Source organism: Schistocerca gregaria, chromosome 3 (assembly GCF_023897955.1).
Source record: "Schistocerca gregaria isolate iqSchGreg1 chromosome 3, iqSchGreg1.2, whole genome shotgun sequence".
Lineage (NCBI taxonomy): Eukaryota > Metazoa > Arthropoda > Insecta > Orthoptera > Acrididae > Schistocerca > Schistocerca gregaria.
In genome coordinates, this window is record NC_064922.1 from 59515256 (window position 1) to 59623728 (window position 108473).

The window sequence follows — 108473 nt, forward strand, 5'->3', positions numbered from 1 at the left end:
TTTCAATTAGTACTATAAATGATATTAATGCAGGCGGTGTACCTTGTGGTACAAGGTGTGTAAATATATGATTAGTATGGTTAATTCATCCAAATAATATAAATCTTAGCCATATAGGTAGGGCAATTGCAAATGTTAATGCTAAATGTCTTGTTCTAGTAAAAATATAAGGGAATAATCCTATGAAATTGTTAAATAATATTATAATAAAAATTGAGATGAAAATGAATGTTGTTCCATTAAATGATTTTGGTCCAAGAAGTGTTTTAAATTCATTATGTAAGGTAAAATTTAGTTTATTTCAGATAATGTTAATTTGTGATGGTGTAAGTCAAAATAGTGATGGGATTAATAATAGTCCTAGAAATGTTCTAGTTCAATTTAATGATAAATTAAAGATGTTAGTTGATGGGTCAAATGTTGAGAATAGATTTGTTATCATTTTCAATTTAAGTTTTTTATTTCAATTGTTACTTTTTCTGCTCTTTTAATAAGGTTAGGTTTAAATGAGAAGAAGTTTATTTGATTAAACAAGATTAATGTAGCTGAAAATATAATGAATAGTGAGAATCATATAAGAGGGGATATTTGAGGGATTTGGATATAATTTCCCCATCAGAAGTAGTCGTTAATTTACTATTATTTGGTTTAAGAGACCATTACTTACTTTCAGTCATCTGATGAATTTCAAGGTGTACTAATTTTTTTTAGTTACTTTAGATTGACACTCTAATGTTATTTATTTTAACTAACTCCTTAAATTATCTTAGATAATCACTTAATAAATAAATTTACTGAAGTTCTTTCTATTACAATTGGTATAAATCTGTGGTTTGCTCCACAGATTTCTGAGCATTGTCCAAAGAATAATCCAGGTCGATTTATTGTGAATGTTCCTTGATTTAACCGACCTGGCGTTGCATCAATTTTAACCCCTAATGCAGGAACTGCTCATGAGTGTAGAACATCTGATGCTCTTGTTAATACTCGTACTTCTGTATTTATTGGTAGGATTGTTCGGTTATCTACATCTAGTAGTCGGAATCCATCATTTTCTAGGTCTTGTTGTGGTGTTATATAAGTGTCAAATTCTACGTCTATGAAGTCTGAATATTCATATCTTCAATATCATTGTCGTCCAATGGTTTTAATTGTAATTATTGCATCTACTGAATCATCAAGTAAATATAATAGTCGTAATGATGGAAGGGCAATAAAAATTAATGTAATTGCTGGTAAAGCTGTTCAGATTGTTTCAATTAAATGTCCATGAAGTATATTACGGTTAGTATAGGCAATAAATAATATATAACTTAGGGCATAACCTACAATTACTGTAATTAATAATAATACGACCATAGTATGATCATGAAAGAATGATAATTGCTCCATTAATGGTGAAGCTCCATCTTGAAGAGATAAATTTGATCATGTTGCCATTAATAAATATTTTCTAATAAAAGGTCAAACCTTTATTTGTAGAGCTTAAATCTACTGCACTAATCTGCCATATTAGAATCTAGAGATTAATGGTAATTCTGAGTAACTATGTTCTGCAGGAGGGTTATTTTGTAGTCATTCTGTTGATCCTCTTATGTTAGCTCTAAATATAATTGCTCGGTTTGTAATCATTCTTTCTCATATAATTACAATGAATATAATGATTCCTACAATAGAAATTGTAGACCCAATTCTGGATACTACGTTTCATGATGTATATGCGTCTGGGTAGTCAGAGTATCGTCGAGGTATTCCTGCTAATCCTAGGAAGTGTTGAGGAAAGAATGTTAAATTTACTCCAATGAATATAATTGTAAATTGGATTTTTAATCATGTATTATTTATAGTTAATCCTGTAAATAGTGGATATCATTGAATGACACCTCCTATAATTGCAAATACTGCTCCTATAGATAATACATAATGAAAGTGGGCTACTACATAATATGTATCATGTAATACAATATCAAGAGATGAATTTGCTAATACTAATCCTGTTAATCCACCAATTGTAAATAGGAAAATAAATCCTAGAGCTCATAATAATGGTGGATTGAACTTGAATTTAGTTCCATATAATGTAGCTAATCATCTAAATACCTTAATTCCTGTAGGTACAGCAATAATTATTGTTGCTGATGTAAAATATGCTCGTGTGTCAACATCCATTCCTACTGTAAATATATGATGTGCTCATACAATAAATCCTATTAGTCCAATTGATAGTATAGCATAAATTATACCTAATGTTCCAAATGATTCAATTTTTCCTCTTTCTTGACATACAATATGTGAAATAATTCCGAACCCCAGTAGAATTAAAATATAAACTTCTGGGTGTCCAAAGAATCAAAATAGATGTTGATATAGAATTGGGTCACCCCCTCCTGCAGGGTCAAAGAATGATGTATTTACATTTCGATCTGTTAATAATATAGTAATAGCTCCTGCTAAAACTGGAAGTGAAAGAAGGAGAAGTAATGCTGTAATAGCTACAGATCATACAAATAAAGGTGTTTGATCTAAAGTTATACTTTCTGATCGTATATTAATTGCTGTTGTAATGAAATTCACTGCACCAAGAATCGATGATACACCTGCTAAGTGCAGTGAAAAAATAGCTAGATCTACAGATGCACCCCCGTGTGCAATAGCTCCTGCTAGAGGAGGGTAAACTGTTCATCCTGTACCAGCACCATTATCTACTATAGAAGATGTAAGAAGAAGGGTTAGTGAAGGTGGTAGTAATCAAAAACTTATATTATTTATTCGTGGAAATGCTATATCTGGTGCACCAATTATTAGTGGAACAAGTCAATTACCAAATCCACCAATTATAATAGGTATTACTATAAAGAAAGTTATTACGAATGCGTGAGCTGTAATAATAACATTATAAATCTGGTCATCCCCAATTAGAGATCCGGGTTGGCCAAGTTCAGCACGAATAAGTATTCTTATTGATGTTCCTACTATTCCTGCTCATGCTCCAAATATGAAGTATAAAGTACCAATGTCCTTATGGTTTGTTGAGAATAATCATTTTTGCGGTAAGATGGCTGAATTTTAGGTGGTAGACTGTAAATCTACTTATGAGATGTTTTCTCTCTTATCATATTTAGGTCTTATATTGAATTATGATTCTAGACTGCAATTCTAGAGGTGTAAAATTTTACTAAGGCCTAAAAGATTATTCTTTTAATTATAACTTTGAAGGTTATTAGTTTGATTAACTTAAGTCCTTAGTATAATGAAATTAAGGTTGATGTTGAAATCAATCCTATTGTTGAAATTATTACTGTTATAGGAAGAATGATTCTTGATTTTTGGGACTTTATCTTTATAGATCACGAATTTTCTGTGTATGATATAACTAGAGCTGAGAATCTAATACGTATATAGTAGTAGAGTGTAATTGTAGTTAATACAACTATAATAGTTATAATAGTTGTTATATTGTTTTCTATTAATGATTGTATTACAATTCATTTTGGTAAGAATCCAAGGAATGGTGGTAGTCCACCTAAAGATAATAAAGATAAGAATATTATGAATTTAATTTCGGTTTTTATATTTCTGGCTGAATAAATTTGATTTATGAAAAATAAATTTATTTGCTTAAATAATAAAACTATAATTAATCTTAATAGTGAGTAAATAATGAAGTATAGTTCTCAGATGTTTTCTCTGACTGTTAATGATCTAATTATTCAACCTAGATGTCTGATTGATGAATATGCTAAAAGTTGTCGTAAGGATGTTTGATTTAAACCTCCTATTGCCCCAATAATAATTCTTAAGATAATAATAAAAGTTCTTAATTGGATACAATAAGATAAGACCATTATTGGGGCGATTTTTTGTCATGTTATTAATGTTAAACAATTATTTCATCTTGATGCTCCTATAACTTCTGGAAATCAGAAATGGAAAGGTGCAGCTCCAATCTTTAATAATAGTCTAGATCTAATTATTATTGATGGGATAAATTCTGTTTCCCATCCCATGGGATATTTTATTTGAATCAGCAAAATTGAAAATAATAATATTGTCGATGCTATTGCTTGGACAATAAAATATTTAATTGATGATTCATTTATTATTATATTTTTATTTCTTGTTAGGAGCGGAATAAATGAAAGTAAGTTGATCTCAAGTCCTATTCAAACCCCAAATCAGGAATTTGATGAAATGGACAGGATCGTTCCTATCATTAATGTTGATAGGAAGAGAAGTTTTGTAGAGTTGTTGGTCATTAAAAAGGAGAGGATTGATACCTCTATAAATGGGGTATGAACCCATTAGCTTGTTTAGCTTACCTTTTTACATTAAGGTGTATGATGCACGTTAGTTTTTGATACTAAAGGAGGTAGTTTAATTCTATCTTATGTAATTTTAATGAAGGTAATTTTATTTACTTTATTTACCCTATCAAGGTAACCCTTTAATCAGGCACTTCATTTATTTTATATATAAATCGAAAGTTTTTTTTTGAAATTCTTTTAAGTATTATTTTGTTTAATTAGGATTAATTTATCCTGCACATTTTATTTTATATATATATATATATATATATATATAATAAATAATTTATATTAATATATTACATTTAATTGAAATTAAAGTATTATAAGTTCATCTTACCATAATCAATTGATTATTTTAATGCATTTAATTACCTAGGATTATAGCTACTTATGTTTTTAGCTTAAAATAGGTTATTACAATATAATATATATAATAATATGTAATTTAATATTTAATATTATTATAATTGGATATAATAAATAAAATTATTAATTTAAATATAAAATATTATAATTAATATAATTATTTATATCCAATAGGAATTCAACCCTTTAACCCTATACAAATTCCATTACTTAATACAGCTATTCTTTTAGCAACAGGAGTAACAGTAACATGAGCACATCATAGTTTAATGGAATCTAATCATACTCAAGCACTACAAGGATTATTCTTCACAGTGTTATTAGGACTATACTTTACAATACTTCAAGCATATGAATATTGAGAAGCACCTTTTACCATTGCAGATGCAGTTTATGGATCAACATTCTTTGTTGCAACAGGATTCCATGGTTTACACGTAATTATTGGAACAATCTTTTTATCAACATGTCTACTTCGACACTCAATAAATCAATTTTCACCAAGACATCACTTTGGATTTGAAGCAGCAGCATGATACTGACACTTCGTAGACGTAGTATGATTATTCTTATATATCTCTATTTATTGATGAGGTAGATAATTGTTTTTCTAGTATAAATAGTACATTTGACTTCCAATCAGAAAGCTTGGTATAAATCAAGAAAAACAATTCTAATTCTATCAACAAGAGTTTTCGTTAGATTTATTATTCCAATAATTGTTATAATCCTGGCAACAACACTATCAAAAAAATTAATTAATGATCGAGAAAAAAGATCACCATTTGAATGTGGGTTTGATCCAAAAAGATCAGCACGAATACCATTCTCAATACGATTCTTCCTAATCGCAGTAATCTTTTTAATTTTTGATGTAGAAATTGCACTAATTCTACCAATATAATTATTTTTAAAACTTCAGACATTATAATCTGAACAGTATCAACAATATTTTTTATTCTAGTTCTATTAGGAGGACTATACCATGAATGAAACCAAGGAGCATTACAATGAGCAGAATAAAGGGTTGTAGTTAAATATAACATTTGGGTTGCATTCAAAAAGTATTGATATTATCAATCAACCTTAAATAGAATAAGAAGCGAAATATTGCAGTCAGTTTCGACCTGGAAGATTGGTATGTACTACCCTTATTCTTATTAATTGAAGCCAAAAAGAGGCGTATTACTGTTAATAATATAATTGAACTATAATAGTTCCAATTATGGAAATGTAAAGCCAATATGAAAGCTGCTAACTTTTTATATTAGCGGTTAAACTCCGTTAACATTTCTAAAATTTATATAGTTTAAATAAAACATTACATTTTCACTGTAAAAATAATATATCTATATTTATAAATACTTAAAAGTAAAAATACTTCCTTAACATCTTCAGTGTCACGCTCTAATTATAAGCTATTTAAGTAAACGAAAAACAATATTACCAAAATAGATATTCAAAAAATAAAAGTTAAAAGATAAATCTTGAAATTAGAATCATATCAACCTTGAATATAACCAATTAAATAAATAAATAATCTATATAAACCTTGACCACCAAGTAATTCACCTCAACCATAATCAAATGACTTAGATGAATAATAACCTATTTTTAAAGGAATATATCTAATAAACTTAGTTGAAAGAAAAGGTATAAATCATATAGAACCAGCAAATCTAACAAAAGAAAGTATACTTAAAGAAAATAAATTATGAGAAAAATCAAAATTAGAAATAAGATAACCTAAATAAGCACCTAAAATAACAACTGTAATAGTTAAAAACTTTAAATAATAAGGTAAAGCAATCACATGAGGAATAGGAAAAATTAATCAAGATAAAAGACTACCACCAAAAACAGCAACAAACAATAGACCAATTATTCCAAATGAAATATAATAACCCTTATCATCAAAAGAAAATCTAGAATAAAAATTATTATCACCAGATATTGAATAATAAAACAAACGAAAAGAATAAGAAGCAGTTAAACCAGTAGAAAAAAAATAAAGAAAAAAAATTAAACAATTAATTCATCTTAAACAAACCATCTCAAGAATTAAATCCTTTGAATAAAATCCCGCTAAAAAAGGTATTCCACACAAAGATAAACTAGAAACATTAATACAAACTGAAGTTAAAGGTATGAAATTAACAATTGATCCTATAAAACGAATATCCTGAGAATCCTTCAAATTATGAATTATTGAACCTGCACATATAAATAATAATGCCTTAAATAAAGCATGAGCCAATTAATGAAAAAATGCAAGCTTTGGATAACCTATAGCCAAAATTCTTATTATTAAACCAAGTTGTCTTAAAGTAGAAAGAGCAATAATCTTCTTTAAATCAAACTCAAAATTAGCGCCCAATCCAGCCATAAATATAGTTATACAACCAATTAAAAGTAAAAATCAACCACAATTATAAGTATCCAATATTGGTCTAAAACGAATTAATAAATAAACACCAGCAGTAACAAGAGTAGAAGAATGAACTAAAGCAGAAACAGGAGTAGGAGCTGCTATAGCAGCAGGAAGTCATGAAGAGAAAGGAATCTGAGCTCTCTTAGTTATAGCTGCTAAAACAATTAACATAGTAATGAGCTTTATTTCAAAAGAATTAGAAATAAAATCATAATAATAAATATAATTTCAACCACCAAAATTTAACATTCATGCAATAGAAATTAAAATAGCAACATCACCAATACGATTAGAAAGTGCAGTTAATATACCAGCACTATAAGATTTTACATTTTGATAATAAATAACTAAACAATAAGAAACTAAACCTAAACCATCTCAACCTAATAAAATTCTAATTAAATTAGGACTAATAATTAAAAAACCTATAGAAAGAATAAATATTAAAACAATAATAATAAAACGATTTATATTCTTTTCACCAGATATATAATCCTCTCTATAATAAATAACCAAAGAAGAAATATATATAACAAAAGATATAAAAATAAGAGATATTCAATCCAAAATTAAAGTTATAACAACTATAGAACCATTTAAATTGAAAAGCTCTCACTCAACAAAAACTCTATAATCAATTATTAAATAATAAATACCTAAAATAAAAATTATAGTTCTCGAAATAAACAAAGAAATAAAACTCAAAGAACAAATAGAAAATAAATTCACGGCCTAAGATGAAAAACTTCATATCATTGATTCCACAAAACAATATTTTTAATTAAAATACTTAAGCAAACTAAACAAAGAAATATTCACCCTTTAAACAGAGAATATTTAAAGGCAATCAATGTAAAAGTAAAAGATGATATTCACGAAAATAACCAAGAGAACAAGTATAAACACCAGAATAATAATTCCCATGCTGAGAATAAGAATATATATACAAAGTATAAACAGCTCTAAAAAAAGATAAAAAAATCAAAGCAAAGAATCTAAAAGAAGATCAAGATATAATTCTATTTAATAATCTAATTTCACCTACCAAATTTAAAGAAGGAGGAGCAGCCATATTTGATGATCTTAAAAGAAATCATCATAAAGCCATTCTTGGCATCAAATTAATTATACCCTTGTTAATTAATAATCTTCGTCTACCTAAACGTTCATAAATAATATTAGATAAACAAAATAAACCAGAAGAACATAAACCATGACCAACCATTAGAGAAAGAGAACCTACACAACCTCATCAATTCATAGTCATCAATCCACCAATAACCATTCTTATATGAGCAACAGAAGAATATGCAATTAAAGACTTTAAATCAACCTGACGAAAACAAATAAATCTTACAATAACACCCCCAGATAAACCTAAAGACAATCAAAAATAATTAAACTTTAAACCCAAATAAGAAATAACCTTTATAACACGAAAAATACCATAACCACCTAACTTTAATAAAACACCAGCAAGAATTATTCTACCTGAAATAGGGGCCTCTACATGAGCCTTAGGAAGTCATAAATGAACCAAAAACATAGGTATCTTAACTAAAAAAGCCAAAATTATAAATACATAAAACATAAAATAATAAGAACCAAAATCAACCAATAAAGGAAAATATAAAGTATTAGAAAAATCATAAACCTTAAATAAAACTAATAATAAAGGTAATCTAGCAACCAAAGTATAAAAAATTAAATAAACACCAGCCTGCAAACGCTCAGGTTGATAACCCCAACCCAAAATTAAAAGTAAAGTAGGAACTAATCTAGCCTCAAAAAAAATATAAAAAGAAAGAAGACTTAATCTAGCAAATGAACAATAAAGCATAATTATTAAAATCAAAACCATAAAAACAAAAAAATTAGAATGATATGAACTTAAATAAACTGAACCTCTAGCAGTGATTATTAAAGAACAAATCCAAAAACTAAGTAAAATTAAACTAAAAGAAAAATAATCAATACCAAAATAATATCTAATTATATTCAAATCAGCATATGAATAAACACAAATTATAATAACAAAACCCGACAGAAACATTAAAGAATGAACCAACCATCAACAATTATTTAATAAACAAAGAGGGATCAAAAAATAGTTATAAATAAATACTTTAACATAAAGATAAACCAAAAGAATTAAAAAAATCATTACCATGAGAACGAATTATTGAAACTAAAATAGAAAGACCTAAAGCACCCTCACAAACAGAAAAAACTAAAAAAATAACAGGAAAAAAATAATCATAATCAAACTCAATAAGAAAAACAATAACAAACATAAATAAAGAAAGAACAATATATTCTAATCTAAAAAGAACCATTAATAAATGTTTACGTTTAGAAGAAAAAACATAAACACCAGCAAAATAAATCAATAAAGAAGTAAAAATAGAGAATATAAACATTAGTTTTAATAGTTTAAAAAAAACACCGGTCTTGTAAACCGGAAATAAGTCCAGCCCCCACTTTTAAAACTTCAGAGGTGGAAAAGCTTCCATTATCGGTCCCCAAAACCGGTATTTTAAATAAACTAACCCCTGAAATGATCAAAATAATAATTATATCATTATCAAATGTAATAAATATTAATTTTATTAAATTAAGACACCCAATATCAATAATGCTTTTTATTATCCTTCAAACCTTCCTAGTTGGATTAATAACAGGAACAATAATAGAAAGATATTGATTATCATATATTTTATTTTTAACATTTCTTGGTGGTATACTAGTATTATTTATTTACATTACAAGAATTGCATCAAACGAAATATTTCAGCCTAAATCAATCACTATAATTATTACATTAATAATGTGAGTATTTATCATATTAATATTAATTATTCTAGATATATCTATATTTATAGACTTTTTCAAAAACACCGAAACTATAAATATTGATAATTCAATCAATTATCAAGAAATAACAATATCTTTAGAAAAATTATATAATAGACCAACATTCATTATTACAATAATAATAATAATTTATTTATTTTTAGCACTACTAGCAGTTGTTAAAATCACCAATATTAATCAGGGACCTATTCGTAAAATAAGATAATTACTAATGAATAAACCCTTATGATTAAGACATCCTTTAATTAAAATTATTAATAACTCTTTAATTGACTTACCTGCCCCAACAAATATTTCATTTTGATGAAATTTTGGATCCCTATTAGGGTTATGTTTGGTAATTCAAATCGTAACTGGACTATTTTTAGCTATACATTATACATCAAATATTGAAATAGCATTCAGTAGTGTAGTACACATCTGCCGAGACGTAAATAATGGTTGAATTATCCGAACCTTACACGCAAATGGAGCATCTATATTTTTTATTTGTATTTACTTACATGTAGGACGGGGAATTTACTATGGATCTTATATATATATACATACCTGAATAATTGGTACAGTGATTTTATTTTTAGTTATAGCAACTGCATTTATAGGATATGTCTTACCCTGAGGCCAAATATCTTTTTGAGGTGCAACAGTAATTACTAATTTATTATCAGCAATCCCATACTTAGGAACAGATTTAGTCCAATGAGTATGAGGAGGATTCGCTGTTGATAATGCAACATTAAATCGATTCTTCACATTCCATTTTGTATTACCATTTATTATTGCTGCTATAGCAGCAATTCATTTATTTTTTCTTCACCAAACAGGATCTAATAATCCTCTTGGACTAAATGGAGATATTGAAAAAATTCCATTCCATCCATACTTAACTTTAAGGATTCTATTACATTTGTAATAATAACATCATTATTAATTATACTATGTTTCATTAATCCTTACCTATTAGGAGATCCAGATAACTTTGTACCTGCCAACACATTAGTAACACCAGTTCACATTCAACCAGAATGATATTTCCTATTTGCATATGCAATTCTACGATCTATCCCTAATAAGTTAGGAGGTGTTATTGCATTATTTTTATCAATTAGAATCTTAATAATTTTACCATTTTATAATAAAACACCATTCCGAGGCATTCAATTTTACCCTATTAATCAAATTTTATTCTGAATTATAGTAGTTGTTGTATGCTTACTAACGTGAATTGGTAAACGACCTGTTGAAGAACCTTATATTATAACAGGTCAAATCTTAACAATTATTTACTTCACATATTTCTTAATTAATGTCCATGTCGCAAACGCATGAGATAAATTAATTAAGGAATAAAGTTAATTAGCTTAGGAAAAGCATATGTTTTGAAAACATAAAATTAGAAGTTTAACTCTTCTATTAACTTTTCTCAAAAAATTTCACTAAACAAATGAGATAAATAAAATCTTTAAACCAACAAAGAAAATAAAAAAATTCAAAGATAAAGGTAAAAAACTTTTTCAAGCTAAGTACATTAATTTATCATAACGGAACCGTGGTAATGTTCCACGAACCCAAATAAAACCAAAAGATATAATAGCAAGCTTAATAAAAAATATAAAAGAATAAAAATCACCGCCCAAAAAATTAAAGCCAATAACATTCTTATGAAGACAATTCTACTATTTTCAGCTAAAAAAATTAAAGTAAAACCACCCGCACCATACTCAATATTAAATCCTGAAACTAACTCAGATTCCCCTTCAGCAAAATCAAAAGGAGTACGATTAGTTTCAGCTAAGCAAGAAGCAAAACAAGCTAAAGCTAAAGGAAAAGAAATAATAATAAATCAACAATAAAGCTGATAGTTTATAAAATCAAACATATTAAAACTACCAATTAAAATAATTAAAGACAATAAAATTAAAGCTAAACTAACTTCATAAGAAATTGTTTGAGCAACAGAACGAAGAGAACCTAATAATGAATAATTTGAATCAGAAGATCAACCAGCAATTATAACAGTATAAACACCTAATCTAGTACAACATAAAAAAAATAAAAATCCATAAGAAAAAGAACACATATAAGTTAAATAAGGAAAAATTACTCAAACGGCTAAAGAAATCATTAAATTAAAAACAGGGGAAAAATAATAAAGTAGGTAATTAGATATAATAGGAATTGGCTGCTCCTTACAAATTAACTTAATAGCATCTCTAAATGGCTGAGGAATTCCAACAAAACCTACCTTATTTGGACCCTTTCAAATCTGAATATAACCTAAAACCTTACGCTCTAATAAAGTTAAAAAGGCAACACTAATTAAAACACAAATAACCAATAAAAGAAAATTCAAAATAAATATAAATAAATCATAAAGTATCAATACTATTTGTAGAAAAAATCTACATAAATGAATTCTAAATTCAACACATTAATCTGTCAAAATAGTAAATAAATTAATATTAATCAATATAACAAAAAATATTTTAACCCTATGGTCCTTTCGTACTAATATGGATTAACAATCTTAGGATAGAAACCGACCTGGCTCACGCCGGTCTGAACTCAGATCATGTAAGAATTTAAAGGTCGAACAGACCTAATCATTGGGCTCCTGCACCCAAAATTTTTCTTAATCCAACATCGAGGTCGCAATCTGCTTTGTCGATATGAGCTCTCAAAAACAATTACGCTGTTATCCCTAAGGTAACTTAATCTTATGATCATAAATTATGGATCAAAATAACAAACATAAATAAATGATATAATAATGAAGAGTTTATCTATTCTTCATGTCACCCCAACAAAACATCATCATTAAATATAGAAAGACAAACAAAAAACTATATAAAAGTAAAATGTCAAGCTCTATAGGGTCTTCTCGTCCTAAAGAAGAATTTAAGCCTTTTGACTCAAAAGTTAAATTCAAAAATTTATTAAGAGACAGTTGATTTCTCGTCAAGCCATTCATTCCAGCCACTAATTAAGAGACTAATGATTATGCTACCTTTGCACGGTCAAAATACCGCGGCTCTTTAAAAATACGCTCAGTGAGCAGGCCAGACCTCGAAATATAAACAAGAGGATATGTTTTTGATAAACAGGCGGAAATCAATTTTGCCTAGTTCCTTATAATAAGTTCACAAGGTAAAAATTTCATACAAATAAATATACTAATTCTATCATTATTACAAAAATTTTAAAATTAAATTAATAATCTTAATAAAAAACCTAAAATATTTATAAAATCAAAATAAAAAATAATGAACTAAAACGTAATCTTAAAGATAGCTGGTTTATAGCTTACTATTATATTTCTATAAAATAAATTATAGGTTATTAACTTCAAAGCTTATCCCTTAAAGAATAAATAAGTTAATATTTTTACTTAAAAAATTAAATAAAAACAAATAACTTTAAAAAATTAAATTTTTTCTTAAGAAACTAGATATCTTGGGAAACGATTAACATCTCATTTCTATAAATAATTTAATAATAATTATGATACATTAACTATAAATTATTTATAAATCAACCCAAATCGAGACAAGTAAAATAAATACTAAAATTTTGATAAACCCTGATACAAAAGGTAATATAAATAAAAGCTACTTAAAAAAATTTAAAATAATATTTCATAAAACACTTATATTACCAATAAACTATAATTTAAAAAATCAATTCTATAAAATATACTAAGACAAAAATCCAATAAAATTATTTATATTAAATAATTAAATAAACAAAAAATAAATATAATAAAATAAATAATCAAGATATCCTGATTTGCACAGAAAAATTTTCAGTGTAAATGAAACACTTTACTAATAAGTTATATCTTGAAACTCTTCCTAGATACACTTTCCAGTACATCTACTATGTTACGACTTATCTCATCTAAATTGAAGCTACTTTAAAATAAAATAGAATAATCAATAATGAGAGCGACGGGCGATGTGTACACATCTCAGAGCCAATATCAGTTAAATTAAATAAATTAAATTACTATCAAATCCACCTTCATTAACAGTATTTCACTATCAAATCCGTTATAAACAAAAATCTATTGTAACCCACCTCCTCTTAACTATAAGCAGCACCTTGACCTGAAATATTTTATAATTATAAATCTTGAGAATTATAACTCTAAAAAGATTCTCTGATAACGGAGATATACAAACAAATAAATTAAGTAGAGTAAATCGTGTATTATCAATCATGGGGTAGGTTCCTCTGAATGGAATGAGATACCGCCAAATTCTTTGGGTTTAAAGACCTTAACTAATAGTACCCTGGTAAATATATTTAACATTTAAAATAATAGGGTATCTAATCCTAGTTTATTATTTAAATTTCACAGATTCATAAAAAGGGCCACAAATAAATTTTAACATTTCACCTTACAAATTTATATTTCAACCCTAATAATATAAACAACTGTTTTAACCAATAATATTCACTTGTATCAATCGTATAACCGCGGCTGCTGGCACGAATTATGCCGATACTAAATCAATTGCTAAATCCAAAATCACTTGATAATTAAATCAAATTACTGCAAAAAGAACATTTAGTCTAACAAAACTTACATATAATACAAAGAAAAAGTGAATAAACAAGCAAGAATAAAACTTTTAAAAATAAAAAATAAGAATATTTTAAATCTATTAATTCAGGAAAAAATAAAAGATTCAAATATTTAAAGAAAAAAAAAGAAAAAAACCACAAACATTAACAAAAAAAAGAAACGCCCCTATGTATGACCACAACAACTTCTCTATTATATATAATTAAAGATTAATATGGAACATGTATAGCAATAAATGTATTATATTCTTTCTTATTTAATCTTTCTTTTCACTAATAAATAGAGAAAGATTAAATAATATAATAAATATATTTTATACAATTATGTAATTTAATATAATATGTTATTAATATGAATTCTTTTTTTTATATTAAGTTAACTTTCATATATATTAGTTAAATAATCTAATTATAGATAATTTACATAATTATATTATTATAATTAATATTATTATTTATATTAATTATAATATTTTATATTTAAATTAATAATTTTATTTATTATATCCAATTATAATAATATTAAATATTAAATTACATATTATTATATATATTATATTATAATAACCTATTTTAAGCTAAAAACATAAGTAGCTATAATCCTAGTTAAATAATTGCATTAAAATAATCAATTGATAATGGTAAGATGAACTTATAATACTTTAATTTCAATTAAATGTAATATATTAATATAAATTATTTATTATATATATATATATAAAAAAAATAAAATGAGCAGGATAAATTAATCCTAATTAAACAAAATAATACATAAAAGAATTTCAAAAAAAAACTTTCGATTTATATATTAAATAAATGAAGTGCCTGATTAAAGGGTTACCTTGATAGGGTAAATAAAGTAAATAAAATTACCTTCATTAAAATTACATAAGATAGAATTAAACTACCTCCTTTAGTATCAAAAACTAACGTGCATCATACACCTTAATGTAAAAAGGTAAGCTAAACAAGCTAATGGGTTCATACCCCATTTATAGAGGTATCAATCCTCTCCTTTTTAATGACCAACAACTCTACAAAACTTCTCTTCCTATCAACATTAATGATAGGAACGATCCTGTCCATTTCATCAAATTCCTGATTTGGGGTTTGAATAGGACTTGAGATCAACTTACTTTCATTTATTCCGCTCCTAACAAGAAATAAAAATATAATAATAAATGAATCATCAATTAAATATTTTATTGTCCAAGCAATAGCATCGACAATATTATTATTTTCAATTTTGCTGATTCAAATAAAATATCCCATGGGATGGGAAACAGAATTTATCCCATCAATAATAATTAGATCTAGACTATTATTAAAGATTGGAGCTGCACCTTTCCATTTCTGATTTCCAGAAGTTATAGGAGCATCAAGATGAAATAATTGTTTAACATTAATAACATGACAAAAAATCGCCCCAATAATGGTCTTATCTTATTGTATTCAATTAAGAACTTTTATTATTATCTTAAGAATTATTATTGGGGCAATAGGAGGTTTAAATCAAACATCCTTACGACAACTTTTAGCATATTCATCAATCAGACATCTAGGTTGAATAATTAGATCATTAACAGTCAGAGAAAACATCTGAGAACTATACTTCATTATTTACTCACTATTAAGATTAATTATAGTTTTATTATTTAAGCAAATAAATTTATTTTTCATAAATCAAATTTATTCAGCCAGAAATATAAAAACCGAAATTAAATTAATAATATTCTTATCTTTATTATCTTTAGGTGGACTACCACCATTCCTTGGATTCTTACCAAAATGAATTGTAATACAATCATTAATAGAAAACAATATAACAACTATTATAACTATTATAGTTGTATTAACTACAATTACACTCTACTACTATATACGTATTAGATTCTCAGCTCTAATTATATCATACACAGAAAATTCGTGATCTATAAAGATAAAGTCCCAAAAATCAAGAATCATTCTTCCTATAACAGTAATAATTTCAACAATAGGATTGATTTCATCAACCTTAATTTCATTATACTAAGGACTTTAGACGTAGAATTTGACACTTATATAACACCAGAACAAGACCTAGAAAATGATGGATTCCGACTACTAGATGTAGATAACCGAACAATCCTACCAATAAATACAGAAGTACGAATATTAACAAGAGCATCAGATGTTCTAAACTCATGAGCAGTTCCTGCATTAGGGGTTAAAATTGATGCAACGCCAGGTCGGTTAAATCAAGGAACATTCACAATAAATCGACCTGGATTATTCTTTGGACAATGCTCAGAAATCTGTGGAGCAAACCACAGATTTATACCATTTGTAATTGAAAGAACTTCAGTAAATTTATTTATTAAGTGATTATCTAAGATAATTTAAGGAGTTAGTTAAAATAAATAACATTAGAGTGTCAATCTAAAGTAACTAAAAAAAATTAGTACACCTTGAAATTCATCAGATGACTGAAAGTAAGTAATGGTCTCTTAAACCAAATAACAGTAAATTAACGACTACTTCTGATGGGGAAATTATATCCAAATCCCTCAAATATCCCCTCTTATATGATTCTCACTATTCATTATATTTTCAGCTACATTAATCTTGTTTAATCAAATAAACTTCTTCTCATTTAAACCTAACCTTATTAAAAGAGCAGAAAAAGGAACAATTGAAATAAAAAACTTAAATTGAAAATGATAACAAATCTATTCTCAACATTTGACCCATCAACTAACATCTTTAATTTATCATTAAATTGAACTAGAACATTTCTAGGACTATTATTAATCCCATCACTATTTTGACTTACACCATCACGAATTAACATTATCTGAAATAAACTAAATTTAACCTTACATAATGAATTTAAAACACTTCTTGGACCAAAATCATTTAATGGAACAACATTCATTTTCATCTCAATTTTTATTATAATATTATTTAACAATTTCATAGGATTATTCCCTTATATTTTAACTAGAACAAGACATTTAGCATTAACATTTGCAATTGCCCTACCTATATGGCTAAGATTTATATTATTTGGATGAATTAACCATACTAATCATATATTTACACACCTTGTACCACAAGGTACACCGCCTGCATTAATATCATTTATAGTACTAATTGAAACAATTAGTAATGTTATTCGACCAGGTACATTAGCAGTACGGTTGGCAGCAAATATAATTGCAGGACACTTATTATTAACCTTATTAGGAAACACAGGACCATCTATAGCAAAAAACTTAATCTCATTACTAATTATTGGACAAATACTTCTATTAATTCTAGAATCAGCAGTAGCAATAATTCAAGCCTATGTTTTCTCAATTCTAAGAACTCTATATTCTAGAGAAGTATATTAAACCTATGTTAACAACTCACTCAAACCACCCATTCCACTTAGTAGACTATAGACCTTGACCATTAACAGGAGCAATTGGAGCAATAGTCCTAGTATCAGGACTAGCAAAATGATTCCACCTATTTAATATTAACTTATTCATAATTGGATTTGGAATTACCCTACTAACTATAATTCAATGATGACGAGATGTAGTACGAGAAGGAACATATCAAGGATTACATACAGGATTTGTATCAATTGGATTACGATGAGGAATAATTTTATTTATTGCATCAGAGGTATTATTTTTCGTTTCTTTTTTTTGAGCATTCCTTAGAAGAAGATTAGCACCAACGATTGAACTAGGAATACTATGACCTCCAATAGGAATTCAACCCTTTAACCCTATACAAATTCCATTACTTAATACAGCTATTCTTTTAGCATCAGGAGTAACAGTAACATGAGCACATCATAGTTTAATGGAATCTAATCATACTCAAGCACTACAAGGATTATTCTTCACAGTGTTATTAGGACTATACTTTACAATACTTCAAGCATATGAATATTGAGAAGCACCTTTTACCATTGCAGATGCAGTTTATGGATCAACATTCTTTGTTGCAACAGGATTCCATGGTTTACACGTAATTATTGGAACAATCTTTTTATCAACATGTCTACTTCGACACTCAATAAATCAATTTTCACCAAGACATCACTTTGGATTTGAAGCAGCAGCATGATACTGACACTTCGTAGACGTAGTATGATTATTCTTATATATCTCTATTTATTGATGAGGTAGATAATTGTTTTTCTAGTATAAATAGTACATTTGACTTCCAATCAGAAAGCTTGATATAAATCAAGAAAAACAATTCTAATTCTATCAACAAGAGTTTTCATTAGATTTATTATTCCAATAATTGTTATAATCCTGGCAACAACACTATCAAAAAAATTAATTAATGATCGAGAAAAAAGATCACCATTTGAATGTGGGTTTGATCCAAAAAGATCAGCACGAATACCATTCTCAATACGATTCTTCCTAATCGCAGTAATCTTTTTAATTTTTGATGTAGAAATTGCACTAATTCTACCAATTGTAATTATTTTTAAAACTTCAGACATTATAATCTGAACAGTATCAACAATATTTTTTATTCTAGTTCTATTAGGAGGACTATACCATGAATGAAACCAAGGAGCATTACAATGAGCAGAATAAAGGGTTGTAGTTAAATATAACATTTGGGTTGCATTCAAAAAGTATTGATATTATCAATCAACCTTAAATAGAATAAGAAGCGAAATATTGCAGTCAGTTTCGACCTGGAAGATTGGTATGTACTACCCTTATTCTTATTAATTGAAGCCAAAAAGAGGTGTATTACTGTTAATAATATAATTGAACTATAATAGTTCCAATTAAGGAAATGTAAAGCCAATATGAAAGCTGCTAACTTTTTATATTAGCGGTTAAACTCCGTTAACATTTCTAAAATTTATATAGTTTAAATAAAACATTACATTTTCACTCTAAAAATAATATATCTATATTTATAAATACTTAAAAGTAAAAATACTTCCTTAACATCTTCAGTGTCACGCTCTAATTATAAGCTATTTAAGTAAACGAAAAACAATATTACCAAAATAAATATTCAAAAAATAAAAGTTAAACGATAAATCTTGAAATTAGAATCATATCAACCTTGAATATAACCAATTAAATAAATAAATAATCTATATAAACCTTGACCACCAAGTAATTCACCTCAACCATAATCAAATGACTTAGATGAATAATAACCTATTTTAAAGGAATATATCTAATAAACTTAGTTGAAAGAAAAGGTATAAATCATATAGAACCAGCAAATCTAACAAAAGAAAGTATACTTAAAGAAAATAAATTATGAGAAAAATCAAAATTAGAAATAAGATAACCTAAATAAGCACCTAAAATAACAACTGTAATAGTTAAAAACTTTAAATAATAAGGTAAAGCAATCACATGAGGAATAGGAAAAATTAATCAAGATAAAAGACTACCACCAAAAACAGCAACAAACTATAGACCAATTATTCCAAATGAAATATAATAACCCTTATCATCAAAAGAAAATCTAGAATAAAAATTATTATCACCAGATATTGAATAATAAAACAAACGAAAAGAATAAGAAGAAGTAAAACCAGTAGAAAAAAAATAAAGAAAAAAAATTAAACAATTAATTCATCTTAAACAAACCATCTCAAGAATTAAATCCTTTGAATTAAATGCCGCTAAAAAAGGTATTCCACACAAAGATAAACTAGAAACATTAAAACAAACTGAAGTTAAAGGTATGAAATTAACAATTGATCCTATAAAACGAATATCCTCAGAATCCTTCAAATTATGAATTATTGAACCTGCACATATAAATAATAATGCCTTAAATAAAGCATGAGCCAATTAATGAAAAAATGCAAGCTTTGGATAACCTATAGCCAAAATTCTTATTATTAAACCAAGATGTCTTAAAGTAGAAAGAGCAATAATCTTCTTTAAATCAAACTCAAAATTAGCGCCCAATCCAGCCATAAATATAGTTATACAACCAATTAAAAGTAAAAATCAACCACAATTATAAGTATCCAATATTGGTCTAAAACGAATTAATAAATAAACACCAGCAGTAACAAGAGTAGAAGAATGAACTAAAGCAGAAACAGGAGTAGGAGCTGCTATAGCAGCAGGAAGTCATGAAGAGAAAGGAATCTGAGCTCTCTTAGTTATAGCTGCTAAAACAATTAATATAGTAATGAGCTTTATTTCAAAAGAATTAGAAATAAAATCATAATAATAAATATAATTTCAACCACCAAAATCTAACATTCATGCAATAGAAATTAAAATAGCAACATCACCAATACGATTAGAAAGTGCAGTTAATATACCAGCACTATAAGATTTTACATTTTGATAATAAATAACTAAACAATAAGAAACTAAACCTAAACCATCTCAACCTAATAAAATTCTAATTAAATTAGGACTAATAATTAAAAAACCTATAGAAAGAATAAATATTAAAACAATAATAATAAAACGATTTATATTCTTTTCACCAGATATATAATCCTCTCTATAATAAATAACCAAAGAAGAAATATATATAACAAAAGATATAAAAATAAGAGATATTCAATCCAAAATTAAAGTTATAACAACTATAGAACCATTTAAATTGAAAAGCTCTCACTCAACAAAAACTCTATAATCAATTATTAAATAATAAATACCTAAAATAAAAATTATAGTTCTCGAAATAAACAAAGAAATAAAACTCAAAGAACAAATAGAAAATAAATTCACGGCCTAAGATGAAAAACTTCATATCATTGATTCCACAAAACAATATTTTTAATTAAAATACTTAAGCAAACTAAACAAAGAAATATTCACCCTTTAAACAGAGAATATTTAAAGGCAATCAATGTAAAAGTAAAAGATGATATTCACGAAAATAACCAAGAGAACAAGTATAAACACCAGAATAATAATTCCCATGCTGAGAATAAGAATATATATACAAAGTATAAACAGCTCTAAAAAAAGATAAAAAAATCAAAGCAAAGAATCTAAAAGAAGATCAAGATATAATTCTATTTAATAATCTAATTTCACCTACCAAATTTAAAGAAGGAGGAGCAGCCATATTTGATGATCTTAAAAGAAATCATCATAAAGCCATTCTTGGCATCAAATTAATTATACCCTTGTTAATTAATAATCTTCGTCTACCTAAACGTTCATAAATAATATTAGATAAACAAAATAAACCAGAAGAACATAAACCATGACCAACCATTAGAGAAAGAGAACCTACACAACCTCATCAATTCATAGTCATCAATCCACCAATAACCATTCTTATATGAGCAACAGAAGAATATGCAATTAAAGACTTTAAATCAACCTGACGAAAACAAATAAATCTTACAATAACACCCCCAGATAAACCTAAAGACAATCAAAAATAATTAAACTTTAAACCCAAATAAGAAATAACCTTTATAACACGAAAAATACCATAACCACCTAACTTTAATAAAACACCAGCAAGAATTATTCTACCTGAAATAGGGGCCTCTACATGAGCCTTAGGAAGTCATAAATGAACCAAAAACATAGGTATCTTAACTAAAAAAGCCAAAATTATAAATACATAAAACATAAAATAATAAGAACCAAAATCAACCAATAAAGGAAAATATAAAGTATTAGAAAAATCATAAACCTTAAATAAAACTAATAATAAAGGTAATCTAGCAACCAAAGTATAAAAAATTAAATAAACACCAGCCTGCAAACGCTCAGGTTGATAACCCCAACCCAAAATTAAAAGTAAAGTAGGAACTAATCTAGCCTCAAAAAAAATATAAAAAGAAAGAAGACTTAATCTAGCAAATGAACAATAAAGCATAATTATTAAAATCAAAACCATAAAAACAAAAAAATTAGAATGATATGAACTTAAATAAACTGAACCTCTAGCAGTGATTATTAAAGAACAAATCCAAAAACTAAGTAAAATTAAACTAAAAGAAAAATAATCAATACCAAAATAATATCTAATTATATTCAAATCAGCATATGAATAAACACAAATTATAATAACAAAACCCGACAGAAACATTAAAGAATGAACCAACCATCAACAATTATTTAATAAACAAAGAGGGATCAAAAAAATAGTTATAAATAAATACTTTAACATAAAGATAAACCAAAAGCATTAAAAAAATCATTACCATGAGAACGAATTATTGAAACTAAAATAGAAAGACCTAAAGCACCCTCACAAACAGAAAAAACTAAAAAAATAACAGGAAAAAAATAATCATAATCAAACTCAATAAGAAAAACAATAACTAACATAAATAAAGAAAGAACAATATATTCTAATCTCAAAAGAACCATTAATAAATGTTTACGTTTAGAAGAAAAAACATAAACACCAGCAAAATAAATCAATAAAGAAGTAAAAATAGAGAATATAAACATTAGTTTTAATAGTTTAAAAAAACGCCGGTCTTGTAAACCGGAAATAAGTCCAGCCCCCACTTTTAAAACTTCAGAGGTGGAAAAGCTTCCATCATCGGTCCCCAAAACCGGTATTTTAAATAAACTAACCCCTGAAATGATCAAAATAATAATTATATCATTATCAAATGTAATAAATATTAATTTTATTAAATTAAGACACCCAATATCAATAATGCTTTTTATTATCCTTCAAACCTTCCTAGTTGGATTAATAACAGGAACAATAATAGAAAGATATTGATTATCATATATTTAATTTTTAACATTTGTTGGCGGTATACTAGTATTATTTATTTACATTACAAGAATTGCATCAAACGAAATATTTCAGCCTAAATCAATCACTATAATTATTACATTAATAATGTGAGTATTTATCATATTAATATTAATTATTCTAGATATATCTATATTTATAGACTTTTTCAAAACAACCGAAACTATAAATATTGATAATTCAATCAATTATCAAGAAATAACAATATCTTTAGAAAAATTATATAATAGACCAACATTCATTATTACAATAATAATAATAATTTATTTATTTTTAGCACTACTAGCAGTTGTTAAAATCACCAATATTAATCAGGGACCTTTTCGTAAAATAAGATAATTACTAATGAATAAACCCTTATGATTAAGACATCCTTTAATTAAAATTATTAATAACTCTTTAATTGACTTACCTGCCCCAACAAATATTTCATTTTGATGAAATTTTGGATCCCTATTAGGGTTATGTTTGGTAATTCAAATCGTAACTGGACTATTTTTAGCTATACATTATACATCAAATATTGAAATAGCATTCAGTAGTGTAGTACACATCTGCCGAGACGTAAATAATGGTTGAATTATCCGAACCTTACACGCAAATGGAGCATCTATATTTTTTATTTGTATTTACTTACATGTAGGACGGGGAATTTACTATGGATCTTATATATATATATACATACCTGAATAATTGGTACAGTGATTTTATTTTTAGTTATAGCAACTGCATTTATAGGATATGTCTTACCCTGAGGCCAAATATCTTTTTGAGGTACAACAGTAATTACTAATTTATTATCAGCAATCCCATACTTAGGAACAGATTTAGTCCAATGAGTATGAGGAGGATTCGCTGTTGATAATGCAACATTAAATCGATTCTTCACATTCCATTTTGTATTACCATTTATTATTGCTGCTATAGCAGCAATTCATTTATTTTTTCTTCACCAAACAGGATCTAATAATCCTCTTGGACTAAATGGAGATATTGAAAAAATTCCATTCCATCCATACTTTACCTTTAAGGATTCTATTACATTTGTAATAATAACATCATTATTAATTATACTATGTTTAATTAATCCTTGCCTATTAGGAGATCCAGATAACTTTGTACCTGCCAACCCATTAGTAACACCAGTTCACATTCAACCAGAATGATATTTCCTATTTGCATATGCAATTCTACGATCTATCCCTAATAAGGTAGGAGGTGTTATTGCATTATTTTTATCAATTAGAATCTTAATAATTTTACCATTTTATAATAAAACACCATTCCGAGGCATTCAATTTTACCCTATTAATCAAATTTTATTCTGAATTATAGTAGTTGTTGTATGCTTACTAACGTGAATTGGTAAACGACCTGTTGAAGAACCTTATATTATAACGGGTCAAATCTTAACAATTATTTACTTCACATATTTCTTAATTAATGTCCATGTCGCAAACGCATGAGATAAATTAATTAAGGAATAAAGTTAATTAGCTTAGGAAAAGCATATGTTTTGAAAACATAAAATTAGAAGTTTAACTCTTCTATTAACTTTTCTCAAAAAATTTCACTAAACAAATGAGATAAATAAAATCTTTAAACCAACAAAGAAAATAAAAAAATTCAAAGATAAAGGTAAAAAACTTTTTCAAGCTAAGTACATTAATTTATCATAACGGAACCGTGGTAATGTTCCACGAACCCAAATAAAACCAAAAGATATAATAGCAAGCTTAATAAAAAATATAAAAGAATAAAAATCACCGCCCAAAAAAATTAAAGCCAATAACATTCTTATGAAGACAATTCTACTATATTCAGCTAAAAAAATTAAAGTAAAACCACCCGCACCATACTCAATATTAAATCCTGAAACTAACTCAGATTCCCCTTCAGCAAAATCAAAAGGAGTACGATTAGTTTCAGCTAAGCAAGAAGCAAAACAAGCTAAAGCTAAAGGAAAAGAAATAATAATAAATCAACAATAAAGCTGATAGTTTATAAAATCAAACATATTAAAACTACCAATTAAAATAATTAAAGACAATAAAATTAAAGCTAAACTAACTTCATAAGAAATTGTTTGAGCAACAGAACGAAGAGAACCTAATAATGAATAATTTGAATTAGAAGATCAACCAGCAATTATAACAGTATAAACACCTAATCTAGTACAACATAAAAAAAATAAAAATCCATAAGAAAAAGAACACATATAAGTTAAATAAGGAAAAATTACTCAAACGGCTAAAGAAATCATTAAATTAAAAACAGGGGAAAAATAATAAAGTAGGTAATTAGATATAATAGGAATTGGCTGCTCCTTACAAATTAACTTAATAGCATCTCTAAATGGCTGAGGAATTCCAACAAAACCTACCTTATTTGGACCCTTTCGAATCTGAATATAACCTAAAACCTTACGCTCTAATAAAGTTAAAAAGGCAACACTAATTAAAACACAAATAACCAATAAAAGAAAATTCAAAATAAATATAAATAAATCATAAAGTATCAATACTATTTGTAGAAAAAATCTACATAAATGAATTCTAAATTCAACACATTAATCTGTCATAATAGTAAATAAATTAATATTAATCAACATAACAAAAAATATTTTAACCATATGGTCCTTTCGTACTAATATGGATTAACAATCTTAGGATAGAAACCGACCTGGCTCACGCCGGTCTGAACTCAGATCATGTAAGAATTTAAAGGTCGAACAGACCTAATCATTGGGCTCCTGCACCCAAAATTTTTCTTAATCCAACATCGAGGTCGCAATCTGCTTTGTCGATATGAGCTCTCAAAAACAATTACGCTGTTATCCCTAAGGTAACTTAATCTTATGATCATAAATTATGGATCAAAATAACAAACATAAATAAATGATATAATAATGAAGAGTTTATCTATTCTTCATGTCACCCCAACAAAACATCATCATTAAATATAGAAAGACAAACAAAAAACTATATAAAAGTAAAATGTCAAGCTCTATAGGGTCTTCTCGTCCTAAAGAAGAATTTAAGCCTTTTGACTCAAAAGTTAAATTCAAAAATTTATTAAGAGACAGTTGATTTCTCGTCAAGCCATTCATTCCAGCCACTAATTAAGAGACTAATGATTATGCTACCTTTGCACGGTCAAAATACCGCGGCTCTTTAAAAATACGCTCAGTGAGCAGGCCAGACCTCAAAATATAAACAAGAGGACATGTTTTTGATAAACAGGCGGAAATCAATTTTGCCTAGTTCCTTATAATAAGTTCACAAGGTAAAAATTTCATACAAATAAATATACTAATTCTATCATTATTACAAAAATTTTAAAATTAAATTAATAATCTTAATAAAAAACCTAAAATATTTATAAAATCAAAATAAAAAATAATGAACTAAAACGTAATCTTAAAGATAGCTGGTTTAAAGCTTACTATTATATTTCTATAAAATAAATTATAGGTTATTAACTTCAAAGCTTATCCCTTAAAGAATAAATAAGTTAATATTTTTACTTAAAAAATTAAATAAAAACAAATAACTTTAAAAAATTAAATTTTTTCTTAAGAAACTAGATATCTTGGGAAACGATTAACATCTCATCTATAAATAATTTAATAATAATTATGATACATTAACTATAAATTATTTATAAATCAACCCAAATCGAGACAAGTAAAATAAATACTAAAATTTTGATAAACCCTGTTTCGAAAGGTACAATAAATAAAATCTACTTAAAAAAATTTAAAATAGTATTTCATAAAACACTTACATTACCAATAAACTATAATTTAAAAAATCAATTCTATAAAATATACTAAGACAAAAATACAATAAAATTATTTATATTAAATAATTAAATAAACAAAAAATAAATATAATAAAATAAATAATCAAGATATCCTGATTTGCACAGAAAAATTTTCAGTGAAACACTTTACTAATAAGTTATATCTTGAAACTCTTCCTAGATACACTTTCCAGTACATCTACTATGTTACGACTTATCTCATCTAAATTGAAGCTACTTTAAAATAAAATAGAATAATCAATAATGAGAGTGACGGGCGATGTGTACACATCTCAGAGCCAATATCAGTTAAATTAAATAAATTAAATTACTATCAAATCCACCTTCATTAACAGTATTTCACTATCAAATCCGTTATTAACAAAAATCTATTGTAACCCACCTCCTCTTAACTATAAGCTGCACCTTGACCTGAAATATTTTATAATTATAAATCTTGAGAATTATAACTCTAAAAAGATTCTCTGATAACGGAGATATACAAACAAATAAATTAAGTAGAGTAAATCATGTATTATCAATCATGGCGTAGGTTCCTCTGAATGGAATGAGATACCGCCAAATTCTTTGGGTTTAAAGACCTTAACTAATAGTACCCTGGTAAATATAATTAACATTTAAAATAATAGGGTATCTAATCCTAGTTTATTATTTAAATTTCACAGGTTCATAAAAAGGGCCACAAATAAATTTTAACATTTCACCTTACAAATTTATATTTCAACCCTAATAATATAAACAACTGTTTTAACCAATAATATTCACTTGTATCAATCGTATAACCGCGGCTGCTGGCACGAATTATGCCGATATTGCTAAATCCAAAATCACTTGATAATTAAATCAAATTACTGCAAAAAGAACATTTAGTCTAACAAAACTTACATATAATACAAAGAAAAAGTGAATAAACAAGCAAGAATAAAACTTTTAAAAATAAAAAATAAGAAAATTTTAAATCTATTAATTCAGGAAAAAATAAAAGATTCAAATATTTAAAGAAAAAAAAAGAAAAAAACCACAAACATTAACAAAAAAAAAGCAACGCCCCTATGTATGACCACAACAACTTCTCTATTATATATAATTAAAGATTAATATGGAACATGTATAGCAATAAATGTATTATATTCTTTCTTATTTAATCTTTCTTTTCACTAATAAATAGAGAAAGATTAAATAATATAATAAATATATTTTATACAATTATGTAATTTAATATAATATGTTATTAATATGAATTCTTTTTTTTATATTAAGTTAACTTTCATATATATTAGTTAAATAATCTAATTATAGATAATTTACATAATTATATTATTATAATTAATATAATTATTTATATTAATTATAATATTTTATATTTAAATTAATAATTTTATTTATTATATCCAATTATAATAATATTAAATATTAAATTACATATTATTATATATATTATATTATAATAACCTATTTTAAGCTAAAAACATAAGTAGCTATAATCCTAGGTAAATAATTGCATTAAAATAATCAATTGATAATGGTAAGATGAACTTATAATACTTTAATTTCAATTAAATGTAATATATTAATATAAATTATTTATTATATATATATAAAAAAAATAAAATGAGCAGGATAAATTAATCCTAATTAAACAAAATAATACATAAAAGAATTTCAAAAAAAAACTTTCGATTTATATATTAAATAAATGAAGTGCCTGATTAAAGGGTTACCTTGATAGGGTAAATAAAGTAAATAAAATTACCTTCATTAAAATTACATAAGATAGAATTAAACTACCTCCTTTAGTATCAAAAACTAACGTGCATCATACACCTTAATGTAAAAAGGTAAGCTAAACAAGCTAATGGGTTCATACCCCATTTATAGAGGTATCAATCCTCTCCTTTTTAATGACCAACAACTCTACAAAACTTCTCTTCCTATCAACATTAATGATAGGAACGATCCTGTCCATTTCATCAAATTCCTGATTTGGGGTTTGAATAGGACTTGAGATCAACTTACTTTCATTTATTCCGCTCCTAACAAGAAATAAAAATATAATAATAAATGAATCATCAATTAAATATTTTATTGTCCAAGCAATAGCATCGACAATATTATTATTTTCAATTTTGCTGATTCAAATAAAATATCCCATGGGATGGGAAACAGAATTTATCCCATCAATAATAATTAGATCTAGACTATTATTAAAGATTGGAGCTGCACCTTTCCATTTCTGATTTCCAGAAGTTATAGGAGCATCAAGATGAAATAATTGTTTAACATTAATAACATGACAAAAAATCGCCCCAATAATGGTCTTATCTTATTGTATCCAATTAAGAACTTTTATTATTATCTTAAGAATTATTATTGGGGCAATAGGAGGTTTAAATCAAACATCCTTACGACAACTTTTAGCATATTCATCAATCAGACATCTAGGTTGAATAATTAGATCATTAACAGTCAGAGAAAACATCTGAGAACTATACTTCATTATTTACTCACTATTAAGATTAATTATAGTTTTATTATTGAAGCAAATAAATTTATTTTTCATAAATCAAATTTATTCAGCCAGAAATATAAAAACCGAAATTAAATTCATAATATTCTTATCTTTATTATCTTTAGGTGGACTACCACCATTCCTTGGATTCTTACCAAAATGAATTGTAATACAATCATTAATAGAAAACAATATAACAACTATTATAACTATTATAGTTGTATTAACTACAATTACACTCTACTACTATATACGTAATAGATTCTCAGCTCTAATTATATCATACACAGAAAATTCGTGATCTATAAAGATAAAGTCCCAAAAATCAAGAATCATTCTTCCTATGACAGTAATAATTTCAACAATAGGATTGATTTCAACATCAACCTTAATTTCATTATACTAAGGACTTAAGTTAATCAAACTAATAACCTTCAAAGTTATAATTAAAAGAATAATCTTTTAGGCCTTAGTAAAATTTTACACCTCTAGAATTGCAGTCTAGAATCATAATTGAATATAAGACCTAAATATGATAAGAGAGAAAACATCTCATAAGTAGATTTACAGTCTACCACCTAAAATTCAGCCATCTTACCGCAAAAATGATTATTCTCAACAAACCATAAGGACATTGGTACTTTATACTTCATATTTGGAGCATGAGCAGGAATAGTAGGAACATCAATAAGAATACTTATTCCTGCTGAACTTGGCCAACTCGGATCTCTAATTGGGGATGACCAGATTTATAATGTTATTATTACAGCTCACGCATTCGTAATAATTTTCTTTATAGTAATACCTATTATAATTGGTGGATTTGGTAATTGACTTGTTCCACTAATAATTGGTGCACCAGATATAGCATTTCCACGAATAAATAATATAAGTTTTTGATTACTACCAGCTTCACTAACCCTTCTTCTTACATCTTCTATAGTAGATAATGGTGCTGGTACAGGATGAACAGTTTACCCTCCTCTAGCAGGAGCTATTGCACATGGGGGTGCATCTGTAGATCTAGCTATTTTTTCACTGCACTTAGCAGGTGTATCATCTATTCTTGGTGCAGTGAATTTCATTACAACAGCAATTAATATACGATCAGAAAGTACAACTTTAGATCAAGCACCTTTATTTGTATGATCTGTAGCTATTACAGCATTACTTCTCCTTCTTTCACTTCCAGTTTTAGCAGGAGCTATTACTATATTATTAACAGATCGAAATTTAAATACATCATTCTTTGACCTCGACGATACTCTGACTACCCAGACGCATATACATCATGAAACGTAGTATCAAGAATTGGGTCTACAATTTCTATTGTAGGAATCATTATATTCATTGTAATTATATGAGAAAGAATGATTACAAACCGAGCAATTATATTTAGAGCTAACATAAGAAGATCAACAGAATGACTACAAAATAACCCTCCTGCAGAACATAGTTACTCAGAATTACCATTAATCTCTAGATTCTAATATGGCAGATTAGTGCAGTAGATTTAAGCTCTACAAATAAAGGTTTGACCTTTTATTAGAAAATATTTATTAATGGCAACATGATCAAATTTATCTCTTCAAGATGGAGCTTCACCATTAATGGAGCAATTATCATTCTTTCATGATCATACTATGGTCGTATTATTATTAATTACAGTAATTGTAGGTTATGCCCTAAGTTATATATTATATATTGCCTATACTAACCGTAATATACTTCATGGACATTTAATTGAAACAATCTGAACAGCTTTACCAGCAATTACATTAATTTTTATTGCCCTTCCATCATTACGACTATTATATTTACTTGATGATTCAGTAGATGCAATAATTACAATTAAAACCATTGGACGACAATGATATTGAAGATATGAATATTCAGACTTCATAGACGTAGAATTTGGCACTTATATAACACCAGAACAAGACCTAGAAAATGATGGATTCCGACTACTAGATGTAGATAACCGAACAATCCTACCAATAAATACAGAAGTACGAGTATTAACAAGAGCATCAGATGTTCTACACTCATGAGCAGTTCCTGCATTAGGGGTTAAAATTGATGCAACGCCAGGTCGGTTAAATCAAGGAACATTCACAATAAATCGACCTGGATTATTCTTTGGACAATGCTCAGAAATCTGTGGAGCAAACCACAGATTTATACCAATTGTAATTGAAAGAACTTCAGTAAATTTATTTATTTAGTGATTATCTAAGATAATTTAAGGAGTTAGTTAAAATAAATAACATTAGAGTGTCAATCTAAAGTAACTAAAAAAAATTAGTACACCTTGAAATTCATCAGATGACTGAAAGTAAGTAATGGTCTCTTAAACCAAATAATAGTAAATTAACGACTACTTCTGATGGGGAAATTATATCCAAATCCCTCAAATATCCCCTCTTATATGATTCTCACTATTCATTATATTTTCAGCTACATTAATCTTGTTTAATCAAATAAACTTCTTCTCATTTAAACCTAACCTTATTAAAAGAGCAGAAAAAGGAACAATTGAAATAAAAAACTTAAATTGAAAATGATAACAAATCTATTCTCAACATTTGACCCATCAACTAACATCTTTAATTTATCATTAAATTGAACTAGAACATTTCTAGGACTATTATTAATCCCATCACTATTTTGACTTACACCATCACGAATTAACATTATCTGAAATAAACTAAATTTAACCTTACATAATGAATTTAAAACACTTCTTGGACCAAAATCATTTAATGGAACAACATTCATTTTCATCTCAATTTTTATTATAATATTATTTAACAATTTCATAGGATTATTCCCTTATATTTTTACTAGAACAAGACATTTAGCATTAACATTTGCAATTGCCCTACCTATATGGCTAAGATTTATATTATTTGGATGAATTAACCATACTAATCATATATTTACACACCTTGTACCACAAGGTACACCGCCTGCATTAATATCATTTATAGTACTAATTGAAACAATTAGTAATGTTATTCGACCAGGTACATTAGCAGTACGGTTGGCAGCAAATATAATTGCAGGACACTTATTATTAACCTTATTAGGAAACACAGGACCATCTATAGCAATAAACTTAATCTCATTACTAATTATTGGACAAATACTTCTATTAAATCTAGAATCAGCAGTAGCAATAATTCAAGCCTATGTTTTCTCAATTCTAAGAACTCTATATTCTAGAGAAGTATATTAAACCTATGTTAACAACTCACTCAAACCACCCATTCCACTTAGTAGACTATAGACCTTGACCATTAACAGGAGCAATTGGAGCAATAGTCCTAGTATCAGGACTAGCAAAATGATTCCACCTATTTAATATTAACTTATTCATAATTGGATTTGGAATTACCCTACTAACTATAATTCAATGATGACGAGATGTAATACGAGAAGGAACATATCAAGGATTACATACAGGATTTGTATCAATTGGATTACGATGAGGAATAATTTTATTTATTGCATCAGAGGTAATATTTTTCGTTTCTTTTTTTTTGAGCATTCTTTAGAAGAAGATTAGCACCAACAATTGAACTAGGAATACTATGACCTCCAATAGGAATTCAACCCTTTAACCCTATACAAATTCCATTACTTAATACAGCTATTCTTTTAGCATCAGGAGTAACAGTAACATGAGCACATCATAGTTTAATGGAATCTAATCATACTCAAGCACTACAAGGATTATTCTTCACAGTGTTATTAGGACTATACTTTACAATACTTCAAGCATATGAATATTGAGAAGCACCTTTTACCATTGCAGATGCAGTTTATGGATCAACATTCTTTGTTGCAACAGGATTCCATGGTTTACACGTAATTATTGGAACAATCTTTTTATCAACATGTCTACTTCGACACTCAATAAATCAATTTTCACCAAGACATCACTTTGGATTTGAAGCAGCAGCATGATACTGACACTTCGTAGACGTAGTATGATTATTCTTATATATCTCTATTTATTGATGAGGTAGATAATTGTTTTTCTAGTATAAATAGTACATTTGACTTCCAATCAGAAAGCTTGATATAAATCAAGAAAAACAATTCTAATTCTATCAACAAGAGTTTTCATTAGATTTATTATTCCAATAATTGTTATAATCCTGGCAACAACACTATCAAAAAAATTAATTAATGATCGAGAAAAAAGATCACCATTTGAATGTGGGTTTGATCCAAAAAGATCAGCACGAATACCATTCTCAATACGATTCTTCCTAATCGCAGTAATCTTTTTAATTTTTGATGTAGAAATTGCACTAATTCTACCAATTGTAACTATTTTTAAAACTTCAGACATTATAATCTGAACAGTATCAACAATATTTTTTATTCTAGTTCTATTAGGAGGACTATACCATGAATGAAACCAAGGAGCATTACAATGAGCAGAATAAAGGGTTGTAGTTAAATATAACATTTGGGTTGCATTCAAAAAGTATTGATATTATCAATCAACCTTAAATAGAATAAGAAGCGAAATATTGCAGTCAGTTTCGACCTGGAAGATTGGTATGTACTACCCTTATTCTTATTAATTGAAGCCAAAAAGAGGCGTATTACTGTTAATAATATAATTGAACTATAATAGTTCCAATTAAGGAAATGTAAAGCCAATATGAAAGCTGCTAACTTTTTATATTAGCGGTTAAACTCCGTTAACATTTCTAAAATTTATATACTTTAAATAAAACATTACATTTTCACTGTAAAAATAATATATCTATATTTATAAATACTTAAAAGTAAAAATACTTCCTTAACATCTTCAGTGTCACGCTCTAATTATAAGCTATTTAAGTAAACGAAAAACAATATTACCAAAATAAATATTCAAAAAATAAAAGTTAAAAGATAAATCTTGAAATTAGAATCATATCAACCTTGAATATAACCAATTAAATAAATAAATAATCTATATAAACCTTGACCACCAAGTAATTCACCTCAACCATTATCAAATGACTTAGATGAATAGTAACCTATTTTTAAAGGAATATATCTAATAAACTTAGTTGAAAGAAAAGGTATAAATCATATAGAACCAGCAAATCTAACAAAAGAAAGTATACTTAAAGAAAATAAATTATGAGAAAAATCAAAATTAGAAATAAGATAACCTAAATAAGCACCTAAAATAACAACTGTAATAGTTAAAAACTTTAAATAATAAGGTAAAGCAATCACATGAGGAATAGGAAAAATTAATCAAGATAAAAGACTACCACCAAAAACAGCAACAAACAATAGACCAATTATTCCAAATGAAATATAATAACCCTTATCATCAAAAGAAAATCTAGAATAAAAATTATTATCACCAGATATTGAATAATAAAACAAACGAAAAGAATAAGAAGCAGTTAAACCAGTAGAAAAAAAATTAAGAAAAAAAATTAAACAATTAATTCATCTTAAACAAACCATCTCAAGAATTAAATCCTTTGAATAAAATCCCGCTAAAAAAGGTATTCCACACAAAGATAAACTAGAAACATTAAAACAAACTGAAGTTAAAGGTATGAAATTAACAATTGATCCTATAAAACGAATATCCTGAGAATCCTTCAAATTATGAATTATTGAACCTGCACATATAAATAATAATGCCTTAAATAAAGCATGAGCCAATAAATGAAAAAATGCAAGCTTTGGATAACCTATAGCCAAAATTCTTATTATTAAACCAAGTTGTCTTAAAGTAGAAAGAGCAATAATCTTCTTTAAATCAAACTCAAAATTAGCGCCCAATCCAGCCATAAATATAGTTATACAACCAATTAAAAGTAAAAATCAACCACAATTATAAGTATCCAATATTGGTCTAAAACGAATTAATAAATAAACACCAGCAGTAACAAGAGTAGAAGAATGAACTAAAGCAGAAACAGGAGTAGGAGCTGCTATAGCAGCAGGAAGTCATGAAGAGAAAGGAATCTGAGCTCTCTTAGTTATAGCTGCTAAAACAATTAATATAGTAATGAGCTTTATTTCAAAAGAATTAGAAATAAAATCATAATAATAAATATAATTTCAACCACCAAAATTTAACATTCATGCAATAGAAATTAAAATAGCAACATCACCAATACGATTAGAAAGTGCAGTTAATATACCAGCACTATAAGATTTTACATTTTGATAATAAATAACTAAACAATAAGAAACTAAACCTAAACCATCTCAACCTAATAAAATTCTAATTAAATTAGGACTAATAATTAAAAAACCTATAGAAAGAATAAATATTAAAACAATAATAATAAAACGATTTATATTCTTTTCACCAGATATATAATCCTCTCTATAATAAATAACCAAAGAAGAAATATATATAACAAAAGAAATAAAAATAAGAGATATTCAATCCAAAATTAAAGTTATAACAACTATAGAACCATTTAAATTGAAAAGCTCTCACTCAACAAAAACTCTATAATCAATTATTAAATAATAAATACCTAAAATAAAAATTATAGTTCTCGAAATAAACAAAGAAAAAAACTCAAAGAACAAATAGAAAATAAATTCACGGCCTAAGATGAAAAACTTCATATCATTGATTCCACAAAACAATATTTTTAATTAAAATACTTAAGCAAACTAATCAAAGAAATATTCACCCTTTAAACAGAGAATATTTAAAGGCAATCAATGTAAAAGTAAAAGATGATATTCACGAAAATAACCAAGAGAACAAGTATAAACACCAGAATAATAATTCCCATGCTGAGAATAAGAATATATATACAAAGTATAAACAGCTCTAAAAAAAGATAAAAAAATCAAAGCAAAGAATCTAAAAGAAGATCAAGATATAATTCTATTTAATAATCTAATTTCACCTACCAAATTTAAAGAAGGAGGAGCAGCCATATTTGATGATCTTAAAAGAAATCATCATAAAGCCATTCTTGGCATCAAATTAATTATACCCTTGTTAATTAATAATCTTCGTCTACCTAAACGTTCATAAATAATATTAGATAAACAAAATAAACCAGAAGAACATAAACCATGACCAACCATTAGAGAAAGAGAACCTACACAACCTCATCAATTCATAGTCATCAATCCACCAATAACCATTCTTATATGAGCAACAGAAGAATATGCAATTAAAGACTTTAAATCAACCTGACGAAAACAAATAAATCTTACAATAACACCCCCAGATAAACCTAAAGACAATCAAAAATAATTAAACTTTAAACCCAAATAAGAAATAACCTTTATAACACGAAAAATACCATAACCACCTAACTTTAATAAAACACCAGCAAGAATTATTCTACCTGAAATAGGGGCCTCTACATGAGCCTTAGGAAGTCATAAATGAACCAAAAACATAGGTATCTTAACTAAAAAAGCCAAAATTATAAATACATAAAACATAAAATAATAAGAACCAAAATCAACCAATAAAGGAAAATATAAAGTATTAGAAAAATCATAAACCTTAAATAAAACTAATAATAAAGGTAATCTAGCAACCAAAGTATAAAAAATTAAATAAACACCAGCCTGCAAACGCTCAGGTTGATAACCCCAACCCAAAATTAAAAGTAAAGTAGGAACTAATCTAGCCTCAAAACAAATATAAAAAGAAAGAAGACTTAATCTAGCAAATGAACAATAAAGCATAATTGTTAAAATCAAAACCATAAAAACAAAAAAATTAGAATGATATGAACTTAAATAAACTGAACCTCTAGCAGTGATTATTAAAGAACAAATCCAAAAACTAAGTAAAATTAAACTAAAAGAAAAATAATCAATACCAAAATAATATCTAATTATATTCAAATCAGCATATGAATAAACACAAATTATAAAAACAAAACCCGACAGAAACATTAAAGAATGAACCAACCATCAACAATTATTTAATAAACAAAGAGGGATCAAAAAAATAGTTATAAATAAATACTTTAACATAAAGATAAACCAAAAGAATTAAAAAGATCATTACCATGAGAACGAATTATTGAAACTACATAGGGGCGTTTCTTTTTTTTTGTTAATGTTTATGGTTTTTTTCTTTTTTTTTCTTTAAATATTTGAATCTTTTATTTTTTCCTGAATTAATAGATTTAAAATTTTCTTATTTTTTATTTTTAAAAGTTTTATTCTTGCTTGTTTATTCACTTTTTCTTTGTATTATATGTAAGTTTTGTTAGACTAAATGTTCTTTTTGCAGTAATTTGATTTAATTATCAAGTGATTTTGGATTTAGCAATTGATTTAGTATCGGCATAATTCGTGCCAGCAGCCGCGGTTATACGATTGATACAAGTGAATATTATTGGTTAAAACAGTTGTTTATATTATTAGGGTTGAAATATAAATTTGTAAGGTGAAATGTTAAAATTTATTTGTGGCCCTTTTTATGAATCTGTGAAATTTAAATAATAAACTAGGATTAGATACCCTATTATTTTAAATGTTAATTATATTTACCAGGGTACTATTAGTTAAGGTCTTTAAACCCAAAGAATTTGGCGGTATCTCATTCCATTCAGAGGAACCTACCCCATGATTGATAATACACGATTTACTCTACTTAATTTATTTGTTTGTATATCTCCGTTATCAGAGAATCTTTTTAGAGTTATAATTCTCAAGATTTATAATTATAAAATATTTCAGGTCAAGGTGCAGCTTAGTTAAGAGGAGGTGGGTTACAATAGATTTTTGTTTATAACGGATTTGATAGTGAAATACTGTTAATGAAGGTGGATTTGATAGTAATTTAATTTATTTAATTTAACTGATATTGGCTCTGAGATGTGTACACATCGCCCGTCGCTCTCATTATTGATTATTCTATTTTATTTTAAAGTAGCTTCAATTTAGATGAGATAAGTCGTAACATAGTAGATGTACTGGAAAGTGTATCTAGGAAGAGTTTCAAGATATAACTTATTAGTAAAGTGTTTCATTTACACTGAAAATTTTTCTGTGCAAATCAGGATATCTTGATTATTTATTTTATTATATTTATTTTTTGTTTATTTAATTATTTAATATAAATAATTTTATTGTATTTTTGTCTTAGTATATTTTATAGAATTGATTTTTTAAATTATAGTTTATTGGTAATGTAAGTGTTTTATGAAATATTATTTTAAATTTTTTTAAGTAGATTTTATTTATTGTACCTTTTGTATCAGGGTTTATCAAAACTTTAGTATTTATTTTACTTGTCTCGATTTGGGTTGATTTATAAATAATTTATAGTTAATGTATCATAATTATTATTAAATTATTTATAGAAATGAGATGTTAATCGTTTCCCAAGATATCTAGTGTCTTAAGAAAAAATTTAATTTTTTAAAGTTATTTGTTTTTATTTAATTTTTTAAGTAAAAATATTAACTTATTTATTCTTTAAGGGATAAGCTTTGAAGTTAATAACCTATAATTTATTTTATAGAAATATAATAGTAAGCTTTAAACCAGCTATCTTTAAGATTACGTTTTAGTTCATTATTTTTTATTTTGATTTTATAAATATTTTAGGTTTTTTATTAAGATTATTAATTTAATTTTAAAATTTTTGTAATAATGATAGAATTAGTATATTTATTTGTATGAAATTTTTACCTTGTGAACTTATTATAAGGAACTAGGCAAAATTGATTTCCGCCTGTTTATCAAAAACATGTCCTCTTGTTTATATTTTGAGGTCTGGCCTGCTCACTGAGCATATTTTTAAAGAGCCGCGGTATTTTGACCGTGCAAAGGTAGCATAATCATTAGTCTCTTAATTAGTGGCTGGAATGAATGGCTTGACGAGAAATCAACTGTCTCTTAATAAATTTTTGAATTTAACTTTTGAGTCAAAAGGCTTAAATTCTTCTTTAGGACGAGAAGACCCTATATGGCTTGACATTTTACTTTTATATAGTTTTTGGTTTGTCTTTCTATATTTAATGATGATGTTTTGTTGGGGTGACATGAAGAATAGATAAACTCTTCATTATTATATCATTTATTTATGTTTGTTATTTTGATCCATAATTTATGATCATAAGATTAAGTTACCTTAGGGATAACAGCGTAATTGTTTTTGAGAGCTCATATCGACAAAGCAGATTGCGACCTCGATGTTGGATTAAGAAAAATTTTGGGTGCAGGAGCCCAATGATTAGGTCTGTTCGACCTTTAAATTCTTACATGATCTGAGTTCAGACCGGCGTGAGCCAGGTCGGTTTCTATCCTAAGATTGTTAATCCATATTAGTACGAAAGGACCATATGGTTAAAATATTTTTTGTTATATTGATTAATATTAATTTATTTACTATTTTGACAGATTAATGTGTTGAATTTAGAATTCATTTATGTAGATTTTTTCTACAAATAGTATTGATACTTTATGATTTATTTATATTTGTTTTGAATTTTCTTTTATTGGTTATTTGTGTTTTAATTAGTGTTGCCTTTTTAACTTTATTAGAGCGTAAGGTTTTAGGTTATATTGAGATTCGAAAGGGTCCAAATAAGGTAGGTTTTGTTGGAATTCCTCAGCCATTTAGAGATGCTATTAAGTTAATTTGTAAGGAGCAGCCAATTCCTATTATATCTAATTACCTACTTTATTATTTTTCCCCTGTTTTTAATTTAATGATTTCTTTAGCCGTTTGAGTAATTTTTCCTTATTTAACTTATATGTGTTCTTTTTCTTATGGATTGTTATTTTTTTTATGTTGTACTAGATTAGGTGTTTATACTGTTATAATTGCTGGTTGATCTTCTAATTCAAATTATTCATTATTAGGTTCTCTTCGTTCTGTTGCTCAAACAATTTCTTATGAAGTTAGTTTAGCTTTAATTTTATTGTCTTTAATTATTTTAATTGGTAGTTTTAATATGTTTGATTTTATAAACTATCAGCTTTATTGTTGATTTATTATTATTTCTTTTCCTTTAGCTTTAGCTTGTTTTGCTTCTTGCTTAGCAGAAACTAATCGTACTCCTTTTGATTTTGCTGAAGGGGAATCTGAGTTAGTTTCAGGATTTAATATTGAGTATGGTGCGGGTGGTTTTACTTTAATTTTTTTAGCTGAATATACTAGAATTGTCTTCATAAGAATGTTATTGGCTTTAATTTTTTTGGGCGGTGATTTTTATTCTTTTATATTTTTTATTAAGCTTGCTATTATATCTTTTGGTTTTATTTGGGTTCGTGGAACATTACCACGGTTCCGTTATGATAAATTAATGTACTTAGCTTGAAAAAGTTTTTTACCTTTATCTTTGAATTTTTTTATTTTCTTTGTTGGTTTAAAGATTTTATTTATCTCATTTGTTTAGTGAAATTTTTTGAGAAAAGTTAATAGAAGAGTTAAACTTCTAATTTTATGTTTTCAAAACATATGCTTTTCCTAAGCTAATTAAATTTATTCCTTAATTAGTTTATCTCATGCGTTTGCGACATGGACATTAATTAAGAAATATGTGAAGTAAATAATTGTTAAGATTTGACCTGTTATAATATAAGGTTCTTCAACAGGTCGTTTACCAATTCACGTTAGTAAGCATACAACAACTACTATAATTCAGAATAAAATTTGATTAATAGGGTAAAATTGAATGCCTCGGAATGGTGTTTTATTATAAAATGGTAAAATTATTAAGATTCTAATTGATAAAAATAATGCAATAACACCTCCTAACTTATTAGGGATAGATCGTAGAATTGCATATGCAAATAGGAAATATCATTCTGGTTGAATGTGAACTGGTGTTACTAATGGGTTGGCAGGTACAAAGTTATCTGGATCTCCTAATAGGTAAGGATTAATTAAACATAGTATAATTAATAATGATGTTATTATTACAAATGTAATAGAATCCTTAAAGGTAAAGTATGGATGGAATGGAATTTTTTCAATATCTCCATTTAGTCCAAGAGGATTATTAGATCCTGTTTGGTGAAGAAAAAATAAATGAATTGCTGCTATAGCAGCAATAATAAATGGTAATACAAAATGGAATGTGAAGAATCGATTTAATGTTGCATTATCAACAGCGAATCCTCCTCATACTCATTGGACTAAATCTGTTCCTAAGTATGGGATTGCTGATAATAAATTAGTAATTACTGTTGCACCTCAAAAAGATATTTGGCCTCAGGGTAAGACATATCCTATAAATGCAGTTGCTATAACTAAAAATAAAATCACTGTACCAATTATTCAGGTATGTATATATATATAAGATCCATAGTAAATTCCCCGTCCTACATGTAAGTAAATACAAATAAAAAATGTAGATGCTCCATTTGCGTGTAAGGTTCGGATAATTCAACCATTATTTACGTCTCGGCAGATGTGTACTACACTACTGAATGCTATTTCAATATTTGATGTATAATGTATAGCTAAAAATAGTCCAGTTACGATTTGAATTACCAAACATAACCCTAATAGGGATCCAAAATTTCATCAAAATGAAATATTTGTTGGGGCAGGTAAGTCAATTAAAGAGTTATTAATAATTTTAATTAAAGGATGTCTTAATCGTAAGGGTTTATTCATTAGTAATTATCTTATTTTACGAATAGGTCCCTGATTAATATTGGTGATTTTAACAACTGCTAGTAGTGCTAAAAATAAATAAATTATTATTATTATTGTAATAATGAATGTTGGTCTATTATATAATTTTTCTTAAGATATTGTTATTTCTTGATAATTGATTGAATTATCAATATTTATAGTTTCGGTGTTTTTGAAAAAGTCTATAAATATAGATATATCTAGAATAATTAATATTAATATGATAAATACTCACATTATTAATGTAATAATTATAGTGATTGATTTAGGCTGAAATATTTCGTTAGATGCAATTCTTGTAATGTAAATAAATAATACTAGTATATCACCAAGAAATGTTAAAAATAAAATATATGATAATCAATATCTTTCTATTATTGTTCCTGTTATTAATCCAACTAGGAAGGTTTGAAGCATAATAAAAAGCATTATTGATATTGGGTGTCTTAATTTAATCTATAATTATATTATTTAACTAATATATATGAAAGTTAACTTAATATAAAAAAAGAATTCATATTAATAACATATTATATTAAATTACATAATTATATAAAATATATTTATTATATTATTTAATCTTTCTTTATTTATTAGTGAAAAGAAAGATTAAATAAGAAAGAATATAATACATTTATTGCTATACATGTTCCATATTAATCTTTAATTATATATAATAGAGAAGTTGTTGTGGTCATACATAGGGTCGTTTCTTTTTTTTTTGTTAATGTTTGTGGTTTTTTTCTTTTTTTTTCTTTAAATATTTGAATCTTTTATTTTTTCCTGAATTAATAGATTTAAAATTTTCTTATTTTTTATTTTTAAAAGTTTTATTCTTGCTTGTTTATTCACTTTTTCTTTGTATTATATGTAAGTTTTGTTAGACTAAATGTTCTTTTTGCAGTAATTTGATTTAATTATCAAGTGATTTTGGATTTAGCAATTGATTTAGTATCGGCATAATTCGTGCCAGCAGCCGCGGTTATACGATTGATACAAGTGAATATTATTGGTTAAAACAGTTGTTTATATTATTAGGGTTGAAATATAAATTTGTAAGGTGAAATGTTAAAATTTATTTGTGGTTCTTTTTATGAATCTGTGAAATTTAAATAATAAACTAGGATTAGATACCCTATTATTTTAAATGTTAATTATATTTACCAGGGTACTACTAGTTAAGGTCTTTAAACCCAAAGAATTTGGCGGTATCTCATTCCATTCAGAGGAACCTACCCCATGATTGATAATACACGATTTACTCTACTTAATTTATTTGTTTGTATATCTCCGTTATCAGAGAATCTTTTTAGAGTTATAATTCTCAAGATTTATAATTATAAAATATTTCAGGTCAAGGTGCAGCTTATAGTTAAGAGGAGGTGGGTTACAATAGATTTTTGTTTATAACGGATTTGATAGTGAAATACTGTTAATGAAGGTGGATTTGATAGTAATTTAATTTATTTAATTTAACTGATATTGGCTCTGAGATGTGTACACATCGCCCGTCGCTCTCATTATTGATTATTCTATTTTATTTTAAAGTAGCTTCAATTTAGATGAGATAAGTCGTAACATAGTAGATGTACTGGAAAGTGTATCTCGGAAGAGTTTCAAGATATAACTTATTAGTAAAGTGTTTCATTTACACTGAAAATTTTTCTGTGCAAATCAGGATATCTTGATTATTTATTTTATTATATTTATTTTTTGTTTATTTCATTATTTAATATATATTAATTTTATTGTATTTTTGTCTTAGTATATTTTATAGAATTGATTTTTTAAATTATAGTTTATTGGTAATGTAAGTGTTTTATGAAATATTATTTTAAATTTTTTTAAGTAGATTTTATTTATTGTACCTTTTGTATCAGGGTTTATCAAAATTTTAGTATTTATTTTACTTGTCTCGATTTGGGTTGATTTATAAATAATTTATAGTTAATGTATCATAATTATTATTAAATTATTTATAGAAATGAGATGTTAATCGTTTCCCAAGATATCTAGTTTCTTAAGAAAAAATTTAATTTTTTAAAGTTATTTGTTTTTATTTAATTTTTTAAGTAATAATATTAACTTATTTATTCTTTAAGGGATAAGCTTTGAAGTTAATAACCTATAATTTATTTTATAGAAATATAATAGTAAGCTTTAAACCAGCTATCTTTAAGATTACGTTTTAGTTCATTATTTTTTATTTGATTTTATAAATATTTTAGGTTTTTTATTAAGATTATTAATTTAATTTTAAAATTTTTGTAATAATGATAGAATTAGTATATTTATTTGTATGAAATTTTTACCTTGTGAACTTATTATAAGGAACTAGGCAAAATTGATTTCCGCCTGTTTATCAAAAACATGTCCTCTTGTTTATATTTTGAGGTCTGGCCTGCTCACTGAGCGTATTTTTAAAGAGCCGCGGTATTTTGACCGTGCAAAGGTAGCATAATCATTAGTCTCTTAATTAGTGGCTGGAATGAATGGCTTGACGAGAAATCAACTGTCTCTTAATAAATTTTTGAATTTAACTTTTGAGTCAAAAGGCTTAAATTCTTCTTTAGGACGAGAAGACCCTATAGAGCTTGACATTTTACTTTTATATAGTTTTTTGTTTGTCTTTCTATATTTAATGATGATGTTTTGTTGGGGTGACATGAAGAATAGATAAACTCTTCATTATTATATCATTTATTTATGTTTGTTATTTTGATCCATAATTTATGATCATAAGATTAAGTTACCTTAGGGATAAGAGCGTAATTGTTTTTGAGAGCTCATATCGACAAAGCAGATTGCGACCTCGATGTTGGATTAAGAAAAATTTTGGGTGCAGGAGCCCAATGATTAGGTCTGTTCGACCTTTAAATTCTTACATGATCTGAGTTCAGACCGGCGTGAGCCAGGTCAGTTTCTATCCTAAGATTGTTAATCCATATTAGTACGAAAGGACCATATGGTTAAAATATTTTTTGTTATATTGATTAATATTAATTTATTTACTATTTTGACAGATTAATGTGTTGAATTTAGAATTCATTTATGTAGATTTTTTCTACAAATAGTATTGATACTTTATGATTTATTTATATTTGTTTTGAATTTTCTTTTATTGGTTATTTGTGTTTTAATTAGTGTTGCCTTTTTAACTTTATTAGAGCGTAAGGTTTTAGGTTATATTCAGATTCGAAAGGGTCCAAATAAGGTAGGTTTTGTTGGAATTCCTCAGCCATTTAGAGATGCTATTAAGTTAATTTGTAAGGAGCAGCCAATTCCTATTATATCTAATTACCTACTTTATTATTTTTCCCCTGTTTTTAATTTAATGATTTCTTTAGCCGTTTGAGTAATTTTTCCTTATTTAACTTATATGTGTTCTTTTTCTTATGGATTGTTATTTTTTTTATGTTGTACTAGATTAGGTGTTTATACTGTTATAATTGCTGGTTGATCTTCTAATTCAAATTATTCATTATTAGGTTCTCTTCGTTCTGTTGCTCAAACAATTTCTTATGAAGTTAGTTTAGCTTTAATTTTATTGTCTTTAATTATTTTAATTGGTAGTTTTAATATGTTTGATTTTATAAACTATCAGCTTTATTGTTGATTTATTATTATTTCTTTTCCTTTAGCTTTAGCTTGTTTTGCTTCTTGCTTAGCAGAAACTAATCGTACTCCTTTTCATTTTGCTGAAGGGGAATCTGAGTTAGTTTCAGGATTTAATATTGAGTATGGTGCGGGTGGTTTTACTTTAATTTTTTTAGCTGAATATACTAGAATTGTCTTCATAAGAATGTTATTGGCTTTAATTTTTTTGGGCGGTGATTTTTATTCTTTTATATTTTTTATTAAGCTTGCTATTATATCTTTTGGTTTTATTTGGGTTCGTGGAACATTACCACGGTTCCGTTATGATAAATTAATGTACTTAGCTTGAAAAAGTTTTTTACCTTTATCTTTGAATTTTTTTATTTTCTTTGTTGGTTTAAAGATTTTATTTATCTCATTTGTTTAGTGAAATTTTTTGAGAAAAGTTAATAGAAGAGTTAAACTTCTAATTTTATGTTTTCAAAACATATGCTTTTCCTAAGCTAATTAACTTTATTCCTTAATTAATTTATCTCATGCGTTTGCGACATGGACATTAATTAAGAAATATGTGAAGTAAATAATTGTTAAGATTTGACCTGTTATAATATAAGGTTCTTCAACAGGTCGTTTACCAATTCACGTTAGTAAGCATACAACAACTACTATAATTCAGAATAAAATTTGATTAATAGGGTAAAATTGAATGCCTCGGAATGGTGTTTTATTATAAAATGGTAAAATTATTAAGATTCTAATTGACAAAAATAATGCAATAACACCTCCTAACTTATTAGGGATAGATCGTAGAATTGCATATGCAAATAGGAAATATCATTCTGGTTGAATGTGAACTGGTGTTACTAATGGGTTGGCAGGTACAAAGTTATCTGGATCTCCTAATAGGTAAGGATTAATTAAACATAGTATAATTAATAATGATGTTATTATTACAAATGTAATAGAATCCTTATAGGTAAAGTATGGATGGAATGGAATTTTTTCAATATCTCCATTTAGTCCAAGAGGATTATTAGATCCTGTTTGGTGAAGAAAAAATAAATGAATTGCTGCTATAGCAGCAATAATAAATGGTAATACAAAATGGAATGTGAAGAATCGATTTAATGTTGCATTATCAACAGCGAATCCTCCTCATACTCATTGGACTAAATCTGTTCCTAAGTATGGGATTGCTGATAATAAATTAGTAATTACTGTTGCACCTCAAAAAGATATTTGGCCTCAGGGTAAGACATATCCTATAAATGCAGTTGCTATAAACTAAAAATAAAATCACTGTACCAATTATTCAGGTATGTATATATATATAAGATCCATAGTAAATTCCCCGTCCTACATGTAAGTAAATACAAATAAAAAATATAGATGCTCCATTTGCGTGTAAGGTTCGGATAATTCAACCATTATTTACGTCTCGGCAGATGTGTACTACACTACTGAATGCTATTTCAATATTTGATGTATAATGTATAGCTAAAAATAGTCCAGTTACGATTTGAATTACCAAACATAACCCTAATAGGGATCCAAAATTTCATCAAAATGAAATATTTGTTGGGGCAGGTAAGTCAATTAAAGAGTTATTAATAATTTTAATTAAAGGATGTCTTAATCATAAGGGTTTATTCATTAGTAATTATCTTATTTTACGAATAGGTCCCTGATTAATATTGGTGATTTTAACAACTGCTAGTAGTGCTAAAAATAAATAAATTATTATTATTATTGTAATAATGAATGTTGGTCTATTATATAATTTTTCTAAAGATATTGTTATTTCTTGATAATTGATTGAATTATCAATATTTATAGTTTCGGTGTTTTTGAAAAAGTCTATAAATATAGATATATCTAGAATAATTAATATTAATATGATAAATACTCAAATTATTAATGTAATAATTATAGTGATTGATTTAGGCTGAAATATTTCGTTTGATGCAATTCTTGTAATGTAAATAAATAATACTAGTATACCACCAAGAAATGTTAAAAATAAAATATATGATAATCAATATCTTTCTATTATTGTTCCTGTTATTAATCCAACTAGGAAGGTTTGAAGGATAATAAAAAGCATTATTGATATTGGGTGTCTTAATTTAATAAAATTAATATTTATTACATTTGATAATGATATAATTATTATTTTGATCATTTCAGGGGTTAGTTTATTTAAAATACCGGTTTTGGGGACCGATGATGGAAGCTTTTCCACCTCTGAAGTTTTAAAAGTGGGGGCTGGACTTACTTCCGGTTTACAAGACCGGCGTTTTTTTTAAACTATTAAAACTAATGTTTATATTCTCTATTTTTACTTCTTTATTGATTTATTTTGCTGGTGTTTATGTTATTTCTTCTAAACGTAAACATTTATTAATGGTTCTTTTGAGATTAGAATATATTGTTCTTTCTTTATTTATGTTAGTTATTGTTTTTCTTATTGAGTTTGATTATGATTTTTTTTTTCCTGTTATTTTTTTAGTTTTTTCTGTTTGTGAGGGTGCTTTAGATCTTTCTATTTTAGTTTCAATAATTCGTTCTCATGGTAATGATTTTTTTAATTCTTTTGGTTTATCTTTATGTTAAAGTATTTATTTATAACTATTTTTTTGATCCCTCTTTGTTTATTAAATAATTGTTGATGGTTGGTTCATTCTTTAATGTTTCTGTCGGGTTTTGTTTTTATAATTTGTGTTTATTCATATGCTGATTTGAATATAATTAGATATTATTTTGGTATTGATTATTTTTCTTTTAGTTTAATTTTACTTAGTTTTTGGATTTGTTCTTTAATAATCACTGCTAGAGGTTCAGTTTATTTAAGTTCATATCATTGTAATTTTTTTGTTTTTATGGTTTTGATTTTAATAATTATGCTTTATTGTTCATTTGCTAGATTAAGTCTTCTTTCTTTTTATATTTTTTTTGAGGCTAGATTAGTTCCTACTTTACTTTTAATTTTGGGTTGGGGTTATCAACCTGAGCGTTTGCAGGCTGGTGTTTATTTAATTTTTTATACTTTGGTTGCTAGATTACCTTTATTATTAGTTTTATTTAAGGTTTATGATTTTTCTAATACTTTATATTTTCCTTTATTGGTTGATTTTGGTTCTTATTATTTTATGTTTTATGTATTTATAATTTTGGCTGTTTTAGTTAAGATACCTATGTTTTTGGTTCATTTATGACTTCCTAAGGCTCATGTAGAGGCCCCTATTTCAGGTAGAATAATTCTTTCTGGTGTTTTATTAAAGTTAGGTGGTTATGGTATTTTTCGTGTTATAAAGGTTATTTCTTATTTGGGTTTAAAGTTTAATTATTTTTGATTGTCTTTAGGTTTATCTGGGGGTGTTATTGTAAGATTTATTTGTTTTCGTCAGGTTGATTTAAAGTCTTTAATTGCATATTCTTCTGTTGCTCATATAAGAATGGTTATTTGTGGATTGATGAATTGATGAGGTTGTGTAGGTTCTCTTTCTCTAATGGTTGGTCATGGTTTATGTTCTTCTGGTTTATTTTGTTTATCTAATATTATTTATGAACGTTTAGGTAGACGAAGATTATTAATTAACAAGGGTATAATTAATTTGATGCCAAGAATGGCTTTATGATGATTTCTTTTAAGATCATCAAATATGGCTGCTCCTCCTTCTTTAAATTTGGTAGGTGAAATTAGATTATTAAATAGAATTATATCTTGATCTTCTTTTAGATTCTTTGCTTTGATTTTTTTATCTTTTTTTAGAGCTGTTTATACTTTGTATATATATTCTTATTCTCAGCATGGGAATTATTATTCTGGTGTTTATACTTGTTCTCTTGGTTATTTTCGTGAATATCATCTTTTACTTTTACATTGATTGCCTTTAAATATTCTCTGTTTAAAGGGTGAATATTTCTTTGTTTAGTTTGCTTAAGTATTTTAATTAAAAATATTGTTTTGTGGAATCAATGATATGAAGTTTTTCATCTTAGGCCGAGAATTTATTTTCTATTTGTTCTTTGAGTTTTTTTTCTTTGTTTATTTCGAGAGCTATAATTTTTATTTTAGGTATTTATTATTTTATAATTGATTATAGAGTTTTTGTTGAGTGAGAGCTTTTCAATTTAAATGGTTCTATAGTTGTTATAACTTTAATTTTGGATTGAATATCTCTTATTTTTATATCTTTTGTTATATATATTTCTTCTTTGGTTATTTATTATAGAGAGGATTATATATCTGATGAAAAGAATATAAATCGTTTTATTATTATTGTTTTAATATTTATTCTTTCTATAGGTTTTTTAATTATTAGTCCTAATTTAATTAGAATTTTATTAGGTTGAGATGGTTTAGGTTTAGTTTCTTATTGTTTAGTTATTTATTATCAAAATGTAAAATCTTATAGTGCTGGTATATTAACTGCACTTTCTAATCGTATTGGTGATGTTGCTATTTTAATTTCTATTGCATGAATGTTAGATTTTGGTGGTTGAAATTATATTTATTATTATGATTTTATTTCTAATTCTTTTGAAATAAAGCTCATTACTATATTAATTGTTTTAGCAGCTATAACTAAGAGAGCTCAGATTCCTTTCTCTTCATGACTTCCTGCTGCTATAGCAGCTCCTACTCCTGTTTCTGCTTTAGTTCATTCTTCTACTCTTGTTACTGCTGGTGTTTATTTATTAATTCGTTTTAGACCAATATTGGATACTTATAATTGTGGTTGATTTTTACTTTTAATTGGTTGTATAACTATATTTATGGCTGGATTGGGCGCTAATTTTGAGTTTGATTTAAAGAAGATTATTGCTCTTTCTACTTTAAGACAACTTGGTTTAATAATAAGAATTTTGGCTATAGGTTATCCAAAGCATGCATTTTTTCATTTATTGGCTCATGCTTTATTTAAGGCATTATTATTTATATGTGCAGGTTCAATAATTCATAATTTGAAGGATTCTCAGGATATTCGTTTTATAGGATCAATTGTTAATTTCATACCTTTAACTTCAGTTTGTTTTAATGTTTCTAGTTTATCTTTGTGTGGAATACCTTTTTTAGCGGGATTTTATTCCAAGGATTTAATTCTTGAGATGGTTTGTTTAAGATGAATTAATTGTTTAATTTTTTTTCTTTATTTTTTTTCTACTGGTTTAACTGCTTCTTATTCTTTTCGTTTGTTTTATTATTCAATATCTGGTGATAATAATTTTTATTCTAGATTTTCTTTTGATGATAAGGGTTATTATATTTCATTTGGAATAATTGGTCTATTGTTTGTTGCTGTTTTTGGTGGTAGTCTTTTATCTTGATTAATTTTTCCTATTCCTCATGTGATTGCTTTACCTTATTATTTAAAGTTTTTAACTATTACAGTTGTTATTTTAGGTGCTTATTTAGGTTATCTTATTTCTAATTTTGATTTTTCTCATAATTTATTTTCTTTAAGTATACTTTCTTTTGTTAGATTTGCTGGTTCTATATGATTTATACCTTTTCTTTCAACTAAGTTTATTAGATATATTCCTTTAAAAATAGGTTATTATTCATCTAAGTCATTTGATTATGGTTGAGGTGAATTACTTGGTGGTCAAGGTTTATATAGATTATTTATTTATTTAATTGGTTATATTCAAGGTTGATATGATTCTAATGTCAAGATTTATCTTTTAACTTTTATTTTTTGAATATTTATTTTGGTAATATTGTTTTTCGTTTACTTAAATAGCTTATAATTAGAGCGTGACACTGAAGATGTTAAGGAAGTATTTTTACTTTTAAGTATTTATAAATATAGATATATTATTTTTACAGTGAAAATGTAATGTTTTATTTAAACTATATAAATTTTAGAAATGTTAACGGAGTTTAACCGCTAATATAAAAAGTTAGCAGCTTTCATATTGGCTTTACATTTCCTTAATTGGAACTATTATAGTTCAATTATATTATTAACAGTAATACGCCTCTTTTTGGCTTCAATTAATAAGAATAAGGGTAGTACATACCAATCTTCCAGGTCGAAACTGACTGCAATATTTCGCTTCTTATTCTATTTAAGGTTGATTGATAATATCAATACTTTTTGAATGTAACCCAAATGTTATATTTAACTACAACCCTTTATTCTGCTCATTGTAATGCTCCTTGGTTTCATTCATGGTATAGTCCTCCTAATAGAACTAGAATAAAAAATATTGTTGATACTGTTCAGATTATAATGTCTGAAGTTTTAAAAATAATTACAATTGGTAGAATTAGTGCAATTTCTACATCAAAAATTAAAAAGATTACTGCGATTAGGAAGAATCGTATTGAGAATGGTATTCGTGCTGATCTTTTTGGATCAAACCCACATTCAAATGGTGATCTTTTTTCTCGATCATTAATTAATTTTTTTGATAGTGTTGTTGCCAGGATTATAACAATTATTGGAATAATAAATCTAATGAAAACTCTTGTTGATAGAATTAGAATTGTTTTTCTTGATTTATATCAAGCTTTCTGATTGGAAGTCAAATGTACTATTTATACTAGAAAAACAATTATCTACCTCATCAATAAATAGAGATATATAAGAATAATCATACTACGTCTACGAAGTGTCAGTATCATGCTGCTGCTTCAAATCCAAAGTGATGTCTTGGTGAAAATTGATTTATTGAGTGTCGAAGTAGACATGTTGATAAAAAGATTGTTCCAATAATTACGTGTAAACCATGGAATCCTTTTGCAACAAAGAATGTTGATCCATAAACTGCATCTGCAATGGTAAAAGGTGCTTCTCAATATTCATATGCTTCAAGTATTGTAAAGTATAGTCCCAATAACACTGTGAAGAATAATCCTTGTAGTGCTTGAGTATGATTAGATTCCATTAAACTATGATGTGCTCATGTTACTGTTACTCCTGATGCTAAAAGAATAGCTGTATTAAGTAATGGAATTTGTATAGGGTTAAAGGGTTGAATTCCTATTGGAGGTCATAGTATTCCTAGTTCAATTGTTGGTGCTAATCTTCTTCTAAAGAATGCTCAAAAAAAAGAAACGAAAAATAATACCTCTGATGCAATAAATAAAATTATTCCTCATCGTAATCCAATTGATACAAATCCTGTATGTAATCCTTGATATGTTCCTTCTCGTACTACATCTCGTCATCATTGAATTATAGTTAGTAGGGTAATTCCAAATCCAATTATGAATAAGTTAATATTAAATAGGTGGAATCATTTTGCTAGTCCTGATACTAGGACTATTGCTCCAATTGCTCCTGTTAATGGTCAAGGTCTATAGTCTACTAAGTGGAATGGGTGGTTTGAGTGAGTTGTTAACATAGGTTTAATATACTTCTCTAGAATATAGAGTTCTTAGAATTGAGAAAACATAGGCTTGAATTATTGCTACTGCTGATTCTAGAATTAATAGAAGTATTTGTCCAATAATTAGTAATGAGATTAAGTTTATTGCTATAGATGGTCCTGTGTTTCCTAATAAGGTTAATAATAAGTGTCCTGCAATTATATTTGCTGCCAACCGTACTGCTAATGTACCTGGTCGAATAACATTACTAATTGTTTCCATTAGTACTATAAATGATATTAATGCAGGCGGTGTACCTTGTGGTACAAGGTGTGTAAATATATGTTTAGTATGGTTAATTCATCCAAATAATATAAATCTTAGCCATATAGGTAGGGCAATTGCAAATGTTAATGCTAAATGTCTTGTTCTAGTAAAAATATAAGGGAATAATCCTATGAAATTGTTAAATAATATTATAATAAAAATTGAGATGAAAATGAATGTTGTTCCATTAAATGATTTTGGTCCAAGAAGTGTTTTAAATTCATTATGTAAGGTTAAATTTAGTTTATTTCAGATAATGTTAATTCGTGATGGTGTAAGTCAAAATAGTGATGGGATTAATAATAGTCCTAGAAATGGTCTAGTTCAATTTAATGATAAATTAAAGATGTTAGTTGATGGGTCAAATGTTGAGAATAGATTTGTTATCATTTTCAATTTAAGTTTTTTATTTCAATTGTTCCTTTTTCTGCTCTTTTAATAAGGTTAGGTTTAAATGAGAAGACGTTTATTTGATTAAACAAGATTAATGTAGCTGAAAATATAATGAATAGTGAGAATCATATAAGAGGGGATATTTGAGGGATTTGGATATAATTTCCCCATCAGAAGTAGTCGTTAATTTACTATGATTTGGTTTAAGAGACCATTACTTACTTTCAGTCATCTGATGAATTTCAAGGTGTACTAATTTTTTTTAGTTACTTTAGATTGACACTCTAATGTTATTTATTTTAACTAACTCCTTAAATTATCTTAGATAATCACTTAATAAATAAATTTACTGAAGTTCTTTCAATTACAATTGGTATAAATCTGTGGTTTGCTCCACAGATTTCTGAGCATTGTCCAAAGAATAATCCAGGTCGATTTATTGTGAATGTTCCTTGATTTAACCGACCTGGCGTTGCATGAATTTTAACCCCTAATGCAGGAACTGCTCATGAGTGTAGAACATCTGATGCTCTTGTTAATACTCGTACTTCTGTATTTATTGGTAGGATTGTTCGGTTATCTACATCTAGTAGTCGGAATCCATCATTTTCTAGGTCTTGTTCTGGTGTTATATAAGTGTCAAATTCTACGTCTATGAAGTCTGAATATTCATATCTTCAATATCATTGTCGTCCAATGGTTTTAATTGTAATTATTGCATCTACTGAATCATCAAGTAAATATAACAGTCGTACTGATGGAAGGGCAATAAAAATTAATGTAATTGCTGGTAAAGCTGTTCAGATTGTTTCAATTAAATGTCCATGAAGTATATTACGGTTAGTATAGGCAATAAATAATATATAACTTAGGGCATAACCTACAATTACTGTAATTAATAATAATACGACCATAGTATGATCATGAAAGAATGATAATTGCTCCATTAATGGTGAAGCTCCATCTTGAAGAGATAAATTTGATCATGTTGCCATTAATAAATATTTTCTAATAAAAGGTCAAACCTTTATTTGTAGAGCTTAAATCTACTGCACTAATCTGCCATATTAGAATCTAGAGATTAATGGTAATTCTGAGTAACTATGTTCTGCAGGAGGGTTATTTTGTAGTCATTCTGTTGATCTTCTTATGTTAGCTCTAAATATAATTGCTCGGTTTGTAATCATTCTTTCTCATATAATTACAATGAATATAATGATTCCTACAATAGAAATTGTAGACCCTATTCTGGATACTACGTTTCATGATGTATATGCGTCTGGGTAGTCAGAGTATCGTCGAGGTATTCCTGCTAATCCTAGGAAGTGTTGAGGAAAGAATGTTAAATTTACTCCAATGAATATAATTGTAAATTGGATTTTTAATCATGTATTATTTATAGTTAATCCTGTAAATAGTGGATATCATTGAATGACACCTCCTATAATTGCAAATACTGCTCCTATAGATAATACATAATGAAAGTGGGCTACTACATAATATGTATCATGTAATACAATATCAAGTGATGAATCTGCTAATACTAATCCTGTTAATCCACCAATTGTAAATAGGAAAATAAATCCTAGAGCTCATAATAATGGTGGATTGAACTTGAATTTAGTTCCATATAATGTAGCTAATCATCTAAATACCTTAATTCCTGTAGGTACAGCAATAATTATTGTTGCTGATGTAAAATATGCTCGTGTGTCAACATCCATTCCTACTGTAAATATATGATGTGCTCATACAATAAATCCTATTAGTCCAATTGATAGTATAGCATAAATTATACCTAATGTTCCAAATGATTCAATTTTTCCTCTTTCTTGACATACAATATGTGAAATAATTCCGAACCCCGGTAGAATTAAAATATAAACTTCTGGGTGTCCAAAGAATCAAAATAGATGTTGATATAGAATTGGGTCACCCCCTCCTGCAGGGTCAAAGAATGATGTATTTAAATTTCGATCTGTTAATAATATAGTAATAGCTCCTGCTAAAACTGGAAGTGAAAGAAGGAGAAGTAATGCTGTAATAGCTACAGATCATACAAATAAAGGTGTTTGATCTAAAGTTATACTTTCTGATCGTATATTAATTGCTGTTGTAATGAAATTCACTGCACCAAGAGTAGATGATACACCTGCTAAGTGCAGTGAAAAAATAGCTAGATCTACAGATGCACCCCCATGTGCAATAGCTCCTGCTAGAGGAGGGTAAACTGTTCATCCTGTACCAGCACCATTATCTACTATAGAAGATGTAAGAACAAGGGTTAGTGAAGGTGGTAGTAATCAAAAACTTATATTATTTATTCGTGGAAATGCTATATCTGGTGCACCAATTATTAGTGGAACAAGTCAATTACCAAATCCACCAATTATAATAGGTATTACTATAAAGAAAATTATTACGAATGCGTGAGCTGTAATAATAACATTATAAATCTGGTCATCCCCAATTAGAGATCCGGGTTGGCCAAGTTCAGCACGAATAAGTATTCTTATTGATGTTCCTACTATTCCTGCTCATGCTCCAAATATGAAGTATAAAGTACCAATGTCCTTATGGTTTGTTGAGAATAATCATTTTTGCGCTAAGATGGCTGAATTTTAGGTGGTAGACTGTAAATCTACTTATGAGATGTTTTCTCTCTTATCATATTTAGGTCTTATATTCAATTATGATTCTAGACTGCAATTCTAGAGGTGTAAAATTTTACTAAGGCCTAAAAGATTATTCTTTTAATTATAACTTTGAAGGTTATTAGTTTGATTAACTTAAGTCCTTAGTATAATGAAATTAAGGTTGATGTTGAAATCAATCCTATTGTTGAAATTATTACTGTTATAGGAAGAATGATTCTTGATTTTTGGGACTTTATCTTTATAGATCACGAATTTTCTGTGTATGATATAATTAGAGCTGAGAATCTAATACGTATATAGTAGTAGAGTGTAATTGTAGTTAATACAACTATAATAGTTATAATAGTTGTTATATTGTTTTCTATTAATGATTGTATTACAATTCATTTTGGTAAGAATCCAAGGAATGGTGGTAGTCCACCTAAAGATAATAAAGATAAGAATATTATGAATTTAATTTCGGTTTTTATATTTCTGGCTGAATAAATTTGATTTATGAAAAATAAATTTATTTGCTTAAATAATAAAACTATAATTAATCTTAATAGTGAGTAAATAATGAAGTATAGTTCTCAGATGTTTTCTCTGACTGTTAATGATCTAATTATTCAACCTAGATGTCTGATTGATGAATATGCTAAAAGTTGTCGTAAGGATGTTTGATTTAAACCTCCTATTGCCCCAATAATAATTCTTAAGATAATAATTGTTCAAATAAAAGTTCTTAATTGAATACAATAAGATAAGACCATTATTGGGGCGATTTTTTGTCATGTTATTAATGTTAAACAATTATTTCATCTTGATGCTCCTATAACTTCTGGAAATCAGAAATGGAAAGGTGCAGCTCCAATCTTTAATAATAGTCTAGATCTAATTATTATTGATGGGATAAATTCTGTTTCCCATCCCATGGGATATTTTATTTGAATCAGCAAAATTGAAAATAATAATATTGTCGATGCTATTGCTTGGACAATAAAATATTTAATTGATGATTCATTTATTATTATATTTTTATTTCTTGTTAGGAGCGGAATAAATGAAAGTAAGTTGATCTCAAGTCCTATTCAAACCCCAAATCAGGAATTTGATGAAATGGACAGGATCGTTCCTATCATTAATGTTGATAGGAAGAGAAGTTTTGTAGAGTTGTTGGTCATTAAAAAGGAGAGGATTGATACCTCTATAAATGGGGTATGAACCCATTAGCTTGTTTAGCTTACCTTTTTACATTAAGGTGTATGATGCACGTTAGATTTTGATACTAAAGGAGGTAGTTTAATTCTATCTTATGTAATTTTAATGAAGGTAATTTTATTTACTTTATTTACCCTATCAAGGTAACCCTTTAATCAGGCACTTCATTTATTTAATATATAAATCGAAAGTTTTTTTTTGAAATTCTTTTATGTAATATTTTGTTTAATTAGGATTAATTTATCCTGCTCATTTTATTTTTTATATATATATATATATATATAATAAATAATTTATATTAATATATTACATTTAATTGAAATTAAAGTATTATAAGTTCATCTTACCATTATCAATTGATTATTTTAATGCAATTATTTACCTAGGATTATAGCTACTTATGTTTTTAGCTTAAAATAGGTTATTATAATATAATATATATAATAATATGTAATTTAATATTTAATATTATTATAATTGGATATAATAAATAAAATTATTAATTTAAATATAAATTATTATAATTAATATAAATAATTATATTAATTATAATAATATAATTATGTAAATTATCTATAATTAGATTATTTAACTAATATATATGAAAGTTAACTTAATATAAAAAAAGAATTCATATTAATAACATATTATATTAAATTACATAATTGTATAAAATATATTTATTATATTATTTAATCTTTATTTATTTATTAGTGAAAAGAAAGATTAAATAAGAAAGAATATAATACATTTATTGCTATACATGTTCCATATTAATCTTTAATTATATATAATAGAGAAGTTGTTGTGGTCATACATAGGGGCGTTTCTTTTTTTTTGTTAATGATTGAGGTTTTTTCCTTTTTTTTTCTTTAAATATTTGAATCTTTTATTTTTTCCTGAAATAATAGATTTAAAATTTTCTTATTTTTTATTTTTAAAAGTTTTATTCTTGCTTGTTTATTCACTTTTTCTTTGTATTATATGTAAGTTTTGTTAGACTAAATTTTCTTTTTGCAGTAATTTGATTTAATTATCAAGTGATTTTGGATTTAGCAATTGATTTAGTTTCGGCATAATTCGTGCCAGCAGCCGCAGTTATACGATTGATACAAGTGAATATTATTGGTTAAAACAGTTGTTTATATTATTAGGGTTGAAATATAAATTTGTAAGGTGAAATGTTAAAATTTATTTGTGGCCCTTTTTATGAATCTGTGAAATTTAAATAATAAACTAGGATTAGATACCCTATTATTTTAAATGTTAATTATATTTACCAGGGTACTATTAGTTAAGGTCTTTAAACCCAAAGAATTTGGCGGTATCTCATTCCATTCAGAGGAACCTACCCCATGATTGATAATACACGATTTACTCTACTTAATTTGTTTGTATATCTCCGTTATCAGAGAATCTTTTTAGAGTTATAATTCTCAAGATTTATAATTATAAAATATTTCAGGTCAAGGTGCAGCTTATAGTTAAGAGGAGGTGGGTTACAATAGATTTTTGTTTATAACGGATTTGATAGTGAAATACTGTTAATGAAGGTGGATTTGATAGTAATTTAATTTATTTAATTTAACTGATATTGGCTCTGAGATGTGTACACATCGCCCGTCGCTCTCATTATTGATTATTCTATTTTATTTTAAAGTAGCTTCAATTTAGATGAGATAAGTCGTAACATAGTAGATGTACTGGAAAGTGTATCTAGGAAGAGTTTCAAGATATAACTTATTAGTAAAGTGTTTCATTTACACTGAAAATTTTTCTGTGCAAATCAGGATATCTTGATTATTTATTTTATTATATTTATTTTTTGTTTATTTAATTATTTAATATAAATAATTTTATTGTATTTTTGTCTTAGTATATTTTATAGAATTGATTTTTTAAATTATAGTTTATTGGTAATGTATGTGTTTTATGAAATATTATTTTAAATTTTTTTAAGTAGATTTTATTTATTGTACCTTTTGTATCAGGGTTTATCAAAATTTTAGTATTTATTTTACTTGTCTCGATTTGGGTTGATTTATAAATAATTTATAGTTAATGTATCATAATTATTATTAAATTATTTATAGAAATGAGATGTTAATCGTTTCCCAAGATATCTAGTTTCTTAAGAAAAAATTTAATTTTTTAAAGTTATTTGTTTGTATTTAATTTTTTAAGTAAAAATATTAACTTATTTATTCTTTAAGGGATAAGCTTTGAAGTTAATAACCTATAATTTATTTTATAGAAATATAATAGTAAGCTTTAAACCAGCTATCTTTAAGATTACGTTTTAGTTCATTATTTTTTATTTTGATTTTATAAATATTTTAGGTTTTTTATTAAGATTATTAATTTAATTTTAAAATTTTTGTAATAATGATAGAATTAGTATATTTATTTGTATGAAATTTTTACCTTGTGAACTTATTATAAGGAACTAGGCAAAATTGATTTCCGCCTGTTTATCAAAAACATGTCCTCTTGTTTATATTTTGAGGTCTGGCCTGCTCACTGAGCGTATTTTTAAAGAGCCGCGGTATTTTGACCGTGCAAAGGTAGCATAATCATTAGTCTCTTAATTAGTGGCTGGAATGAATGGCTTGACGAGAAATCAACTGTCTCTTAATAAATTTTTGAATTTAACTTTTGAGTCAAAAGGCTTAAATTCTTCTTTAGGACGAGAAGACCCTATAGAGCTTGACATTTTACTTTTATATAGTTTTTTGTTTGTCTTTCTATATTTAATGATGATGTTTTGTTGGGGTGACATGAAGAATAGATAAACTCTTCATTATTATATCATTTATTTATGTTTGTTATTTTGATCCATAATTTATGATCATAAGATTAAGTTACCTTAGGGATAACAGCGTATCGACAAAGCAGATTGCGACCTCGATGTTGGATTAAGAAAAATTTTGGGTGCAGGAGCCCAATGATTAGGTCTGTTCGACCTTTAAATTCTTACATGATCTGAGTTCAGACCGGCGTGAGCCAGGTCGGTTTCTATCCTAAGATTGTTAATCCATATTAGTACGAAAGGACCATATGGTTAAAATATTTTTTGTTATATTGATTAATATTAATTTATTTACTATTTTGACAGATTAATGTGTTGAATTTAGAATTCATTTATGTAGATTTTTTCTACAAATAGTATTGATACTTTATGATTTATTTATATTTATTTTGAATTTTCTTTTATTGGTTATTTGTGTTTTAATTAGTGTTGCCTTTTTAACTTTATTAGAGCGTAAGGTTTTAGGTTATATTCAGATTCGAAAGGGTCCAAATAAGGTAGGTTTTGTTGGAATTCCTCAGCCATTTAGAGATGCTATTAAGTTAATTTGTAAGGAGCAACCAATTCCTATTATATCTAATTACCTACTTTATTATTTTTCCCCTGTTTTTAATTTAATGATTTCTTTAGCCGTTTGAGTAATTTTTCCTTATTTAACTTATATGTGTTCTTTTTCTTATGGATTTTTATTTTTTTTATGTTGTACTAGATTAGGTGTTTATACTGTTATAATTGCTGGTTGATCTTCTAATTCAAATTATTCATTATTAGGTTCTCTTCGTTCTGTTGCTCAAACAATTTCTTATGAAGTTAGTTTAGCTTTAATTTTATTGTCTTTAATTATTTTAATTGGTAGTTTTAATATGTTTGATTTTATAAACTATCAGCTTTATTGTTGATTTATTATTATTTCTTTTCCTTTAGCTTTAGCTAGTTTTGCTTCTTGCTTAGCTGAAACTAATCGTACTCCTTTTGATTTTGCTGAAGGGGAATCTGAGTTAGTTTCAGGATTTAATATTGAGTATGGTGCGGGTGGTTTTACTTTAATTTTTTTAGCTGAATATACTAGAATTGTCTTCATAAGAATGTTATTGGCTTTAATTTTTTTGGGTGGTGATTTTTATTCTTTTATATTTTTTATTAAGCTTGCTATTATATCTTTTGGTTTTATTTGGGTTCGTGGAACATTACCACGGTTCCGTTATGATAAATTAATGTACTTAGCTTGAAAAAGTTTTTTACCTTTATCTTTGAATTTTTTTATTTTCTTTGTTGGTTTAAAGATTTTATTTTCTCTCATTTGTTTAGTGAAATTTTTTGAGAAAAGTTAATAGAAGAGTTAAACTTCTAATTTTATGTTTTCAAAACATATGCTTTTCCTAAGCTAATTAACTTTATTCCTTAATTAATTTATCTCATGCATTTGCGACATGGACATTAATTAAGAAATATGTGAAGTAAATAATTATTAAGATTTGACCTGTTATAATATAAGGTTCTTCAACAGGTCGTTTACCAATTCACGTTAGTAAGCATACAACAACTACTATAATTCAGAATAAAATTTGATTAATAGGGTAAAATTGAATGCCTCGGAATGGTGTTTTATTATAAAATGGTAAAATTATTAAGATTCTAATTGATAAAAATAATGCAATAACACCTCCTAACTTATTAGGGATAGATCGTAGAATTGCATATGCAAATAGGAAATATCATTCTGGTTGAATGTGAACTGGTGTTACTAATGGGTTGGCAGGTACAAAGTTATCTGGATCTCCTAATAGGTAAGGATTAATTAAACATAGTATAATTAATAATGATGTTATTATTACAAATGTAATAGAATCCTTAAAGGTAAAGTATGGATGGAATGGAATTTTTTCAATATCTCCATTTAGTCCAAGAGGATTATTAGATCCTGTTTGGTGAAGAAAAAATAAATGAATTGCTGCTATAGCAGCAATAATAAATGGTAATACAAAATGGAATGTGAAGAATCGATTTAATGTTGCATTATCAACAGCGAATCCTCCTCATACTCATTGGACTAAATCTGTTCCTAAGTATGGGATTGCTGATAATAAATTAGTAATGACTGTTGCACCTCAAAAAGATATTTGGCCTCAGGGTAAGACATATCCTATAAATGCAGTTGCTATAACTAAAAATAAAATCACTGTACCAATTATTCAGGTATGTATATATATATATATAATATCCATAGTAAATTCCCCGTCCTACATGTAAGTAAATACAAATAAAAAATATAGATGCTCCATTTTGTGTAAGGTTCGGATAATTCCACCATTATTTACGTCTCGGCAGATGTGTACTACACTACTGAATGCTATTTCAATATTTGATGTATAATGTATAGCTAAAAATAGTCCAGTTACGATTTGAATTACCAAACATAACCCTAATAGGGATCCAAAATTTCATCAAAATGAAATATTTGTTGGGGCAGGTAAGTCAATTAAAGAGTTATTAATAATTTTAATTAAAGGATGTCTTAATCGTAAGGGTTTATTCATTAGTAATTATCTTATTTTACGAATAGGTCCCTGATTAATATTGGTGATTTTATAACTGCTAGTAGTGCTAAAAATAATTAAATTATTATTATTATTGTAATAATGAATGTTGGTCTATTATATAATTTTTCTAAAGATATTGTTATTTCTTGATAATTGATTGAATTATCAATATTTATAGTTTCGGTGTTTTTGAAAAAGTCTATAAATATAGATATATCTAGAATAATTAATATTAATATGATAAATACTCACATTATTAATGTAATAATTATAGTGATTGATTTAGGCTGAAATATTTCGTTTGATGCAATTCTTGTAATGTAAATAAATAATACTAGTATACCACCAAGAAATGTTAAAAATAAAATATATGATAATCAATATCTTTCTATTATTGTTCCTGTTATTAATCCAACTAGGAAGGTTTGAAGGATAATAAAAAGCATTATTGATATTGGGTGTCTTAATTTAATAAAATTAATATTTATTACATTTGATAATGATATAATTATTATTTTGATCATTTCAGGGGTTAGTTTATTTAAAATACCGGTTTTGGGGACCGATGATGGAAGCTTTTCCACCTCTGAAGTTTTAAAAGTGGGGGCTGGACTTATTTCCGGTTTACAAGACCGGCGTTTTTTTTAAACTATTAAAACTAATGTTTGTATTCTCTATTTTTACTTCTTTATTGATTTATTTTGCTGGTGTTTATGTTTCTTCTTCTAAACGTAAACATTTATTAATGGTTCTTTTGAGATTAGAATATATTGTTCTTTCTTTATTAATGTTAGTTATTGTTTTTCTTATTGAGTTTGATTATGATTATTTTTTTCCTGTTATTTTTTTAGTTTTTTCTGTTTGTGAGGGTGCTTTAGGTCTTTCTATTTTAGTTTCAATAATTCGTTCTCATGGTAATGATTTTTTTAATTCTTTTGGTTTATCTTTATGTTAAAGTATTTATTTATAACTATTTTTTTGATCCCTCTTTGTTTATTAAATAATTGTTGATGGTTGGTTCATTCTTTAATGTTTCTGTCGGGTTTTGTTTTTATAATTTGTGTTTATTCATATGCTGATTTGAATATAATTAGATATTATTTTGGTATTGATTATTTTTCTTTTAGTTTAATTTTACTTAGTTTTTGGATTTGTTCTTTAATAATCACTGCTAGAGGTTCAGTTTATTTAAGTTCATATCATTCTAATTTTTTTGTTTTTATGGTTTTGATTTTAATAATTATGCTTTATTGTTCATTTGCTAGATTAAGTCTTCTTTCTTTTTATATTTTTTTGAGGCTAGATTAGTTGCTACTTTACTTTTAATTTTGGGTTGGGGTTATCAACCTGAGCGTTTGCAGGCTGGTGTTTATTTAATTTTTTATACTTTGGTTGCTAGATTACCTTTATTATTAGTTTTATTTAAGGTTTATGATTTTTCTAATACTTTATATTTTCCTTTATTGGTTGATTTTGGTTCTTATTATTTTATGTTTTATGTATTTATAATTTTGGCTTTTTTAGTTAAGATACCTATGTTTTTGGTTCATTTATGACTTCCTAAGGCTCATGTAGAGGCCCCTATTTCAGGTAGAATAATTCTTGCTGGTGTTTTATTAAAGTTAGGTGGTTATGGTATTTTTCGTGTTATAAAGGTTATTTCTTATTTGGGTTTAAAGTTTAATTATTTTTGATTGTCTTTAGGTTTATCTGGGGGTGTTATTGTAAGATTTATTTGTTTTCGTCAGGTTGATTTAAAGACTGTAATTGCATATTCTTCTGTTGCTCATATAAGAATGGTTATTGGTGGATTGATGAATTGATGAGGTTGTGTAGGTTCTCTTTCTCTAATGGTTGGTCATGGTTTATGTACTTCTGGTTTATTTTGTTTATCTAATATTATTTATGAACGTATAGGTAGACGAAGATTATTAATTAACAAGGGTATAATTAATTTGATGCCAAGAATGGTTTATGATGATTTCTTTTAAGATCATCAAATATGGCTGCTCCTCCTTCTTTAAATTTGGTAGGTGAAATTAGATTATTAAATAGAATTATATCTTGATCTTCTTTTAGATTCTTTGCTTTGATTTTTTTATCTTTTTTTAGAGCTGTTTATACTTTGTATATATATTCTTATACTCAGCATGGAAATTATTATTCTGGTGTTTATACTTGTTCTCTTGGTTATTTTCGTGAATATCATCTTTTACTTGTACATTGATTGCCTTTAAATATTCTCTGTTTAAAGGGTGAATATTTCTTTGTTTAGTTTGCTTAAGTATTTTAATTAAAAATATTGTTTTGTGGAATCAATGATATGAAGTTTTTCATCTTAGGCCGAGAATTTATTTTCTATTTGTTCTTTGAGTTTTTTTTCTTTGTTTATTTGGAGAACTATAATTTTTATTTTAGGTATTTATTATTTTATAATTGATTATAGAGTTTTTGTTGAGTGAGAGCTTTTCAATTTAAATGGTTCTATAGTTGTTATAACTTTAATTTTGGATTGAATATCTCTTATTTTTATATCTTTTGTTATATATATTTCTTCTTTGGTTATGTATTATAGAGAGGATTATATATCTGATGAAAAGAATATAAATCGTTTTATTATTATTGTTTTAATATTTATTCTTTCTATAGGTTTTTTAATTATTAGTCCTAATTTAATTAGAATTTTATTAGGTTGAGATGGTTTAGGTTTAGTTTCTTATTGTTTAGTTATTTATTATCAAAATGTAAAATCTTATAGTGCTGGTATATTAACTGCACTTTCTAATCGTATTGGTGATGTTGCTATTTTAATTTCTATTGCATGAATGTTAGATTTTGGTGGTTGAAATTATATTTATTATTATGATTTTATTTCTAATTCTTTTGAAATAAAGCTCATTACTATATTAATTGTTTTAGCAGCTATAACTAAGAGAGCTCAGATTCCTTTCTCTTCATGACTTCCTGCTGCTATAGCAGCTCCTACTCCTGTTTCTGCTTTAGTTCATTCTTCTACTCTTGTTACTGCTGGTGTTTATTTATTAATTCGTTTTAGACCAATATTGGATACTTATAATTGTGGTTGATTTTTACTTTTAATTGGTTGTATAACTATATTTATGGCTGGATTGGGCGCTAATTTTGAGTTTGATTTAAAGAAGATTATTGCTCTTTCTACTTTAAGACAACTTGGTTTAATAATAAGAATTTTGGCTATAGGTTATCCAAAGCATGCATTTTTTCATTTATTGGCTCATGCTATATTTAAGGCATTATTATTTATATGTGCAGGTTCAATAATTCATAATTTGAAGGATTCTCAGGATATTCGTTTTATAGGATCAATTGTTAATTTCATACCTTTAACTTCAGTTTGTTTTAATGTTTCTAGTTTATCTTTGTGTGGAATACCTTTTTTAGCGGGATTTTATTCCAAGGATTTAATTCTTGAGATGGTTTGTTTAAGATGAATTAATTGTTTAATTTTTTTTCTTTATTTTTTTTCTACTGGTTTAACTGCTTCTTATTCTTTTCGTTTGTTTTATTATTCAATATCTGGTGATAATAATTTTTATTCTAGATTTTCTTTTGATGATAAGGGTTATTATATTTCATTTGGAATAATTGGTCTATTGTTTGTTGCTGTTTTTGGTGGTAGTCTTTTATCTTGATTAATTTTTCCTATTCCTCATGTGATTGCTTTACCTTATTATTTAAAGTTTTTAACTATTACAGTTGTTATTTTAGGTGCTTATTTAGGTTATCTTATTTCTAATTTTGATTTTTCTCTTAATTTATTTTCTTTAAGTATACTTTCTTTTGTTAGATTTGCTGGTTCTATATGATTTATACCTTTTCTTTCAACTAAGTTTATTAGATATATTCCTTTAAAAATAGGTTATTATTCATCTAAGTCATTTGATTATGGTTGAGGTGAATTACTTGGTGGTCAAGGTTTATATAGATTATTTATTTATTTAATTGGTTATATTCAAGGTTGATATGATTCTAATGTCAAGATTTATCTTTTAACTTTTATTTTTTGAATATTTATTTTGGTAATATTGTTTTTCGTTTACTTAAATAGCTTATAATTAGAGCGTGACACTGAAGATGTTAAGGAAGTATTTTTACTTTTAAGTATTTATAAATATAGATATATTATTTTTACAGTGAAAATGTAATGTTTTATTTAAACTATATAAATTTTAGAAATGTTAACGGAGTTTAACCGCTAATATAAAAAGTTAGCAGCTTTCATATTGGCTTTACATTTCCTTAATTGGAACTATTATAGTTCAATTATATTATTAACAGTAATACGCCTCTTTTTGGCTTCAATTAATAAGAATAAGGGTAGTACATACCAATCTTCCAGGTCGAAACTGACTGCAATATTTCGCTTCTTATTCTATTTAAGGTTGATTGATAATATCAATACTTTTTGAAGTAACCCAAATGTTATATTTAACTACAACCCTTTATTCTGCTCATTGTAATGCTCCTTGGTTTCATTCATGGTATAGTCCTCCTAATAGAACTAGAATAAAAAATATTGTTGATACAGTTCAGATTATAATGTCTGAAGTTTTAAAAATAATTACAATTGGTAGAATTAGTGCAATTTCTACATCAAAAATTAAAAAGATTACTGCGATTAGGAAGAATCGTATTGAGAATGGTATTCGTGCTGATCTTTTTGGATCAAACCCACATTCAAATGGTGATCTTTTTTCTCGATCATTAATTAATTTTTTTGATAGTGTTGTTGCCAGGATTATAACAATTATTGGAATAATAAATCTAATGAAAACTCTTGTTGATAGAATTAGAATTGTTTTTCTTGATTTATATCAAGCTTTCTGATTGGAAGTCAAATGTACTATTTATACTAGAAAAACAATTATCTACCTCATCAATAAATAGAGATATATAAGAATAATCATACTACGTCTACGAAGTGTCAGTATCATGCTGCTGCTTCAAATCCAAAGTGATGTCTTGGTGAAAATTGATTTATTGAGTGTCGAAGTAGACATGTTGATAAAAAGATTGTTCCAATAATTACGTGTAAACCATGGAATCCTTTTGCAACAAAGAATGTTGATCCATAAACTGCATCTGCAATGGTAAAAGGTGCTTCTCAATATTCATATGCTTCAAGTATTGTAAAGTATAGTCCCAATAACACTGTGAAGAATAATCCTTGTAGTGCTTGAGTATGATTAGATTCCATTAAACTATGATGTGCTCATGTTACTGTTACTCCTGATGCTAAAAGAATAGCTGTATTAAGTAATGGAATTTGTATAGGGTTAAAGGGTTGAATTCCTATTGGAGGTCATAGTATTCCTAGTTCAATTGTTGGTGCTAATCTTCTTCTAAAGAATGCTCAAAAAAAAGAAACGAAAAATAATACCTCTGATGCAATAAATAAAATTATTCCTCATCGTAATCCAATTGATACAAATCCTGTATGTAATCCTTGATATGTTCCTTCTCGTACTACATCTCGTCATCATTGAATTATAGTTAGTAGGGTAATTCCAAATCCAATTATGAATAAGTTAATATTAAATAGGTGGAATCATTTTGCTAGTCCTGATACTAGGACTATTGCTCCAATTGCTCCTGTTAATGGTCAAGGTCTATAGTCTACTAGGTGGAATGGGTGGTTTGAGTGAGTTGTTAACATAGGTTTAATATACTTCTCTAGAATATAGAGTTCTTAGAATTGAGAAAACATAGGCTTGAATTATTGCTACTGCTGATTCTAGAATTAATAGAAGTATTTGTCCAATAATTAGTAATGAGATTAAGTTTATTGCTATAGATGGTCCTGTGTTACCTAATAAGGTTAATAATAAGTGTCCTGCAATTATATTTGCTGCCAACCGTACTGCTAATGTACCTGGTCGAATAACATTACTAATTGTTTCAATTAGTACTATAAATGATATTAATGCAGGCGGTGTACCTTGTGGTACAAGGTGTGTAAATATATGATTAGTATGGTTAATTCATCCAAATAATATAAAACTTAGCCATATAGGTAGGGCAATTGCAAATGTTAATGCTAAATGTCTTGTTCTAGTAAAAATATAAGGGAATAATCCTATGAAATTGTTAAATAATATTATAATAAAAATTGAGATGAAAATGAATGTTGTTCCATTAAATGATTTTGGTCCAAGAAGTGTTTTAAATTCATTATGTAAGGTTAAATTTAGTTTATTTCAGATAATGTTAATTCGTGATGGTGTAAGTCAAAATAGTGATGGGATTAATAATAGTCCTAGAAATGTTCTAGTTCAATTTAATGATAAATTAAAGATGTTAGTTGATGGGTCAAATGTTGAGAATAGATTTGTTATCATTTTCAATTTAAGTTTTTTATTTCAATTGTTCCTTTTTCTGCTCTTTTAATAAGGTTAGGTATAAATGAGAAGAAGTTTATTTGATTAAACAAGATTAATGTAGCTGAAAATATAATGAATAGTGAGAATCATATAAGAGGGGATATTTGAGGGATTTGGATATAATTTCCCCATCAGAAGTAGTCGTTAATTTACTATTATTTGGTTTAAGAGACCATTACTTACTTTCAGTCATCTGATGAATTTCAAGGTGTACTAATTTTTTTTAGTTACTTTAGATTGACACTCTAATGTTATTTATTTTAACTAACTCCTTAAATTATCTTAGATAATCACTTAATAAATAAATTTACTGAAGTTCTTTCAATTACAATTGGTATAAATCTGTGGTTTGCTCCACAGATTTCTGAGCATTGTCCAAAGAATAATCCAGGTCGATTTATTGTGAAAGTTCCTTGATTTAACCGACCTGGCGTTGCATCAATTTTAACCCCTAATGCAGGAACTGCTCATGAGTGTAGAACATCTGATGCTCTTGTTAATACTCGTACTTCTGTATTTATTGGTAGGATTGTTCGGTTATCTACATCTAGTAGTCGGAATCCATCATTTTCTAGGTCTTGTTCTGGTGTTATATAAGTGTCAAATTCTACGTCTATGAAATCTGAATATTCATATCTTCAATATCATTGTCGTCCAATGGTTTTAATTGTAATTATTGCATCTACTGAATCATCAAGTAAATATAATAGTCGTAATGATGGAAGGGCAATAAAAATTAATGTAATTGCTGGTAAAGCTGTTCAGATTGTTTCAATTAAATGTCCATGAAGTATATTACGGTTAGTATAGGCAATAAATAATATATAACTTAGGGCATAACCTACAATTACTGTAATTAATAATAATACGACCATAGTATGATCATGAAAGAATGATAATTGCTCCATTAATGGTGAAGCTCCATCTTGAAGAGATAAATTTGATCATGTTGCCATTAATAAATATTTTCTAATAAAAGGTCAAACCTTTATTTGTAGAGCTTAAATCTACTGCACTAATCTGCCATATTAGAATCTAGAGATTAATGGTAATTCTGAGTAACTATGTTCTGCAGGAGGGTTATTTTGTAGTCATTCTGTTGATCTTCTTATGTTAGCTCTAAATATAATTGCTCGGTTTGTAATCATTCTTTCTCATATAATTACAATGAATATAATGATTCCTACAATAGAAATTCTAGACCCAATTCTTGATACTACGTTTCATGATGTATATGCGTCTGGGTAGTCAGAGTATCGTCGAGGTCAAAGAATGATGTATTTAAATTTCGATCTGTTAATAATATAGTAATAGCTCCTGCTAAAACTGGAAGTGAAAGAAGGAGAAGTAATGCTGTAATAGCTACAGATCATACAAATAAAGGTGTTTGATCTAAAGTTATACTTTCTGATCGTATATTAATTGCTGTTGTAATGAAATTCACTGCACCAAGAATAGATGATACACCTGCTAAGTGCAGTGAAAAAATAGCTAGATCTACAGATGCACCCCCGTGTGCAACTTATATTATTTATTCGTGGAAATGCTATATCTGGTGCACCAATTATTAGTGGAACAAGTCAATTACCAAATCCACCAATTATAATAGGTATTACTATAAAGAAAATTATTACGAATGCGTGAGCCTTAATAATAACATTATAAATCTGGTCATCCCCAATTAGAGATCCGGGTTGGCCAAGTTCAGCACGAATAAGTATTCTTATTGATGTTCCTACTATTCCTGCTCATGCTCCAAATATGAAGTATAAAGTACCAATGTCCTTATGGTTTGTTGAGAATAATCATTTTTGCGCTAAGATGGCTGAATTTTAGGTGGTAGACTGTAAATCTACTTATGAGATGTTTTCTCTCTTATCATATTTAGGTCTTATATTCAATTATGATTCTAGACTGCAATTCTAGAGGTGTAAAATTTTACTAAGGCCTAAAAGATTATTCTTTTAATTATAACTTTGAAGGTTATTAGTTTGATTAACTTAAGTCCTTAGTATAATGAAATTAAGGTTGATGTTGAAATCAATCCTATTGTTGAAATTATTACTGTTATAGGAAGAATGATTCTTGATTTTTGGGACTTTATCTTTATAGATCACGAATTTTCTGTGTATGATGTAATTAGAGCTGAGAATCTAATACGTATATAGTAGTAGAGTGTAATTGTAGTTAATACAACTATAATAGTTATAATAGTTGTTATATTGTTTTCTATTAATGATTGTATTACAATTCATTTTGGTAAGAATCCAAGGAATGGTAGTAGTCCACCTAAAGATAATAAAGATAAGAATATTATTAATTTAATTTCGGTTTTTATATTTCTGGCTGAATAAATTTGATTTATGAAAAATAAATTTATTTGCTTAAATAATAAAACTATAATTAATCTTAATAGTGAGTAAATAATGAAGTACAGTTCTCAGATGTTTTCTCTGACTGTTAATGATCTAATTATTCAACCTAGATGTCTGATTGATGAATATGCTAAAAGTTGTCGTAAGGATGTTTGATTTAAACCTCCTATTGCCCCAATAATAATTCTTAAGATAATAATTGTTCAAATAAAAGTTCTTAATTGAATACAATAAGATACGACCATTATTGGGGCGATTTTTTGTCATGTTATTAATGTTAAACAATTATTTCATCTTGATGCTCCTATAACTTCTGGAAATCAGAAATGGAAAGGTGCAGCTCCAATCTTTAATAATAGTCTACATCTAATTATTATTGATGGGATAAATTCTGTTTCCCATCCCATGGGATATTTTATTTGAATCAGCAAAATTGAAAATAATAATATTGTCGATGCTATTGCTTGGACAATAAAATATTTAATTGATGATTCATTTATTATTATATTTTTATTTCTTGTTAGGAGCGGAATAAATGAAAGTAAGTTGATCTCAAGTCCTATTCAAACCCCAAATCAGGAATTTGATGAAATGGACAGGATCGTTCCTATCATTAATGTTGATAGGAAGAGAAGTTTTGTAGAGTTGTTGGTCATTAAAAAGGAGAGGATTGATACCTCTATAAATGGGGTATGAACCCATTAGCTTGTTTAGCTTACCTTTTTACATTAAGGTGTATGATGCACGTTAGTTTTTGATACTAAAGGAGGTAGTTTAATTCTATCTTATGTAATTTTAATGAAGGTAATTTTATTTACTTTATTTACCCTATCAAGGTAACCCTTTAATCAGGCACTTCATTTATTTAATATATAAATCGAAAGTTTTTTTTTGAAATTCTTTTATGTATTTTTTGTTTAATTAGGATTAATTTATCCTGCTCATTTTATTTTTTTATATATATATATATATAATAAATAATTTATATTAATATATTACATTTAATTGAAATTAAAGTATTATAAGTTCATCTTACCATTATCAATTGATTATTTTAATGCAATTATTTACCTAGGATTATAGCTACTTATGTTTTTAGCTTAAAATAGGTTATTATAATATAATATATATAATAATATGTAATTTAATATTTAATATTATTATAATTGGATATAATAAATAAAATTATTAATTTAAATATAAAATATTATAATTAATATAAATAATTGTATTAATTATAATAATATACTTATGTAAATTATCTATAATTAGTTTATTTAACTAATATATATGAAAGTTAACTTAATATAAAAAAAGAATTCATATTAATAACATATTATATTAAATTACATAATTGTATAAAATATATTTATTATATTATTTAATCTTTCTTTATTTATTAGTGAAAAGAAAGATTAAATAAGAAAGAATATAATACATTTATTGCTATACATGTTCCATATTAATCTTTAATTATATATAATAGAGAAGTTGTTGTGGTCATACATAGGGGCGTTTCTTTTTTTTTGTTAATGTTTGTGGTTTTTTCTTTTTTTTTTCTTTAAATATTTGAATCTTTTATTTTTTCCTGAATTAATAGATTTAAAATTTTCTTATTTTTTATTTTTAAAAGTTTTATTCTTGCTTGTTTATTCACTTTTTCTTTGTATTATATGTAAGTTTTGTTAGACTAAATGTTCTTTTTGCAGTAATTTGATTTAATTATCAAGTGATTTTGGATTTAGCAATTGATTTAGTATCGGCATAATTCGTGCCAGCAGCCGCGGTTATACGATTGATACAAGTGAATATTATTGGTTAAAACAGTTGTTTATATTATTAGGGTTGAAATATAAATTTGTAAGGTGAAATGTTAAAATTTATTTGTGGCCCTTTTTATGAATCTGTGAAATTTAAATAATAAACTAGGATTAGATACCCTATTATTTTAAATGTTAATTATATTTACCAGGGTACTATTAGTTAAGGTCTTTAAACCCAAAGAATTTGGCAGTATCTCATTCCATTCAGAGGAACCTACCCCATGATTGATAATACACGATTTACTCTACTTAATTTATTTGTTTGTATATCTCCGTTATCAGAGAATCTTTTTAGAGTTATAATTCTCAAGATTTATAATTATAAAATATTTCAGGTCAAGGTGCAGCTTATAGTTAAGAGGAGGTGGGTTACAATAGATTTTTGTTTATAACGGATTTGATAGTGAAATACTGTTAATGAAGGTGGATTTGATAGTAATTTAATTTATTTAATTTAACTGATATTGGCTCTGAGATGTGTACACATCGCCCGTCGCTCTCATTATTGATTATTCTATTTTATTTTAAAGTAGCTTCAATTTAGATGAGATAAGTCGTAACATAGTAGATGTACTGGAAAGTGTATCTAGGAAGAGTTTCAAGATATAACTTATTAGTAAAGTGTTTCATTTACACTGAAAATTTTTCTGTGCAAATCAGGATATCTTGATTATTTATTTTATTATATTTATTTTTTGTTTATTAATATAAATAATTTTATTGTATTTTTGTCTTAGTATATTTTATAGAATTGATTTTTTAAATTATAGTTTATTGGTAATGTAAGTGTTTTATGAAATATTATTTTAAATTTTTTTAAGTAGATTTTATTTATTGTACCTTTTGTATCAGGGTTTATCAAAATTTTAGTATTTATTTTACTTGTCTCGATTTGGGTTGATTTATAAATAATTTATAGTTAATGTATCATAATTATTATTAAATTATTTATAGAAATGAGATGTTAATCGTTTCCCAAGATATCTAGTTTCTTAAGAAAAAATTTAATTTTTTAAAGTTATTTGTTTTTATATAATTTTTTAAGTAAAAATATTAACTTATTTATTCTTTAAGGGATAAGCTTTGAAGTTAATAACCTATAATTTATTTTATAGAAATATAATAGTAAGCTTTAAACCAGCTATCTTTAAGATTACGTTTTAGTTCATTATTTTTTATTTTGATTTTATAAATATTTTAGGTTTTTTATTAAGATTATTAATTTAATTTTAAAATTTTTGTAATAATGATAGAATTAGTATATTTATTTGTATGAAATTTTTACCTTGTGAACTTATTATAAGGAACTAGGCAAAATTGATTTCCGCCTGTTTATCAAAAACATGTCCTCTTGTTTATATTTTGAGGTCTGGCCTGCTCACTGAGCGTATTTTTAAAGAGCCGCGGTATTTTGACCGTGCAAAGGTAGCATAATCATTAGTCTCTTAATTAGTGGCTGGAATGAATGGCTTGACGAGAAATCAACTGTCTCTTAATAAATTTTTGAATTTAACTTTTGAGTCAAAAGGCTTAAATTCTTCTTTAGGACGAGAAGACCCTATAGAGCTTGACATTTTACTTTTATATAGTTTTTTGTTTGTCTTTCTATATTTAATGACGATGTTTTGTTGGGGTGACATGAAGAATAGATAAACTCTTCATTATTATATCATTTATTTATGATTGTTATTTTGATCCATAATTTATGATCATAAGATTAAGTTACCTTAGGGATAACAGCGTATCGACAAAGCAGATTGCGACCTCGATGTTGGATTAAGAAAAATTTTGGGTGCAGGAGCCCAATGATTAGGTCTGTTCGACCTTTAAATTCTTACATGATCTGAGTTCAGACCGGCGTGAGCCAGGTCGGTTTCTATCCTAAGATTGTTAATCCATATTAGTACGAAAGGACCATATGGTTAAAATATTTTTTGTTATATTGATTAATATTAATTTATTTACTATTTTGACAGATTAATGTGTTGAATTTAGAATTCATTTATGTAGATTTTTTCTACAAATAGTATTGATACTTTATGATTTATTTATATTTATTTTGAATTTTCTTTTATTGGTTATTTGTGTTTTAATTAGTGTTGCCTTTTTAACTTTATTAGAGCGTAAGGTTTTAGGTTATATTCAGATTCGAAAGGGTCCAAATAAGGTAGGTTTTGTTGGAATTCCTCAGCCATTTAGAGATGCTATTAAGTTAATTTGTAAGGAGCAACCAATTCCTATTATATCTAATTACCTACTTTATTATTTTTCCCCTGTTTTTAATTTAATGATTTCTTTAGCCGTTTGAGTAATTTTTCCTTATTTAACTTATATGTGTTCTTTTTCTTATGGATTTTTATTTTTTTTATGTTGTACTAGATTAGGTGTTTATACTGTTATAATTGCTGGTTGATCTTCTAATTCAAATTATTCATTATTAGGTTCTCTTCGTTCTGTTGCTCAAACAATTTCTTATGAAGTTAGTTTAGCTTTAATTTTATTGTCTTTAATTATTTTAATTGGTAGTTTTAATATGTTTGATTTTATAAACTATCAGCTTTATTGTTGATTTATTATTATTTCTTTTCCTTTAGCTTTAGCTTGTTTTGCTTCTTGCTTAGCTGAAACTAATCGTACTCCTTTTGATTTTGCTGAAGGGGAATCTGAGTTAATTTCAGGACTTAATATTGAGTATGGTGCGGGTGGTTTTACTTTAATTTTTTTAGCTTAATATACTAGAATTGTCTTCATAAGAATGTTATTGGCTTTAATTTTTTTGGGCGGTGATTTTTATTCTTTTATATTTTTTATTAAGCTTGCTATTATATCTTTTGGTTTTATTTGGGTTCGTGGAACATTACCACGGTTCCGTTATGATAAATTAATGTACTTAGCTTGAAAAAGTTTTTTACCTTTATCTTTGAATTTTTTTATTTTCTTTGTTGGTTTAAAGATTTTATTTATCTCATTTGTTTAGTGAAATTTTTTGAGAAAAGTTAATAGAAGAGTTAAACTTCTAATTTTATGTTTTCAAAACATATGCTTTTCCTAAGCTAATTAACTTTATTCCTTAATTAATTTATCTCATGCGTTTGCAACATGGACATTAATTAAGAAATATGTGAAGTAAATAATTGTTAAGATTTGACCTGTTATAATATAAGGTTCTTCAACAGGTCGTTTACCAATTCACGTTAGTAAGCATACAACAACTACTATAATTCAGAATAAAATTTGATTAATAGGGTAAAATTGAATGCCTCGGAATGGTGTTTTATTATAAAATGGTAAAATTATTAAGATTCTAATTGATAAAAACAATGCAACAACACCTCCTAACTTATTAGGGATAGATCGTAGAATTGCATATGCAAATAGGAAATATCATTCTGGTTGAATGTGAACTGGTGTTACTAATGGGTTGGCAGGTACAAAGTTATCTGGATCTCCTAATAGGTAAGGATTAATTAAACATAGTATAATTAATAATGATGTTATTATTACAAATGTAATAGAATCCTTAAAGGTAAAGTATGGATGGAATGGAATTTTTTCACTATCTCCATTTAGTCCAAGAGGATTATTAGATCCTGTTTGGTGAAGAAAAAATAAATGAATTGCTGCTATAGCAGCAATAATAAATGGTAATACAAAATGGAATGTGAAGAATCGATTTAATGTTGCATTATCAACAGCGAATCCTCCTCATACTCATTGGACTAAATCTGTTCCTAAGTATGGGATTGCTGATAATAAATTAGTAATTACTGTTGCACCTCAAAAAGATATTTGGCCTCAGGGTAAGACATATCCTATAAATGCAGTTGCTATAACTAAAAATAAAATCACTGTACCAATTATTCAGGTATGTATATATATATATATAAGATCCATAGTAAATTCCCCGTCCTACATGTAAGTAAATACAAATAAAAAATATAGATGCTCCATTTGCGTGTAAGGTTCGGATAATTCAACCATTATTTACGTCTCGGCAGATGTGTACTACACTACTGAATACTATTTCAATATTTGATGTATAATGTATAGCTAAAAATAGTCCAGTTACGATTTGAATTACCAAACATAACCCTAATAGGGATCCAAAATTTCATCAAAATGAAATATTTGTTGGGGCAGGTAAGTCAATTAAAGAGTTATTAATAATTTTAATTAAAGGATGTCTTAATCGTAAGGGTTTATTCATTAGTAATTATCTTATTTTACGAATAGGTCCATGATTAATATTGGTGATTTTAACAACTGCTAGTAGTGCTAAAAATAAATAAATTATTATTATTATTGTAATAATGAATGTTGTTCTATTATATAATTTTTCTAAAGATATTGTTATTTCTTGATAATTGATTGAATTATCAATATTTATAGTTTCGGTGTTTTTGAAAAAGTCTATAAATATAGATATATCTAGAATAGTTAATATTAATATGATAAATACTCACATTATTAATGTAATAATTATAGTGATTGATTTAGGCTGAAATATTTCGTTTGATGCAATTCTTGTAATGTAAATAAATAATACTAGTATACCACCAAGTAATGTTAAAAATAAAATATATGATAATCAATATCTTTCTATTATTGTTCCTGTTATTAATCCAACTAGGAAGGTTTGAAGGATAATTAAAAGCATTATTGATATTGGGTGTCTTAATTTAATAAAATTAATATTTATTACATTTGATAATGATATAATTATTATTTTGATCATTTCAGGGGTTAGTTTATTTAAAATACCGGTTTTGGGGACCGATGATGGAAGCTTTTCCACCTCTGAAGTTTTAAATGTGGGGGCTGGACTTATTTCCGGTTTACAAGACCGGCGTTTTTTTTAAACTATTAAAACTAATGTTTATATTCTCTATTTTTACTTCTTTATTGATTTATTTTGCTGGTGTTTATGTTTTTTCTTCTAAACGTAAACATTTATTAATGGATCTTTTGAGATTAGAATATATTGTTCTTTCTTTATTTATGTTAGTTATTGTTTTTCTTATTGAGTTTGATTATGATTATTTTTTTCCTGTTATTTTTTTAGTTTTTTCTGTTTGTGAGGGTGCTTTAGGTCTTTCTATTTTAGTTTCAATAATTCGTTCTCATGGTAATGATTTTTTTAATTCTTTTGGTTTATCTTTATGTTAAAGTATTTATTTATAACTATTTTTTTGATCCCTCTTTGTTTATTAAATAATTGTTGATGGTTGGTTCATTCTTTAATGTTTCTGTCGGGTTTTGTTTTTATAATTTGTGTTTATTCATATGCTGATTTGAATATAATTAGATATTATTTTGGTATTGATTATTTTTCTTTTAGTTTAATTTTACTTAGTTTTTGGATTTGTTCTTTAATAATCACTGCTAGAGGTTCAGTTTATTTAAGTTCATATTATTCTAATTTTTTTGTTTTTATGGTTTTGATTTTAATAATTATGCTTTATTGTTCATTTGCTAGATTAAGTCTTCTTTCTCTTTATATTTTTTTTGAGGCTACATTAGTTCCTACTTTACTTTTAATTTTGGGTTGGGGTTATCAACCTGAGCGTTTGCAGGCTGGTGTTTATTTAATTTTTTATACTTTGGTTGCTAGATTACCTTTATTATTAGTTTTATTTAAGGTTTATGATTTTTCTAATACTTTATATTTTCCTTTATTGGTTGATTTTGGTTCTTATTATTTTATGTTTTATGTATTTATAATTTTGGCTTTTTTAGTTAAGATACCTATGTTTTTGGTTCATTTATGACTTCCTAAGGCTCATGTAGAGGCCCCTATTTCAGGTAGAATAATTCTTGCTGGTGTTTTATTAAAGTTAGGTGGTTATGGTATTTTTCGTGTTATAAAGGTTATTTCTTATTTGGGTTTAAAGTTTAATTATTTTTGATTGTCTTTAGGTTTATCTGGGGGTGTTATTGTAAGATTTATTTGTTTTCGTCAGTTTGATTTAAAGTCTTTAATTGCATATTCTTCTGTTGCTCATATAAGAATGGTTATTGGTGGATTGATGACTATGAATTGATGAGGTTGTGTAGGTTCTCTTTCTCTAATGGTTGGTCATGGTTTATGTTCTTCTGGTTTATTTTGTTTATCTAATATAATTTATGAACGTTTAGGTAGACGAAGATTATTAATTAACAAGGGTATAATTAATTTGATGCCAAGAATGGCTTTATGATGATTTCTTTTAAGATCATCAAATATGGCTGCTCCTCCTTCTTTAAATTTGGTAGGTGAAATTAGATTATTAAATAGAATTATATCTTGATCTTCTTTTAGATTCTTTGCTTTGATTTTTTTATCTTTTTTTAGAGCTGTTTATACTTTGTATATATATTCTTATTCTCAGCATGGGAATTATTATTCTGGTGTTTATACTTGTTCTCTTGGTTATTTTCGTGAATATCATCTTTTACTTTTACATTGATTGCCTTTAAATATTCTCTGTTTAAAGGGTGAATATTTCTTTGTTTAGTTTGCTTAAGTATTTTAATTAAAAATATTGTTTTGTGGAATCAATGATATGAAGTTTTTCATCTTAGGCCGTGAATTTATATTCTATTTGGTCTTTGAGTTTTTTTTCTTTGTTTATTTCGAGAACTATAATTTTTATTTTAGGTATTTATTATTTAATAATTGATTATAGAGTTTTTGTTGAGTGAGAGCTTTTCAATTTAAATGGTTCTATAGTTGTTATAACTTTAATTTTGGATTGAATATCTCTTATTTTTATATCTTTTGTTATATATATTTCTTCTTTGGTTATTTATTATAGAGAGGATTATATATCTGGTGAAAAGAATATAAATCGTTTTATTATTATTTTTTTAGTATTTATTCTTTCAATAGGTTTTTTAATTATTAGTCCTAATTTAATTAGAATTTTATTACGTTGAGATGGTTTAGGTTTAGTTTCTTATTGTTTAGTTATTTATTATCAAAATGTAAAATCTTATAGTGCTGGTATATTAACTGCACTTTCTAATCGTATTGGTGATGTTGCTATTTTAATTTCTATTGCATGAATGTTAAATTTTGGTGGTTGAAATTATATTTATTATTATGATTTTATTTCTAATTCTTTTGAAATAAAGCTCATTACTATATTAATTGTTTTAGCAGCTATAACTAAGAGAGCTCAGATTCCTTTCTCTTCATGACTTCCTGCTGCTATAGCAGCTTGTACTCCTGTTTCTGCTTTAGTTCATTCTTCTACTCTTGTTACTGCTGGTGTTTATTTATTAATTCGTTTTAGACCAATATTGGATACTTATAATTGTGGTTGATTTTTACTTTTAATTGGTTGTATAACTATATTTATGGCTGGATTGGGCGCTAATTTTGAGTTTGATTTAAAGAAGATTATTGCTCTTTCTACTTTAAGACAACTTGGTTTAATAATAAGAATTTTGGCTATAGGTTATCCAAAGCTTGCATTTTTTCATTTATTGGCTCATGCTTTATTTAAGGCATTATTATTTATATGTGCAGGTTCAATAATTCATAATTTGAAGGATTCTCAGGATATTCGTTTTATAGGATCAATTGTTAATTTCATACCTTTAACTTCAGTTTGTTTTAATGTTTCTAGTTTATCTTTGTGTGGAATACCTTTTTTATCGGGATTTTATTCCAAGGATTTAATTCTTGAGATGGTTTGTTTAAGATGAATTAATTGTTTAATTTTTTTTCTTTATTTTTTTTCTACTGGTTTAACTGCTTCTTATTCTTTTCGTTTGTTTTATTATTCAATATCTGGTGATAATAATTTTTATTCTAGATTTTCTTTTGATGATAAGGGTTATTATATTTCATTTGGAATAATTGGTCTATTGTTTGTTGCTGTTTTTGGTGGTAGTCTTTTATCTTGATTAATTTTTCCTATTCCTCATGTGATTGCTTTACCTTATTATTTAAAGTTTTTAACTATTACAGTTGTTATTTTAGGTGCTTATTTAGGTTATCTTATTACTAATTTTGATTTTTCTCATAATTTATTTTCTTTAAGTATACTTTCTTTTGTTAGATTTGCTGGTTCTATATGATTTATACCTTTTCTTTCAACTAAGTTTATTAGATATATTCCTTTAAAATAGGTTATTATTCATCTAAGTCATTTGATTATGGTTGAGGTGAATTACTTGGTGGTCAAGGTTTATATAGATTATTTATTTATTTAATTGGTTATATTCAAGGTTGATATGATTCTAATTTCAAGATTTATCTATTAACTTTTATTTTTTGAATATTTATTTTGGTAATATTGTTTTTCGTTTACTTAAATAGCTTATAATTAGAGCGTGACACTGAAGATGTTAAGGAAGTATTTTTACTTTTAAGTATTTATAAATATAGATATATTATTTTTACAGTGAAAATGTAATGTTTTATTTAAACTATATAAATTTTAGAAATGTTAACGGAGTTTAACCGCTAATATAAAAAGTTAGCAGCTTTCATATTGGCTTTACATTTCCTTAATTGGAACTATTATAGTTCAATTATATTATTAACAGTAATACGCCTCTTTTTGGCTTCAATTAATAAGAATAAGGGTAGTACATACCAATCTTCCAGGTTCGAAACTGACTGCAATATTTCGCTTCTTATTCTATTTAAGGTTGATTGATAATATCAATACTTTTTGAATGCAACCCAAATGTTATATTTAACTACAACCCTTTATTCTGCTCATTGTAATGCTCCTTGGTTTCATTCATGGTATAGTCCTCCTAATAGAACTAGAATAAAAAATATTGTTGATACTGTTCAGATTATAATGTCTGAAGTTTTAAAAATAATTACAATTGGTAGAATTAGTGCAATTTCTACATCAAAAATTAAAAAGATTACTGCGATTAGGAAGAATCGTATTGAGAATGGTATTCGTGCTGATCTTTTTGGATCAAACCCACATTCAAATGGTGATCTTTTTTCTCGATCATTAATTAATTTTTTTGATAGTGTTGCTGCCAGGATTATAACAATTATTGGAATAATAAATCTAATGAAAACTCTTGTTGATAGAAATAGAATTGTTTTTCTTGATTTATATCAAGCTTTCTGATTGGAAGTCAAATGTACTATTTATACTAGAAAAACAATTATCTACCTCATCAATAAATAGAGATATATAAGAATAATCATACTACATCTACGAAGTGTCAGTATCATGCTGCTGCTTCAAATCCAAAGTGATGTCTTGGTGAAAATTGATTTATTTAGTGTCGAAGTAGACATGTTGATAAAAAGATTGTTCCAATAATTACGTGTAAACCATGGAATCCTGTTGCAACAAAGAATGTTGATCCATAAACTGCATCTGCAATGGTAAAAGGTGCTTCTCAATATTCATATGCTTGAAGAATTGTAAAGTATAGTCCTAAAAACACTGTGAAGAGTAATCCTTGTAGTGCTTGAGTATGATTAGATTCCATTAAACTATGATGTGCTCATGTTACTGTTACTCCTGATGCTAAAAGAATAGCTGTATTAAGTAATGGAATTTGTATAGGGTTAAAGGGTTGAATTCCTATTGGATATAAATAATTATATTAATTATAATATTTTATATTTAAATTAATAATTTTATTTATTATATCCAATTATAATAATATTAAATATTAAATTACATATTATTATATATACTATATTATAATAACCTATTTTAAGCTAAAAACATAAGTAGCTATAATCCTAGGTAAATAATTGCATTAAAATATTCAATTGATAATGGTAAGATGAACTTATAATACTTTAATTTCAATTAAATGTAATATATTAATATAAATTATTTATTATATATATATATATATAAAAAAATGAGCAGGATAAATTAATCCTAATTAAACAAAATAATACATAAAAGAATTTAAAAAAAAACTTTCGATTTATATATTAAATAAATGAAGTGCCTGATTAAAGGGTTACCTTGATAGGGTAAATAAAGTAAATAAAATTACCTTCATTAAAATTACATAAGATAGAATTAAACTACCTCCTTTAGTATCAAAAACTAACTTGCATCATACACCTTAATGTAAAAAGGTAAGCTAAAGAAGCTAATGGGTTCATACCCCATTTATAGAGGTATCAATCCTCTCCTTTTTAATGACCAACAACTCTACAAAACTTCTCTTCCTATCAACATTAATGATAGGAACGATCCTGTCCATTTCATCAAATTCCTGATTTGGGGTTTGAATAGGACTTGAGATCAACTTACTTTCATTTATTCCGCTCCTAACAAGAAATAAAAATATAATAATAAATGAATCATCAATTAAATATTTTATTGTCCAAGCAATAGCATCGACAATATTATTATTTTCAATTTTGCTGATTCAAATAAAATATCCCATGGGATGGGAAACAGAATTTATCCCATCAATAATAATTAGATCTAGACTATTATTAAAGATTGGAGCTGCACCTTTCCATTTCTGATTTCCAGAAGTTATAGGAGCATCAAGATGAAATAATTGTTTAACATTAATAACATGACAAAAAATCGCCCCAATAATGGTCTTATCTTATTGTATTCAATTAAGAACTTTTATTTGAACAATTATCATCTTAAGAATTATTATTGGGGCAATAGGAGGTTTAAATCAAACATCCTTACGACAACTTTTAGCATATTCATCAATCAGACATCTAGGTTAAATAATTAGATCATTAACAGTCAGAGAAAACATCTGAGAACTATACTTCATTATTTACTCACTATTAAGATTAATTATAGTTTTATTATTTAAGCAAATAGATTTATTTTTCATACATCAAATTTATTCAGCCAGAAATATAAAAACCGAAATTAAATTCATAATATTCTTATCTTTATTATCTTTAGGTGGACTACCACCATTCCTTGGATTCTTACCAAAATGAATTGTAATACAATCATTAATAGAATACAATATAACAACTATTATAACTATTATAGTAGTATTTACTACAATTACACTCTACTACTATATACGTATTAGATTCTCAGCTCTAATTATATCATACACAGAAAATTCGTGATCTATAAAGATAAAGTCCCAAAAATCAAGAATCATTCTTCCTATAACAGTAATAATTTCAACAATAGGATTGATTTCAACATCAACCTTAATTTCATTATACTAAAGACTTAAGTTAATCAAACTAATAACCTTCAAAGTTATAATTAAAAGAATAATCTTTTAGGCCTTAGTAAAATTTTACACCTCTAGAATTGCAGTCTAGAATCATAATTGAATATAAGACCTAAATATGATAAGAGAGAAAACATCTCATAAGTAGATTTACAGTCTACCACCTAAAATTCAGCCATCTTACCGCAAAAATGATTATTCTCAACAAACCATAAGGACATTGGTACTTTATACTTCATATTTGGAGCATGAGCAGGAATAGTAGGAACATCAATAAGAATACTTATTCGTGCTGAACTTGGCCAACCCGGATCTCTAATTGGGGATGACCAGATTTATAATGTTATTATTACAGCTCATGCATTCGTAATAATTTTCTTTATAGTAATACCTATTATAATTGGTGGATTTGGTAATTGACTTGTTCCACTAATAATTGGTGCACCAGATATAGCATTTCCACGAATAAATAATATAAGTTTTTGATTACTACCACCTTCACTAACCCTTCTTCTTACATCTTCTATAGTAGATAATGGTGCTGGTACAGGATGAACAGTTTACCCTCCTGTAGCAGGAGCTATTGCACACGGGGGTGCATCTGTAGATCTAGCTATTTTTTCACTGCACTTAGCAGGTGTATCATCTATTCTTGGTGCAGTGAATTTCATTACAACAGCAATTAATATACGATCAGAAAGTATAACTTTAGATCAAACACCTTTATTTGTATGATCTGTAGCTATTACAGCATTACTTCTCCTTCTTTCACTTCCAGTTTTAGCAGGAGCTATTACTATATTATTAACAGATCGAAATTTAAATACATCATTCTTTGACCCTGCAGGAGGGGGTGACCCAATTCTATATCAACATCTATTTTGATTCTTTGGACACCCAGAAGTTTATATTTTAATTCTACCGGGGTTCGGAATTATTTCACATATTGTATGTCAAGAAAGAGGAAAAATTGAATCATTTGGAACATTAGGTATAATTTATGCTATACTATCAATTGGACTAATAGGATTTATTGTATGAGCACATCATATATTTACAGTAGGAATGGATGTTGACACACGAGCATATTTTACATCAGCAACAATAATTATTGCTGTACCTACAGGAATTAAGGTATTTAGGTGATTAGCTACATTATATGGAACTAAATTCAAGTTCAATCCACCATTATTATGAGCTCTAGGATTTATTTTCCTATTTACAATTGGTGGATTAACAGGATTAGTATTAGCAAATTCATCACTTGATATTGTATTACATGATACATATTATGTAGTAGCCCACTTTCATTATGTATTATCTATAGGAGCAGTATTTGCAATTATAGGAGGTGTCATTCAATGATATCCACTATTTACAGGATTAACTATAAATAATACATGATTAAAAATCCAATTTACAATTATATTCATTGGAGTAAATTTAACATTCTTTCCTCAACACTTCCTAGGATTAGCAGGAATACCTCGACGATACTCTGACTACCCAGACGCATATACATCATGAAACGTAGTATCAAGAATTGGGTCTACAATTTCTATTGTAGGAATCATTATATTCATTGTAATTATATGAGAAAGAATGATTACAAACCGAGCAATTATATTTAGAGCTAACATAAGAAGATCAACAGAATGACTACAAAATAACCCTCCTGCAGAACATAGTTACTCAGAATTACCATTAATCTCTAGATTCTAATATGGCAGATTAGTGCAGTAGATTTAAGCTCTACAAATAAAGGTTTGACCTTTTATTAGAAAATATTTATTAATGGCAACATGATCAAATTTATCTCTTCAAGATGGAGCTTCACCATTAATGGAGCAATTATCATTCTTTCATGATCATACTATGGTCGTATTATTATTAATTACAGTAATTGTAGGTTATGCCCTAAGTTATATATTATTTATTGCCTATACTAACCGTAATATACTTCATGGACATTTAATTGAAACAATCTGAACAGCTTTACCAGCAATTACATTAATTTTTATTGCCCTTCCATCATTACGACTATTATATTTGCTTGATGATTCAGTAGATGCAATAATTACAATTAAAACCATTGGACGACAATGATATTGAAGATATGAATATTCAGACTTCATAGACGTAGAATTTGACACTTATATAACACCAGAACAAGACCTAGAAAATGATGGATTCCGACTACTAGATGTAGATAACCGAACAATCCTACCAATAAATACAGAAGTACGAGTATTAACAAGAGCATCAGATGTTCTACACTCATGAGCAGTTCCTGCATTAGGGGTTAAAATTGATGCAACGCCAGGTCGGTTAAATCAAGGAACATTCACAATAAATCGACCTGGATTATTCTTTGGACAATGCTCAGAAATCTGTGGAGCAAACCACAGATTTATACCAATTGTAATTGAAAGAACTTCAGTAAATTTATTTATTAAGTGATTATCTAAGATAATTTAAGGAGTTAGTTAAAATAAATAACATTAGAGTGTCAATCTAAAGTAACTAAAAAAATTAGTACACCTTGAAATTCATCAGATGACTGAAAGTAAGTAATGGTCTCTTAAACCAAATAATAGTAAATTAACGACTACTTCTGATGGGGAAATTATATCCAAATCCCTCAAATATCCCCTCTTATATGATTCTCACTATTCATTATATTTTCAGCTACATTAATCTTGTTTAATCAAATAAACTTCTTCTCATTTAAACCTAACCTTATTAAAAGAGCAGAAAAAGGAACAATTGAAATAAAAAACTTAAATTGAAAATGATAACAAATCTATTCTCAACATTTGACCCATCAACTAACATCTTTAATTTATCATTAAATTGAACTAGAACATTTCTAGGACTATTATTAATCCCATCACTATTTTGACTTACACCATCACGAATTAACATTATCTGAAATAAACTAAATTTAATCTTACATAATGAATTTAAAACACTTCTTGGACCAAAATCATTTAATGGAACAACATTCATTTTCATCTCAATTTTTATTATAATATTTTTAACAATTTCATAGGATTATTCCCTTATATTTTTACTAGAACAAGACATTTAGCATTAACATTTGCAATTGCCCTACCTATATGGCTAAGATTTATATTATTTGGATGAATTAAACATTCTAATCATATATTTACACACCTTGTACCACAAGGTACACCGCCTGCATTAATATCATTTATAGTACTAATTGAAACAATTAGTAATGTTATTCGACCAGGTACATTAGCAGTACGGTTGGCAGCAAATATAATTGCAGGACACTTATTATTAACCTTATTAGGAAACACAGGACCATCTATAGCAATAAACTTAATCTCATTACTAATTATTGGACAAATACTTCTATTAATTCTAGAATCAGCAGTAGCAATAATTCAAGCCTATGTTTTCTCAATTCTAAGAACTCTATATTCTAGAGAAGTATATTAAACCTATGTTAACAACTCACTCAAACCACCCATTCCACTTAGTAGACTATAGACCTTGACCATTAACAGGAGCAATTGGAGCAATAGTCCTAGTATCAGGACTAGCAAAATGATTCCACCTATTTAATATTAACTTATTCATAATTGGATTTGGAATTACCCTACTAACTATAATTCAATGATGACGAGATGTAGTACGAGAAGGAACATATCAAGGATTACATACAGGATTTGTATCAATTGGATTACGATGAGGAATAATTTTATTTATTGCATCAGAGGTATTATTTTTCGTTTCTTTTTTTTGAGCATTCTTTAGAAGAAGATTAGCACCAACAATTGAACTAGGAATACTATGACCTCCAATAGGAATTCAACCCTTTAACCCTACACAAATTCCATTACTTAATACAGCTATTCATTTAGCATCAGGAGTAACAGTAACATGAGCACATCATAGTTTAATGGAATCTAATCATACTCAAGCACTACAAGGATTATTCTTCACAGTGTTATTAGGACTATACTTTACAATACTTGAAGCATATGAATATTGAGAAGCACCTTTTACCATTGCAGATGCAGTTTATGGATCAACATTCTTTGTTGCAACAGGATTCCATGGTTTACACATAATTATTGGAACAATCTTTTTATCAACATGTCTACTTCGACACTCAATAAATCAATTTTCACCAAGACATCACTTTGGATTTGAAGCAGCAGCATGATACTGACACTTCGTAGACGTAGTATGATTATTCTTATATATCTCTATTTATTGATGAGGTAGATAATTGTTTTTCTAGTATAAATAGTACATTTGACTTCCAATCAGAAAGCTTGATATAAATCAAGAAAAACAATTCTATTTCTATCAACAAGAGTTTTCATTAGATTTATTATTCCAATAATTGTTATAATCCTGGCAACAACACTATCAAAAAAATTAATTAATGATCGAGAAAAAAGATCACCATTTGAATGTGGGTTTGATCCAAAAAGATCAGCACGAATACCATTCTCAATACGATTCTTCCTAATCGCAGTAATCTTTTTAATTTTTGATGTAGAAATTGCACTAATTCTACCAATTGTAATTATTTTTAAAACTTCAGACATTATAATCTGAACAGTATCAACAATATTTTTTATTCTAGTTCTATTAGGAGGACTATACCATGAATGAAACCAAGGAGTATTACAATGAGCAGAATAAAGGGTTGTAGTTAAATATAACATTTGGGTTGCATTCAAAAAGTATTGATATTATCAATCAACCTTAAATAGAATAAGAAGCGAAATATTGCAGTCAGTTTCGACCTGGAAGATTGGTATGTACTACCCTTATTCTTATTAATTGAAGCCAAAATGAGGCGTATTACTGTTAATAATATAATTGAACTATAATAGTTCCAATTAAGGAAATGTAAAGCCAATATGAAAGCTGCTAACTTTTTATATTAGCGGTTAAACTCCGTTAACATTTCTAAAATTTATATATTTTAAATAAAACATTACATTTTCACTGTAAAAATAATATATCTATATTTATAAATACTTAAAAGTAAAAATACTTCCTTAACATCTTCAGTGTCACGCTCTAATTATAAGCTATTTAAGTAAACGAAAAACAATATTACCAAAATAAATATTCAAAAAATAAAAGTTAATAGATAAATCTTGAAATTAGAATCATATCAACCTTGAATATAACCAATTAAATAAATAAATAATCTATATAAACCTTGACCACCAAGTAATTCACCTCAACCATAATCAAATGACTTAGATGAATAATAACCTATTTTTAAAGGAATATATCTAATAAACTTAGTTGAAAGAAAAGGTATAAATCATATAGAACCAGCAAATCTAACAAAAGAAAGTATACTTAAAGAAAATAAATTATGAGAAAAATCAAAATTAGAAATAAGATAACCTAAATAAGCACCTAAAATAACAACTGTAATAGTTAAAAACTTTAAATAATAAGGTAAAGCAATCACATGAGGAATAGGAAAAATTAATCAAGATAAAAGACTACCACCAAAAACAGCAACAAACAATAGACCAATTATTCCAAATGAAATATAATAACCCTTATCATCAAAAGAAAATCTAGAATAAAAATTATTATCACCAGATATTGAATAATAAAACAAACGAAAAGAATAAGAAGCAGTTAAACCAGTAGAAAAAAAATAAAGAAAAAAATTAAACAATTAATTCATCTTAAACAAACCATCTCAAGAATTAAATCCTTTGAATAAAATCCCGCTAAAAAAGGTATTCCACACAAAGATAAACTAGAAACATTAAAACAAACTGAAGTTAAAGGTATGAAATTAACAATTGATCCTATAAAACGAATATCCTGAGAATCCTTCAAATTATGAATTATTGAACCTGCACATATAAATAATAATGCCTTAAATAAAGCATGAGCCAATAAATGAAAAAATGCAAGCTTTGGATAACCTATAGCCAAAATTCTTATTATTAAACCAAGTTGTCTTAAAGTAGAAAGAGCAATAATCTTCTTTAAATCAAACTCAAAATTAGCGCCCAATCCAGCCATAAATATAGTTATACAACCAATTAAAAGTAAAAATCAACCACAATTATAAGTATCCAATATTGGTCTAAAACGAATTAATAAAAAAACACCAGCAGTAACAAGAGTAGAAGAATGAACTAAAGCAGAAACAGGAGTAGGAGCTGCTATAGCAGCAGGAAGTCATGAAGAGAAAGGAATCTGAGCTCTCTTAGTTATAGCTGCTAAAACAATTAATATAGTAATGAACTTTATTTCAAAAGAATTAGAAATAAAATCGTAATAATGAATATAATTTCAACCACCAAAATTTAACATTCATGCAATAGAAATTCAAATAGTATCATCACCAATACGATTAGAAAGTGCAGGTTATATACCAGCACTATAAGATTTTACATTTTGATAATAAATAACTAAACAATAAGAAACTAAACCTAAACCATCTCAACCTAATAAAATTCTAATTAAATTAGGACTAATAATTAAAAAACCTATAGAAAGAATAAATATTAAAACAATAATAATAAAACGATTTATATTCTTTTCACCAGATATATAATCCTCTCTATAATAAATAACCAAAGAAGAAATATATATAACAAAAGATATAAAAATAAGAGATATTCAATCCAAAATTAAAGTTATAACAACTATAGAACCATTTAAATTGAAAAGCTCTCTCTCAACAAAAACTCTATAATCAATTATTAAATAATAAATACCTAAAATAAAAATTATAGTTCTCGAAATAAACAAAGAAAAAAAACTCAAAGAACAAACAGAAAATAAATTCACGGCCTAAGATGAAAAACTTCATATCATTGATTCGACAAAACAATATTTTTAATTAAAATACTTAAGCAAACTAAACAAAGAAATATTCACCCTTTAAACAGAGAATATTTAAAGGCAATCAATGTAAAAGTAAAAGATGATATTCACGAAAATAACCAAGAGAACAAGTATAAACACCAGAATAATAATTCCCATGCTGAGAATAAGAATATATATACAAAGTATAAACAGCTCTAAAAAAAGATAAAAAAATCAAAGCAAAGAATCTAAAAGAAGATCAAGATATAATTCTATTTAATAATCTAATTTCACCTACCAAATTTAAAGAAGGAGGAGCAGCCATATTTGATGATCTTAAAAGAAATCATCATAAAGCCATTCTTAGCATCAAATTAATTATACCCTTGTTAATTAATAATCTTCGTAAACCTAAACGTTCATAAATAATATTAGATAAACAAAATAAACCAGAAGAACATAAACCATGACCAACCATTAGAGAAAGAGAACCTACACAACCGCATCAATTCATAGTCATCAAGCCACCAATAACCATTCTTATATGAGCAACAGAAGAATATGCAATTAAAGACTTTAAATCAACCTGACGAAAACAAATAAATCTTACAATAACACCCCCAGATAAACCTAAAGACAATCAAAAATAATTAAACTTTAAACCCAAATAAGAAATAACCTTTATAACACGAAAAATACCATAACCACCTAACTTTAATAAAACACCAGCAAGAATTATTCTACCTGAAATAGGGGCCTCTACATGAGCCTTAGGAAGTCATAAATGAACCAAAAACATAGGTATCTTAACTAAAAAAGCCAAAATTATAAATACATAAAACATAAAATAATAAGAACCAAAATCAACCCATAAAGGAAAATATAAAGTATTAGAAAAATCATAAACCTTAAATAAAACTAATAATAAAGGTAATCTAGCAACCAAAGTATAAAAAATTAAATAAACACCAGCCTGCAAACGCTCAGGTTGATAACCCCAACCCAAAATTAAAAGTAAAGTAGGAACTAATCTAGCCTCAAAAAAAATATAAGAAGAAAGAAGACTTAATGTAGCAAATGAACAATAAAGCATAATTATTAAAATCAAAACTATAAAAACAAAAAAATTAGAATGATATGAACTTAAATAAACTGAACCTCTAGCAGTGATTATTAAAGAACAAATCCAAAAACTAAGTAAAATTAAACTAAAAGAAAAATAATCAATACCAAAATAATATCTAATTATATTCACTCAGCATATGAATAAACACAAATTATAAAAACAAAACCCGACAGAAACATTAAAGAATGAACCAACCATCAACAATTATTTAATAAACAAAGAGGGATCAAAAAAATAGTTATAAATAAATACTTTAACATAAAGATAAACGAAAAGAATTAAAAAAATCATTACCATGAGAACGAATTATTGAAACTAAAATAGAAAGACCTAAAGCACCCTCACAAACAGAAAAAACTAAAAAAATAACAGGAAAAAAATAATCATAATCAAACTCAATAAGAAAAACAATAACTAACATAAATAAAGAAAGAACAATATATTCTAATCTCAAAAGAACCATTAATAAATGTTTACGTTTAGAAGAAAAAACATAAACACCAGCAAAATTAATCAATAAAGAAGTAAAAATAGAGAATATAAACATTAGTTTTAATAGTTTAAAAAAAACGCCGGTCTTGTAAACCGGAAATAAGTCCAGCCCCCACTTTTAAAACTTCAGAGGTGGAAAAGCTTCCATCATCGGTCCCCAAAACCGGTATTTTAAATAAACTAACCCCTGAAATGATCAAAATAATAATTATATCATTATCAAATGTAATAAATATTAATTTTATTAAATTAAGACACCCAATATCAATAATGCTTTTTATTATCCTTCAAACCTACCTAGTTGGATTTATAACAGGAACAATAATAGAAAGATATTGATTATCATATATTTTATTTTTAACATTTCTTGGTGGTATACTAGTATTATTTATTTACATTACAAGAATTGCATCAAACGAAATATTTCAGCCTAAATCAATCACTATAATTATTACATTAATAATGTGAGTATTTATCATATTAATATTAATTATTCTAGATATATCTATATTTATAGACTTTTTCAAAAACACCGAAACTATAAATATTGATAATTCAATCAATTATCAAAAAATAACAATATCTTTAGAAAAATTATATAATAGACCAACATTCATTATTACAATAATAATAATAATTTATTTATTTTTAGCACTACTAGCAGTTGTTAAAATCACCAATATTAATCAGGGACCTATTCGTAAAATAAGATAATTACTAATGAATAAACCCTTACGATTAAGACATCCTTTAATTAAAATTATTAATAACTCTTTAATTGACTTACCTGCCCCAACAAATATTTCATTTTGATGAAATTTTGGATCCCTATTAGGGTTATGTTTGGTAATTCAAATCGTAACTGGACTATTTTTATCTATACATTATACATCAAATATTGAAATAGCATTCAGTAGTGTAGTACACATCTGCCGAGACGTAAATAATGGTTGAATTATCCGAACCTTACACGCAAATGGAGCATCTATATTTTTTATTTGTATTTACTTACATGTAGGACGGGGAATTTACTATGGATCTTATATATATATGTAAAAATCGTAGAGGGAGACCGAGAGATGGGTACACTAAGCAGATTCAGAAGGATGTAGGTTGCAGTAGGTACTGGGAGATGAAGAAGCTTGCACAGGATAGAGTAGCATGGAGAGCTGCATCAAACCAGTCTCAGGACTGAAGACCACAACAACAACAACCTGAATAATTGGTACAGTGATTTTATTTTTAGTTATAGCAACTGCATTTATAGGATATGTCTTACCCTGAGGCCAAATATCTTTTTGAGGTACAACAGTAATTACTAATTTATTATCAGCAATCCCATACTTAGGAACAGATTTAGTCCAATGAGTATGAGGAGGATTCGCTGTTGATAATGCAACATTAAATCGATTCTTCACATTCCATTTTGTATTACCATTTATTATTGCTGCTATAGCAGCAATTCATTTATTTTTTCTTCACCAAACAGGATCTAATAATCCTCTTGGACTAAATGGAGATATTGAAAAAATTCCATTCCATCCATACTTTACCTTTAAGGATTCTATTACATTTGTAATAATAACATCATTATTAATTATACTATGTTTAATTAATCCTTACCTATTAGGAGATCCAGATAACTTTGTACCTGCCAACCCATTAGTAACACCAGTTCACATTCAACCAGAATGATATTTCCTATTTGCATATGCAATTCTACGATCTATCCCTAATAAGTTAGGAGGTGTTATTGCATTATTTTTATCAATTAGAATCTTAATAATTTTACCATTTTATAATAAAACACCATTCCGAGGCATTCAATTTTACCCTATTAATCAAATTTTATTCTGAATTATAGTAGTTGTTGTATGCTTACTAACGTGAATTGGTAAACGACCTGTTGAAGAACCTTATATTATAACAGGTCAAATCTTAACAATTATTTACTTCACATATTTCTTAATTAATGTCCATGTCGCAAACGCATGAGATAAATTAATTAAGGAATAAAGTTAATTAGCTTAGGAAAAGCATATGTTTTGAAAACATAAAATTAGAAGTTTAACTCTTCTATTAACTTTTCTCAAAAAATTTCACTAAACAAATGAGATAAATAAAATCTTTAAACCAACAAAGAAAATAAAAAAATTCAAAGATAAAGGTAAAAAACTTTTTCAAGCTAAGTACATTAATTTATCATAACGGAACCGTGTTAATGTTCCACGAACCCAAATAAAACCAAAAGATATAATAGCAAGCTTAATAAAAAATATAAAAGAATAAAAATCACCGCCCAAAAAAATTAAAGCCAATAACATTCTTATGAAGACAATTCTAGTATATTCAGCTAAAAAAATTAAAGTAAAACCACCCGCACCATACTCAATATTAAATCCTGAAACTAACTCAGATTCCCCTTCAGCAAAATCAAAAGGAGTACGATTAGTTTCAGCTAAGCAAGAAGCAAAACAAGCTAAAGCTAAAGGAAAAGAAATAATAATAAATCAACAATAAAGCTGATAGTTTATAAAATCAAACATATTAAAACTACCAATTAAAATAATTAAAAACAATAAAATTAAAGCTAAACTAACTTCATAAGAAATTGTTTGAGCAACAGAACGAAGAGAATGTAATAATGAATAATTTGAATTAGAAGATCAACCAGCAATTATAACAGTATAAACACCTAATCTAGTAGAACAAAAAAAAAATAAAAATCCATAAGAAAAATAACACATATAAGTTAAATAAGGAAAAATTACTCAAACGGCTAAAGAAATCATTAAATTATTTGTAGAAAAAATCTACATAAATGAATTCTAAATTCAACACATTAATCTGTCAAAATAGTAAATAAATTAATATTAATCAATATAACAAAAAATATTTTAACCATATGGTCCTTTCGTACTAATATGGATTAACAATCTTAGGATAGAAACTGACCTGGCTCACGCCGGTCTGAACTCAGATCATGTAAGAATTTAAAGGTCGAACAGACCTAATCATTGGGCTCCTGCACCCAAAATTTTTCTTAATCCAACATCGAGGTCGCAATCTGCTTTGTCGATATGAGCTCTCAAAAACAATTACGCTCTTATCCCTAAGGTAACTTAATCTTATGATCATAAATTATGGATCAAAATAACAAACATAAATAAATGATATAATAATGAAGAGTTTATCTATTCTTCATGTCACCCCAACAAAACATCATCATTAAATATAGAAAGACAAACAAAAAACTATATAAAAGTAAAATGTCAAGCTCTATAGGGTCTTCTCGTCCTAAAGAAGAATTTAAGCCTTTTGACTCAAAAGTTAAATTCAAAAATTTATTAAGAGACAGTTGATTTCTCGTCAAGCCATTCATTCCAGCCACTAATTAAGAGACTAATGATTATGCTACCTTTGCACGGTCAAAATACCGCGGCTCTTTAAAAATACGCTCAGTGAGCAGGCCAGACCTCAAAATATAAACAAGAGGACATGTTTTTGATAAACAGGCGGAAATCAATTTTGCCTAGTTCCTTATAATAAGTTCACAAGGTAAAAATTTCATACAAATAAATATACTAATTCTATCATTATTACAAAAATTTTAAAATTAAATTAATAATCTTAATAAAAAACCTAAAATATTTATAAAATCAAAATAAAAAATAATGAACTAAAACGTAATCTTAAAGATAGCTGGTTTAAAGCTTACTATTATATTTCTATAAAATAAATTATAGGTTATTAACTTCAAAGCTTATCCCTTAAAGAATAAATAAGTTAATATTTTTACTTAAAAAATTAAATAACAACAAATAACTTTAAAAAATTAAATTTTTTCTTAAGAAACTAGATATCTTGGGAAACGATTAACATCTCATTTCTATAAATAATTTAATAATAATTATGATACATTAACTATAAATTATTTATAAATCAACCCAAATCGAGACAAGTAAAATAAATACTAAAATTTTGATAAACCCTGATACAAAAGGTACAATAAATAAAATCTACTTAAAAAAATTTAAAATAATATTTCATAAAACACTTACATTACCAATAAACTATAATTTAAAAAATCTATTCTATAAAATATACTAAGACAAAAATACAATAAAATTATTTATATTAAATAATTAAATAAACAAAAAATAAATATAATAAAATAAATAATCAAGATATCCTGATTTGCACAGAAAAATTTTCAGTGTAAATGAAACACTTTACTAATAAGTTATATCTTGAAACTCTTCCTAGATACACTTTCCAGTACATCTACTATGTTACGACTTATCTCATCTAAATTGAAGCTACTTTAAAATAAAATAGAATAATCAATAATGAGTGCGACGGGCGATGTGTACACATCTCAGAGCCAACATCAGTTAAATTAAATAAATTAAATTACTATCAAATCCATCTTCATTAACAGTATTTCACAATCAAATCCGTTATAAACAAAAATCTATTGTAACCCACCTCCTCTTAACTATAAGCTGCACCTTGACCTGAAATATTTTATAATTATAAATCTTGAGAATTATAACTCTAAAAAGATTCTCTGATAACGGAGATATACAAACAAATAAATTAAGTAGAGTAAATCGTGTATTATCAATCATGGGGTAGGTTCCTCTGAATGGAATGAGATACCGCCAAATTCTTTGGGTTTAAAGACCTTAACTAATAGTACCCTGGTAAATATAATTAACATTTAAAATAATAGGGTATCTAATCCTAGTTTATTATTTAAATTTCACAGATTCATAAAAAGGGCCACAAATAAATTTTAACATTTCACCTTACAAATTTATATTTCAACCCTAATAATATAAACAACTGTTTTAACCAATAATATTCACTTGTATCAATCGTATAACCGCGGCTGCTGGCACGAATTATGCCGATACTAAATCAATTGCTAAATCCAAAATCACTTGATAATTAAATCAAATTACTGCAAAAAGAACATTTAGTCTAACAAAACTTACATATAATACAAAGAAAAAGTGAATAAACAAGCAAGAATAAAACTTTTAAAAATAAAAAATAAGAAAATTTTAAATCTATTAATTCAGGAAAAAATAAAAGATTCAAATATTTAAAGAAAAAAAAAGAAAAAACCACAAACATTAACAAAAAAAAGAAACGCCCCTATGTATGACCACAACAACTTCTCTATTATATATAATTAAAGATTAATATGGAACATGTATAGCAATAAATGTATTATATTCTTTCTTATTTAATCTTTCTTTTCACTAATAAATAAAGAAAGATTAAATAATATAATAAATATATTTTATACAATTATGTAATTTAATATAATATGTTATTAATATGAATTCTTTTTTTTATATTAAGTTAACTTTCATATATATTAGTTAAATAATCTAATTATAGATAATTTACATAATTATATTATTATAATTAATATAATTATTTATATGAATTATAATATTTTATATTTAAATTAATAATTTTATTTATTATATCCAATTATAATAATATTAAAAATTAAATTACATATTATTATATATATTATATTATAATAACCTATTTTAAGCTAAAAACATAAGTAGCTATAATCCTAGGTAAATAATTGCATTAAAATAATCAATTGATAATGGTAAGATGAACTTATAATACTTTAATTTCAATTAAATGTAATATATTAATATAAATTATTTATTATATATATATATATATATATATATATATATATATATATATATATATATATATATATATATATATATATATATATATATAAATGAGCAGGATAAATTAATCCTAATTAAACAAAATAATACATAAAAGAATTTCAAAAAAAACTTTCGATTTATATATTAAATAAATGAAGTGCCTGATGAAAGGGTTACCTTGATAGGGTAAATAAAGTAAATAAAACTACCTTCATTAAAATTACATAAGATAGAATTAAACTACCTCCTTTAGTATCAAAAACTAACGTGCATCATACACCTTAATGTAAAAAGGTAAGCTAAACAAGCTAATGGGTTCATACCCCATTTATAGAGGTATCAATCCTCTCCTTTTTAATGACCAACAACTCTACAAAACTTCTCTTCCTATCAACATTAATGATAGGAACGATCCTGTCCATTTCATCAAATTCCTGATTTGGGGTTTGAATAGGACTTGAGATCAACTTACTTTCATTTATTCCGCTCCTAACAAGAAATAAAAATATAATAATAAATGAATCATCAATTAAATATTTTATTGTCCAAGCAATAGCATCGACAATATTATTATTTTCAATTTTGCTGATTCAAATAAAATATCCCATGGGATGGGAAACAGAATTTATCCCATCAATAATAATTAGATCTAGACTATTATTAAAGATTGGAGCTGCACCTTTCCATTTCTGATTTCCAGAAGTTATAGGAGCATCAAGATGAAATAATTGTTTAACATTAATAACATGACAAAAAATCGCCCCAATAATGGTCTTATCTTATTGTATTCAATTAAGAACTTTTATTTGAACAATTATAATCTTAAGAATTATTATTGGGGCAATAGGAGGTTTAAAACAAACATCCTTACGACAACTTTTAGCATATTCATCAATCAGACATCTAGGTTGAATAATTAGATCATTAACAGTCAGAGAAAACATCTGAGAACTATACTTCATTATTTACTCACTATTAAGATTAATTATAGTTTTATTATTTAAGCAAATAAATTTATTTTTCATAAATCAAATTTATTCAGCCAGAAATATAAAAACCGAAATTAAATTCATAATATTCTTATCTTTATTATCTTTAGGTGGACTACCACCATTCCTTGGATTCTTACCAAAATGAATTGTAATACAATCATTAATAGAAAACAATATAACAACTATTATAACTATTATAGTTGTATTAACTACAATTACACTCTACTACTATATACGTATTAGATTCTCAGCTCTAATTATATCATACACAGAAAATTCGTGATCTATAAAGATAAAGTCCCAAAAATCAAGAATCATTCTTCCTATAACAGTAATAATTTCAACAATAGGATTGATTTCAACATCAACCTTAATTTCATTATACTAAGGACTTAAGTTAATCAAACTAATAACCTTCAAAGTTATAATTAAAAGAATAATCTTTTAGGCCTTAGTAAAATTTTACACCTCTAGAATTGCAGTCTAGAATCATAATTGAATATAAGACCTAAATATGATAAGAGAGAAAACATCTCATAAGTAGATTTACAGCCTACCACCTAAAATTCAGCCATCTTAGCGCAAAAATGATTATTCTCAACAAACCATAAGGACATTGGTACTTTATACTTCATATTTGGAGCATGAGCAGGAATAGTAGGAACATCAATAAGAATACTTATTCGTGCTGAACTTGGCCAACCCGGATCTCTAATTGGGGATGACCAGATTTATAATGTTATTATTACAGCTCACGCATTCGTAATAATTTTCTTTATAGTAATACCTATTATAATTGGTGGATTTGGTAATTGACTTGTTCCACTAATAATTGGTGCACCAGATATAGCATTTCCACGAATAAATAATATAAGTTTTTGATTACTACCACCTTCACTAACCCTTCTTCTTACATCTTCTATAGTAGATAATGGTGCTGGTACAGGATGAACAGTTTACCCTCCTCTAGCAGGAGCTATTGCACACGGGGGGTGCATCTGTAGATCTAGCTATTTTTTCACTGCACTTAGCAGGTGTATCATCTATTCTTGGTGCAGTGAATTTCATTACAACAGCAATTAATATACGATCAGAAAGTATAACTTTAGATCAAACACCTTTATTTGTATGATCTGTAGCTATTACAGCATTACTTCTCCTTCTTTCACTTCCAGTTTTAGCAGGAGCTATTACTATATTATTAACAGATCGAAATTTAAATACATCATTCTTTGACCCTGCAGGAGGGGGTGACCCAATTCTATATCAACATCTATTTTGATTCTTTGGACACCCAGAAGTTTATATTTTAATTCTACCGGGGTTCGGAATTATTTCACATATTGTATGTCAAGAAAGAGGAAAAATTGAATCATTTGGAACATTAGGTATAATTTATGCTATACTATCAATTGGACTAATAGGATTTATTGTATGAGCACATCATATATTTACAGTAGGAATGGATGTTGACACACGAGCATATTTTACATCAGCTACAATAATTATTGCTGTACCTACAGGAATTAAGGTATTTAGATGATTAGCTACATTATATGGAACTAAATTCAAGTTCAATCCACCATTATTATGAGCTCTAGGATTTATTTTCCTATTTACAATTGGTGGATTAACAGGATTAGTATTAGCAAATTCATCACTTGATATTGTATTACATGATACATATTATGTAGTATCCCACTTTCATTATGTATTATCTATAGGAGCAGTATTTGCAATTATAGGAGGTGTCATTCAATGATATCCATTATTCACAGGTTTAACTATAAATAATACATGATTAAAAATCCAATTTACAATTATATTCATTGGAGTAAATTTAACATTCTTTCCTCAACACTTCCTAGGATTAGCAGGAATACCTCGACGATACTCTGACTACCCAGACGCATATACATCATGAAACATAGTATCAAGAATTGGGTCTACAATTTCTATTGTAGGAATCATTATATTCATTGTAATTATATGAGAAAGAATGATTACAAACCGAGCAATTATATTTAGAGCTAACGTAAGAAGATCAACAGAATGACTACAAAATAACCCTCCTGCAGAACATAGTTACTCAGAATTACCATTAATCTCTAGATTCTAATATGGCAGATTAGTGCAGTAGATTTAAGCTCTACAAATAAAGGTTTGACCTTTTATTAGAAAATATTTATGAATGGCAACATGATCAAATTTATCTCTTCAAGATGGAGCTTCACCATTAATGGAGCAATTATCATTCTTTCATGATCATACTATGGTCGTATTATTATTAATTACAGTAATTGTAGGTTATGCCCTAAGTTATATATTATTTATTGCCTATACTAACCGTAATATACTTCATGGACATTTAATTGAAACAATCTGAACAGCTTTACCAGCAATTACATTAATTTTTATTGCCCTTCCATCATTACGACTATTATATTTACTTGATGATTCAGTAGATGCAATAATTACAATTAAAACCATTGGACGACAATGATATTGAAGATATGAATATTCAGACTTCATAGACGTAGAATTTGACACTTATATAACACCAGAACAAGACCTAGAAAATGATGGATTCCGACTACTAGATGTAGATAACCGAACAATCCTACCAATAAATACAGAAGTACGAGTATTAACAAGAGCATCAGATGTTCTACACTCATGAGCAGTTCCTGCATTAGGGGTTAAAATTGATGCAACGCCAGGTCGGTTAAATCAAGGAACATTCACAATAAATCGACCTGGATTATTCTTTGGACAATGCTCAGAAATCTGTGGAGCAAACCACAGATTTATACCAATTGTAATTGAAAGAACTTCAGTAAATTTATTTATTAAGTGATTATCTAAGATAATTTAAGGAGTTAGTTAAAATAAATAACATTAGAGTGTCAATCTAAAGTAACTAAAAAAAATTAGTACACCTTGAAATTCATCAGATGACTGAAAGTAAGTAATGGTCTCCTAAACCAAATAATAGTAAATTAACGACTACTTCTGATGGGGAAATTATATCCAAATCCCTCAAATATCCCCTCTTATATGATTCTCACTATTCATTATATTTTCAGCTACATTAATCTTGTTTAATCAAATAAACTTCTTCTCATTTAAACCTAACCTTATTGAAAGAGCAGAAAAAGGAATAATTGAAATAAAAAACTTAAATTGAAAATGATAACAAATCTATTCTCAACATTTGACCCATCAACTAACATCTTTAATTTATCATGAAATTGAACTAGAACATTTCTAGGACTATTATTAATCCCATCACTATTTTGACTTACACCATCACGAATTAACATTATCTGAAATAAACTAAATTTAACCTTACATAATGAATTTAAAACACTTCTTGGACCAAAATCATTTAATGGAACAACATTCATTTTCATCTCAATTTTTATTATAATATTATTTAACAATTTCATAGGATTATTCCCTTATATTTTTACTAGAACAAGACATTTAGCATTAACATTTGCAATTGCCCTACCTATATGGCTAAGATTTATATTATTTGGATGAATTAACCATACTAATCATATATTTACACACCTTGTACCACAAGGTACACCGCCTGCATTAATATCATTTATAGTACTAATTGAAACAATTAGTAATGTTATTCGACCAGGTACATTAGCAGTACGGTTGGCAGCAAATATAATTGCAGGACACTTATTATTAACCTTATTAGGAAACACAGGACCATCTATAGCAATAAACTTAATCTCATTACTAATTATTGGACAAATACTTCTATTAATTCTAGAATCAGCAGTAGCAATAATTCAAGCCTATGTTTTCTCAATTCTAAGAACTCTATATTCTAGAGAAGTATATTAAACCTATGTTAACAACTCACTCAAACCACCCATTCCACTTAGTAGACTATATACCTTGACCATTAACAGGAGCAATTGGAGCAATAGTCCTAGTATCAGGACTAGCAAAATGATTCCACCTATTTAATATTAACTTATTCATAATTGGATTTGGAATTACCCTACTAACTATAATTCAATGATGACGAGATGTAGTACGAGAAGGAACATATCAAGGATTACATACAGGATTTGTATCAATTGGATTACGATGAGGAATAATTTTATTTATTGCATCAGAGGTATTATTTTTCGTTTCTTTTTTTTGAGCATTCTTTAGAAGAAGATTAGCACCAACAATTGAACTAGGAATACTATGACCTCCAATAGGAATTCAACCCTTTAACCCTATACAAATTCCATTACTTAATACAGCTATTCTTTTAGCATCAGGAGTAACAGTAACATGAGCACATCATAGTTTAATGGAATCTAATCATACTCAAGCACTACAAGGATTATTCTTCACAGTGTTATTAGGACTATACTTTACAATACTTGAAGCATATGAATATTGAGAAGCACCTTTTACCATTGCAGATGCAGTTTATCGATCAACATTCTTTGTTGCAACAGGATTCCATGGTTTACACGTAATTATTGGAACAATCTTTTTATCAACATGTCTACTTCGACACTCAATAAATCAATTTTCACCAAGACATCACTTTGGATTTGAAGCAGCAGCATGATACTGACACTTCGTAGACGTAGTATGATTATTCTTATATATCTCTATTTATTGATGAGGTAGATAATTGTTTTTCTAGTATAAATAGTACATTTGACTTCCAATCAGAAAGCTTGATATAAATCAAGAAAAACAATTCTAATTCTATCAACAAGAGTTTTCTTTAGATTTATTATTCCAATAATTGTTATAATCCTGGCAACAACACTATCAAAAAAATTAATTAATGATCGAGAAAAAAGATCACCATTTGAATGTGGGTTTGATCGAAAAAGATCAGCACGAATACCATTCTCAATACGATTCTTCCTAATCGCAGTAATCTTTTTAATTTTTGATGTAGAAATTGCACTAATTCTACCAATTGTAATTATTTTTAAAACTTCAGACATTATAATCTGAACAGTATCAACAATATTTTTTATTCTAGTTCTATTAGGAGGACTATACCATGAATGAAACCAAGGAGCATTACAATGAGCAGAATAAAGGGTTGTAGTTAAATATAACATTTGGGTTGCATTCAAAAAGTATTGATATTATCAATCAACCTTAAATAGAATAAGAAGCGAAATATTGCAGTCAGTTTCGACCTGGAAGATTGGTATGTACTACCCTTATTCTTATTAATTGAAGCCAAAAAGAGGCGTATTACTGTTAATAATATAATTGAACTATAATAGTTCCAATTAAGGAAATGTAAAGCCAATATGAAAGCTGCTAACTTTTTATATTAGCGGTTAAACTCCGTTAACATTTCTAAAATTTATATATTTTAAATAAAACATTACATTTTCACTGTAAAAATAATATATCTATATTTATAAATACTTAAAAGTAAAAATACTTCCTTAACATCTTCAGTGTCACGCTCTAATTATAAGCTATTTAAGTAAACGAAAAACAATATTACCAAAATAAATATTCCAAAAATAAAAGTTAAAAGATAAATCTTGAAATTAGAATCATATCAACCTTGAATATAACCAATTAAATAAATAAATAATCTATATAAACCTTGACCACCAAGTAATTCACCTCAACCATAATCAAATGACTTAGATGAATAATAACCTATTTTTAAAGGAATATATCTAATAAACTTAGTTGAAAGAAAAGGTATAAATCATATAGAACCAGCAAATCTAACAAAAGAAAGTATACTTAAAGAAAATAAATTATGAGAAAAATCAAAATTAGAAATAAGATAACCTAAATAAGCACCTAAAATAACAACTGTAATAGTTAAAAACTTTAAATAATAAGGTAAAGCAATCACATGAGGAATAGGAAAAATTAATCAAGATAAAAGACTACCACCAAAAACAGCAACAAACAATAGACCAATTATTCCAAATGAAATATAATAACCCTTATCATCAAAAGAAAATCTAGAATAAAAATTATTATCACCAGATATTGAATAATAAAACAAACGAAAAGAATAAGAAGCAGTTAAACCAGTAGAAAAAAAATAAAGAAAAAAAATTAAACAATTAATTCATCTTAAACAAACCATCTCAAGAATTAAATCCTTTGAATAAAATCCCGCTAAAAAAGGTATTCCACACAAAGATAAACTAGAAACATTAAAACAAACTGAAGTTAAAGGTATGAAATTAACAATTGATCCTATAAAACGAATATCCTGAGAATCCTTCAAATTATGAATTATTGAACCTGCACAGATAAATAATAATGCCTTAAATAAAGCATGAGCCAATAAATGAAAAAATGCAAGCTTTGGATAACCTATAGCCAAAATTCTTATTATTAAACCAAGTTGTCTTAAAGTAGAAAGAGCAATAATCTTCTTTAAATCAAACTCAAAATTAGCGCCCAATCCAGCCATAAATATAGTTATACAACCAATTAAAAGTAAAAATCAACCACAATTATAAGTATCCAATATTGGTCTAAAACGAATTAATAAATAAACACCAGCAGTAACAAGAGTAGAAGAATGAACTAAAGCAGAAACAGGAGTAGGAGCTGCTATAGCAGCAGGAAGTCATGAAGAGAAAGGAATCTGAGCTCTCTTAGTTATAGCTGCTAAAACAATTAATATAGTAATGAGCTTTATTTCAAAAGAATTAGAAATAAAATCATTATAATAAATATAATTTCAACCACCAAAATTTAACATTCATGCAATAGAAATTAAAATAGCAACATCACCAATACGATTAGAAAGTGCAGTTAATATACCAGCACTATAAGATTTTACATTTTGATAATAAATAACTAAACAATAAGAAACTAAACCTAAACCATCTCAACCTAATAAAATTCTAATTAAATTAGGACTAATAATTAAAAAACCTATAGAAAGAATAAATATTAAAACAATAATAATAGAACGATTTATATTCTTTTCACCAGATATATAATCCTCTCTATAATAAATAACCAAAGAAGAAATAAATATAACAAAAGATATAAAAATAAGAGATATTCAATCCAAAATTAAAGTTATAACAACTATAGAACCATTTAAATTGAAAAGCTCTCACTCAACAAAAACTCTATAATCAATTATTAAATAATAAATACCTAAAATAAAAATTATAGTTCTCGAAATAAACAAAGAAAAAAAACTCAAAGAACAAATAGAAAATAAATTCACGGCCTAAGATGAAAAACTTCATATCATTGATTCCACAAAACAATATTTTTAATTAAAATACTTAAGCAAACTAAACAAAGAAATATTCACCCTTTAAACAGAGAATATTTAAAGGCAATCAATGTAAAAGTAAAAGATGATATTCACGAAAATAACCAAGAGAACAAGTATAAACACCAGAATAATAATTCCCATGCTGAGAATAAGAATATATATACAAAGTATAAACAGCTCTAAAAAAAGATAAAAAAATCAAAGCAAAGAATCTAAAAGAAGATCAAGATATAATTCTATTTAATAATCCAATTTCACCTACCAAATTTAAAGAAGGAGGAGCAGCCATATTTGATGATCTTAAAAGAAATCATCATAAAGCCATTCTTGGCATCAAATTAATTATACCCTTGTTAATTAATAATCTTCGTCTACCTAAACGTTCATAAATAATATTAGATAAACAAAATAAACCAGAAGAACATAAACCATGACCAACCATTAGAGAAAGAGAACCTACACAACCTCATCAATTCATAGTCATCAATCCACCAATAACCATTCTTATAGGAGCAACAGAAGAATATGCAATTAAAGACTTTAAATCAACCTGACGAAAACAAATAAATCTTACAATAACACCCCCAGATAAACCTAAAGACAATCAAAAATAATTAAACTTTAAACCCAAATAAGAAATAACCTTTATAACACGAAAAATACCATAACCACCTAACTTTAATAAAACACCAGCAAGAATTATTCTACCTGAAATAGGGGCCTCTACATGAGCCTTAGGAAGTCATAAATGAACCAAAAACATAGGTATCTTAACTAAAAAAGCCAAAATTATAAATACATAAAACATAAAATAATAAGAACCAAAATCAACCAATAAAGGAAAATATAAAGTATTAGAAAAATCATAAACCTTAAATAAAACTAATAATAAAGGTAATCTAGCAACCAAAGTATAAAAAATTAAATAAACACCAGCCTGCAAACGCTCAGGTTGATAACCCCAACCCAAAATTAAAAGTAAAGTAGGAACTAATCTAGCCTCAAAAAAAATATAAAAAGAAAGAAGACTTAATCTAGCAAATGAACAATAAAGCATAATTATTAAAATCAGAACCATAAACTCAAAAAAATTAGAATGTTATGATCTTAAATAAACTGAACCTCTAGCAGTGATTATTAAAGAACAAA

At 26.6% G+C, this 108473-nt stretch overlaps 1 protein-coding gene and 4 long non-coding RNA genes across 5 annotated transcripts; 1 reads left to right on the top strand and 4 right to left on the bottom strand.

The window, feature by feature from the left end:
• Positions 1 to 25890: 25890 nt before the first annotated feature.
• Positions 25891 to 39997, bottom strand: LOC126355119 (uncharacterized). Its single transcript, XR_007565450.1, has 2 exons — positions 39117 to 39997; positions 25891 to 26660 (listed from the first exon to the last, which is right to left on the bottom strand). It is a non-coding gene; the product is annotated as an uncharacterized LOC126355119 (long non-coding RNA).
• A 6375-nt stretch (positions 39998 to 46372) lies between these two features.
• Positions 46373 to 77604, bottom strand: LOC126355126 (uncharacterized). Its single transcript, XR_007565460.1, has 2 exons — positions 77559 to 77604; positions 46373 to 47144 (listed from the first exon to the last, which is right to left on the bottom strand). It is a non-coding gene; the product is annotated as an uncharacterized LOC126355126 (long non-coding RNA).
• Positions 54213 to 70476, bottom strand: LOC126355116 (uncharacterized). Its single transcript, XR_007565447.1, has 2 exons — positions 69954 to 70476; positions 54213 to 54367 (listed from the first exon to the last, which is right to left on the bottom strand). It is a non-coding gene; the product is annotated as an uncharacterized LOC126355116 (long non-coding RNA).
• A 6208-nt stretch (positions 77605 to 83812) lies between the features above and the next one.
• LOC126355117 (uncharacterized) lies at positions 83813 to 100436 on the top strand. The gene is made up of 2 exons (XR_007565448.1): positions 83813 to 84403; positions 99964 to 100436. It is a non-coding gene; the product is annotated as an uncharacterized LOC126355117 (long non-coding RNA).
• LOC126355107 (NADH-ubiquinone oxidoreductase chain 5-like) lies at positions 90309 to 91189 on the bottom strand. The gene has a single exon (XM_050005301.1). The coding sequence runs from the start codon at positions 90930 to 90932 to the stop codon at positions 90582 to 90584; it is 351 nt and encodes a 116-aa protein (XP_049861258.1). The 5' UTR covers positions 90933 to 91189; the 3' UTR covers positions 90309 to 90581.
• Positions 100437 to 108473: the final 8037 nt, after the last annotated feature.

What these genes read in the sequence shown, in the direction of transcription:
- LOC126355107 (XM_050005301.1), bottom strand. Translation starts at nt 90,932, where the DNA reads ATGGCTGGATTGGGCGCTAATTTTGAGTTTGATTTAAAGAAGATTATT.